Source organism: Pipistrellus hanaki (genome assembly GCF_964339955.1).
Source record: "Pipistrellus hanaki genome assembly, chromosome: 8".
Classification (NCBI taxonomy): domain Eukaryota; kingdom Metazoa; phylum Chordata; class Mammalia; order Chiroptera; family Vespertilionidae; genus Pipistrellus; species Pipistrellus hanaki.
In genome coordinates this window covers 4,697,625-4,841,803 of record NC_140510.1, presented here as the reverse complement: position 1 = coordinate 4,841,803, position 144,179 = coordinate 4,697,625, and positions in this window count along the sequence as shown.

Sequence of the window (144,179 nt, the reverse complement as noted above, 5' to 3'; positions counted from 1 at the left end):
AGAATGGGTTAGGGTGGAATCTGTATTCTAAAGAAAGGCACATAGCTGCTCCCCATGGGCCTAAGCCATCAGTCAGACATCCCTGAGGGCTCCTGGACTGCAAAACAGCACAGGCTGTGTTGAGGGACACGCCCTCAGTGCACAAATGTTGTGCACTGTGCCCCTAGTGATAATATAACATTATTAATATTACAATTATTGAGATGCTTTACTTTGTGTGCTAAGTTTTGAAAACCCAATGTCTTTTACACTCCCCATCACATTCCAATTCAGAGCAGCTGTATCCCAGGCGCTCAGCAGCCACCTGAGCTCCAGCATCCCACCCATCCAAGGGAGCACCACGGAGCAGCTACCACCGCCCATATCAAGAGCATGCCACACACTAGCAATCAGAGCCTGTGTTAACCGGGCCTGTGGGGACTGCACGCACATGGAGGCTGAGGAGCAGGATCGAGCTCACACACAGCACTAGTTCCAGGCGCCAGGACCAGCACCACATGGTGGCATCTCCCACACACCCAAACCACTTATCTTTTCATGTTATGCTTTCCCACCTCTGTGGAGCCTGTGAACCCAATTTTTCGCACATCAGGATGATCTAAGACTCTGGCCAGCCTTTGAATCTGCGGGTGGGATTAGATGGGGGAGGGGAGGGAGTCAGGTGGTCTCCAAGATGCTGGGGTGGAGAGGCATGTGGCTCTTTACCCTCCCATGTCCAACTCATGCCCTGTGTGCTTAGCACAATCAGTTCCTGAGGTCTTCTGGATCTTGCTCCCTGTTAAGAGCGCACTTGTATCTCCTTAAAATCCATATTGTATAGATGTAGATGTGAACAAAACCAACTCCATCTCTGTGTCCTGGATTTCATTTCATTGCTAAGCTTCATGCTGTGACCTTGGACCAACCTCACTGACTTTAGCAAGTACACCAAAGCTTTCTAGAGGATTATCTGTGTTCCTTAAATGGAGCCATAGAGTTGCTGGGTCATCCCTTCCACTCTGACTCAATCTTCCCATAAGTAAATTACCTTCCAATAAATCCTGTTACTGAAAAAAAAAAAAAAAAGAGAAAGAAAGAAAGGCACACAGAAATTCAGAGACTTGAAGACTCGGGGGAACCAGGAGTCACAGTGAAAAGTGTCTACAGTCGTGCGAGAGTAAGTGTGTGCAGAGAGGTCTGTCTGTGGTGGTTCCCGTGGCATCTTTATATTGGAAGGAGTCGGGAGCTCCAGGCTACTGAGACACATCCCAATTCCTGGCGAGCCTCTGGGGCACCCAAGCTCTTAGAAGAGGAATCTGGACTGTCATGCGGAAACTCAGGGGAGCTGTGGAAAGCAGAGATCTGAGGCACAAGCACAAGGACAGGACTGAAGGGAAGCGAAGACTGTCAGCTCAGCCCTGAGACTCCACCCCATCCAAGCTGAGCATAGAGGCTTTTGCCATTTTGCAAGTCTGATCCTATCAGACTGTTTCCAATACAGAAGATATACAGCTGATATATCCAATTGGCCTTGAGGTCAATTTCTCCCAGTAATACCAACAACAATCAAGACTTAACTACAACAAGGCTGTACATGTAGTCCACAAAGGGGAGCACCAAGAGTATCTACCTCAGGTAACTGGGGAGGCTGAGCTAGTGGGCCATATAGGACACCAAGCATACAAAGCCATCCTATCAACCCAGGGAGGCAGCAAAAATGCTGAGACAAGGAAATAGATCTCACAGGAAAGAAATGGGGGAGAATAAAAGATGATATAGAGTTCAAAACCATGGTCATAAGGTTTTTCAAGAATTTCCTAGAAAATGCTGATAAATTTAATGAGACCCTCAAGAATATGAAAAAGGGGGCGGAGCTTGAAGATGGCGACCGAACAGATGGACTTGTTCTGACCCCGGTCCCAAAACAGATAGAAGCAACATCTGAGTCGCTCAGGGAATGTTGATTAGCAGCTAAGGGGCAGCGGATCACTCTAGGAAGGTAAGGAAGTGTCCGCTGGACAATTTTTCCTGACCAAGCGGCCAGCACTCCCGACTTCTCCCGGAGCTCCGGGCTCGGCGCAAAGGCGGCGCCACCCTACCAGGAAGGGAGCAGCTTCTCTGAGGCCTGGAAAACCCACAGCCGAGGAGTCCATCGAGCACCTGTGGCGCCCCGATCGGAGCAAGCGCGTGGATTCAAGGAAGCTCTTCAACCACCCACAGAAAGGTCAGAGTTTGTGTGGCTAGGCTGAGAGTTCAGGCTGCGATAGCCCCATTGCTCCCGCGAGGCCCCGCCCCCAGAGCGGCCCTGAGCGTGCCACCAGGAGCGCCGGGAGGCCCCGGCCCCAGTGCGGCCCAGAGCACCGCGGCCCCGGAGCGCCGCGAGGCCCCGCCCCCAGAGCGGCCCTGAGCGCGCCGCCAGGAGCGCCGGGGGCCCCGCCCCCAGTGCAGCCCAGAGCGCCGCGGCCCCGGAGCGCCACGAGGCCCCGCCCCCAGAGCGGCCCTGAGCGTGCGGCCAGGAGCGCCGCGAGGCCCCGCCCCCAGTGCGGCCCTGAGCGCTGCGCCCCGGAGCGCCGCGAGGCCCCGCCCCCAGTGCGGCCGCGGCCCCGCCTATATTGTAGCCCAGGAGAGCTGCGAGGGCTCGCCCCCAGAGAGAAAGAGGGCCAGAGCAACCAAAGTCTGGGAGGTCAAACCGGTAACACTGACACCTAAGGGCTGAACTACAAACTGCCTTTTTTTTTTTTTTTTTTTTTTTTCTTTTTTCTTTTTCTTTTTCTTTTAACTAATCAAAAATAAATGGACACAAATAACTAAGATATAGCCTACCTAAAATTAAGGACTACCTTACAAAACTGAGGTGCAGTGGAATGCTGGGAACTGCAAGACTCTCTGATCCAAGAACCAGGCATACCAAATACAATAACAGAGGAAGTGATTGAACTCTACTGGACAATTTTATGCTAATTATACTATTCTTTATTTTATTTTCATTTTTTACATTTTTTATTTAATTTTCATTTTTTACATCTTTTACTTCAGAAACGATTTTTTTCCTTTTTTCCTTACTTGATTTTACCTTTTCAATTATTACATTTTTCAATCTCTATCTTCACTATTACTACTGCTATTTTGCAATTTTTTTTTTCTTTTTCTTTTCCTCCCCAGTACCATTTTACTTCGTCTTTATTTTACACTGGGAGTAACCTTCATTCTATTTTAATCTCTACTATAGCATCATTCAACCCTATCTCAATTCGACCTTTACCCCATCACTCTCTTACTAAACTTTAACCTTTTAGTCTCCAGTTTATCCTATCCCTTTCCGGCTTTAGTTTTTCCTCTATTCTTTCTGTATACCGCCTGCTAAAGCTCTCACTATACTCATAGACCTAAGTTCCAACCCCTGATACAAGTGTATAAATATCACTCTCTGCACTATATTAACTAGTTAAAAAAAAAAATCACACACAAAAAAACGGTTCTACTTTCTATCCTTTTCTCATTGTTTGAGTGAAGGTTGATTAATGTGAATATTTGTGCTTTTCAGTGAAATTGTTATGCTTATTCCAGTGTTGTTATTGTTGCTTTGTATTTTTTTTTTAAATCCTCTGTTTTTGTTTGTTTCTTTGACTTCTGTATATCATAACCTTACTTAATAATAGTGGATATTGTATTGTAGTTTGTATTAATCTCCAAGTATTGTTACCGGCATTGGCTGGGCTCAGTGGTTGATCTATGGCAATTTTCTCCACATATATATAGTTTGTTTCCCATTTTTTTAGTTTGCTTCTTCTCTCTCTCTCTCTCTCTCTCTCTTTCTCTCTCTCTCTCTTCCTTTCTCTTCTTTTTCTCCCTGTTTTCTAACTTCATTTTGTCATTACTTTATTTCTTCTTTGACTTTTTTTTTTTTAAATTTTTCTTTATTTTATTTTTACCTTCCTTCCTTCCTTCTCTCCTATACCCTAATTTGCCTATCGCTAGGGGTTACCTTTATTAGAGGTTATTAATATTGTAAATACATTCCTGTTAAGTGCCTCTCGTGTTGTACCTGGTAGTGTTGTATTTTGCACCTATAAATTAACGCAAGAGAAAGAACACCACATAACCAGACATCCTGAAAAGAGATACCATGGGAAGACAAAGAAACACCCCACAAATGAAAGAAAAGCAGGCATCACCAGAAAAGGAAGTAAACGAGCCAGAGGCAAGCAGCCTACCAGAGCAAGAGTTCAGAATAATGATTATTGGTTGGCTAAAAAGAATGGAAGAGAAATTTGACAATAACCAAGAAGAAATGAGGAAGAACCATCAGGAATTGAGGAAGAACCAAGAAGAAATGAAAAATGACATCGCTACCATGAAGAACTCAATAGAAAGCATCAAGAGTAGACTAGATGAAGCGGAAGACTGCATCAGTGAGCTAGAAGACAAGATGGAAAAAAATACCCAATTAGAGCAGCTTCTAGAAAAAAAGATTAAAAAGCAGGAGGAGAGCCTACGGGAGCTTTGGGACATTACAAAACAAAATAATATTCGAATAATAGGGGTTCCAGAAGGAAAGGAAACTGAGGTAGACGTGGAAAAAGTATTTCAAGAAATAATGACAGAAAACTTTCCTGAGATAGAGAAGAAAAAACCCACACAAATCCAAGATGCTCGCAGAGTCCCAAGCAAAATGAATCCCAGAAGACAGACGCCAAGGCACATTATAATTAAAGTGGCAAACAACAACGACAAAGTAAGAATCTTAAAAGCAGCCAGAGAGAGACAGAAAGTTACTTACAAAGGAACCCCCATCAGACTAGCAACTGATTTCTCAACAGAAACATATCAGGCCAGAAGGGAATGGGATGAAATATACAAAGTCATGCAAAGGAAGGGTTTGAATCCAAGAATACTGTACCCAGCAAGACTATCAATCAAAATTGAAGGGGAAATCAGGAGCTTCACAGACAAAAAAAGACTGAAGGAATTTATCTCCACCAAACCAGCAATGCAAGAAATGCTAAAGGGTCTACTGTAAAAATAAAGAAATAGGAATTGAAGAAGGAACATGGGTATAGAATAAAAATGCCATCAAATGAGTACCTATCAATAATAACCTTAAATGTAAATGGATTAAATGCTCCAATCAAAAGACATAGGGTGTCAGATTGGATAAGAAAACAAGACCCTTACATCTGTTGCCTACAAGAAACCCACCTCAGAAAAAAAGATGCACACAGACTGAGGGTGAAGGGATGGAAAAAAGTTTTCCAGGCAAATGGAAAGGAAAGAAAAGCTGGGGTAGCAATACTTATATCTGACAAATTAGATCTCAGAGTGAAGGACATAACAAGAGATAATGAAGGCCACTTCATAATACTAAAGGGTACAATCCAACAAGAAGAAATAACCCTGGTAAATATATATGCACCCAATACAGGAGCACCCAAATACATAAAAAAACTGCTGGAGGTCATTAAGGGAGAGATTAATAGCAATACAATCATAGTAGGAGATTTTAATACCCCACTGTCACCCTTCGACAAATCATCTAAACAAAAAATCAGCAAAGAAATATCAATCCTAAACGACTCACTAGACCAGATGGAATTAATTGACATCTTTAGAACATTCCACCCCAAAGCCACAGAATATACATTCTTCTCAAGTGCACATGGGACATTCTCAAAGATAGACCACATTTTGGGACATAGGCAAAGTCTCTTCAAATTCAAGAAGATAGAAATCATATCAAGCATCTTCTCAGACCATAGTGGCATAAAACTGGAAATTAATTACAATAAAAATAATCCAAAGAAATCAAATACATGGAGACTAAACAACATGCTATTAAACAAGGACTGGGTTACCAGAGAAATCAAGGAAGAAATTAAAAACATCCTGGCAACAAATGACAATGAAAACACAACAATCCAAAATCTATGGGACACAGCAAAAGCAGTTTTGAGAGGGAAGTTCATATCCTTACAAGCCTATTGCAAAAAACTAGAAAAAATGGTAACAGATGAACTAACGCTACAACTCAAAGAGTTAGAAAAAGAGCAACAAGAAAAGCCCAGTGTAAGCAGAAGGAAGGAAATAACAAAAATCAGAGCACAGATAAATGACATAGAGACCAAAGAAACAATACATAAGATCAACAAAACCAAGAGCTGGTTCTTCGAAAGGATAAACAAGATTGATGGACCTCTAGCCAGGCTAACCAAGAAACAAAGACAGAGGACCCAAATAAACAAAATCAGAAATGAAAGAGGTGAAATAACAACAGACCCCACCGAAATACAACAGATTGTTACAAAATACTACGAACAACTCTATTCCAACAAACTAAACAACCTGGAGGAAATGGACATATTCCTAGAAAAATACAAACTGCCAAAACTCAATCAGGAAGAATCTAAAAATCTCAATAGACCAGTGACGTGGGAAGAAATTGAAACCGTCATCAAAAAGCTTCCAGCAAACAAAAGCCCAGGGCCAGATCGCTTCACAGGAGAGTTTTACCAAACATTCAAGGAAGAACTAAAACCTATCCTCCTCAGACTATTCCAAAAAATCCAAGAGGAAGGAACACTTCCGAACTCCTTCTATGAAGCCAACATCACCCTAATACCAAAACCAGATAAAGACAACTCAATGAAAGAGAATTACAGGCCAATATCCCTCATGAACATAGATGCCAAAATCCTCAACAAAATTCTAGCAAATCGACTCCAGAAGAACATCACAAAGATCATACACCATGACCAAGTAGGATTTATTCCAGGAATGCAAGGATGGTACAATATCTGCAAATCAATAAACGTGATACATCACATAAACAAATTGAAAGATAAAAATCATATAGTCATATCAATTGACGCAGAAAAAGCATTTAACAAAATCCAACACCCTTTCCTGTTAAAAACTCTTAAAAAGGTGGGAGTACAAGGATCATACCTCAACATAATAAAAGCTATATATGATAAACCCACAGCCAACATTATACTCAATGGGCAAAAACTAAAACCATTCCCTCTAAGAACAGGAACAAGACAGGGATGCCCACTCTCGCCACTCCTGTTTGACATAGTTCTGGAAGTACTAGCCATTGCAATTAGACAAGAGGAGGAAATAAAAGGCATCCAAATTGGAAAAGAAGAAGTAAAGTTATCCTTATTTGCAGATGACATGATATTGTACATAAAAAACCCAAAAGACTCCATTAAAAAACTAATTGACTTAATAAATGAATTTGGCAACGTAGCAGGATATAAAATTAATGCCAAGAAATCCATGGCATTTCTATACACCAACAGTGAATCTACAGAAACAGAGGCTAAAAAAGCAATTCCATTCACCATCGCACCAAAAAAATTAAGATACCTAGGAATAAATTTAACTAAAGAAATAAAGGACCTATTTGCGGAAAACTACACGACACTGAAAAAAGAGATAGAGGAAGATGTAAGGAGATGGAAGAACATACCATGTTCATGGATTGGTAGAATCAACATCATCAAAATGTCCATACTTCCTAAAGCAATCTATAGGTTCAATGCACTCCCCATTAAAATACCAACGACGTATTTCACTGACCTAGAAAGAACTCTCCAAAAGTTCATTTGGAACAATAAAAGACCCCGAATAGCCACAGCAATTCTGAGAAAGAAGAGTAAAGTAGGAGGGATCTCAATACCAGACTTCAAACTATACTACAAAGCCACTGTTCTCAAAACAGCCTGGTACTGGCACAAGAACAGACAAATAGATCAATGGAATAGAATTGAGAACCCAGATATCAACCCAAATCACTATGCTCAATTAATATTTGACAAAGGAGGCACGAATATACAATGGAGTCAAGACAGTCTCTTCAATAAATGGTGTTGGGAAAATTGGACAGACACATGCAAAAGAATGAAACTAGATCACCAACTTACACCATTCACAAGGATAAACTCAAAATGGATACAGGACTTAAACATCAGATGGGAAACCATAAAAATACTAGAAGCATCCACAGGTAGCAAAATCTCAGACGTATGCCAAAATAACTTCTTCACTGATACTGCCCCTAGGGCAATGGAAGCTAAAGAGAAAATAAACAAATGGGACTACTTCAAAATAAAAAGCTTTTTTACAGCAAAAGAAACCATCAATAAAACAACAAGAAAGCCCACGGTGTGGGAGATCATATTTGCAAATATTACCACTGATAAAGGTTTAATCTCCAACATTTACAGACAGCTTATACAACTAAATAAAAGGAAGATGAATGATCCAATTAAAAAATGGGCAATGGACCTAAACAGAATATTTTCAAAAGAAGACAGAAGGAAGGCCAAAAGGCACATGAAAACATGCTCAAAGTCACTAATTATCCGAGAGGTGCAAATCAAAACAACAATGCGGTACCATCTCACACCTGTCAGAATGGCCAACATCAACAAATCAACAAACGACAAGTGTTGGCGAGGTTGCGGAGAAAAAGGAACCCTCGTGCACTGCTGGTGGGAATGCAGACTGGTGCAACCACTGTGGAGAACAGTGTGGAGTTTCCTCAAAAAACTGAAAATGGAACTCCCATTTGACCCAGTAATCCCACTTCTAGGAATATATCCCAAGAAACTAGAAACACCAATCAGAAAGGATATATGCACCCCTATGTTCATAGCAGCACAATCTACAATAGCCAGAATTTGGAAACAGCCTAGGTGCCCGTCAGCAGATGATTGGATCCAAAAACTATGGTACATCTACACAATGGAATACTATGCTGCCATAAAGAAGAAGGAATTCTCATCATTTGCAGCAACCTGGATGGAATTGGAGAGCATCATGCTGAGTGAAATAAGCCAATCAACGAAAGAGAAACACCACATGACCTCACACATCGGTGGATGATAAAGATCTTTATAAACTGATGAACCAAGAGACAGATATAGAGAAAGTAAAGCAACAGGCAGACTGTCAAATTACAGTGGGGAGGGTAGGGATATCAGGGGGAGATAATAGATCAACCGAAGGACTTGTATAAATGCATATAAGTACAACCAATGGACATAAAACTATGGGGAGGGAGGGGATATGTGGGAGGGAGGGAGGGGGGCAATAAAAAAAAAATCAAGAAAATATGTAAAAAATAAATAAATAAATAAATAAAGAAAAGTGAAAAAAAAAAAAAGAATATGAAAAAGGACCAACTAGAAATTAAACATACACTGACTGAAATAAAAAACATTATACAGAGACCCAACAGCAGACTAGAAGAACATAAGAATCAAGTCAAAGATTATTTTTTTTAAATAAATTTTTATTGTTCATATTATTACAAATGTTCCTTTTCCCCCCCCTCACCATTGCTCTCCTCCACCAGGTTTCCACCCCACCCTCTGCCCTTTCCCCACTCCCCATTGTCCTCATCCATAGGTGCACAGTTTATGTTCAGTCTCTTCCCACGCCCCCCCCTCTCCCCTTTTCCCCAAGAATCATCAGTTCACTCCCCTTCCATACCTCTGATTCTATTATATTCAACAGTTACTATTGTTCATCAGATTTTTTTTTTAATTTCCTTGGTTTTTAGATTCACTTGTTGATAGTTACATATTTGTTGTTCATAATTTTTATCTTTGTTTACTTTCTCTTCTGAAAGAACCCCCTTCAGCAATTCATATAATTCTGGTTTGGTGGTGATGAACTCCTTTAGCTTTTTTTTTATTAGTGAAGCTCTTTATCTGACCTTCGATTCTGAGTGATAGCTTTGCTGGATAGATTATCTTCGGCTGTAGGTTCTTACTATTCATCACCTTGAATATTTCTTGCCATTCCCTTCTGGCCTGCATGGTTTCTGTTGAGAAGTCAGCTGACAATCGTATAGGTGCTCCTTTATATGTAACTACCTTCTTTGCTCTTGCTTCTTTTAATATTCTCTCTTTGTCTTTTGCTCTTGGAATTTTAATTATGAGGTTTCTTGGTGTGGTCCTCTTTGGATTCCTTTTGTTTGGAGTTCTGTGCGCTTCCTGGACTTGTAAGTCTAATTCTTTCACCAGGTGGGGGAAGTTTTCTGTCACTATTTCTTTCAGTATGTTTTCGATATCTTGCTCTCTCTCATCTTCTGGGACCCCCATAATTCTGATGTTGGTTCGCTTGAAGTTGTCCCAGAGGTTTCTTACATTATTTTCAATTTTCTGGATTCTCTTGCCTTCTAGCTTCTGTGGAGGAGTGTCTTCTGGCTCTTTATGTTCCAAATCTTTGACTTGATTCTTGCGATCTTCCCTTTTGTTTTTAGGACTCTGTAAAATATGTTTTATTTCAGACAATGTATTCTTTATTTCTTGTTGTTCCCTTATCATTTCTTGATGATCTCTTTTCATATCCTCATAGGTCTTATCCATCTTTTCTAGGAAATTCTTGAAAAACCTTATAAGCGTAGATTTGAACTCTATATCCAGACGCTTTTTGTCCTCCATTTCTTTTGTTTGTGATTTATTTTGTTGTCGCATTTCGCAGTTACAGATGGGGCCTCAAGTCAAAGATTTGGAATAAAAAGAGGCAAAGGACACTCCTCCAGAGAAGCAAGAAGAGAAGAGAATCCAGAAAGTTGAAGACAGTGTAAGAAGCCTATGGGACAACTTCAAGGGTACCAACATCAGAATTATGGGGGTGCCAGAAGAAGAGAGAGAGCAAGATACTGAAAACCTATTTGAAGAAATAATGTCCGAAAACTTCCCCCACCTGGTGAAAGAAATAGACTAACAAGTACAGGAAGCACACAGAACCCCCCAAAGTGGACTACACCAAGACACATCATAATTAAAATGCCAAGAGCAAAAGACAAAGAGAGAATCTTACAAGCAGCAAGAGAAAAACAGTTAGTTACCTATAAGGACTATCAGCTGATTTATCAACAGAAACTATGCAGGCCAGGCGGGAGTGGCAAGAAATATTCAAAGTGATGAACAGTGAGAACTTACAGTCAAGATTACTCTACCCTGCAAAGATATCATTCAGAATTGAAGGTCAGATAAAGAGCTTCACAGATAAGAAAAAGCTAAAGGAGTTCATCACCCCCAAACCAGTATTATATGAAATGCTGAAAGGTATTCTTTAAGAAAAGGAAGAAGAAGAAAAAAGATAAAAATTATGATCAACAAATACTTATATATTAACAAGTGAATCTAAAAATCAAGTGAATTAAAAATCTGAGGAACAGAATAAACTGGTGAATATAATATAATCAGGGGCAACAAAAGGGAATGGATTGATAATTATCAGGGGGAAACGGGTGTGGGGGTGCAGGAAGAGACTGGATTAAAATTGTACACCTATGGATGAGGACAATGGGGAGGGGAGGTAAGGGCAGAGGCTGGGGAGGGAACTGGGTGGAAGGGAGCTATGGGGGGGAAAAGGAGAAACAATTGTAATAACCTGTGCAGTATAGATTTATTAAATTTGAAAAAAAACACAAAGGCAAGAGATGTAAAGGCAAAAATAAATTAATAGAACCATATAAAACTAAAAACCTTCTGTACAGCAAAAGAAACTGACAACAAAAGAAAGAGGCAGCCAACCAGATGGGAGATGATATTTGCAAACAGTAGCTCCAACAAAGGTTTAATTTCCAAAATATATAATGAACTCATAAAAATCAAAACCTAACAAATAAACAACCCAATCACTAACTGGACAGAAGACCTGAAAATATACCTTTCCCCAAAAGATGTGCGAACAGCCAATAGATATATGAAAAAATGTTCAACCTCACTGAAATTGGGGAAATGCAAATCAAAACCACCATGAGATACCACCTCACACCTGTTAGAGTGGCTATTATCAACAGGACAAGCAAAAACATGTGTTGGAGACATTGTGGGAAAAGGGGAATCCTCATTCACTGCTCATGGGAGTGCAGATTGGTACAACCACTCTGGAAAGCAGTCTAGTAGTTTGTCAAAAAAATTAAGAATGGAGCTACTATACAGCCCAGCAATCCCTGGGTACATACCCCAAAAACTCAAAATCGTGTATTCACAAAGACATATGCATCCCTATGTTCGTTGCAGCATTATTCACGGTGGCCAAGACATGGAAACAACCAAAGTGCCCTGTGATAGAGGACTGGATAAAGAAGATGTGGTATGCCCTCACTGGTTTGGCTCAGTGGATAGGGCTTCAGCCTGTGGGCTGAAAGATCCCAAATTCATTTCTGGTCAAGGGCATGTATCTTGGTTGTGGGCACATCCCTGGTTGGGGGTGTGCAGGAGGCAGCTGATCAACGTTTCTCTCTCATTGATGTTTCTGATTCTCTATTCCTCTCCCTTACTCTCTGTAAAAATCAATAAAATACATTAAAAAAAAAGATGTGGTATAAATGCTCAATTAAATATTACTCAGCCATAAGAAAGAATGAAATAAGGTCCATTTGCAACAACATGGATGGACCTTGAGAACATTACGCTAAGTGACATAAGTCAGTCAGGAAAAGCTAAGAATCCATATGATTTCACTCAGATGTACAATAGTATATAAAACTGAAGCTCTCAAACACAAACAGCAGTGTGGTGGTTGCCAGAGGGAAGAGGATGAGGGAAAAGGGGCTCCTAATATATGGTGACAGGAGAAGATTTCCTCCTTTGTCAAATATGAGCATAGTGGTTTGGGTCGATTTCTGGGTTCTCTATTCTATTCCATCGGTCTATATGTCTGTTCTTGTGCCAGTACCAGGAAGTTTTGAGAACAGTGGCTTTGTAATCCAGCTTAAGATCCCTCTTACTTTGTTCTTTTTTCTCAGCATTGCTGCAGCTATTCGGGTCTTTTTTGTTGTTGTTCCAGATGAATCTTGGAGAGTTCGTTTTAGGACTTTGAAATGTGCCATTGATATTTTAATAGGGAGTGCATTGAATCTATAGATTTCTTTGGATGGTATGGACATTTTATTGATGTTGTTGATTCTACCAATCCATGAATATGGTATTTTCTTCCATCTGTTTATGTCTTCCTCTATCTCTTTTTCAGTGTCTTGTAGTTTTCTGAATATAGGTTTTTTACCTCCTTAGTTAAGTTTATTCCTAAGTATCTTAATTGTTTTGGTGCAATAGTAAATAGGATTTTTTTAAAAATCTCTCTTTCTGTAAGTTCACTATTGGTGTATAAAAATGCCATAGATTTGTGGGTGTTAATTTTGTATCCTGCTACATTGCTGAATTCATTTATTAAGTCTAATAATTTTTTATGAAGTCTTTAGGGTTTTCTATGTACAATATCATTTCATCTGTGAATAATGACAGTTTTATATCTTCTTTTCTTATTTGGATACCTTTTATTTCTCCATCTTGTCTAATTGCTATGGCTAGCATTTCCAGTAGTATGTCCAACAGGGGTGGTGAGAGTGGGCATCCCTGTGCAGCCACTGTGGAGAACAGAATGGAGTTTCCTAAAAAAACTAAAAATGGAACTCCCATTTGACCTAATGATCCAACTTCTAGGAATATATCCCAAGAAACCAGAAACACCAATCAGAAAGGTATATGCACCCTATGTTCATAGCAGCACAATTTGTCATAGCTAAGATTTGGAAACAGCCTAAGTGCCCATCAGCCTAAGTGCCATTTATGCTGCTATAAAAATGAAGGAACTCCTACCATTTGCAACAGCATGGATGGACCTGGAGAGCATTATGCTAAGCAAAATTTTTCAGTTTAAAAAAGATAAACATCACATGATCTCACTCACTCATTTGTATCATAAAATATAATGAACAACATAAAATGAACAAAAACAGATACAGAGACAGAGAAGCATCAATCAGACCATCAAACCTCAGAGTGAAGGTAGGGGAGGGTGGGGGTAAGGGGAAGAATGAAATCAAATACTTGTATGCATGCATATAAACCTAACCAATGGAAAAAGTCACTAGGAGGATGACATGAGCGGGGGTGTGCAAGGAAAAGGGGGGAATAAGGACACATATGCAATACCTTAAGCAATAAAGAAAAAACAGTTGTAAAAAAATACAACTGGCCTTTTCAAATTCTAAGTTGTATCAATCTTTGTTTTCAGAAATTTTAGTTATAGCTCTGAATTCTTTTGTTTCTCACTTAGCATTCACAATGGGACTTGGAAGATGGAACACCACTGCCAGTTTCTCTCATTTCCTTCAGCTGCTGTGTTCACTAGAGCAGAGAACCCAGAGTTATGCCTACTAACGTGTCAATGTCATCAAACAAAGAGGTTTCTGAGTAGACATCTAGGGATTTTAGTGAAAGAAAGATTGTCTTTTTATTGGTGAGTGGATGAGCTACCACAAGGGAGGGAATTATGGGTAGGGATGTGCCTGACTAAATATAAAGTCCATTAAGGCACATTGCAATTCAAGATCACTCCTTAAAAAGCCCGTTGAAAATGAACCTCTGAAGGATTGAGCCAAGTATTCTTCTGTCCCTGGAAGAATACCACGGCCTCTGCAAGATAGAAAAGTCACCTGGCCCTGGCTTCTCCTCCCTCCTTTTCTCTAGGGCTCCTTCCCCCACTCTGCACACTTCAGTAAAATTTTCAATCCTCAGCTTAACTCTCTCATGTGGAGTTCACTTTCGTTCATTTCACCTGAAATTGAGTTTAAACTCAAACCGTTCTACTTATGTGTCGTTGGATTGTATTCCTATAGAGTTAATGGTCCCACACCTGTGTATTCTAAGGAATATTAATGGGGAGAGGGAGAGTAGTGTTTATTGAACACCTATTGTGTGAATGATATTAAATTAAGTCTTTTATGCGAAGTCATATTTAATTCAAACAAGAAATTATCTCCCTCTTCCAGAAGAAGTAAATCTATTGATTTCAGACTGTCAACCCCCCTATACATCACCAGTAGGTTTGTCCATTAACTAGCAGTTTTGTTTATTTGTTTGTTTTCTGTGGGACCCTCCTCATCATCCCATCTGTTATTCATTGCCATGCAGCATCTGTCAACTGTGACACTTCAGGTGTGATAGCATCACCATTCTCTACTTACTTTGCAATCCCATCAATTACATTTTCAATCAACAAAAATATATTGAATAACTGCTAGGTCTTATTACATTAGATGCTGAGAATATTAAGAACAATTAGATTTAGTCCTTGCCACCCAGGAGGCAACAGAGACATGTTATCAAATGAAAAATGATAGAGTAGAGTAAGTGCAATGACAAAAGCACAGGCAGATGTAGGGTTTTTGGAGCTGGAAGCTTAGCAATTTGGGGTGTACTCTCCAAGAAAACTAATACAAAACTTCAAATAAAATTAGCTTTGAATATTAATTATAAAATATCCAAATCCAATACAAATTATTTTTAAAAAATGAATAGCTTATAAATCATAAAATTTAGAAAAATAACCTATGGTATTATTAATTGACATACACCTGTTTAATATCTTTTCTATACATTTTTACTGCAAATTATTTTATTTCCTTTTTCTAAGACATAAGTTTCATAGAATATAACCTAGATAGATAGATAATCTAAAATTTCTTCTAGCAACTTGATCCAAGTTATTTATTCTTATTTTTTATAGAAAAGTTTATTTTACCTGCACAAGTTCTTACTAGTAATACCATGTAAATTTTAGGTTTCCCTTAAGTTTAGAAGAAAATATTTCAAGGGTATTTGGTGTATGAACTATGAGATTCAGAAGAAATTCCCTAGACTAGCTTCCAGTCACTTATTAAAACGTGCTTCCACTTAGCTACATACATATTCCTTGCTGCCACTAAGTAATTTATCCATTTTGTGACACATCTTGGCTCTGTGCCTTTTAGTCATGATACCAATTCATCAGGCAAGAAGAGGAGTTAAAAGGCTCCTATAAGTCGTTTCTATGCTATGTACTAAAGTGACAAATAATTATAAATAAGCCAGACTGAATGTGTTTCTGACCCAACTTCCTTTTGGTGGATCCTTAAAATGTCCATGCCACCCCAACAGTGGGGAGAAATGACAGAAGTTAGAATACAAAGAAGCATCATACTAAGGTCAAATACCTGATCTTTGTTCATTTTTAAAAGTAGATATTGTCTGCCCTAGCCAGTTTGGCTCAGTGGATAGAGCACTGGCCTGTGGAATGAATGGTCCTGGGTTAGATTCCAGTCAAGGGCATGTACCTCCATTACAGACTCCACCTTGGCCCAGGCTTCTCCCTCACCTGGGCCCTGGTCAGGGCTCTGCAGGAGGCAACCATTGGATGTGTTTCTCTCATATTGATGTTTCTCTCTAAATCAATGGAAAATATCCTAGGGAGAGGATTTAAAAGAAGTATACATAGTCTGGAGTGCGGCTCTTGGGCTGACTCCTGACCTGGTGGGCCTACTCTATGTCTCCTCTCAGCAGTGTCTGCCAAGGGCAAAGGAAACATGTATGAGGGTTTATGAGCGGCCCTCCACAGACACACACAGGCAGCAGCACTCGTTACCATGCTGCCGCAGGGGAAGGTGGGTGCTCTTCCAGTCAGGCTGCGGTGGGGATAAAGCTGAGAAACTGCTCCAAGTTCCTCCCCTGTTTACCACAGCCTCTCCCCTTCTTCCCAAACAATTGTTCCACAAGCTGTCATCTCTTATTTAACCTCTTGGAAGTTATCAGGGCACACATTCCAGCTTGAGTCTCAAACAAAAAGGAAAACATGTGATCCAATTTCCTTCTGCTGTGCTGCCATGCTTCTTTCTCATAACAGCATTAACTAATTCTGTTTTTTTATTTGTGTACAGCTTTCTTCTGAGGAAAGCTAAGTTATGGGATGTTGTTTTTTCAGTTGGACTTTTAATTCCTGTATTGGGAGAAATTTCTCTAAAGATCAATTTCTGGGGCTGGTTTGTTGATTTGACTCCCCCCCCCCCCCAGATTCTATTCTGTCTTAATACTAATAGGCAGTCAAATAATTTTTATGTCCCAGTTTTACTCTCCACCTGCTTCCAGCATCCAGCTCCATTGTATAAAAATAAATATTTCTCATTAGAAATTTAATTAAAATTTAGTTCAATAAATAAAATAGAACTTTATGAAAATGGAACATAACAAAAGAAGATTATTATGAAATCAATAAAAGCAATAATAAGAAAGTTATAAACTTAAAAATTAGGTCACAGACCACCTATTATTTGTGTTTTGCTGCCCTTAATCAACAAACTTTTTTTCTCTCTCCCTGCCCAAGGCTCCCTTATGAGTATTATTATCTGATTAAACTGGTGATGTGAGGAGACATGTTAGAATAATGTCAATTTTTCAGTATATACAGTCACTAAAATAAAGGAAGTATTTCACATTCTTTGTTATACCATCAATTGAGTGAGGAAGTCACTACATCTACTCAGATCAAGAAGATAGGACTATGTCTAACTAAAAAATAAAAATGCTCTGGGTTATCTTTGTGAGTGATACACTTCTAGACTAGAAGTGATCAAGCAGAACCCAGGTTGGCTGCCTGCCAGAACAAAATCCAAACTTGTGCAATAGGCGGTGGGAAAAGGAAAGAGGTTCATTCAAGTGCCATTAACCCACAAAGATGGGGGACTCTGGTCCCAAAGCCCAATTGAATATTTCAGTGCAGGCACAAGTTTTTTTGTGTTTTTGTTTGTTTGTTTGTTTGTTTGTTTTTTTAGGGAGGGAGAAATAATGAAGGACAAAGAGATCAGGGGGGTGGAGGTTGAGAATTCTCTTTTGAGGGGACTATGTGCAAGCCAACACAGGCTGTGCAGATAACTGGTTGAAGGTCAGCAACTCTGCAGGAGTGGGAATATCCAAAATTCATAGTCTGTCTCCCCTGAAGTCAGCTCCTAAAACAGGCTGCTTTTCTGCGGTTATATATCAGCTGGTGGCAGCATCCACAAAAATAATGTTAAAAGAATGATGGGGTGGGTTACAATTCCCCACTGAGACAGTTCCATCCTGTCATGTTTTCCCTTCTTATATATGCAGCTTTTGAATTTTGAGGGGGAATGAAAAACTTGTGCCTGCTGTAAAATAAAATCTTAAAGGCAGATTCAGTTTTTCAAACCACAGGAAAACTAACTCATATGAAGCTTCAAAAATAATAAAGACAAGCAGTATAAATAAAAGAATGGGTAAACCTAAATTAAATCAGAGGGATAGTGGCATGAGAGATTCCCTTGGTTTCTCCCCCAACAATTTTAGCAAGTTTAACAACTATAACTCAAAGGATTCAATGCTCATCATATTGAGGAATGTGGGGGAACCCCTGTGAATGTTAGCCATTAACAAGAGAACAAAATGAACCCTAACCTCAAGCATTATGGCTATACTGGTGGCAGCTGCGGAGGTTAGCTTTGGAATTTCACAATGTTAAAACTCATGATTCAATGCCACATACTGGAAAATACTATAAAATTCTCTTGTGGTAATCAGAGAAGTACAACCAATACATAGATGCCTAGACAGAGAAGGAACCATCAAATACCATGAATAACAAAGGTAGCAAGGCAGCTCAGAAAGAAAATGAAAAATACCCAGAAAGTAAATAGGTACACATGGAAATATATGACATAAATGGCAGAGAATTCAAGATTGCAGTTCTGAAAATATTCAATGGAATACAAGAAAATACAGACAAAAAAATTAATGCACTCAGAAAACAATTTAATGAGCTGTAACATAGAGATTGAGACATAAAAAATAATAAGTATGAAGAATTTAATAAAGACCAGGAATGAACTAATGAGCATAGGAAATAGAGCCTACCAGATAGAGGAAAGAATTAATGATATTGAATATAGTACTCTATTAATGACAGAGGGAAGGAGAAAAAGACCTAAGCACTAAAACAATGAAAGTACTCTATGAGAACTATCTGATTCCATCAGAAAAAGCAAAGTAAGAATAATAAACAGGCATATCATAAGAAGAAAAGGAAAAGCGAATAGAAAGCCTATTCCAACAAATAGTGGAAGAGAACTTCCCAAACATGGAAATAACTAGATCCTTGAATGCAAGAAGCAAACAGAACATCTAGGTACCTCAATTCAAAGAAGTTCTCTCCAAGGTATATCTTACTGTAACTGGCAAAAATTAACCACAAAGAAAGAGTTCTCTGAGCAGTCAGAGAAAATAAAGTGACTTATAAAAGAAATCCCATCAGGTTATCATGAGATTTCTTAGCAGAAATGCTACAGCCAGAAGACAGTAGAACCAAATATTCAAACTACTGAAAACAAAAAATTATCAGCCAAGAATAATATACCCAGAAAAGTTATCACTTAAATATGAGGAGAAATAAAGACTTTTTCAGACATAGAGAAGCTGGGGGAATTTATCAACAGAAGACATCCATTACAGGAAATATTCAAGGAGCTTATTCTACCTGAAACAGAACAAAAAGTTATGATACTATGACTAAGTTCACATAAAAATATTACAGCATAAACAGAAGTAATTTGTGACAACAAAACCATAAAAGGGAGGAGGTAAAAGTCTGAATTTGCAAAGAATGAAGATCAGATGAATTCAGAAGAAAAAAAAAACCTAATGGTAAACACACACACACACACACACAAACACACACCAAAATTGCTACACATAGCTGAAATAAGAAGCAACAAGGGACAGACATATGAAATACTACCAAAGAAAAACAACAGATACAAACACAAAAGGAAAAGAACCCAAGGTGGCACAGAGCTACCAGAAAACAAAAGATAAAATGGCTAAAGGAAATCATTATACATCAATAATATCTCTAAATATAAATAGACTGAATTCACCAATATAGAGGCACTAGGTAACAGACTGATGAAAAATAAAGCCCATTCATATGCTGCCTTCAGGAGATATGTCAAAACTACAAAGACAAAGGTAAATTCAAAGAGAAAGGATAGAAAATAATTTTCCAAGAAAACAATATCCACAGAAAAGCAGGTGTAGCCATTCTTATATCTGATATAATATACTTCAAAGTTATAAAGACACCAAGAGGCAAAGATAGACATTTTATAATAATAAAGGGGATACTACATCAATAAAACATAACACTTCTTAATATATACACACCCAACCAAGGAGCACCAAAATATGTAAAACAACTACTCACAGAACTAAAGAGACACAGAAAAAAATCTCAATCATAGTTGGGGACCTTATCACACCATTGACAACACTACACAGATCAACCAAACAGAAAATCAATAAAGAAACAGTGGCCTTAAAAGACTCAGTATACCAAATGAGCATAGTTAGCATTTATAGAGCCTTTCATCCCAAAACATGAAATTACATATTTTTCTCCAGTGTACATTCTCAAGAATAGACCATTTGTTGGGTGAAAAAATTAGCCTCAATCAATTAAAGGAGATTAAAATCATACCAAGGATATTCTCTGACCACAATGCCCTGAAATTAGAAATCAAGTGCAAAAAGGAAGCAAAGAAACCCCAAAAATGTGGATGGTAAATAGCCTATTAGATGTGAAGATTAAACAATATAGCTAAAATGGCCATATTACCCAAAGCAATATACAGATTTAATAAAATTTACATCAAAATTACATGTCATTTTTCAAAGAAATAGAACAAAAAAACCATCAGATATGTATGGAACACAAAAGACCACAAATAACCAAAACAATCCGAAAAAACAAAGAAAAAGAAAGAAGCTGAAGGTAAACAACATAAAAAATGAATGTGTCAAAGAAGAAATAAAAGGTGAGCTCAAAATATATAGAGAAACAAATGATAATGACCTGCATGTTCTTTGTCTTTCACATTGAAATCATCACTTTTAAAACATTTATACTGGTATTCACAAGTATCTTGAGATGTTCACCATAAGCTTCCCAAAGTATACTATAACTTTCAGCAGCACTTTTCTTCAAAACAAAACTTCCTGCAAATGCTCTTTTTTTTTTTTTGGCATTAAATTCAACATTTTAAAGTGTAAAAGTTTCTATGTTATTAACACCTTCAGAAAATTTGACATATGAAATTTTGAAGCTTGTCAATACAACAAAATAGCATACATATCAAATCCCATATATATCAACACATGTGTAACTCCATCTATTTAAAAAAATCCGCATTATTAACCCATACACCTGATATATCACTTCAGTCATACTTGTTTCCACTGTTGTCCCATTTACAGATGAACTCCCTGAGGCCCAGATACCTTCGGGCATTTGGCTTAATACTGCCAGAGATTGCAATGCCAGATGTCACGTTTAATATCCACATTCTCCCAGGGAAAGTGAGTACAGGAGAGTCATCCAGCCTCAGCAGTGAGAGTCCCATACCATGCTGATTTACCTCCACTTAATTGGTCCCCCACACTGGAACTCAAATTACTTGTGTGCATATCACAAACCATCCTAAAACTTACATTTGAAAAGACCCTGTCTCCATCATGGGCGGCCACACAGCTACCAAGTGAATTTGAGATGAACTATGTGTGATAAACTTTTCTACTTGAGAACTAATCTTGTCTTGAGGGCACCTACGGTATGGGCTGTAGGAAAGGGTGAGGGTTCGTTCTGCCTTTGCAGTCTCTTAATGAATTGACTGTGATGCACATCACAGTCTGGTTTGATTCTTATTCAATAATAAAATTATTTTCTTTCTTTTATTCCTTAGTGGAGAGGTTCTCTGTGTTGGGGAATTTGTTTTTAATTATATTTCCCCAACATCCACTGGAAACAAACATTTTAAAACAGCACTTAGGAGGGTATCAGCATGAGGTTCAAGATGACCTGGCCAAGGTCACCCAGTTGGTGGTAGAGTCAGGAACAGAATGTAGGCTCTAAGTCTCAAAGTGGGAGGAGTTGGCAGTACTGATCAGAGGAAAGTCAAAAAGGAAATCTGTTTTCTCAGAGGAGGGACGCAAGGTTAAATAAAGGAGGGAGCAGAATCAGTACCAGTGGCGAACTAGGTTCAATCTCTCTAGAGAGACAGAGACAAAACAAAGAGAGAAAGCTGATGGCATAGCTGAGTGCTTCATTAGAATATAAGCACAAGCGAGTGAGCATTTCCTCTGTTTATTTATTGCTGGATCCCAGGGCCTTAGATAGTGCTGGCACAGAGAAGGTCCTCAATAACAAGTTGTTGAATGACAAAAAATTTTTAAAAATGCATAGAAATAAAAGTAAGAAGTTTCTCTCTCAACTGACTGAATTTCCTAAGAGAGTAGCTGCAGGGTCCCCTTCTGGAAAGCTTCAGGACCTGCTTCTGTGCTTGGATGCAGCTATCACCAGAAGTCTTTCTTTTTGTTCTTTTATATTCTTCTCTCAAATATTCTATTCAAAATAATTGTATAAGAAGACACCTGAAACAGCAACAGAGGTCATCTTGAAATTGATCTTATAATTATTATTTGGTAAATGTTCATAGTGATAATAAGGCTATTAATATTAAGTAAACACTTAATGAGTGCTTACTAAATGGAAATTAATTATGAGTAAACATTTACACTAGACAATCATTTTACTAAATATACCATTTTATAGGTTTGTTTAATAAATGGAAAATTTGCCGGAACCGGTTTGGCTCAGTGGATAGAGCGTCTGACCCAGCCTGCGGACTGAAGGGTCCCAGGTTCGATTACGGTCAAGGGCATGTACCTTGGTTGCGGGCACATCCCCAGTAGGGGGTGTGCAAGAGGCAGCTGATCAATGATTCTCTCTCATAGATGTTTCTAATTCTCTATCCCTCTCTCTTCCTCTCTGTAAAAAATCAATAAAAAAATATATTAAAAAAATAAATGGAAAATTTTATGAAGTTAAGAATTTTATTTATTTTATTTTTTAAATAAATTTTTATTGTTCATATTATTACAAATGTTCCTCATTCCCCCCCACCCCCCTCCATTGCTCCCCTCCACCAGGTTCCTGCCCCACCCTCTGCCCTTTTCCCACCCCCCATTGTCTTCATCCATAGGCGCACAGTTTATATTCAGTCTCTTCCCACACACCCCCAGTCTCCTTTTCCCCAAGAATCGTCAGTTCACTCCCCTTCCATACCTCTGATTCTATTATATTCACCAGTTAATATTGTTCCATCTGTGATTCACAATAAGGGGTAGGAAAGATTTTTTAATTCCCTTAGTTTTTAGATTCACTAGTTACATATTTGTTGTTTATAATTTTTATCTTTACTTTCTTCTTTTTCCTAATATTTTTTATGTCAATATAACATTATGTAGAAAAACAAGGTTATCATTTATTTGTTCTTATAAATAACTGGATTATTTCAGGTGAATGCTTCATTAATTGTCTTTATACCAGCAAATCCATTCAGTCAATCAAACAATGTGGCAAATTTTTAGCTTTAAACAATCTCATTTGGATAATTAGCAACTACCTGGAAGGTTAAATTGCTTAATTGATTTCACAAATCCTAAGACTTGAAACACCCAAGTTTGACCATTTTTTTCCCCTATCAGCTAACTATGAGCTCTTTGAAAGCATTGTCATCATGTTTAGATGGGAACCTACTATGTGTCATTTTGAGCAGGTGCTCAGGGAAACCTTGATGAGATGACTTCATGAGAATTACAATCAAGTGGACAACATAGACATTAAGCACATACTCTTACATATTGAGGTTTCAGGCTGCATTGACCCCATTTCAACTACCTTTGCTTAAAGGTTCACAAATCTTGAGCAGAAGAGGGAGAATGGAGAACTTTACACTGACTTTTAAGTACTTCCTGAAGGAACTGACCATGTAACTTCTGCTCAAATTTCATTTTTATTTATTTTTATTTTTTTAAAATATATTTTATTGATTTTTTACAGAGAGGAAGAGAGAGGGAAAGAGAGTTAGAAACCGATGAGAGAGAACCATCAATCAGCTGCCTCTTGCACACCCCCTACTGGGGATATACCCGCAACCAAGGTACATGCCCTTGACCGGAATCGAACTCGGGACCTTTCAGCCCACAGGCCAATGCTCTATCCATTGAGCTAAACCTGTTTCGGCTCAAATTTCATTTTTAAAAGTCTTGTGTCATGACTAACTTCAAGGGGAGAGAAACAGCACCACACTGGAATGAACAAGGGAGCAGTGGTCTGTTTCCTTTCTCTAACACAGTCATTCCTAACTGGATTGGTTTTGCCCCCAAGGGGACAGTTTGCAAGGGCTGGAAATAGTTTGAGTCATTACAACTGGATGGTTGTTACTGGCATTAGTGTGTGGACACCAGAAATTCTGTTAAGCATCCCATAATGCACAATACAGTTCCCCAGAACAAAGCATCCTCTGGCCCTGATGTCAGTAGTGCTGAGGCTGGGCAGTCCTGTGCAGGCCTCAGGGATGACTGCACATTTGATACATGATTGTACCTTTCTTGTAATTCTAACTCAGGGAATACATAGAGGTGTATGGTACTCTGCGGAGCTTGCTAAGGACTGAGCCCAGCATCTGCATCTGAGATGGTTCAAAGAATAACCTGGACTTGATGAAATGCAGCTGCACTGGGTGTTTGGAGTGAGGCACTTACTCCAGATACAGCTGTGTGTTTTGCAATGTACAAAATGTTGAAGAGGCCACAGTTGATGCTTCCCTCAGACAACGGTGTTCACACCCCGTTGGCATCTTCCCTCAGGAAACACTCATGCCAACTGCAGAGCCATGTTAAGAAATTGGAAACTGAATGGAGATTATAATCCCTGTGCTGTCTGTCTATATATGCTGGTTTGTTTTCTTTTCTTAATGCTATGTAAATTTTGTGCAGGGAGAAACCGATTACATCTTGTGAGAGTGCTTATCAGTCCAGGCAAAAGACAACATCTCCGAGTGGAGAGGCCACACAACAAGAGGCCAAGTCTCTGGTAAGTAGCAGTGACATCTCTCTCAAGTGCTTGGAATGGAGATGAAAGGAATCATCAGTTTTGAGAGACTTTTAGTACATGATCCAAGTACTTTTGTTCCCTTTTAGCATCTATTCTGTACCATCTTCTCTTCTTTGCCAGCAAAGACTGGATCTTGTTCAAGTATCTTTCCTCCTCTGTGCTTTAGGGTAAACTGGTTCCAGGTCTCATTCCAGTAATTGACTCGCACAAGACATCTACACTAATAAAAAAGAAACATGCAAATTAAACATCACTCTGCTATGCCAAGCCATGCCCGCCAGCCAATCAGGACCAAGTATGAAAATTAACCCAAGCAAGATGGCAGCTGGCCATGGAGCTGGAGCAAGCAGGAGACTTGGGTTGCCCTGGCAATGGAGTAAGCCAAGCTTCCCACCCACTGTGGCTGGTTCTGGCCTCTGCTCGAGGCTACAAAATTTTAATTATAGGAGATAAATAAATCCCAACAAAAATGGCAGCAGCCACAGAGCTGGATCAAACAGGAGGCTTGGGTTGCCTCCAGAGACAGAGGAAGTCAAGCTTCCCATGCCCCCTGGCTGGCCCTGGCCTCTGCTCAAGGCTACAAATTTTCAATTATAAAAGATAAATAAATCCTAGATACTTGCTTCCAGCTGGCCCTGGCCTCCACTCAAGGAGGCATGGGGTGGGTGGGGGGGGAAGAAAAAGAAAAAGAAAAAAAAGGAGGGGCTGGGATCTTGGGTCATCGGGGTGATCAGGCCAGGATTGAACAGCAGGGGCCTCTGGGGGTAAGCAGACCAGCAGGGGCCAGGTGGAGTAAGCAGGCCATTAGTGGGGGTCAGTTGGAGGTGATCAACTGTACGGGGGGGCAGTTTGGAGTGAGCAGGCCAGCAGGGGGGCAGTTGGGGGCAAGCAGGTGGGGCAGTTGGGGGTGATCAGGCTGGTGGGGGGCATTTGGGGGCAAGCAGGCTGGCAGCAGGGTGTCAGTTGGGGGTGAGCAGGCCAGCATGCAGAGTAGTTAGGGGCAATCAGGCAGTCAGGCAGGCAGGTGAGCAGCTGGAACCAGCAATCCCAGATTGTGAGAGGGATGTCAGACTGCTGGTTTAGGCCCAATCCCTGTAAACTGGCAGGACATTCAAGAGGTCCCAGGTTGGAGAGGGTGCAGGCTGGGCTGAGGAACACCCCTCCCCCCTGCACAAATTTTGATTCAGGCAGATAATGTGTATGAGATAAGCCACTGGAGACTTCTGTGGACAAGTTTCTGCATTCCATATATATATATATATATATATATATATATATATATATATATATATATATATATATATTTGATTTTTTATAGAGAGGAAGAGAGAGGGATAGAGAGTTAGAAACATCGATGAGAGAGAAACATTGATCAGCTGCCTCTTGCACACCCCTTACTGTGTATGTGCCCTCAACCAAGGTACATGCCCTTGACGGGAATCGAACCTGGGACCATTCAGTCTGCAGGCCGATGCTCTATCCACTGAGCCAAACCAGTTTCAGCTGTTTCTGCATTCTTAAAAAGCTATACTGGAGAAGAGATGGCCCTTCCCCTACTGAACATGGTTGGATTTACATGGAAGCCTGAAATGCGTTTCACACTTTTGCAATCATCATAGGAATAGTTGGAGGATGAGGCACGTGGACTAATGACTGCAGAGAGAAAAGTGAAGAGGAGCATTGGTTCTCATGGGTCACTTCTGACTCAACCCACCCTGGGGCTCTCCTATCGAGGTCTTTCTATTATTTGACATTAAAATTTCTTGAATTTTAAATAAACTTAAAAGGACATATTTCTGGTATGTATAGCTAAAGCATATTAATACAGAATTTAATATGTACAGGAATATGATGGCCTGGGTATGAGGGATGGAGGATAGAATTCTTAGACTTCTCAGTGATAACTAGGGATAGGATGGCCTTACAGACACGTAAACATAGAATAGAAAGTTTAATTAGTAACACCACACATTTGCTTCTGGATATTTTGAGTTTTAGGTGCTTTGAATATAAGTAGAGATTTCAAGTGGGCAGTTGTTACCTGTGTTTACAGTTAATAGAAGAGATCTGGTGTGGAGATATCCACTTGCAAGTTATTGGGGCATAGCGATGATTTGTGGGTGTGGGTGGGCTAGCCTGGAGAAAACTCACAGGTGTAATTGCCTAAAACCAATTGTTCAAAACATCGACATTTACTGTCAATGTTCACATCAGGAGAGATGAGCCTGTGAATGTGGCCAGAGAAGGAAATGAAGAAGCAAAATGAAACCAAGAGCATATAATGGCACAGAAATTCAGAGAAGTGTTTATTAAAAATAGGAAGAAGTTGAAAATATCAAATATTGTATGAAATAAAAACAATTATGAATCAAACATTCCAACTACTATTGAGTTTCTCAAAAAATTAAAAATGGGACTATCTTTTAACCCAGAGATTCTACTTCTAGGAATATAACCAAAGAAACCCAAAACACTGATTTAAAAAAATATGTAAACCCCTATGTTCATTGCAGCTTTATTTACAATAAACATGATTTGAAGCAGCCCAAGTGCCCATCAATAGATAAAAATGCAGTGTTACATTTACACAATAGGATACTATTTAGCTGTAAAAAAGGAGGAAATCTTATGTTTTGTGACAGCATGGATGGACCTGGAGAGTATTATGCTAAGTGAAGTAAGCCAGCCAGAGAAAGATAAATACCATATAATCTCACTTATATGTGATATCTAATGAACAAAACATACAAACAAGTAAAATGGAAACAGACTCATGAATAGAGAGAACATACAGCTGTCATAGAGGGGAGGGGTTTGCGGGACTAGACAAAATAGAAGAAGGGATTAAGCAAAAGAAAAAAAACCTCATAGACACAGATAACAGTTGCTGATTCCGGGGTCAAAGGCACAGGGAGAGGTAGAAGAGAGCAAAGGGCAGATAAATAGTTACAAGAGGAGACTTGCCTGGTATTGTGTGGAGGTGAACACACAATACCATATACAGATTATGTATTTTAGAACTATAAACTTGAAACCTGAGTAATTTTATTTACCAACTAGAGGCCCGGTGCATGAAATTTGTGCATGGGGTGGTGTCCCTCAGCCGAGCCTGCACCCTCTCCAATCCCTAAACCAGCAGTTGGACATCCCTCTCACAATCCCGGGCCACTGGCTCCTAATTGCTCACCTGCCTGCCTGCCTGGTCACCCCTAATTTCCCCCCCTGCCAGCCTGGTCGCCCTTAACTGTCCCCCACTGCCACCAGGTCACCCCCAACTGCCCCCTTCCTGCTGTCCTAGTCGCTCCTAACTCCCCCCCCCCTGCTGGCCTGGTCACCCCTTACTGAGCCCCATGCTGGCCTGGCCGCCCTCAATAGACCCCCTCTGCTGGTCTGTTCACCCCTAACTGCTCCCCTGCTGACTTGGTTGCCCCCAATTGCACCCTCTTGCCAACCTAGCTGTCCCTCACTGCACCCCGCTGGCAGCCTGATCACCCTCAGGACCCCTACCCCCACCAACCTGGTCACCCCACGCAGCCTGCTTGTTTAGTCATTTGGTCATCCTCAGTAACCCCCTTGCTGGCCTGATCATAGCCAGTCATCTTGTGAGGGTGTGATGGTCAATTTGCATATTACCTCTTTATTATATAGGATTATATAGGATGTCACACCAATAAATTAAATAAAAATTAAAGGAAGAACATCTATTTTAATTAAAAAATATTACAAATAAGAATTTGATTTTTCAAAATTGTTATACATACTTGTATAGCATAAAAAATTTTCACATGCATTGTCTCTTTAGAGTTCACTGACATTTGTTAGAAAGGATTAAACTGTTATTGCTAAGTCAGTTTTCCTCAGGGACAATGATGCTTGCATATGCTAAGTGATTTGATCTATGAATCAATGCCAAGCAGGACTTAGCATATAGTTGACTAACTCTGGATTCAGGTCTTTTTCTATATCAGCCCCAAACCCTACACAGTTCACTCCCTGGCCAGGAATAGTGAATTGATTCTAAGTCCCCTAGTTTGGGGAGAGAGAGAGAGAGAGAGAGAGAGAGAGAGAGAGAGAGAGAGAGAGAGAGAGAGAGAGAGAGAGGGAGAGAGAGAGAGAGAGAGAGAAAGGAGAGAGAGAGAGAGAGAGACACACAGAGAGAGAGAGAGAGAGAGAGAGAGAGAGAGAGAGAGAGAGAGAGAGAGAAATGAGAGAGAGAAAAGAGAGAAGAGAGAAGAGAGAAGAAGAGAGAAGAGAGAAGAGAGAAGGGAGAAGAGAGAAGAGAGAAGGGAGAAGAGAGAAGAGAGAAGGGAGAAGAGAGAAGAGAGAAGGGAGAAGAGAGAAGAGAGAAGGGAGAAGAGAGAAGATACGTGTTAAACACATCATAGTGTTTAGGACGCACATTACAGGAAGAGCAGGTGTCCCTGATACTTAGCTCAGTCTTACAGCTGCCACATAGGCAGCCAGGTAGGGAGAGCCAGCAGCCTGGCAGCATACATCTCCCACAGGTGGAGGGTCAGAACAGGAGCACAGGGAGCGAGCTGTGTCCACTATTTAGTGAGAGAAGGAACTTCTGTTGTCTAGTGTACCACATTATGCCCTCTGGGAACATGGGATGCATTTGCTTAAAACAGCTGTGCAAAATAGGCACTGATGAGTATATTAGTTTGGTAGGGCTGCCATACAAAGTGCCATCAATTACGTGGCTTAAAAGCAGGAAGGCAACACCTTATGGTCCTAGAGGCTGAAGTCCCAGATGAAAGAGTTAGCAGGGTTTGAAGACTGTGAGTCTGTTCTATGCCTCCCTCCAGCTTCTGGTAGTTGGCCTGGCATTCCTTGGTGTGAGAAGTCACTCTGATTTCTGTTTTCATCTTCACATGCCATCTCCCTGTGTCCAAATGCCCCCCTTTTAATGAGTATATCAGTTGAATTGGATTAGTGTCTATCCTAATGACCTTCTCTTAACTAATTAAACCTGTAGCAACGTCTTTCAAAATAAAGTCACATTGTGAGGTACTGGCCTTCAAACCTCAGCACATGAATTTTTGGAGGACACAATTCAATCCATAACAATAAGCTTCTCTTAATAATGAGTAAAACTGCAGTAAATGATTGGCTGATGCTATCACTCTATATATAGAGAGATTGCACATACACTTACTAGGTGTACCAATAAATAATGCGGATTTTTTTTCAATAGATGGAGTTACAAATATGTTGATATATATGTGATTTGATATGTATGCTATTGACAACAAGTTTCAAAACTTCATATGTCAAATTTGCTGATGGTGTTAACATCATAGATATTTTTACACCTAAAAATGTCGAATTTTGTGCCAAAAAAAGAACATTTGTGGGGAGTGTTAATTAATTACTTTATTTTGAAGAAAAGTGCTGCTGAAAGTTATTGTATACCAGATTATGGGGAACATGCTATATCTCAAGATACTTGTGAATGCTAGTTTAAATGCTTTAAAAGTGATGATTTCCATGGGAAAGACAAAGATGTCCGGGTCAGCCAAAAATGTTTGAAGACCAACAATCACAAGCATCATTGGATGAAGATGCTTGCCAAACTCAAAAACAACTTGCAGAAAAATTAAATGCTCTCAGAAAATAATTTTTGATTGTTTACAAGCAATGGAAAGATTTTAAAGGAAGGAAAATGGGGCCACATCAACTGAATGAAAGACAAATGGAAAACCAAAAAGTCATCAGAAAAATGTTGCTTCAATAGAACAAAAGAAAGTCTTTCTCTTTCTTCTTCTTCTTCTTCTTCTTCTTCTTCTTCTTCTTCTTCTTCTTCTTCTTCTTCTTCTTCTTCTTTCATTGAATTGTGACTGGTGATGAAAAGTGGATTTATTTTGAGAATCCAAAATGCACAATATCATGGGTTGATCCAGGTCAACCATTAACATCAACTGACTGCAAGGCCAATTTGCTTCAGAATGAAGACAATGTTCTGTGTTTGGTGGGATCAGGAAGGTGTAGTGTATTATGAGCTTCTAAAGCAAGGTAAAACCATTAATACTGATTGCTACCAACAAAAAATAATCAATTTGAACCACATTTTAATTGTGAAACGACCAGAATGTGCCAGAAGACACGGCAAAATAATTATGCTTCATGATAACACAGCATCACGCACTTCAAAACCAGTTAAAGATATGTTAAAGTATTAACCCACCCGCCGTATTCACCAGACCTTGCTCCTTCAGATTACCACTTGTTCCCATCGATGGCACATGCACTTTCTGAACAACACTTCAAAACGTACGAGGAAGTGGAAAATTGGGTCTCTGAATGGTTTGTCTCAAAAGTTCTATTGGGACTGTACCCACAAATTACTTGAAAGATGGAGAAATGTGTAGCTAGCGATGGACATTATTTTGAATAAAGTACTTTTGATGTTTCTCTTGAAATTATCATGTTTTGTTTGACTACAAAAATCCACATTATTAACTAGTAAACCTGGTATGTGCATGCATGTGTGTAAGAACCCAATACTCCTAGGTCAAAGTAACATAGACATACATGGCTGCTACTCACACGAAAAACAATAGCCACAGCAGCTTCTCCCATAGCTCTCCGTGCTTTGATCCCCAAATTGTAATGCACTTGCATATAGCTCAGAAAAGAAAGCATAAAATTAAGAGACTCTTAGTGATAGCGCTCCTTGCACATCAGCCCATGCTAACCTCTGGAGAAAAATTACTAAGTATCTGAAATTTGAGTAATTCTCCTCTAGGAGAGAAAGGAACAACCTAGCCAGGCTTCTAACCTAAATATACACTTTTCTAGCAGAGTATCTCTACATCTCTCTGGAGTGATACGTTATCTATAAGTTTCAAAAGTGCTTTTTTCTTCCTATACCAGTCCCTATTTTTAAAAAGTTTATTGTATAGAGAAGCCCAGTGCATGAATTCATGCATGAGTGGGGTCCCATGGCTTGGCCAGCAATCGGGGCTCTTCACTGTCTCACCCAGTCCTGATCAGGGCCAATAAAGGCCCTCTGGCCAGGAGGAGGGACCTGGCCACAGGAGGTTGGCTGTGAGAGCCCACTGACCACCAAAGCACAGCTCCTGTATTGAATTTCTGCCCCCTGGTGGTCAATATGTATCATAGCAACCAGTCAACAGGTCATTCAGTTGTTCAGTCATTTGGTCTCTTAGGCATCTATATATAAACTAGAAGCTCTATGCATGAAGATTCATGCCAGAATGGGCCTTCCTTTCCCTGGCTGCCGGCACCACCTTTATTCTGGCCGGAGCCACCTTTCCACCTTCCCACACTGCCCAGAGGTCCTGAGTGGCTGTGTGTGTGTGTGGGGGGGGGGGGGGAGGGGGGGAGGGAGGGGCGGCTGTGAAGAACACCTGTGTCATCACCGTGGCAACAATCCAAGCATCCCATCCACCCTGGCTGCTCAGTGCCTGTGTATGCAAATTAACCTGCCAGCTTTGTTAGGTTAATATGAATACTCACTCCTGATTGGCTGGTGGGTGTTGCGAAGGTATGGTCAATTGGCATGTTATTCTTTTATTAGGTAAATTTTATTGAATTTTTGGGGGTGATATTGGTTCCCCAAACCATACAAGTGTCGTGTGCAACTCAACAAAACATTATCTGCACACGTATTGTGCACTTATTGACCAAAGCAGTCTCTTTCTGTCCTCATTTATTACCCCTTTGCCCAACTCCACCTAGTCTGCACCCCATTCCCCTAAGATTATCACCACACTGTTGTCTGTGTCTATATGTCATATATATATATGTTTTGTTACTTAATCTGTCCACCTTTTTTCTTACAGTCCCCCATCCAGCTCTTCTCTGACAGATGTCATTCTGTTCCATGTTTCTATTTTACCTGTCAGTTTATGTTATTAATTAAATTCCACATATAAAGTGAGATCATATGGTATTTTTCTTTCTATGACTGGTTTATTTTACTTAGCATAATGCTCTCCAGGTGCATCCATGCTGTTGTAAAAGGTAATATTTCATACTTTTTTTTTTAGTAGTATTCCATTATGTATTCATATTCCACAGCATTTTTATCCACTCATCTACTGATGGATACTTGAGTTTTTTCCAGATCTTGGCTATTGTAGATAACACTGCTATGAACATAAGGGTGCATATATTTTTTTGTAATTCCCAGAAGTCAAATAGCTGGATCAAAAGGCAGTTCCATTTTTGAAAAAAAGTTTTGAGGTAACTTCATACAATTCTCCACAGTGGCTGTACCAGTCTGCATTCCCACCAAGAGTGGACAAGGTTTCCTTTCTCCCCACATTCTCTCCTGCACTTGCTTGTTGATTTATTGGTGGTAACCATTCTAACAAGTGTCAGGTAATATTTCACTGTGTTTTTAATTTACATTTCTCTAATGATTAGTAACACTGAGCATCTTTTCATGTGTCTTTTGGCCATCTGTATGCCCACTTTAGAGAAGTGTTTGTTCAGGACCTTCCCCCATTTCTTAATTGGATTGTTGGTCTTCTTGGTGTTGAGTTGAGTAAGTTCTTTATATATTTTGGAAATTAACCCCTTATTAGATGTGGAAAATATATTCTCCCATTCAGTGGGTTCCCTTTTCATTTTATTGAAGGTTTCATTTGTGAAGCTAAATCATTTTAGTTTAATATAGTCCCATTTGTTTGTTTGTTTTTTCTTTGTTTCCATTGACTGAGAAGATATATTGTCTGATATTTTACTGTCTATATTTTCTTCTAAGATTTTTATGGTTTTGTGACTTACAATCAAGTCTTTAATCCATTTTGAATTTATTCTTGTGCACGGTTTAAGTTGGTGGACTAGTTTAATTGTTATACATGTACTAGAGGCCTGATGCATGAAATTCGGCCCCCAACCACTGAGGCTTTGTCTAGAAGGAAGGATGTCTGGAAGGACACCCAGTCTAATTAATAGGTTACACTTTTATTATTATAGATCTGTCCAATTTTCACAGCACAATTTATTGAAGAGTCCTTCTTTATACCATTGTATATTTTTCCTCCTTTGTCAAATATTCACTAACCATAAACTATGGTTTTGTTTCTGTGCTCACTATTCTGTTCTGTCTATATGCCTGTTTGTGTGTGAACGTCATTTTGTTTTGATTACTATGGTCTTGCAGTGCAATTTGATATCAGGTAATGCTATACCTCCAACTTTGTTCTTTCTCAAGATTGCTGAAGCTATCCAGGATTTTTTGTTGTTTCATATACATTTTTGGAATATTTTTCTAGATCTATGTGATATACCACAAGCTATTAATGGGAATCCCTTAAATCTGTAAATTGCTTTGGGTAGTAAGACATTTCAATGATGATAATTTTTCCTATCCATGAGCACAGTATATGCTTTCACTTATTTGTAACTTCCTCAATATCTTTCTCAGTATATTATAATTTTCTGAGGACAGGTCTTTTACCTCCTTGGTTAAATTTATTCCTAGGTACCTTATTTTTTGTGTGTCAGTAGTAAATGGGAATGTTTTCTAAATTTCTCTTTCTAGTAGTTTATTATTGGTGTATAATATTGCTGAATATAAATTTTATATCCTGCTACTTTGCTGAATTCATTTATTAGGCCTGACAGTTTTTGGTGGAATGTTTAGGATTTTCTATGTACAATATCAAATAATCTGGAAATGACAGTTTTACTTTACTCATTTCAATTTAGATGCCTTTTAATTCTTCTTATTGTCTGATTGTCATGGCCTCCACTACTGTGTTTAATAAAAGAGGTGAAACTAGACATACTTGACTTGTTCCTGAACACTTGAAAGTGTTCTAGTTCTTGCCCATTGAGTATGAGGTTGGCTGTGTTTTTCCTATATGACCTTTATTATGTTTATCTATGTTCTTTCTATTCACATTTTGCTGATATTTTTTTTATCCAAATAGGTGCTAGGTTTTATCAAATGCTTCCCCTGAATTTCTTCATATCATATGTGGTTTTCATCTTTTATTTTGTTTATGTGATGTTTCACACTTATTGATTTGTGAATATTATATCATCCTTGCATCAAATACAACTTGATCTTGGTGTACGATCTTTTTAATGTATTCGTGGATTCAGTTTGCAAATACTTTGCATAGTATTTTAGCAACAATGTTTATCAGTTATATTGGCATATAATTTCCTTTCTTTGTGGTGTCTTTATTGGATTCTAGAATGAAGATAGCGTTGGCCTCATAAAAAGAACTTGGAAGTCTTCCCTCCTCTTGAAATTTTTGGACTAATTTGAGAAATATTGATGTTCATTCTTTTTGAATACTTGAAAAACTTCACTTGTGAAGACATATAGTCCAGGACTTATGTCTGCTGGGATGTTTTTATTATTGCTTTGATTTCATTAGTTGTTACTTGGTAGTTTTCTGATTCAATATTATAAGATTGTAAGAATTTGTTCATTTTATCCAGGTTGCCCAATTTTTGGCATATAGTATTTTCTTATAATCCTTTGTATCTCTTTGGTGTAAGTTGTTACTTCTTTTTCATTTCTGATTTTATTTATTTTGTTGTTCTCTTTTTTCTTTGGTCAGTCTATTTAAAGATTTGTCAAACTTTTTTTATGTTTTCAAAGTATCAGATCTTGGTTTCATTGATCTTTTATATTGTTTTGTTTTGTTTGTTTTTATTTTATTTTTGTTTTGTTTTAGTCATTGTGATTATTTTCTGTTCTAATCTTTATTGTTCTCTTCCTTCTACTTACTTAGAACTTTACTTATTGTTGTTTTTCTACTTTTAGGTGTAGGGTTAGATTGCTCATTTGAGATTTCTTTTGATTCTTGAGGTAGGACTGTAATGCTATGAATTTTCCTCTCAGGACTACTTTTGCTCTGTTTCATAGATTTTGGATTGTTTTGTGTTTGTTTTCATTTGTCACTAGATAAATTTTTACTTTTCTTGATCTCATTATTAATACATCCATTATTTAATAACAGTTACTTAACCTCCATGTGTTTGAATGTTTTCCATGTTTATTGTAATTTACTTCTAGTTTTAAGCAATTGTGGTCAGAGAAGATGCTTGATATGATTTCAAACTCCTGGAATTTATTAAGACCTATTTTGTGTCCTAACATGTGGTCTATTTTTCAAAATGTTTTGATTTGTTCCAAATCCATTGCCCTGCTTAGTGAAGTCCTCATTAAAGAAAAAGAGTTAAATTTCCATTCTACAGAGCTAAGAAATCGATTATTCCTTCTGAGGAAATAATAATACACTGAGACGAGGGGGGAAAAAAAGAGTTTGAAACTATGAGATGGAAGAAAGAAAGATCACCAGGCAGAGAAATTGTCATGTGACTTCACATTGTCCATTCTCTTACTGGTTTTGATAATTTGTACAACATGTTTCTATATCCAGAAATTAAGTGAAATTCTTCAATAAACAATAAACAGAAGAGAAAAAATGGTCTTTTTTAAAGACCATTAAAACACCCCTAAAAACCTGTATACTCTAATCAACACATTTTCAAGAACTAGATTTTTTAACAAACTAGAATAAAGTAAAAGAGATTCGAAGTTATTAGAGTTATAAGCATGTATTTCTTATTTACAATATATACATACACACCTTCATAAGCATGGGTATGAATACACACACACACACACACACACACACAAACACACACACACATACACACACACACACAGTTGAATCATGATCTAAAATGTATTCAGTCTCTGGATGTCTTTATGAAAAAACTTGAAATCCATGTTTATAAAGGCTTATAATAGACACACATTAAGTTAAAGCAGAAGTTTTGGAATAATCTAAAATCACTTTTTGTTGTTGTTGTAGATTTTGTTTTAAAGGTCATGGAACTTTTGGCTCTGTAGCTACTTTGATACATGATTCTAAAATGCTGGATAAGCCCTAACTGGTTTGGCTCAGTGGATAGAGTATCAGCCTGCAGACTGAAGGGGTCCAGGTTCAATTCAAGTCAAGGGCATGTACCTTGGTTGTGGGCACATCCCCAGTAGGGGGAATGCAGGAGGAAACTGATCGATGTTTCTCTCTCATCTATGTTTTTAATTCTATATCCCTCTCTCTTCCTCTCTGTAAAATATCAATAAAATATATTTTTTAAAATAAAATAAAATGACGGATAAATGTGTAACCAGATACTAATCGTTCTAAAAAATTACATTCTTCCATTAGAAATATTGGTCCTTCCAGCAGGAATCAAGCTCCTTCTGAAGGCAGTCACCAACCTCCTACTTATTTTTTTAAATAAATTTTTATTGTTCATATTATTACAAATGTTCCTTCCCCCCACCCCCCGCTCCATTGCTCTCCTCCACCAGGTTCCCACCCCACACTCTGCCCTTTCCCCATCCCCATTGTCCTCATCCATAGATGCACAGTTTATGTTCAGTCTCTTCCCACATCCCCCATCTCCCCTTTTCCCTGAGAATCATCAGTTCACTCCCCTTCCATACCTCTGATTCTATTATATTCACCAGTTAATATTGTTCATCAGATTCTTTTTAATTTCCTTGGTTTTTAGATTCACTTGTTGATAGTTACATATTTGTTGTTCATAATTTTTATCTTTATTTACTTTCTTTTCTGAAAGAACCCCCTTCAGCAATTCATATAATTCTGGTTTGGTGGTGATGAACTCCTTTAGCTTTTTTTTTTATTGGTGAAGCTCTTTATCTGGCCTTTGATTCTGAGTGATAGCTTTGCTGGATAGATTATCTTTGGCTGTAGGTTCTTACTATTCATCACCTTGAATATTTCTTGCCATTCCCGTCTGGCCTGCATGGTTTCTGTTGAGAAATCAGCTGACAATCATATAGGTGCTCCTTTATAGGTAACTACCTGCTTTGCTCTTGCTGCTTTTAATATTCTCTCTTTGTCTTTTGCTCTTGGAATTTTAATTATGATTTGTCTTGGTGTGGTCCTCTTTGGATTCCTTTTGTTTGGGGTTCTGTGCACTTCCTGGACTTGTAAGTCTATTTCTTTCACCAGGTGGGGAAAGTTTTCTGTCACTATTTCTTCCATTATTCTTTTAGTATCTTGCTCTCTCTCATCTTCTGGGACCCCCATAATTCTGATGTTGGTTTGCTTGAAGTTGTCCCAGAGGTTCCTTACATTATCTTCAATTTTCTGGATTCTCTTATCTTCTTGCTTCTGCGGAGGAGTGTCTTCTGGCTCGTTATGTTCCAAATCTTTGACTTGATTCTTGCGATCTTCCATTCTGTTTTTAGGACTCTGTATAATATTTTTTATTTCAGACAATGTATTCTTTATTTCTTGTTGATCCCTTATCATTTCTTGTTCATTCCTTATTAATTCTAGTTGATCCCTTTTCATATCCTCATAGGTCTTATCGATCTTTTCTAGGAAATTCTTGAAAAACCTTATAAGCGTAGATTTGAACTCTATATCCAGTCGCTTTTTGTCCTCCATTTCTTTCGTTTGTGATCTATTTCGTTGTCTAGGCATTTTCGCAGCTTTCCTGATGGGGCAGGGTTTCAGGGTGGAGCCTACGGCCTTGGCTTCCGTCAGCCCCACCCTACGCAGATCCTGAGTCTCAGTGTTTCTCAGGGTCCTTCAGTACTTGTTGCAAGCACCTCTGAGAGAAAGGTGCCCTCGATTTTCGCCTGCTACCAAACAGTCTAGGCTCTCCCTCAATGAGCCTGGAACTGGGGTTCAGTTCAGTTGGAAGTGGAGTTGGAGGTGGCATTCAGAGCAGTCCGGAGCTTTTGTCTCCTTTCCACCAGGGCACTCCCACGGCACAGCCAACCGTCCCTTCTCTGAGCACAATGTGCGCGCCTCCGGGACCTCCTTTCGCTGCTGCCCCGGGGTTCCGCCTTACAGCCCAGCTTCCTATGGATGAGTCTGGGTCCCCGGGGTCTGGCCTAGAACTGGGGTTCAGAGCAGTCGGAACTGGGACCCAGCACAGTCGGAGCTTTTATCCCCTTCCTGCTAGGGAACGCCAGCCAGGCACTCAGCTGCTCCTCCTCACTGCTCCGTCCTCTCCGCGCGCCGCATGTCTCCGTACCTTAGGCTTTTACAGCTCCTCTGCGCTTCCTTCTGGTTTTCTCCTTGCTTTTCGTCATAGAATTTCCAATCAGTCGACTTTCCTGTAGTTCTGGGTAATGTCCATTTTATAATGTAGTTGTATTTTATTGAAATTGGTGTGTGTGGCTGCGGTTAGGTGTTTACCTGTGCAGCCATCTTGGATTCTCCAACCTCCTACTTCTTCAATGACATCATACTGAGGTTCCCCCACAAAATGCCATTTGAGTGGACTCACTGCTGATTGAGCGTGCGGGCTGGGACAGCATCATCCCCGCCTGTACTTCAGGGAGCTCATTGGAACACATTCCGAGAGATGATAATTTTTTTTCAGGAGTGGATTTTGCCATGTAGCTAATAAACTTAATCTTCAGGGCCCCTCATTGAATTAGTTTATTTCAAGGCCTCAAACCTAATTTTTACTTTTTTTTTTTTTTTTTGCATTATCTTTGCTAAAAGGGATTCTCAAATTTGAATAAGTTTCAGGCTTACAAAAGGTATTATTCAATTCTGCACTAATCACAGTCTAATCATAAAATATCTTACCTCATACTTCTTTAAAAGCCTTACCAAGTATATAGTGTTAGGAGTTGCATGAATATGCAGTGAAAAGAAGGGGTTTTGAAACATATTGACTTTGTTGATCTTGAGCAAGTAAGTGATGGCTCTGAAAAGTCTATTTCCTTAATGGCAAAATGGAAACAATAATTTCTAGGATACTTCTCAGGGCTAATTGTAACTTCCCACAGGCATGATAGTGAACAAAACTCACCCTTTCCCTTCCAAACAGTCTGAAAATAGGCCCTTTATAAAACTTAGTTGACTCACTGATCCTCAACCTTCTTCTTCCAAAGGTCCCAGCCAAGTAAAAGGAAAAGCATCTAGTGCCGTTTCTCTGCTGATATCAAAACATTGATAGGTGCTGATGATTCTGATATAAAGGTATAAAGCCAATATAAGTACCTGAAATTTAAAAATGTCCCATTTGCTATGTTCAGCTGTGCCAATACCTCTGATTATTACAATCAATCCAGAGGGAAGCAGACAGTTTACTCTACCATTACACAAAGCAAAGCCAGGCACCACATGGCTAAAACAGCCCCATGAATGATTGAAGTTCAATCATAAATTTGTTTCACCATCATATCAATCACAAAGTTCATGTTTTTATCATCAACATATAGAAGACCTTGTCAAACTCATGGGGCCATTCTTTTCTACAAAATGGGTGTCAGAACACTAAGAAAATGGAGAGCAACAGACAGTTAATATAATGTGATAGATCAGATAGAGCAGGCTTTGTTCTCTAGCACACCTCCAAATTAATTCCAAACAACATGCAATGCCATCACTAAAGAAAGGCAATTTAACCACGGCCACATTATAACTGATGGAGGTCTGCTAGATGTTTAGACAGTGATCATCCATTTCCCATCACTGGCAGGTTCCGTTTCCTTCCTGAGAGCCATTTCACAAAGTCCCAAGCTGCAGCCTGAGTAAAGCTGCTCCTGGCCAGCTACAGACCGCTAGCTGCCTGCCAGCTGCCCTGCCCTGTGGAGGCTGAGGGAGCTTGAATGACAAAAGTACAATTGAACTTAGAATGCAGCAGTACAGGGCATACATCACCATTGTGCAGCAGGAATGGGTAAGTCATCAATAATAAAGTGATTTCCACCAGAGTAATTTATTGAGCTGGTACATTAGCCAGTAAGCTACCCCAGGTGTGCAGCTGCGCTGAGGCTCTGACCCTGAGAACTCAGTCAGTCTCTCAGCCCATTTAGGTCCCTATCTCTGTGACTTCCACTTCAGCAGCAGCAGTGTGGCAGGTGTGAAAAGGAGAGGGGTGCATATATTATGTTTTCTTTACTCCATGCTCTATAGCATCTGGCCGTAAGAATAAGGAGAGATTTGCTAAAGCAGCTTAATACCGAACATCAAGCAGCTGCCCAGGAATCATAACTTCTGATTATTTCTGACCTCTATTGAATTGGAGTCATCACTTCTGGTCACATCGCTGAATGTGAACCATTCAACAGCCATGGCTGCCAACAGGTTAGCTACCAGGAAGCTGATCTGGGGAAAACATGACTCTAGTCCACCTTCAAACATCAAAAAGGTGCTTTTTTTTCTCATTTAAAACATCTACATCTTTAAACTATAACATAGGTTTCATTTGAATAATTCATACATGTTATTAAAAATAGGAATTACCCTTTACTTTTACATCAACAGAGAAACCACTTGGAAGAGTGTAACAACAATATCCAAACAAAGGGGAGAGGACGAGGGGCTGGCATGGTTTTGGGAAGAGAAGATGAACAGGTACAGAACAGAAGGTCCAGGAGAAAGACCATATATTCTCCTGCCAACGGGCTGTGCTGTGTCAGTGGGTGGGCGGAAAACAGTGGTGGAATGAAAAAAATCACAATGACTATCCCATCATATTTGTAATAAGAATTGCTGCTTACTTTGTTCTCATTGTTTACCAGGCACTGTGCTAAGCATTGACATACGTGTCTTACGTAATGTTACTAATAACTATATAGAGCTGGTCATATTGTTGTCCCCACTTTTTAATAAGAAACTAGAAGATCAGAAAAGTTAATTAACTTAATGAAAATCAACCAGTGGCTGAGCTGAAAAGCAAACCCAGCTTCATTTTATTCCAAAAGATTAAAACATTATTTTTATCAAAACAATGAAATGTGGTAAGGATAAATAATGCATTCTCTTAGTAAGGCTACATGGAGACTCTTTCGCACCCACCACTGTGTCAGCCATCAGCAGTATAGAAAGAACAATACACATTCCTGCATTCAAATTCCTCACAGTCCAGTCAGGGAAGCAAAATCACAAACAAATAACACTAGGTTCTTTAGGTACAAACTAAACAAATGGACTCTGGGAAACTAAAACAGAAAGTGATTTAACTAGAAAAACAGAATTGATTTGATTGGAGTAATTAACACCAGATACTGCAAGTACACCACAGTGACTGACCCCAACTAAGATCTGACCACTGTTTATGTCTCAGTCTGATGCAGATGAGATATGTGTCCAACAGCAACCAAGGATTTAAGCTTCTTCCATGCTGTAGTTTTGCCATGAACTGGCCTCAAAGAAAGAGAAAGATAGAGGAGGCACATTGGTTCTTTTTAAAATTATTTTAACCACAGATTACATTCAATACCCTCTGGCATCAGTTTCAGATGTACAGCAAAGTGGCCAGAAACCATGCACTCTGAGAGTGGCCCCCACTGCCCTGAGCACCCACCTGACCCAAACCCCGTTATCTCCACTACATTCTCCATGCTGCAAACCACATCTCTGTGGCTGCTCTGCATAATTGCTTGGCCCATGAGTTAAACATGTCACTCTCATAGCTCATTGAACAAAACAAGACATACGGTCCCCAAATGACTGCAAAGGGTGAAAAATGTAGGGGAGCATGTGCAATAGCTGGAGAGCACTAACTCTCCGGATTAGGGGACCGATGGGAAGGCTGGAGCAGTAGGCATGGAACGCTAGGCAACTCGGCTGTCTCATCAGAAAACCATCCTCCATGAATGAGCCAGTAGTTTTTCTTTTTCACACTCTTCCACTCTTGTTGCTAGAGGAAAAAAGAGATCTTGACTTACATCACCAATGCCTGTGAAGGGAGAGTCAATCCCAAAAGGAAAAAAAGGAGAGGGAGGAATATCAAGGAAGTGAGTAAGATTACTCGGTGAACAGAGGAAAGGGGAAATGCTCAAAGCAAAGATGTAGCAAAACAGGAATGTGTGGCCATCCAGGAGGCTCCCAGCCATGTGTGACAATGTCAGAGAACAGAGTCTAAAGGGCACAAGGGAGGAATCTGGAGACATTGAGCAATGGCAGGTCACAGTGAGTGCTGTTTGATCATTTAACTCAACCCAGAGTAAGAAGATAGGTGAAAACTGATGTACAAGACCACACATAAGTAGACTGCTCTCAGCACAACTAGAGCCATTCTGTCATTCCCACAATTTGAGGATTGAAAAGAAATCTCAAGGAGAGTGATGCCATTGCCCACTCTATGACAAAACACACCCAATCATTCACACATTCACACATGCATACCTATTCACACACTCACATGTACCACATGCACATTCATACACTCACATATAACCTCCACACCATCAGTTATGCACACATAAACACATATGCTCACACATACACTCATGCATGTCCACACCTACACACTTAAATGTGCCACATACACACTCACACATCCAAGTGTGCCACACACACGGACACACATTTAATATGCTCACACATTCCCATGTGCCCACATACACACATTCACACACTCACATAGCCCCCCACACAAATGTTTGCATGGAAAGGTGGTAGCAAAATAGACACAAAAGTCTACAATTTTGTTACTTTATTCAAAATTTGGGCTTTGGAAAGATTTAAATGGTTGCAGGTGATGGATCACATAAACTCAAAGTAAAATGACTACAAAGTCTGCACTTAATAACACATGCAGGTAGGGGAAGCCCTAGGCTGGAATCCACTACCAGTGATGTGACCTCTGACAAGCTGCTGGAATTTTCCTAGACTTGGTTTTCTCATTGCTTTTGATATGGGGAAAATGTTATCTCTTTCTTATGTGGCCTCCAAAGGAGATTATGTGAAAGTAATTTAAAACTAATCTGTATTCCATAGAAGTGCACATTTCAAGTGGAGCCCTCCTCCATTTGTGCTGACACCTGAAATAAATTAGAGGATAGACTCTACTAAACAAGATTCTGGGGGACAAGATGTGGAAGAGAAGGAACAGAAGAGGGTAAGAGAGGACCAGGTCTCCGTGCCTGACTCTGACCCCACTGGGTAACCTCATAGTAATGCTCAATCACAGAAGTACCAGTATTAGCAATATAGATGGATCAGTAATAATTCATTGAAGCTAGAGAGCATCATTTTGTAAGCATTTAACTTTGAAAATGAAATTTCAAAATATAATAATGGCTCTCACTAATGCAAAGATATAGTTCATTTAAACTAGTTTTAAGCAGATATTACACACAGAAAAAGACAAAAATAAATAGGACTATTTAGGTCAAGGAAAATAATGTGAAGTGTCAGTTTTATAATTATCCTTAAGTAAGAGACCTATCTCTATGCTGAGAGAAGAACAAAATACATTGGATGGGCATACAGTAAAATAACCATAAGTCTTTGATATTCATTGACTGAAGAAAAACAAACAAACAAAATCAACTGATGGATATGAACTGAGCTATTCTAGGTTCCTCAAAGAATAAATGCTGTTACCATTAAGAGCTCATTGTTTGCTCTTCTCACTCAGCCTTGACACACAGGGAGAGTTGGAAAACTGCTGAATAGAAATGACATTTGGCTGGGTCCATTTATGGACAGTCATTAATATTGCTAACAGGCCCATGTGCTAGACTGGGCCCAACAAGGGCACCAGATGCATCCCCCCAGGCAACCCAGGGCCTTCTGACTGTGACTGCAGGTGGGAACATTGCATCTGCTTCCATTCATACAGTTGGCTGCTTTGCTCAAGACACAGCAATGACGGCACTATCGCTACAACTTCACTTCATGAAAAATAGTGTGTGTGTGGTGATGCGGGGAGAGGGGCTCGAGTCCTAGTGCCAGATCTGCCAACAGATAGATGGGGTACTCTTTTTTAAAAATATATATATATTTTATTGATTTTTTACAGAGAGAAAGAGAGAGGGATAGAGAGTTAGAAACATAGATGAGAGAGAATCATCAATCAGCTGCCTCATGCACACCCCCTACTGGGGAAGTGCCTGCAACCAAGGTACATGCCCTTGACAGGAATCGAACCTGGGACCTTTCAGTCCGCAGGCCGATGCTCTATCCACTGAGCCAACCTGGTTTTGGCGATGGTGCACTCTTGAAGACAGAGGATAGACTATTAAAAGTTACTCTAGACCTTTAGACCTGTTTCTACAGACTCAGCTAAGTTAACTAAATTTAACAAGAACTTATACATAATGTGAATCTAGCCCTGTGGTCAGGAAAATAACGATCAGAGATCCAGAAAAAGAAGAAAAGTACCTTACAAAAAGGCATGATGCTAGAGTTGGACAGCATAGAATCAGAGCAAGAAATAAATTCCCTGTGGGACAAGAGTTAAGCATTTTTTAAGCTCTCTGACAGGGATTCATAGACATCATTGTTTTTAACCTTGCAACCACCCTAAGAGTCGATACTAAAAGCTCCATTTTCCAAATAAGAAAAGCAAAGCTGAGAGGGTATATGGCTTCCCCCAGGTCACACAGTTGATGGGGGTCAAGATTTAAACCTCTGATTTTGAAGAACATGTTGTTAGAGTCCACATTAGATCTTAAGGGTTATTAAGTTCAAAAAAGGCAGCACAGAGTGTGACAATTACCTAGTGATCACCTGCCATTTTTCTAAGCCCTTTTTCAATTACAACTCATCTAACCTTCCATAGCAACTCCACAGTTAGAATCTAATATATCTGTACTTTAAAAATAAGGAAACCAGGAAATAGAGAGCTTCAATCAGTAGTCCAAAGTCACAAAACTAAGTGGAAGAGTAGAGATTTGAGCCCAGAAGAGGCTAGTCCTTCTTGGTGCCCACTCACTATATTAAATAGTACTGGTCGTGTTCATTCCTCTGCCCCCAACATGTAGCCAGGCCTTTGTTTGAGTGGATGATTGATTGATTTTTATCTGTCTTGGATCAAAACATAAGTTTCCAAACTCCTCACACTTTGCTTAGCCTTTGTTTTCAAAACATGGAAAACTATATTTACAACTGATTTTCTTAGACTTGAGGACATGTGAGAATATAGCTGTGCCAGGAAATAGCAGGGAGCACAGGAAGCTGGAGGGGTGAACACACCAAACCTTTCCTTCTGGAGGCCAGGACTTCAAAGTTTACATGTGGTCAAAGTTTACAGATGATGGGTGGGTAGTTATATTGATAAATATATAACAGAAATATTATAGATGCATAGATAGATGATAGATAGCTATATATAGATGATAGAAGATGATAGATAGATGCATTCATACAAACATACATACGTACGTACATACATACATACATACATACATACATACATACATACATAGATTTTTAAACTTCTGACCAAACTGGAAAGCCAGTGTAGGGTTAAGGAGTGAAAGGTTCAATTACTTTGCTTATCACCCAGGAAAGGTAGTAGGACTTCTATTGGCCAGACTACATGGTAGAAAGCCTGTGCATTAGGAAAATGTCTCCCTGTGTCATAATAATCTCCTTGTACATGTTTGACACACATGTAACAGTGCTGTCAACTTCAAGGAATAATGTCTGTTTGGACAATTAATACATTAGTGTTGACCATTGTGGACATTAGGCCAGAAAGACTGAACCAAATATTCTGATATGTGGCAGCCCATAGGAGTTATGGAATGTTTCTCAAGAGTAAGAATTCTCAAAACAAAAATGTATTCCATTTCTTATCTACTGTGACAAACAGGAGCTTTGAGGAAGATTATTTTCTGATTTGAAACAAATAATTTAATGAAATATTCTTAGACCAAAGTAAATTAAACCCCTTTTAGTATGTATATATAAACAAAATTCTTCAGTTTAAATATCTTGTACTCAATTAGCTTGACTCTCTGAAAAATGTTTCTCTTCTCTTTTCTCCAATTCTGTCTGAATCAGTCTTTCACACCACACACACACACACACACACACACACACACACACACACAGCTAAAAAGAATTTTGGTGGCAGATGTAAAAATGAATACCAACTGGTTTTTAAGTAATTGAATCAAATGCTTAGTGCAGCAGGAGTATGCTCTGTATCTAATCTTTCCATGAAGATTTTCACAAGAACGGATAATCACTTTTGCAGAGAATACTGACAAGGTGTATGCACCTGGTTGAAGAAGAGGAAAATGAAAATGTGCATTTACAATTTTTATTACAATTTTAGGGAAAGGAGGAGCCTAACTTATGTAGTTTCACAACTGCTTTAAAACAATTTGTTCCTCTTGGGGGAGAGACATGTTGAAATACGATGAGTAATTGGATTTAAGCAGCAATAACACTGGGCATTGTCAAATTCTTACAACTTTTTTTGAAAATGTCTTCTTTCTATCTGGAGAAAAATATACATAATATAGAATACTGTGACCTTATCCAATAGAAAAGAAGAAAATTAAAGTTATTTTACCTAAGTGTCTCTGCATTGAATCAGCATATGGCAAAGTCTATGTAGCTTCTAACTGCATAATTTCTTCTCCCCACTTCTTCCTGTTAAAAAACACCTAGTTTTAGAGCTGAATGGTTTATTTTAAGAGTAATTTTAGTGTAAAGTTCTCATTTTAGAAATGAAGAATCAAAGACCTAGAGAAATAATGTAACTTACCCATGAATGTATGTATAATAAATTGATGTCAGAAATTGGACCAAGCTTAGAACTCCTGATGCTGCTTCTTGTGTAGTCAGAGAAAAAGGTCTGAGGAACAAGGGCAGGTGGAATAACAGGTCTGAATGCTTCTGTCCTCTGAATTTCATGTTTAAGTCCTAACCTCCACGTGTGATAGTGTTTGGACAGGAGGTCTCTGGCAGGTTAGAGATGATCATGTATGGAGGGCAAAGCCCTCATGAATGACATCAGAGCTTTAGCAAAAGGCCCCACAGAGCTCTCCAGCCCCTCCTGTCCTGTTAGAGTAAATAAGTCTGCAACCTGGAAAGAAGCCCTCACCTGACCTTGCTCTTAGATTTCCGTTCCTCAGAAATGTGAGCGATGCATTTTTGTTTTTGACAAGCTTCCCATTGCTATAGCAACCAAAACAGACCAACTATGACAGAAGGCTTCAGGGACTTGGATCAACCATCCCAAGGAAATAACATAAGGAGCTAAAGAGGCACGATAGCTGATGAAAGGTGATTGGACACTGCAATCTTTTCATCAGTACTCTTTTGCTCACAAGGGGGAGAAAACCATCTAAAACTCTCTTGAGTTCAAGGACCCATTTACATTTTCATGCAACCAAGGCCTAAGTTTAGAAGCAATTTCAAGTACATTTGCAACTCCGGTGCCCAAATGACCATCAGTGCTTTTTCCTGAGCTTTCTTTCTTAGTTCTATGAATTTGTCTATAATTTGTCTATAATATTTAATATCTTTCCTGTGATGAGGCAGGAGGCCTCTGTAAGCCTATATCCATATACTCTCAGTTTAGCAACCTTGATTGGAAAAGAACACCTATCTTCTTCCCATGTTCAAACATTAATCACAGAGCAGAACATTACTTTGCCCTGCTTAGGTTATATACCAATGCTGGATTCAAGAAATGGGTGAATAGGACTAGGGAGATTTTGGTCACATCTCAATCTTACCTGGGTCTCCTGAGGGGTTTGATGTTTCACTCACCAACTGGGAGTATAAGATAAGAGTATCTTAAAGTAAGGGAATGTGTAATAAAAGAAACAGGGAAGCCCAGCCAGCATGGTTCAGTGGCTGAGCATCAACCTATGAACCGTGAGGTCAGGGTTCAATTTCCTGGGTTGTAGGCTTGATCCCCAGTATGGGACATGCAGTAGGCAATCAATGATTCTCTCTCAATGTCGATGTCAATCTCTCCCTTGATATCTTCCAGAAGATTTTTGTTTGTCTGTTTGTTTTTGTTTTTATGTATTTTGGTGCTTCTGTATTGGGTGCATATATGTTTACCAGTTTTATATCCTCTTGTCGTATTGATCCCTTTAGTATTATGAAGTGGTCTTCCTTTTCTCTTATTATGGCCTTCATTTTGAGGTCCAATTTGTCAGCTATACGCATTGCTATTGCAGCTTTGTTTTCACTTACATTTGCCTGAAAAATATTTTTCCATTCCTTCACTTTCAGCCTGTCCTGAGGTGTGTCTCTTGTAAACAGCATATATATGGGTCATGTTTTCTTATCATTCAGCCACTCTGTCTTTTGATTGGAGTATTGAGTTCATTTACTTTTAATGTTATTATTTATAAGTACTTGTTTGAAGCCATTTTTATTCTTTATGCCTATTTTCCTTCTTCCATTTCTATTTCTTCTTTTTACAACAGTCCATTTAGCATTTCTTGCATTGCTGGCTTGGTAGTGATAAACTTCTTTAGCCCTTTTCTGTCTGTGAAGCTCCTGATTTTCCCTTCAATTTTGAACTATAGCTTTTCTGGATAAAATATTTTTGGATTCAGTCCCTTGCTTTGCATCTCATTACATTCCCTTCTGGCCTGATGTGTTTCTATTGAAAAATAACTTGATAATCCAATGGGAAATTCTTTATAGGCAACTCTCTGTCTCTCTCTTCCAGCCTTTAAGATTTTCTTTGTCATTAACATTTGCCATTGTAATTACGCCATGTCTTGCTGAGGATCTTTATGGATTCATCTTGTTTGAAACTCTCTGCGCTTGTGTGACCTTTTTTTAAAAAAATATATATTTTATTGATTTTTTACAGAGAGGAAGGGAGAGAGATAAAGAGCTAGAAACGTCAATGACAGAGAAATATCGACCAGTTGCCTCTTGAACCCCCCCTACTGGGGATGTGCCAGCAACCAAGGTACATGCCCTTGACTGGAATCAAACCTGGGACCTTTCAGTCTGCAGACCGATGCTCTATCCACTGTGCCAAACCGGTTTCGGCTTGTGTGACCTTTTTCTTCCCCACATCAGGGAAGTTTTCTGTCATTATTTTTCAAATATTTTTTAATCCTTGCTCCCTTTCTTATCCTTCTGCCATCTCTATTATACATATGTTACTTCATTTTATGTTGTCCCAAAACTCCCTTAGGCTCTCATCCTGCTCTTCTAATTTTTTCCCCCTCCAATTTCTGTTCAGATTGGGTGTGCTTGTCTGGCTTTCTTCTAACTCACTAATTTAGGTCTTTACATCTTCGAGTCTAAGGTTAAAACCTTCCATTGTATTTTTATTATATCTGTATCACTATTTCCTCTTGATCCTTACATAAGTTGTTGCTTTGCTCATCTATTTGGTTTGTGAACTATATGTCCCTTACACTGAATTCTTTTTCTGACATATTGCATGATTCTGTTTCATTTAGTTCCTTTCCTGGTGATTCTTCCTTTTCTTTCCTTGGGGGATTGTTTCTTTTTCTCCCCGTTTTTTGTGTCTTTTTCTAGCCCTGGGCATCCTGCTTGGGGTTTGAGAGGTTGAAGACCCTATCAACCAATGGTCTGGAAATCATTGGTCTGGAGGCTGGGTTTGTCTTAAGTCTCACACCTTTATCGTCCCTGCTCTGAGTTGTATCCCCTTCACCCATGGATCTGGTCCCTCAGTTGTCTGCTTCAGAAGTGCACAGTTCCTCTGGTGTCAACTCCCTGTGAGGACCCAGAGCCCTCTAGCATACATTCACTGAGTGGCCCTGGCACCCATTGCAGGTCCCTCTAGCAGCACACTTGCTGCATGGTCCTGTGGTCCCTAGCTGTGCACACTGGCTTGCTCCAGGTTGCTCCATAAGTGTTCTCCTATGGCCCAGAGTGAGGCACATGCTAGGTTGCTCTGGGTAGCCCCTGAAGGACTGTCCTAGGGGCTGAGGAGAAGCAGGTGCAGGTTGCTCTGGGTCCCACAGTCAGAGCTTCCTTATGGCCTAAGTGGAGCACATGCTGGATTACTCCAGGTTGCCTTGGCAGCAAGACCCTGGGCTCAGAGGGAAAAGGGCATGGGTTTCTCTGGGTCCCACAGTCCTTGTTTTCTTGTAACCAGGATTGTGACCCACACTGGGTTTCTCAAGTTGACCCCTCCTTAGTGTGGAACAGGGACGGGTCCATGTTCTCCTGTTACCAGAAGTGAGGTGTGCACTCTGTTGTTCTAGATGGCCCAGAAGAATTGTCTCAGGGGCTGGGGTGGAGTGGGCACAAGTTGTCTGGCCCTGAGTGAGGCATGCACTGGGTTGCTCTGGCTCACCCCTCCTGGGCCAGGGTGAAGTGGGCATGGGAAGGTCTAGGTCACCGCAGCAGGGCTGTTCAGGGGTGGGGTGTGCTCTGGGTTGCACTAGGTTACCCTAATAGCAGGACCTGGTGCTCTGGGTGGAGCAGACACTGGGTGGCTGTAGGTCAGGCTAGCAGCATGTTTCTGGGGTCTAGCGTAAGGGTGGGGCACAGAGTTCCCCCTGGCTTGCACTTACTGTGTGGTCTTAGGGTCAGATGCTAGGACACTGGGTCCCAGTGGGTTTGTGAGGAGGCCTGGTGCAGGAGCTCACTCTGGTGGTGCACGTTCCCTGTAGATGTCTGGGTGTATGCTGGGAGGTACTGTGCCACTCACTGCTGGCACACAGTAGTTGTTCCATGTGGGTTATGGCTGGCATATGGCATTCTCTAGGTGTCCTCTGTCCTTCCTTATTCAAAACTGTCTCCTTGGCTGTGTCTAATTTGTTAATTCATGGTGGATGTTCTCTGATTTAGTTGCTTTTCTGGCCTGGTCCCAAGAGGAGATGCACAATACTACTGCCTTTTTGGTTGCCATTTTCTCCATGTAGAGTCAACTTCTTATAGATGCTAATCACATCTACAAAACACTTTCCCAGCAATGCCTAGTTTCATGTTTGGTTGACAAACTGGGTGCTATAGCCTGGCATAGTTGACACAGAATTGATCTTCATAGGCTTGGAGCAGGAAAGCGTTGATTTTAACATCTGTGTTCATCAGGGATATGGGCCTATGATTTCCTTTATTTGTAATGTCTTTATCTAGTTTTAAAATTAAAATAATTCTGGCTTTGTGTAAAGATCTTGGTTCCTCCATCTTGGTTTTTTTTGGAATAGTTCAAGGAGGACAGGTGTTACTTCTTTGACTATTTGGTAAAATTCCTCTGTGAAGTCATCTGATCCAGGGCTTTTGTTTTCTGGGAGTTTTGTTGTTGTTGTTTTATAACTACTTCTATTAAATAAGTAGTTATCAGCTTATTTAAATTTTATGCTTCTTCCTGATTTAATTTTGGAAGGCTATATTTTTCTAGGAATTTCTCCATTTCATCCAGGTTGTTCAGCTTGTTGATATATAGATGTTCATATTTATTTCTTGCAATCTTTTGTATTAATGTGGCTTCCATTGCTATATTGTTTCTTTTATTTCCAATTTCATTTATTTGGGTCCTCTTTGTTTCTTGATGAGTCTGTCTAATGGTTCATCAATCTTGTTTATCTTTTCAAACAACAAGCTCTTGGGTTCACTGACCTTTTGTACTTTTTTTTTTTGTCTCTATGTAATTTATTTCCACTCTTATCTTTATTGTTCCCCTCCTTCTCTTTCCTCTGGGATGCTCTTGATTTTCTCTGTCTAATTCACTTAGTTGTAGAGTTAGATAGTTTATTAGTGCTGTTTCTTGTTTCTTGAGGTAGGCCTGTAATGCTATGAAATTGCCTCTCAGAACTGCTTTCTCTGTGTCTCATGAATTTTCGGTGGTTCTGTATTCATGTTCATTTGTTTCCAGGAAATTTTTAATTTATTGCTTGACCTCATTGGTAACCCATTCATTGTTTAATAACATGCTATTTTGCCTCCATGTATTTGAGTTCTTTTGAGTATTTTTATTGTAGTCTATTTCTAACTTCATGCCATTTTGATATGAGAAGATGTTTGGTATTATAGCAATCTTCTTGTTTTGTGTGCTAACATGTGGTCTATCTTTGAGAATGTTGCATGAGTGCTTCAGAAGAGTGTATATTTTGTTGCTTTGGGGTGAAATGTTCTGTAAATATCAGTTAGATCCATCTGATTTAGCATGTCACTTAAGGCCTCTGTTTCCTTGAAGCTTTTACAAAAAATTAAAAATAATTTTTATAAAAATACTGAATGAACTCAGGAGATAAATAGATAAACAGTGAAAATTTCAAGAATAAGAACATATAAAAGGAAACCAAACAAACAGAAGTATATAATAACTAAAATTTAACAAATTAATAATATACTGGAGGAAATTAACAGCAAATTAGGTCATACTTAAAAATAAATCATCAACTTAGAAGACAAGGCACTGAAAAACATACCATCACAACCAGGGGGGGAAAATAATTTGAAAAATGAAGATGTTAAAGAGACTATCACAACATGAAGTGTACCAACAATTGCATTATAGCAAAGAAACAGAGAGAGAAAATGATAGAAAACCTATTTAAGGAAATTACTAAAAACACCCCAAAACTAGTGAAGAAAACAGACATATAATTTAGCAAGTACACAAAGACCCAAACAAGATAAACCCAAAGAGGCCCAAATAAGAATACATCATAATAAAAATTCTAATAACTAAAGAAAGAAACTTTAAAAAGTAACAAAAGAAAAGTAGTTATTTACAAGGGACCTTGTAGTAAGACTATCAGCTGATTTTCCAACAAAATATTTTCAGGACAGAAGAGGCACAATATAATCAAAGTGTGAAGGGAGAAAAATACTGACAAGCGAGAATACTGTACTTAGAAAGGTTATTACCCATAATTGAAGGAGAGAAAAGTATTTCCTCAGGTAAGTAACAGCTAAAAGAGTTTATCACCAGTACATCGGCATTACAAGAAATGTTAAAGGGAATTCTTTAAACAAAAAAGTCAAAACTAAAAAAAGAAAATATTGTAAAGGAAAAAAAAAATATCACTGGAAGATCTATCCAGTGATGTAAGTTTGGTGTTAAAGTCCTCTACTATAACTGTATTATTGTTTATTTCTCCCTTAAAGTCCACAGGATTGGGGAGGCAAGAGGAGATAAACCAAAAAACTTATATACATAGCCCATGGACATGGGCAATAGGGTAGTGAAGCCCTGGAGGGGTAGAGAAGGGGGGAAGGGGGAGTGGGATAAATCTATCTGTAATACTATTAACAATAAAAAATGCATTTAAAATGATAAAAAGTAATGTCTGGAAAATTTATATAGCTCATTAACTAAAACATTAATAAGGTGGTTATTGAAAAGTAAAGTAAATGTGTCTTGGAAGTATTAAAATTACTTAAAACTAAAAAAAAGTTTTTCTGCATTTGGCAGCTACTATATTGGATGCATATATGTTTACAATGGTTATATTTTCTTGTTGAATCATTCCCTTTATTATTATGTAGTGACCTTCTATGTTTCTTACGATGTTTTCAGGTCTATTTTGTCTGATATAAGTATTGCTACCCCAGCTCTTATTTCCTTTCCATTTGCATGGAATATTTTTTCCATCTTTTCATTATCAGTCTGTCTGTATCTTTTGTTCTGAGGTGGGCCTCATGTAGACAGCATATACATAGGTCATGTTTTCTTATCCACAGCAACCAGACAAGAAAAGGAGATAAAGACATCAAAGTTGGGAATAAAGAAGTAATATTTAGAAAACTAAAGAATTCAACAAACTGTGGGAAATAATAAATGAATTTGGTAAAGTAACAGGATACAAAATTAATATTCATAATCCTATTACATTTTTAAGCACTAACAATGAAATATAAGAAAGGGAAATTTAAAAACAATTCCATTTACAATTGCATTAAAACAATAAAACACCTAGGAATAAATTTATTCAAGGAGGTAAAGAATCTTTAAACTGAAACCTTTGAGACATTAATGAAAGAAATGAAAGAATATGCAAATAAATGGAAAAATATTTTATGTTCATGGGTTAAAAATTAATAAAATTGTTGAAATTAATATTAAATTAATTGTTAAAATAACTACACTATACAAATCATTCTACAGGTTCAATTCAACATCTATCAAAATACTAATGGTATTTTCACAAAAATTAAATAAACTATCCTAACATTTGTTTAAAACTATAAAAGACCCTGAATATCACAGCAATCATAAGAAAGAAAAAAAAAAAGAGTAAAGATAGAGCCATCTCATTTCCTGATTTCAAACTCTATTGAAAAGTTATAGTAATCAAAACACTATAGTATTGACATAAAAATCCACACATAGATCAATATAACAGAACTAGAAGCCCAGTGCATGAAATTTGTGCACTGGAGGGGGAGGGTGTGTTCCTCAGCCCAGACTGCACATCCTCCAATTTTGGACCCCTGGAGAGATGTCTGACTGCCTGTTTAGACCCAATCCCATCAGGCACTTGGACATCACTCTCACAAGCCAGGACTGTTGGCTCCCAACCACTCACCTACCTGCCCGCCTAATTGACCCTAACCACTTCTACCTGCCAGCCTAATAACCTTCTAACCACTCCCTGCCAGCCTGATTGACACCTAACTGATTCCCAACTGGCCCGATTGCCCCTAATTGCCCTCCCCTGCTGGCCTGGTTACCCTGAACTGCTCTCCCCTGTTGGCCCAGTAACCCCTACCTGCCTACCCTTGCCAGCCTTTGTCACCTCTAACTGTCCTTTTCTGCCAGCCTGATTTCCCCTAATTGCCCCCCTTGCCAGCCTGGTCCTCCCCCAAGTGCCCACCCTGTAGGCCTGGTCCCCCCAATTGCCCTCCCCTGCAGGCCTGGTCCCTCACAACTATCCTCCTCTGCTGGCCTGGCCATCCTTAACTGCCTTCCTCCACAAGCCTGATCACTCCCAACTGCCCTCCCTTGCAGGCCTGGTCCCTCCCAATTGCCCTCCACTACTGGCCATCTTGTGGTAGCCATCTATGTCCACATGGGGGTGGCCATCTTGTGTGTTGGAGTGATGGTCAATTTGCATATTAACTCTTTATTATATAGGATAGAGAGCCCCAAAATAAACTCATGCATATAGGGGATCAAACTTGAGACAAGGGAGCCAAGACCACCCAGCAGGGGAAGGGTAGTTTATTTAATAAATATTATTGAGAAACTAGGACAGCCATTTGTTAAAAATGAAACAAAACTTCTATTTTATTTTATTATTTTTTGTTAAATATGTTTTTATTGATTTAAGAGAAAAGAAAGAGTGAAAGAGAAAGATAGAAACATTAATGATGAGAGAGAAGCATTAATTGGCTGCCTCTTGCATGCGCCCCACTGGAGATCTAGCCACAACCTAAGCATGTGCCCTGATCAAAAATCAAGTCATGACCTCCTGGTTAATGTGTCAAAGCTCAACCACTGAGCAGGACTTTTATTTTACACTGGCTGGGCAGAAAACACACATATCAACTGGAAATGGATTAAAGACTTGAATCATTCTACAGGTTCAATATGTAAGGTGTAAATCATAACTCTTAGGAGAAAACAAAACATAAGGGTAGGTTCTTTACAATTATTTTTGGCAGGGAATTTTTGAATATTTGACAAAAAATAAAATATTTTAAATTATATATCTGATAAGATGATAATATTCAAAATAAAAATATATAGATAACTCATACTACTCAGTAGGTAAAGTAATATAATTGAAAATAGGTAGCAGAACTGAGTAGACATTTTTTCCAAATAAAATGTAAGAATGATCAATGTATACATGAAAAGGTGCTCAACATTACTAAAAATTAGGAAAATTCAAGTCCAAACCATGATGATATATCATCTCAAACCCAATAGAAAGCTGTCATCGAAGAGGCAGGATGCACATTGAAAGGAAAGGGAAGTCTTTGTGTTATTGGTGAGAATGTGAATTGGTACAGCCACTATGGAAAACAGAATGGAGGGCCCTCACAAAATAAAAAAATGTAATTGTAAAAGTGATCTACTCATCCCATTTCTGGATGCATATCCAAAGAATATTAAAACAGTATATCAAAGGTATGTGCATTCCTGTGGTCATTGTATCATTAATGCCATAGCCAAAATATTGAAAATCTACCTTCTTTCAACAATCCAAGCATTCAATAGACTAATGGATAAAAAATATGTGGTATATATAATGGAATATGATTCAGCTATGAGAAAGAAAGAAATTTCTCATTTGTGATCATACGGATAGACCTTGGAGGCTGCAGGGGCTCTGTCAGAGAACACCAGATGTTTAAGGCCACTCTGAGCATGGGAATCCTAATCCGGGTGTTCAAGGCCAATTTACTTGCAGGTGCAAGAGCAAGGACACAGCAAGCTATACACTGTGCAGGTATGCCACTCTATAACCCAAATTTTGATTTCAGTATTTGATATGAAGCCTCTTTAGTTTGAGCTCATACATATCTTGTCACTGGCAAGCCAATTGTTGGTGGCTTTGTAATAAAGCAAGCCCCACTTTCCTGCTTGTACCTGTGAATTTTTTCAGTTTCCTGCACCCAGAAGGGTTACATCCCTGGCTCAGGAGCTTTCCCCTGACAAGGACATTATGCAAAGAAAGTATGACTTATATGTAAATACAAAAAAAGAAGTCAAACTCAGAATAAAAGTAATCACCAGGTCTGGGATGAGGGTGGGAAAAATAGTAAGAGATTGGTAACAGGAAATTTTCAGCTACAAGATGAATAAATTCTGCAGATCTAATGTAAATCATGGTGACTATAATGGAGAAAACTGTACTCTATAATTGAAATTTGCTAAGAATAAAACTTAATTGTTCTCATAAAACAGTTAAATATGTGAGATGATGATTGTGCTAATTAACCAGGGCAGTGGGGTTTTTTTCACAATGTGTATGTATATCAAATATCATGAAATACAGTTATAAATCCTACAATTTTATTTGTCAACTTTCCTCAGTAAAGCTGAAATAAGGAATCAATCCATTAATTAAATAAAATGGTAGCTATTCACAGATTAGTTTTGTGGTGATTTATTACCCAGGATGAGGAGTGTAATAGAATGTGGCACTATAAATGGAGTGGTGTTATAGCTGAGGTCTTAAACGTGTAGTATTGGCTCCACCGGGTGTTGAGCAAAAGCAGAAGGGCCTGGAGCAGGCGTCTGGTGAAAACATAATGGGACTCAAACAGGCTGCTGGGGACGTTGTGAGGGAACGTGATACCGGAAGGTGCATAGTCTCCATCCTGTGCTCCAGGATGGAGAGGACCCGGGAGTCTGGTTGGCAGCATTCACCCAGACAACAGCCAGCATTGCCTCTGGACATGTGTGTGAGCCAGTGTGGAATGCACAAGAATGCTGCCTGATGCAACTTAAATATAGGAAAGCTTTCGAAGTCTCACTTTCCTTTTGGTAACCAGCCAGTTTTCCATATAGATTTATTAACTGTTTTCATGCCAGAGAGCCAAAATCTGAAAAAAATATATAGTATTTATATATTTTATTTTTCTTATTGTATTGTCTAAAATGGCTAAAGTAGTGTTAAGTAGATGCGTGTATATCAGATTTTCTTGTGTTAGCCCCACATTAATGGCAACATAAAGGAGCTTTGTTAACAATAACAGTTATCATTGATTCTCATTACATGCCATGTACATAATAGTGGTATATCATAGAGTTTCAGAAGCAAAATTTCAAAGGCCAGTCTCTGTATTTTACCCCATCTCTACTCTTACTGATTGACCTTAGCCAAGTCATTTTACCAATCTTGTTTTCTCATCTATGAAAGTGGTCTATTTAGCTCACTGTGATTGAATGAATAAGTAAAGTTAGAATAATGTAGTGCATTACCTGACCTGTAATAAACATTATGAAAATGTCTGTTATTGTTAACTTTTATCAACTAAATGCCATGCTCAGACTCTATGCTGCGAGCTTTACTACATGGCCTCATACAATGTTTACAACCTCCCTATAAAGTGTGCACTATTTCCCCAACATTTCAGAGGGAAAATCAGCAGATCCAAAGGATTAAGTAACTTGCCTACTTGCTAAACTATATATGGCAGGGCAAGATTTTGAACTCAGTGCTATCTGGCTTTCTAGTTCATGTTTTGACCCAATGATATGTGTGGCATGCTTCCTGCTCCATGACAAGTACTTTCCAAAAGCAAGGAGATATATCCCATGCCTGGGTCTTAAAACTCCAGGAGTTACTCAGGGCTGCCAGCAGAGTGCTGTTTGCTGGATCACCGAATGGAGAAGAGAATGGCAGCTGCAAGGCATTTGGCACAATCCGAAGTGTTGAATTCTGAGCATTAAGAAAAGTGGCTGCCCTGTGTTTCCCTGAAGAGCAGTGAGCTGTCAGGTGCTCAGATTGCATCAGACAAAAGGCCTCTGTTATCACCCTGCAGGGATCTGATATTTTATGATACTTAGTTTTATTCTGAAGTCTTAATGAGAGCTGCCAAGAAGATAGCCCAAGAAATGTCTAGTCTGGAAGGTTGGTTCCACTGAACAAACTGCAGTGATTAAGAAATGAACATGTTTGGAGACCTCTAAAATAAGTTTTCCATTTTAATGGCACTTCATTTCAAACAGTCTTTTTCTTTAACCTTAACCTGCTTTATGACATTCAATTTCACATTTTCAAATGTGTTATTGATGGTTCCATAAGTAAGAACAATAATATATTCTGAAACAGAAAGCCAAGTAAAATTGAAGTCATCATCCAACTTTGCCTTCCCCCCATAGTTTTTACTGACACTGTTTTATTTGGCATGCCTGACACTTTAAGATGATCTTAACTCTCTCCTTTAAGATAATCATTAGGTTCTAATGTGTTTTTTTCTTTCATTTTTTCATCCTTCTTTTTATTAACTACAACTATCTCTCTAGTGCACACCCACAAAAGCACACACTCAGATTATGATGATTTTCTAATGAAACCTATTCCTTTCACTTTAATCACTCCTACTCTCTTTTCAAAAATAAGTGTTCAAAAATAATCTTTAGGCCTGGCCAGCATGGCTCAGTGGTTGAGTGTCTACCTATAAACCAGGACGTCACAGTTCAATTCCCAGTCAAGGTACATGTCTGGATTGTGGGCTCAATCCCCAGTGTGGGGCATGCAGGAGGCAGCCAATCAATGACTCTCTCTCATCATTGATCTCTCTCTCTCTCTCTCTCTCTCTCTCTCTCTCTCTCTCTCTCTCTCTCTCTCTCTCCTTTTCCATTCTTCTCTGAAATAAATAAAAGTATATTAAAAATAATAATATTTGGTAAAAAAAAAAAAAAAAGGTAAACTAGTGCCATCATCAATAGGTCATGTGGATATCATTACCTTATCATGTAATGTGACCAAAAGGGCCATCACACTAGTCTTAATATGAGAAGAAATATCAGACACACCCAGGTAGGGAAAATTTCTATAGGACACTTGACCAGTACTCCTTAAAACTATCAAGGTCACAAAAAGCAAGTAAACTATGAGGAACTGTCACAGAGCAGAGAAAATTTAGGAGGTATGACAATTAAATACATTGTGGTACCTTGGGTTTGATCATGGATAGAAAAAGGAGATTAATGACGAACCTAGTTAAAGCCAAATAAAGTTTAGATTTTAGTTATTAGTAATGTACCAATATTGATTTCTTACATTGTTTTGACAAATTGGCACTATAACAAAAGATGAAAATGAGAAAAACTGGATAAAAGATATAGATGAGCTCTCCATACTGTCTTTATAAACATTTTGGTAAATATGAAATTACCCCCAAATTAACAATTTATTTTAAAATGTTCTTGGCACAAAACTTTTCAACAGAACTCCACTGTTTATTAAATCCATGTGTATGATCCTATTGTTTCTGAACACCTACTACCCTCGTTAGTCATCTTTTCTGGCACCAGAATAGAGTCCCCACACAGAGAAGACCATGCCCTAACCTCTGGGACTTGTGAATAGTTACTTACACAAAAGGGACTTTTGTGGGATCAGTGTTAGGAACATTGAGATAGAAAGATCATCTTGAGTTATTTGGATGGGCCCAATTGACCAATGAACCTTTAAGAGTAGAACACATTTTGCTGTCCAAAAGCAGGACAGATTGTGGCAGGGGGAAGTCAGCAATTCCTAGCACAGGTAGGATTTAATGCACTGGCTTTAGCACATAGGGTCTCAAATTCAAGGACCAGAAGAGGCCTCTAAAAGCTAGGGGCAGCCTCCAGTTGACAGTCAGTGAGGAAAAAAGCTGAGTCCTATGGTTGCTGGAAACAGATTCTGCCAATAACTTGAATGAACCTGCAAAGTAATTTCTTCCAAAGTCTCTCAATAAGAACCCATGGCAACTAATATATTGATTTTAGTGTTGTGAAACCCCAGGCAGAAAAGCAAGTCACGCCAACCTGGACTTCAGACCTACAGAATTGTGAGTTCATAAATGAGAGTTGTTTTAAGTTATTAAATATGTAGTAATTTGTTACAACACTAAAAAAAAAAAGCTAATCCATTCTTCTATTCATGTACAAATATATTTTGCTTCCTTCAAATGTGCCAAACATATTGAGCACATTATACAAAAATTAATGGTATTTTTATTTTGCCATTTTAAATTCTATTTCTCTTGCCTAAATTACCTTTTTATTGGCACAAATTATAAAATTTACAAAGTCAACAGTTTCTATTTGATCTAAGGCACACTTTGCCATCTTGTTTTTATTACCTCTGCTATACATATGGTACATGGACTAAGTTGCCTTGTGTTGTTTTGCCATGTGAATAGATAGTTTAGGGCTATAGTCTTGCCTGTCCACTACATTTATATATATACTAGTGGCCCTGTGCACAAATTCTTGTGCATTGAGAGGAAATTAATTAGAAGAAATATTTTAATATTGCTGTTCCCTCTTTCTCTATAATATAAGTGTCAACCAAATTTGAGATTGACAATGACAGATCAAAACACATGCATGCGATTGGCACCAGCAGGAGCTTTATATGTATTGCTCATGCACAAATCAACTTAGCCTTATATATATAGAATAAATTTGCTTAATTATACCTGCTTTCTGATGTAGCTAAACTTTTTCCAGCCGAGTGAAGCACCCAAACTTCTCTTTCAGGTAATTGTTAGCAACACAGCAGTAAATATCAACACGAAGCGGATTATTATTGTAGATCACACAGAGAGAACAAAGGGTGAAATACTTAACTGCAGCAGTGTTTGATTATATTTTTCACAGTGAGAAAACCTGAAGTCATTTTCAAGGTCCACCATTTCTTACTTCTTTTCAGTTGGGTCAAGTTTCTAAGCTTTCTAAATCTCCGTTTTTCGGCTAATGAAAAGAAAATAGGATTCCACTGAGTCTCCTATCTACCTACTCCAGGACTTCTGTGAGGATCGAAAATGATGAGGCACGTGAAAACACTTCACAGACATTTGGTTAAACTGTGAAATGTTTCCACCTGGCTATAAAGCAAGTTGTGTTCCTGGGCAGAAGAAACTCCAAGGAGGCTAGTCGCTAGCGAGAGGAAACTGAGCATTGCTACATGATGTCATTACCTAGCGTCCATAGGCACCATTTCTGGGCTTGGCTTGGCTGCGGGCCACATTTTGCGCCATGAGATCTTGGCAACATTGGCTGCAATTTGATGGGCTGTCATTCCAAGGTTGTGGTGGGGCCTGTGTCCCACTTGGGAGAAACCAAGTATTGCTTTGTGAGTTCAGGTCTACAGTGCTGTTTCTCTGTAAATGGCCAGTGTGCATCATGGCAGCTCCTGCATTGCATGTTTGCTCCCTGGTGGTCAATGTGCATTATAGCAACTGGTCGATGGTCAGTGAGACATTTAGCATTTTAGCCTTTTATACAGAGAGATTTTTCAGTCTCTTACTGTGACATTTGAAACTCTTCATGTTTTGTGAGCCTACCCACTGACACATACTCTAAGTTTCAATCCATGCTTTGTAAATATTCTATATGTAAAAGACCTCTTGTTAAATAGCATAGTTAAGGAGTATGATGATGATGATGATGATGATAGTGGTAGTGAAATTGGAAAAAGAGGGAGGAAAGAGGAGAACAGGACATAATAGTGGTAGATTGTAAGATAACAGAATAAAGGAAAATATTTTGGAGAATGGTAGACATTCCTCTGAAATAATGGTTTTCAACTTGGTCAGTTTGCCCTCCTGGGATATTTTGAAATATTTGGAAACATTTTAATTGTCATGGGGGAGTAGGAAGAATTATAACTGACAAATAGTGGGTAAAGGCCATGGAAGCTTAATATCCTACAGTGCACATGACAAGATCTATGTCAAAAAAGTATCCAGCCCAAAATGTCAATAGTGTCAAAATTAAGAAACCATTCAAAAATCTTACTGCCAAGCTATCATAAGGCATAAGGCTTAAGGTTACTGCTGTACTTTGGAATACAAGCAAAAACTACATCCAGAGATCAGGCCTTGGGAATGCTGTAGTCACACATGAATAGTAGCACCTATTCTACACTGTACAGATGTCTCTGCCATGTTTAGACAGCTTTATTCATCAGGGTTTGAAATTAAAATATTTTCTTTCTTTTTTTAAAAAAAATATGTTTTATTGATTTTTTACAGAGAGGAAGGGAGAGAGATAGAGAGCTAGCAACGTCGATGACAGAGAAACATCGACCAGTTGCCTCTTGTACACCCCCTACCGGGGATGTGCCCGCACCCAATGTACATGCCCCTGACTGGAATTGAACCTGGGATCTTTCAGTCCACAGACCGACGCTCTACCACTGAGCCAAACCGGTTTCGGCTAAAATATTTTCTTGAGTAATAAATTAGTATATCTTTTGTTAAACCTGCTAACCCTAAAGATGAGTTTATGTCCACAGATGCTAAGGAATAAGTGCATTTTCAGCACAGATATTACCTAAGTATCGGGTCTAGTAATAATTAATGTCGTTTTTCAACATTTGTTTAAAATCTTGCTTGGCGTTGACTTGTATTGACATAACCTTCAACACGTGGTATCTACAGAATGTGTGAAGTGCAATTAACAAGTTTTGCTTGAAAAAGTTTGTGTTTGGTTTTTGTTGCAAAACTAGGGCTAAGAAGATGGCAGATGAAGAGCATATTCGGCACTGCATGCTTTACGAGTTCCAATTAGGAAGAAAAGCAAGTGAGGCTGCAAAAAACATCTGTAGTGCTCTTGGTCAAGATGCAGTTAGCGCCAGAAAATGCCAGCGTTGGTTTGAGAAATTTCGCGAGGGAAATTTTTCGTTAGATGACAAGAGTGGTCGAGGCCGTGTGTCCAATTTTGATCAAGAAGCTCTTCAAGCTCTTTTGGTGCAAAATCCTCAAATTACCCAACAAGAGCTTGCGACAACCTTAAATTGTTCACAAAAAACAATTTCCAATCAATTGCGTGCACTTGGCAAAGTCCAAAAGTTTGGAAAATTGGTTCCTCATGAGTTGACCGACAACAACCGTAATCAAAGAGTCACAATTTGCAGTTCGCTCCTCTCTCGTCAAAACCGTTTGCCGTTTTTAGAGCAAATTGTTACCGAAGATGAAGAATGGGTGCTGTATGTTAATTTGAAAAGGCGGCCTCAATGGTTGGACAAAAATGAGGCTCCGCAGCCCACGCCAAAACCTGACTTGCATGCGAAAAAAGTGATGTTGTGTGTTTGGTGGAATTTTAAAGGAATTCTTCATTATGAACTTTTACCATCTAACCAAACCATTACAAGTGCAGTGTATAATGCCCAATTGGAAAGGTTAGCCCAAGCTTTAAGAGAAAAAGAACCCGCGCTGATTAATCGGAAGGGCGTAATTCTTCACCACGATAACGCACGATCGCATACTGCAAGAATCACTGCTGAAAAACTGCGCCAGTTGGAATGGGAAGTTCTCCCTCAACCTGCATATTCTCCTGATATTGCCCCTTCCGATTACCATTTGTTTCGTTCTTTGCAAAACTTTCTTCTTGGAAAAAAATTTAATAATGAAGAATGCCTCAAAAATGCATTGACCGAATTTTTTGCATCAAAATCACAAGAATTTTACAACAGAGGGATTAAAATGCTTCCTGAGCATTGGGCACAAGTAGTAGAAAACAACGGCAACTATATTGTTGATTAAATTTTGTTGTATTGTTTAAATAAATTCGATTTTAAAAATATTAGAAAACGACATTAATTATTACTAGACCTAATAACAGCCAACATTGACATTTATTTTATCCTACTAGAGTCCTGATGCACAGAGTTGTGCACAGGTGGGTGCCCTAGGCCTGGCCGGCAATCAGAGCCTATTGGGGCCATCTCACCCATTCCTAATCAGGTCTGGGCCAGCTGAGTCCTGCCAGCTGCAGACAGGGCCTGCCAGATGAGGGAAGGGATGGGAAATTGACCATGGGAGGTATGCTGGCTGTGGGGAGGGACAGATGGAGGTTGGCTGTGGGAGCACACTGACCACCAGGGGATAGCTCCTGTGTTGAGCATCTGCCCCCTGGTGGTCAGTGCACACCATAGCAACTGGTCACCAGGCCGTTCTGGTTGGTCAGTCATAATGGTTGCTTAGGCTTTTATATATATATATATATATATATATATATATATATATATATATATATATATATATATATATATATATATACTGTCTCTATCCTTAAAGTCCAGCCCTCATTCCTCATTCGCACAAATATTGACATTCACACCTGATAATTTTTATATTGTCAAGTTCTGAAAATTGCTGAAAAGTTACTTTGCATATCATTGGGTATGTGAGCCTGACAGAAAATACTGAAACCTAGTAAATGGTCTGTTTGTCAGATACAAATTCATCAAAGAAAATGTAAAGTTTGCCTAGCACTGTGTTTCCCTAAAATTTTTTTAAATAAAAAAAAAAATTCTCTAAACCATCCTAGACTTCAATGTACCAGTTTTCAGGCTGCCTGAAAGCTAAGACATTTACACAACACAAATCTAGTTAGAGACAAAGATGTGGCCTTCAAGATCAGAAGCTGGTGAGTTACTTTTACATCTGAAGTTCAATTTAATCTGAAAGGAAAGCAAATCCATCAATGTCCATTTGACCTGCTCACAAGCCTGAGGGACATTCACTTTTCTCCGGGTTGAATCCCTGTTTTAGGTGTCATTTAACTCTTTCTGTTCTGAAACACTTACTTTAAAGTGCACCTATAGATTTGAATTGTGCTTTCTTTTTGTTGGCCTGTGTATGTTTAATTTTCCAAATGCTTTTAAGATTTTTAACTGCCGGTAAAATTTCTTTAAAATGCAAGTGTGAATGTTTTCTTCACAAAGACATTCAGTTACACCATGGAAGCAGGCCGGTTTTCTCAAGTGGACTATGAGCGGTTTATCTGCTTCTGATCCGATGGCCCTCTCTTCCACTGTGGGCTGCTGCCCCTTTGGTGGAGTCCGCCATCAATGCCCAGCCTTTAAGGGACAGTCTGACAGAAACACATGCCAGGAAGATGTAATTTTAGTGATGCCTCACACAAAGACCAACTCTAATAGCCAAGCTTAAATGTAACCATTTCCATTAAAAAATATAAGGCTACAGGTGAACACAGCTTGGAAACTTCCGTTTGATGAAGACAACCGGGAAAATCCTCAGATAACAAAATGTTTGCCTTTCCCTTACTCCAGTGGAAGAAAAAAACTTCCATTTGTCAAACATACTTCCTAGGTACCACATACTGATGAACAATTTTAATTCCATTTTACAAATAAAGACAGTGAAATTCAGAGCGTTTTAGTAACTTCACTGAGGTCACGCAGAGAGTAGAGAGTTAGGATCTAAACTTGGATGTGCCATGCTCCAAAGCTCTTGGTTATTTTCCTCAACATACTGAATGATGCCACCAGCAGTGTCAATCCCAGCACATGCCAGCAGCAGCACTTAAACTGGCATCAAGAGGGGATAGACACCAGCCTGATTTCTAAGTATAAGCAATCCAAGTTTATGAAGCACTTTGATTTTATTTTCTTATTTGTTGCTTTAGTGATTGTGTTCCCCAGTGGGAACAGAGATGAACCATGGGGTAGGGACTCTGCAGTAAGCCAACTCTGCACCATGCCTTTGCTCTTGTCCGACCTGTGGTCAGAGTAACCTTGAGTAGGTGACCTCATCTCCTCAACTTCAATTTCTTCCTTCACCAACTGATGACAGTAACTCTGACCATGCATAATGATTGGAAGTGCTAAAACAAACTACGTTCTGAGTAGTCACTGAACATGCAGGAGTATAAAAGGTGCTCTTGCATGTTACCTCCGTTTTGTATTCAGAACCATGCCCATGTCCTCTCTATAAGGAGTAAGACTAAAAGCTTCGCCAGATACTTATGAGTACAGAAACCTAGAAGAATTGGTTACTAAAGCTGATACAGCCTCCTTAAAAAGCCCCAGAAAATCCACCCAATTTTTCATAATCTCAATTTTTCTTTATGCCTCATTTATCCTTTCAAAAATTGGTAGGAATTTAAAATGCAAATGCAAAATTAAGACAAGTGCACCGTGGCTTGAGATTATGAAGAATGTTAGCAAGGGAGACAGGCTAAGAGAAGACAAACTTACACTATCTTTCCCTATGAAAAGCCAGGCCAGGTGATCCAACACGGTGGAGGAGGTAGAAGTTACACACACTTCCTTCCAGGACCAAACTGCAATTCCGATTAAAATATAGAACAATCAACTTGAATAACCAACTGACGACTAGCTGAAAAGAAGTCCTATAACCAAAGATTTACAGAAGAAACCCCGTCAAGCCTGGTAAGAAAGGGAGAGATGCAAACAGGCTGATCCCATACTCAAGTGTGGCTTCTGAGAATCTGAGGGATAACAGCTATTAAGGTTCCCCGGGTGTGGATTGCTCAGCCCAGAGCACCAGAGCCAGAAAAAGGTGTCCATGTAACATCTGGCTGTGAAAATCAATGGGGATTCAGACCACCAGGCAGAGAGAGGAATCTGTTGGAAATGGAGACACTCTCTTAAAGGGTCAGCACACAAAATCTCATTTGCAGCCACTCACCCTGGGCTCTTGTGGAGGGAGGGCAGAACAGACAAGAGTCACGTGCAGAGCAAATAAGTTTTGTGGCTCTGAGGAGAAAGCTGAAAGGACATGGTCCCCACACTAAGTCCCTCTCCCATACCGAAGACACCATCTTTCTTGGGTTGTGCACTCCCCAGCATATGTCAACACCCTGGGGGAAAGTGGCAGCCCCATCCTCTGGGCTCCTTGATGCCCTGCCCTGCAGAGCCCTCACCCTGTGGAAGCGTCAGCTGCCTGAGCTGGGCATAAAGGTCCAGGCAAACTCAGGGATGTCGGTGAGTGAGGCCTGTGGCTCTGGCACAGAAGCCATTCCTCCCATTTTCCTGCAAGCCTGACCAGCCCCTCCCTCACAGGATATATATTAGCCCCATGGTCCTGAATCTTAGCGGACCTGCCTGAGCCTAACAGGCAGCCTGCAGGAGGGGCAGGTGGAAGAGGATCTCGAGGTGCTTTGGGTGTATTACCAACCTGCCCCTGGGCTGGGTGCTGGTCAAAGCCGGCCTTGGTGCATAGCTCAATCCTTTTCACACACACCCAGGTTCAACAGAGGCAGCCACAAACTGTGCATTGTTTGTAACACCAGAAAAGCTTTCCAGGGCCAGTCACAGGCAGAGTCTGACATCCACCTGCAGAATCCTCCCAAGAGGCCCCAGAACCAACCAACACAGTGGCCAGATTCAGACAACATCAGGAAAGGATCCAATTAGTTAAGCTACACATTGGCACAACCAAGTGGAGAGCTCAGTCATCACCTGCATAGCAGCTCTTACACGTGTGGTCAAGGTTGACCTTCAGAGTGAGCAATCCTTTGAGTTGACCCCACACATATATGGACCAACAGCAATAAAATCTCAATTACAACATAAGCAACATAAGAGACATTCTGATGACCATCTCAGGAGATGAAGGTGGCTGTACCCCCAGGTTCCAAAGGGCACTTACTGCATAAGGCCACCTTACAAACTGAGAAATCCACCTAATACACAGAAACAAGCACAGAGACACAACCAAATTGGGGAGAAAGAAAAACATGTCCCAAATGAAAGAAATAGAGAATTTTCCAGAAAAAGAAGTAAGTAAAATAGAGACAAGCAATTTGTCTCTATTAGAATTAAAAAATATAGATATAGAATTAAAAAAATGGTTATAATTATGCTCAAGGAACTTACTGAGAACTTCAACATCATAAAAAATAACATAGAAACATTAAAAAAGACTGGTCAGAAGTAACACACACAATATCTGAAATGAAGAATATGCCACAAGATATTAAGCCCTTATTGGATATATTGGTGATTATGTTACCCCATTCAAGGGGTTGTCTTTTAGTTTTGTTATGCAAAACTGTATTTTGATGTGGTCCCATTTGCTTATTTTTTGTTTCCATTGCCAGAAGGAACTATATCAGAGAAAAATATTGCTATGAGAAATGTCCAAGATTTTACTGTCTATATTTCCTTATAGAATTTTTATGGCTTTGAGTCTAACATCTGTCTTATGACCTAGCAATCCCACTCTGGAATTGTATACAAATAAATCTAAAACACTAGTTTGTAAGAATAAATGCACCCCTATATTCATTGCAGCATTATTTACAATAGCCAGGATTTGGAAGCAGCCTGAGTGCCCATAAGTAAATGAGTGGATAAAAAAATCTGTGGTACATTTACACAATAGACTACTACACAGCCAGAATAACAGGAAATCTTATCTTTTATGACAGCATGGATGAACCTGCAGATTATTAAACTAAGTGAAATAGGCCAGTCAGGGAAAGACAAGTATCATATGATTCATTTACATATAAAATCTAATGTAGACAGACTCAGGAATACAGAGAATAGACTGACAGCTGCTGGGGGTGGGGGACAACTGAGGATTGGGTGAGAAGGACTATATCCTAAGAAATCAGAATCTCTAATTAGAAAGGACATATGCACCCCTATATTCATAGAAGCACAATTTACCATAGCTAAGATTTGGAAACAGACTAAGTGCCCATCAGCAGATGAGTGGATTAAAAAACTGTGATACATGTACACAATGAAATACTATGCCACTATAAAAAAGAAAAAAAGAAAAAAAAAACCTCTTACCATTTGCAACAACATGGATAGACCTGGAAAGCATAATGATAAGTGAAATAAGCTATTTGGAGAAAGATAAATATCACATGAGCTCACTCATTTGTGTAATATAGTGAACAAAATAAATGGATGAACAAAAATAGAGCCAGAGGAAAAAAATATTTTAGAATATAATAGAACTAATCCTGTCATTTGCAGATTTTAAATATTTACTACAACTTTTGTGATATTATACTATGTTAGTACAGTTAGGTAAGCTATAATAATAAAAGCATAGTATGCTTACTAGAATGGACAGCCGAAAAGCCTTCCGGACATCCTTCTGAACGTCCTTCTGGACCGCCTTCCAGACGAAGCCGGGATACAAGGGCTGAGCCCTGGCAGAATTTTGTGCATCAGGCCTCTAGTATTATTATATATAAAAATAATCTTATTGAAATATTAATGTTTATTGCATGTAATTGGCTATTTATTTTTGTATCTACAAAATTAGAAATATTATTCTGCTTGATGCTTTTCTGAAAAACCGTATCCTCATATTTTAAAACATTTTTATTTTTGCTCTCCAGATTGGGTATTTCCCGCTTATTTTCTAATGTATTTCATTCCTCTGCTTCATCTAATTGATGTTGATTATCTATAGTGCATTCTTCATTTTAATTATTGTATTCTTCATTTCTTTTGGTTCTTTTTTGTTTTCTATTTTTATATTTTCTCCATCTTTGTTGAAGTTCTTACTGAGTTCACCTATTATTTTTTGTTGTTATTCCTCACCTGATGATATTTTTCCATTGATTTTTTCTTTTAAAAAAATATATTTCTTTATTGATTTCGGAGAAGAAGGGAGAAGGAGAGAGAGATAGAAACATCAATGATGAGAGAGAATTGTTGATTGGCTGCCTTTTGAACACATACCCTACTGGGGATCGAGTCTACAACCCAGGCATGTGCCCTTGGGCAGGATAGAATGTGGGATCCTTCGGTCCACAGACTGATGCTCTATCCACTGAGCCAAGCCAACTAGGGCTCCATTGATTTTTCTTAGAGAGAATCAAAGAGGGGAGGAGAGACAGATTGGTTGCCTTCCACATGTGTGACAGCCATGGTTGTAGATGAAGCATATAACAAGATGTGTGCCCTTGACTGAAATCAAAGCCATGACTCTTCAGTTCACAGCTCAGCTTTCTAACCACTGAGCCAAGCTGGGTAGGGTGAGTTAATTGAGCAATTTAATAACCTGTATTTTGGTTCTGTATCTGGTGGATTGCTTGTCTTTATTTTGTCTAGTTATTTTTCTGGCATTTTTGTCTTGTTCTTTCATTTGGAATATTTTCTTTGACTTCTCATTTCGGTTACTCTCTGTGTTTGCCTCTGCATACTATTTAGACCTGCTACATACCCCTGTCCTGACAGAGAGACCTTATGCTAATGGTGTCCTGTGAGACATAGTTTCATAGTCTCTCTGGCCATCTGAGTCAAGTGCTCCAGGGATGTCACCTGTTTGGTTTTTGTGTGTTTTGCTTATTTGCTCTTGCCACATGAGTAGGTAGAGTTGACCCTCAGGCTGACTACTTGTAAGGGCTGACTGTGACTACAGCAGATGAGTTGCTGTGTGATATCTGACCACCAAGTGCGGGAGTGGCTTTAGTAGGGCTCTGATGCCAGTTGAATCCACCCTTCAGATGTGTCATTTGCAGAATTCATTATGTGGTGCTCTGGTGTGGCCTGAAGCCAGCCACCAAGTGTGATGGGTCTGGAGGATCTTTGGAAGGATTCTGGTGCAGTTTATGTTCAGCTACCACTTATGCCAGGATTGAGGCTGCTTGGTAAGCTCTCCAGAGTGATCTTCAATTATCTGCTGCTTATGTTGTTCTTAGACGGCCTTAGAAGAAGCTACACTTTAAATGGAGGTAGGCTGCCACTAATACTTCTTGGGAACCATGATGCAAGCAGAGGCCAGCCACCACTTGTGTTAGGCTGGTGACCACTTAGTTCAAGTCAAGTTCCAAGCCAAGACTGGCTGATACTCATGCCAGTCTTGGGGCTAGCTGATGGGAGTTATAATGCAAGGTGCTGCTTGTGATGAGCATGGAGCAACTTAGCAAGTGCTACAATTCACACTCAGGTTGGCCACTGCTTGATTGGAGCTTGAGAGCCTTTGAGAGATTTGGGGAACAAGCTGAGCAGTCCGCTTATATGGAGCAGCCACTGGAAGAAGCTCGGGCCGGGTGAGAAACTTGGGTGACTGGGTCTCAAGGAATCACCAGGATAGGGGCAAGGGTGTTAGGTTAATGGAAAGCATTGATTTGGTGCCCACCTGCGCTGCACTGGCTGGTTGGGAGAAGAGCTCTAGAAGGCAACAAGCCAGCACTCTGTCCTCAGAGAAATTTGCCTCGCCCACTGCCCCTCTAACCCTAGTCCCACTGTTAGTCAATTTAGTTTTTCCCTGCATGTCCATGGAACTTTTTGAGCTGCCCCTGTGCTGGAATCCAGAGCGAGCGAGTTTGTGTGCTGTCCCTGTTGAGAGCAGCATGTGTCACAACCCTCTGTCTCTCTGGGACACAGCCCCACTGGGTTCTACAGACAGATGGATATTTCTGGGACTTATCTTCTGGGTTTTCCCTATTGGGAAGCTGGATGTGGGTCTGGGACCCCTCACCCCTCAGTGAGGAATCCATAGCTGAGATATTGCTCTCTATTCTTCATCTCCACACTGTGGGTTCTGCAACTTTATTTCTTTTTAAAATCTCAATGTGGCCACGTCTTTATATCCTTACCGTGTTTCCCCAAAAATAAGACATCCTCCGAAAATAAGACCTAGCACATGAAAAGATAAGACATTCCCTGAAAATAAGACCTAGAGCAACTTTGGGAGAAAAAATTAATATAAGACACTGTCTTATTTTCGGGGAAACAGGGTAGTTAGGAATTTTGCTCAGCTAGTACTCAGGTAGTTCTCAACGATGGTCATTCTATAATTTAGTTATAATTTTGATGTGATTGTAGGAGGAGATAAAAGTAACATTTACCTACTCCACCTTCTTGACTGGAAGTCAGATTTAGTGTTCTCTGAGAAGACAGTCAATGGGCTTAAATTAATAGTTAATAATTGATAATAACCTCAAAGTGATGAACAAAGCCTTCTCTGAGAGAAAACAAGAGCCATCAGAATGATTTAAGAAATTCACTGTGGCCCCTCAAACAAGAGGATATGTTCAGAAGAGGAAGATTAGACAACTTCTAATACAACACTCATCTCACAACCATGTAGCATTATTAGTGGATGGTAAAGTTTTTGATATTACCTACTCATTATTCTTTGTAGATAATGAAAATATGCAAATCACAAATGATGATAAAATGGCAAGCATTGAGCTACATATGTGTGATATATCTATATATTGATACACCTATATATCACAAATATATATGGAGAGAAGATATACATTTTTGTTGTTTTTTTAAGCAATGTGACATTATACTACTTTATTTAATAAACTTAAAAAGTTTTCAGCCCATATAGTTATATGTCTGTGTGTATATATATTTTACAATAGCACTGAAATTTGAATTTACAGTATTGTGGTTTGTATTCATTCACATTATATGTTATATAGAATTCTATTGGAGCTCACAAACTTTATTAACAAAGGTTTGAAAATATGAATGAATATATGTGAAATATGAAAACAATTTCAGTCCAAGACCTTCAAACAGATATTTTAATAGTCAATATTTTAAAAATTCAGTTCTTTCTTTCTCTGAAAAGAAAGTTTAGTAATTCAACTATTCATATAATATTTTTAACAGCCAGAAAAACTCTATGGCAAATTGTTATAATTATATTGGACTTCAACCTAAGCTTCAGAGGTAAAAAAATAAAAAATTAAAAAAATTATTGCTTAGACTGAACTTCCCTCAGGAGAAGAAAAATGGAATCTATAATAATTTTCAATTCAGTTGATGGGGTTAATAATAAAAATGTCAACAACAACTATAATGTAATCAATTAGTCAACTTGGGACTAAGAAATATAAAACATGCTTTTAAGTGTCCTTGGCCCTATATAGGATGCATGAAACAGAAGTATGATTAATGATAGAGAAACCAACATGTTTACTGTGCATTAAATTAAGTCTTGTATCATCTCACTCAGGGCTCTCAGAAGCCCTATGAGATATTTTGATGTCTAGCTGCATATTTTCCTGGGAGCTGTCTCTGAATTGCCAACAAATTAGATGAAACCAGAAATAATACCCTCACTCTAGGAGAAGCTGCATTTTCTTACAGGTGCTTCCAAAATTCTCAGTACTGAGAAGCTGGCAATTCTCACCACACTCTTAAACATCTGGTATCTAAGATGATACTACATTGTAAGTACATACAACTTCAGGTGAAGGGGGATGTGCTCATCCATTAAAGGGGGAGCAGCAGGCCAAAGGGTTCCTTTCCTGGAACACACCACAGTGGGTCTAGCTAGCCCCACCTTTCACATCTTCCGCTACAGAGAAACAGGAGGTCTGGGTAACTATGTGCCTCTTCTTTTTTTAAAAAAATATATTTTATTGATTTTTATACAGGGAGGAAGGGAGAGAGATAGAGAGTTAGAAACATCGATGAGAGAGAGTCATTGATCAGCTGCCTCTTGCACCCCCCCCCACTGGGGATATGCCCGCAACCAAGGTACATGCCCTTGACCGGAATCGAACCCGGGACCCTTCACTCCCCAAGCCGACACTCTATCCATTGAACCAAACCGGTCCCGGCTATGTGCCTCTTCTTGTTGAATCTTCACTTATGAGTTTCCCTAGAATGACCTGTTCCATGTATCCATGTTATTTGTCATGAAGAATTGGCTAAGTTAAGTAACATTAAAAGTCAATCAGATGTGTGAGAGCTAAGTTACACATTTTAGTGCATCTAATTTAAAAGTGGTTCTGGTTCCTGAAATTCACATATAGAAAGTGATGCTCTGATTAACTTGTGGGCTATAATCAACCATGTGTTCAATTCACAACCACGTGTTCATTTCAAAACCCAGTGTGCATCCCAGTCTGGTCTTCATCAAAGGGTGAACTCAAGACCACCTGTATCATGACGGTCATGAGGCTTAGTACTAGGTCAGTTTTAAGAGACCTACTCCAGGTTTATGGCATCATTAAATCTGATGGCAATCACCCCCCACATCTTCAATTCTAGTAGGCACCTCAGGTGGTCCCCAATCAATAAAAAATTAAGATGCATTGCTCTTTGAAAATGCCCTGAACTTGCCACAAGAACTCATGTGCACATAGGGTTTCGAGGGTGGTTCAAGACAAAGGTCAGATCTTCTCTCTAAAGTGGGATTATGGTGAAGAAAATGTCCCTTGTGAAAGCTAACCACCTGGCATCAGTAGTGGGGGGAAAAAGGAGGAATGTTTTATGATGACACCTGGCTTTTTAGACCCTAGGATGATCCACTTGCAGCCCTTTAAATAAGTGATTTAAAGGTAAATGAGTTCAAGGAAAATTCCTAAGTTTGGTTAAGAAAAGTTCAGGTAAGTGTATACCCTGCTAGAGAGTCAACAAACATTACCGTGGACTATTCTGAGTCACACTGAGGCAGGTAGGGAGACGTATCAGTAAGTGTTTTAATGAGAAGTCCATTTTCTTCTTCATTCCCCGGGAAAGAAACCAAATTGTTAACCAGCTCCTATAATCCAGAGGAAACCAGTGAAGAACTGACAAAAGTGTGGACCAGCCATGCACTGAGGCAAACAGGGTAGAGGTGCCACAGTCACAAAAAGCTCTTCTAGCTTGAGGACAGCAATCCTGTTGATCTCTCTCTACTCACCTGCCCCTCTCTCCATTCTCAGCAGAGAACTCTGGCTTCACTTGGAAAGGAGGAGTAGGCAGAAGTTTGTGATACATCAATATTTCACCTTAGTCATCATTGATAAGCAGGTCAAAAATCAACCTTCTCACGCACTCTTATATACCACTCTGCCTGAAGAAATAGGAAATGTGTTATTCAAATGCAATAGCAATTGCCATGAATTCCAAACAACCAGGCAAAAGTCAAAGGCAAATTTTGAAGGAAGATATAATTTCATGTCACTTTTTGTGGACTTACATGTATTTTTTAAAGTTGGTGGAGCATAGCTGACATAGTGGAAAATCAAACAAAAGATGATTAATCACTGGACAAGAGTCTAATAAAAATATATTTCATTCATTCCATACAGTGTCTGGCACATCAAAAATGTTTGGTAGTTTTTCTAATGAATCCATTAATAAATCCCAAGACTTCCACAATTATTGTTGCAGATCCTCAATATACTTATCCTCAACTTCTACATAAAATATATATATAAAATCAGTGAAGGCCCATGGAATTATTCCTCTTTAGCATTGTGCTGCCCAAAAGCTCCCACAAATACTAACCCAACTTTGATGATTCCTCAATTTACTTTCATATTAGCTGTTTTTAATTTTATTTTACTTTTATTTATTTCTCACTATTACAGATTTCCCTCATTTTCCTCCCCATTTTCCCACCTCCACCAAGCCCCTGCCCCCACTCTCTTGGGACATCACCATCCTTTTGTCTGTGTCCATGGGTTATGGATATGTATATTCCTTGGCTAATCTCTTCACCTTCTTTCATTTGTTCTCATCACCTCTGTCCCCTCAGACCATTGTCATTTTGTTTCACGTTTCCATGCCTTTGGTTCTATTTTGTTCTTCATTTTATTTTGTTCATTAGATTCCACATATAAGTGAGATCATTTGGTGTTTCTCTATGTTGGTTTATTTCACTTAGCATAATAATCTCCAGTTCCATCCATGCTTCCAAAAAAAAGTAAGTGTGACTTGTATGTTTTAATACATTGCTTGAAAAGAAAACTACATTTCCTCCCTGATAAGTCACTTGTAAGAATGAGAATGAGAGTGACTGTGTCTGACCATGTTTGAGATGATGAAATGTCAGTAGGCAGATTAGGGAGACTTCTCCTAGGACAGCCATGCAGTGCTTAGGTCAAGAGCAATGTGCACTCTAAATAGAGAGCTTGTAGAAGCTTAAATGAGGTGTCAGCATAAGTAAGGAATTTTGTGTTCCATATAATTATGTTATCAAAATTATAGATGGTGAGAAATGGCCATAAAAATAAATTGATACAATTATGTATTTATGAATGAAGATATAGTTGATTTTTTGTTTTACTGACAGTAGGAAAACCTTGGATTTCAATTTTGTAACCCTTAGAAGAACATTTGTTCTTTCTTTTAATTCTATCTTTGCCACAGTTTATGAGGAAATCTCACTTGTTTCCTTGACCAGGTCATTTTATGCCTTTGCTTTTATTTCAGTTTCCAGGTTATTAACTCCTCCAGAGCGAAATTATAAAACTATATTGTTTGTGGTTTCTTTTTTCTCATTTCATCTCTTTCTAGAGATGGCAGTTAATATTTACATGCTAGAACCAACTGATGTTTGTTAATGTATACATGCATGTACATACACACACACCTCTTTTGTAAACAATGCTAACATTGTCATCTCTGGTGATAAAGAAATAAATAAGTAAGAAGCCTTGAAATTGTAAAGATAATTTAAAACTGTGGGAGGAAAATTCCATTTAGTCTTGTATATAAGCCATCTCCAGGACTTCTGATCTTTCCCATCTTTCCCTATTAACATTCAGAATGCATTTCCTTATGTTTTTGTAAAGCAAAAAAATAGTAAAGTCCTCCCAATTCTCCCCACAAAATGGTGAACTGTTAGTTGGTTAATATTCAAAGCTTCTACATAAAAAATATACATTTTTATATTTATATAAATTGCCTAAATGCATGTATAAGTTTATGCATAAATTTATGTGTATACACATACATATACATGTATATAAACAGAGAGAATAAAAGGATTTTAACTATAATAATATTACCCAAACTGTAATAACATAATATCACAAAAGTTGTAGGAAATATTAAAAATCTGCAAATAACAGGATTACTTCTAGAATATTTTTCAACCTCTTGCTCTATTTTTGTTTCATCACTTTATGCTTGTGAGTGAGATCATGTGATATTTATCTTTCTCCAACTGGCTTATTTCACTAAGGATGATGTTCTCAAGGTTCATTCATGCTGTTGCAAATAGTAAAAGTTCCTTTTTTTTTTTTTTTTTTTTTTTTTTTTTTACAGCAGCAGAGAATTCCATTGTGTAGATGTACCACACTTTTCTAATCCACTCATTTGCTGATGGGCACTTAGGCTGTTTCTAAATCTTAGCTATTGTAAATTGTGTTTATTATAAAATGTTTATTGCATGTTATAAAAAAGAAAATTTATTTTAACCAAGAGAAATGGAATACATTGCAAGGCAGAATTGTCAACTAGACATCTCTCTTTAAGCCCTTCCTGCTAAACATTTTAAAGAAAATATAAATGGGGTCCCAGGGCTCGTTTTCTTTTAATCCTCAACTGAGGATATTTTTCCATTGACTTTTAGGGAGAGTGGAAGAGAGAGATAAACATGGATGTGAGAGAAACACATCAATTGGTTGCCTCCTGCACGAGCCCTGGTCAGGGAAGGAGCCTGCAACCAAGGTATGTGCCCTGGGCCAGAATCAAACCTGGAGCCCTTTGATCTGTAGGAGGACACTCTATCCACTGAGCCAAACCAGAAGGGACCAGAGTTCATTTTTTACCTTACTTTTATTAATAGGTGCCCATCTACATATAACTTTAGTAGCCTGGTCTCCTCTGTGACTTTGTAAATGAAGAGTTTTTTTCCTTCCTACTTATTTCACTAGTAGGAATGTTTTCTTCCATCTTCAGGTTTTAAACTCTCTGCTGTTTTGTGTTTTTTTTTTTTGAGAGATCACAGGAATTTCTTAATTATCTTTAATATTTTTATTATTTTGATAGTGTTTCTGTAAACATGCTGTCTTAGCCAGATCAAGCCACTTTAACAAAACACCAGAGACTGTGGTTTAAACAACAGACATTTATTTCTCATAGTTCTGGAGGCTAGAAGTCCAAGATCAAGTTGCTAGGACTTGTCAGGTTCTGGGGGACCCTCTCCCAGACTTGCAGATGGCTGCCTTCTTGCTGTATCTTGCTGAGAGAGAACTCTGGTGTCTCTTCCTCTTCTTATAAAGACATTAATTCCAACGTGAGGACTCCACATTCATAATCTCAAATAAACCTTATCCCAAAGTCCTTACTCCTAATATCATCCCACTGGTGGGTAAGACGTCAACATATGAATTTGGAGGGACACCGGTATTCACTTTATAGTACATATTTTTCTTACATGTAACAAGCTGTCTCAAATGCTTTCCTGTGTGCTATCTCAGATGGTCACTTCCCTCATTTTTATGAGTTATGGACCTTGGGGTGGAGTGGTAACAGGCTTCTCTGAATACTGACCCGGTGGACAGCAGTTGTCTGTGGTAACACGTCTGGTACTCTGGAACACTTAGATTATCTTGCCTGGTACCTGTGATGAGTCCAAGGTTGTCAAAGGAATGTTACAGAGACTCTACATATAATGAGCAAAACCCCTGGTAAAGAATCCAGGCTGCCTGACCTAATCCAATTCCACTGAGCCTCCAGGTACCAGCTGTGTGACTCTTGATAACTTGATAGCTTCTTTTGCCATCTTTTCCCCTCTTCCATTGAGTAATTAATAGGTTGAATAAACCTAAGGTCCCTTCAAACTTAGACCCAGTGATACAATAAATATGATGCATGTTTTTATTGCTAATGAATATTTATATGGAAACAAAATCATCCAACAGGGCACTAAAAAGAGAAGAAATAAATTTTAAATAATGCCAATAATCCAAGACAATCCTTTATCAATTTTTATTGCTTCAGATATCATTTGAAATGGAATAGCTTTCCACTGGGGCTCTGTCCCACCAGCCATCAACCCCATCCACCAGTCAATAGGATGATGTAAAAATGAAAGGAGACCCACCCCAGGCTATACACAGAGCTCTTCCCTCCATGGGTGATTAGTTAGGTAGAACTAAGATTCAGACACCCACTCAGTTACCACAAACCCAAACTTCATATTTCTAAAACACATTTTCCTCATTCATATTTTGGATTTATAGAATCAAATAGCAGAATCAGCATCAATGAAATAATAATGATATTAATTATAGAATTATACCTGTGATAAATACTAACAGACCTTTTAACATTGAGCCCTAACTTCAATTGGTAAGGTCACAAATGTTTTGGAAGTGATTTTGGAGCTGAGATGGGAAGGTGAAGCAGACAGGGTGCCCAGCTAGAAGTACACCCTCTTATGGGCCAGGAAAGCATGAAAACCTCCAAGGAAACAAGAGAAAGTGCAGCAAGTAAGAGGAGGCACGGTGAAAGATAAGGTTGGAGGGCCAGATGTGGTTAAAATCAGGGAGGATGATCATAAAATTATCAGAAAAACCATAACACATTTGAGCATAAATGGAAATTATTTTAATAATTATGCCAGGACAACAGGCATAAATCAGGACTGTTTCTAGCAAACAAGAGAATTAGAGAAAGGAAAGCCTAATAAGAAATTATTGCAGAAACTAGATAAGAGACAAAATGTTAAAAAAAAAAAAAAGATGGAATTTTACCATTGAATGTCATACAGTTTTGATGTGTGTGTGTGTGTGTGTGTGTGTGTGTGTGGTGGGGCGAGAATAGGGGTAGATGAAAGTAAGCTTTTTTTTTCTTTCACAGGAAACTGGACTTGTCTCTAGAAGGGAACAGGTGAATCATCTGTGGGGTCCAGCCTAACTAATACATGTTAATATTGCTTGCCAATGAACACTTCAAATCAATATTTCTGCATATGTTGGTCTAGCTCTATAAAATAATTACCCAAGAAATGTAAGTAATAGCTCCTATGTATGTTTTAGATGCACATAATACCAAATTTTCAAGAAATCACAGCTTCCTTTAATATTGGAATCAATAGTAACTTACCCCCATAATTGATACTAATTTCAGAAGCAAGACAGCTTCAAGGTTAATACATCCTATTGGTCTTTCTTATTTGCTTCTATCAAAATCTTAGCTACAAGTTGAGAGTTGTGAGGGAAAAGAAAAAAGAATAAGACAGAGACAGAAGAAATGAGAGAAGAAGAAAAGGATACATTTATCTACATCAATTTGTTTTCCCTCCTGTTTCTGTAAAAAGTGTAAGCTGGGAACCAAAGCAAAACCAACTCATGCTGAGCCGTTGTGCTTGGCTTCCAAAAGAAAATCAAAAGATTCCAATAGACTGAGCTGCATAGAAGCTGAATTAGTATCGTCTCTAAAGCGGGAATCCAAATTGTGAAAAATAAATTTTAAATAAGCTTGAGAAAAATAAATAAGCTTGTTAATAAGACTGGACAGTTTCCATAACTAGAAGTAACAACTAGGAATAGACTTATTTTTGAACAACTTTTATGAAGAGATATTGAACTTTTATTAATAGTGTCACCTCTCTATGCCTCTTGCTCTCCCGCTCTCTCTCTTCCTCTCTCTCTCTCTCCCCCCAACTCCACCCACCCATGCACCTTTCCCCTCTCCCTTTCTCTTTTACAATCATCCACAGGCAGGGTTAGTCTGAAACCTGAAGTGAGAAAAGAAATATTTGCTTTTACCCCTTCCACCTACTCTTTCTGGCCAACCCTCTCAGGGGATTGGTTACTCCTGATAGGTTATCATTTCTGAGTCTCTTGGGGCAAACTTGGAGTCCATAGGATCCCTTCCCTGTACCATCAGAGAGTTCATTTCTTTAATAATGTAATACCATTCACAGAGAGACTGATTTAGAAAATATGAACTACTAAGGTAGGAATAATTATGTCATGCACTATCCTGCTCCATTCACTTTTTGTCAGAGTAATATCCAGACTAATATGCATTTGTTTAAACCATATGTGGAATAGATGGAACATGGCAGCAGGCAGGTCTGGAGCAAGGGTGAATGTGTGAGTGTGTGTGAAAGGGAGAATGGGTGTGGGTGTGGGTGTGGGTGTGAGAGTAGGAGGGCATCTGTTTGTGGAAGCAGGAGCTTAGGGGAGCAACTGGGGAGATCCTAGCAGAGGAACTGCCATTGCGATGTGCTGCTTGGTTCACTTCTCTCCACTTTAAGGAGCACTTCTTGGCTATTAGCAGATGCTCAAAATCTCACTGTTGATCCCTGAAGTCTCTGGATACACAGACCAGTCATACTGACTCAGTAAGCCTCACTGGGCTCCTTGGAGGGCCTGCTGGTTGACCTGACTGGCAGAGTGCAGGGTCTGCCCCGCTATGTTGGTGAACCAGCAGAGCAGCACATGGTCTGACCCTCCTCCATAAACATTGGAGCAGTCCACCTGCACCACCACCCTGATGTAGGCCCAGCCTAGGGACAGGAACCTACTGCCCCCAAACAGCATGCCTGACCCAGTACTCCTGAAGGACTGGCCCCACTGCTTTGACATGGTGCACTCAGCCTTACCACTGTGACCCAATGCTCCAGGATGCAAGGACATGTCATTGTGACTCACTGTGTTTTACCTGGAGACCCTGGGCAATGGTTCCACTGCCTGAAACTGCAAAGTATATGTGACCTGATGCCCCCAGATGCAGAGATCAGACATGCCTAACCTGATGTCACCAGAAGATTTGATGCACCACTGCAACCCAGGGAACCAGTCACCTCTGAAGACACAGACTTACCACAGACCCAGCCACCTCACCTAGCTCCCCAGATACTGGGACTGCTAAAAAGGGAAGACTAAAAAACAACTCTCAAATGAAAGAAAATGAGGCATTTCCAGAAAAGGAACTGAACGAAATGGAGGGAAGCAATTTGTCAGATAAAAATTCAAAGTAATGGTTATAATGATTCTAAATTAGAATCACAAGAAACTTATTGATAATTATAAGGAACTGAATGAGAAATACACCATAAATAAGAATTGAGAGGAAATGAAGAATGACATAGCTGCAATAAAGAACACCCTGGAAGAATTCAACAGTAGACTAGAAGAAACTGAGGACAGAATAAGCAAGAAGACAATGTAGAAAAAAATACCCAATCAGAGCAGCAATGGGAAAAACATTTAAAAAAAGGAGGGGAGTTTAAGCAAGCTTTGTGACAATATGAAAAGAAACAACATCCACATAATAGAGAATCCAGAAGGAGAAAAGGCTGAGCAAGGAACAGAAAACCTATTGAAAGAAATGATGACAAAAAAAAACTTCAAACATTAAAGACAAAGAGTGAATCTTAAAGGCTGCAAGAGAGATACAGAAAGGTACCTGCAGGGAACGCCCATTAGACTATTGGCTGATTTCTCAATAGAAACATTTCAGACCAGAAGGGAGTTACATAATATACAAAGTAATGAAAACCAAAGGGCTGAACCCAAGACTATTTTACCTAGCAAGGCTATCATTCAAAATAGTGCTAGAAAGCCTAGCCAGAGCAATAAGGAAAGATCTTTCATAATAAAAGCATGCCAAAACTGGTTTGGCTCAGTGTATAGAGCATTGGCCTGCAGACTGAATGGTCCCAGGTTTGATTCTGGTCAAGGGCATGTACCTTGGTTGTGGGCACATCCCCAGTAGGGGGTGTGCAAGAGGCAGCTGATCAATGATTCTCTCTCATCGATGTTTCTAGCTCTCTATCCCTCTCCCTTCTTCTCTGTGGAAAATCAATAAAATATATTTTAAAAAAAAAATAATAAAAGCATAATGTGCTAATTAGACTGAATAGCTGAATGACCTTCTAGACATCATTCCAGATGACCTTTCGGACAACCTTCTGGACAAAGCCATGATGGCAGGGGCTGAGGCAGAGGCAGTCACCACGCTGGGTGGGGGCCGAGGCGGAGGTGGTTAGGGGTGATTAGGCAGTCAGTCAGAATGGTTATGGGTGATCAGGCAGGCAGGTGAGTGGTTAAGAGTGATCAGGCAGACAGACAGAGGGGTTAGGAGCAATCAGGCAGGCAGGCAGAGTGGTTAGGGACAATCAGGCAAGCATGCAGGAGAGCGGTTGGGATCCAGTGGTCCCAGATTGTGAGAGGGATATCCAATTGCCAGTTTATGCTGGATCTAACAGGGATTCTTGTGGGATAAGGCCTAAACCAGCAGTTGGACATCCCCCGAGGGGTCCCATATTGCAAGAATGTGCAGGCTGGACTGAGGGATTCCTCCCCCATTCTGTGCACAAATTCTGCATACCAGGCCTCTAGTAAATAAATAAAAAGCATCCAAGTATGGAAGGAAGAAGTCAAACTGTCACTTTGGGGGGATGACATGATTCTCTATATAGAAAACCCTAAAGACTCCACCAAAACAACTACTAGAAACAATAAAAAAATACAGTCAAGTTGCAGCATATGAAATCAATGTACAAAATTCCATTGCCTTCCTATATAGTTACACAAAACTTCAAAAAAAGAAATCTTAAAAATTACTTTTGAAATTGCAACCAAATACCTTGGAATGTGAAAGACCTATAAAAAAGACCTATAAAAAAGAATGTGAAAGACCTATATCCTGAAAATTACAAAGCATTATTAAAAAGAGATTAAGGAAATGCAAATCAAAACTAAAAGGAGATACCACATACACATGTTAAAGTGGCCATTATCAATAAGTAAAAGACACAACAAAATGGAAAAAATATCTTGTGTTTATGGATTGAAAGAATCAACATAGTAAATGTGACCATATTATACAAATCAATATACAGATTTAATGCATCTCCATCAAAATCCCAAAGTCATTTTTTAAAGAAATAGAACAAGAAATCATCAGATTTTTATGAAACTACAAAAGACCCCTAATAGTCAAAATAATACTAAAGGGGGAAAAAAGCTGGAGGTATTATGCTACCTGACTTTAAATTACACTACAGAGCTATGATAATCAAAGCAGCATGCTATTGGCAGAAAAATAGACACAAATATCAATGAAACAGAATAGACAACCCTGTTATAAAACAACATATATATTTCAACAGATAATTTTCAACAAAAGAGCGAGAAACACACAATGGAGTAAAGGCAGTCTATTCACTAAATGGTGCTGGTTAAACTGGAAAACTACATACAAAGAAATGAAACTGGATTACAGTTGGTCCCCATGTACAAAAATTAATTCAAAATGGATCAAAGACCTAAATATAAGACCCTAAACAATAAGTTAGATAGCAGAAAATATAGGTACCAAACTTATGTTCTTAGAGAACATTTTGTGAACTTGACCCAAGAGGCAAGGGAAGTAAAGGCAAAAATAAATAAATGGAACTATATCAAACTAGAAAGCTTCTGCACAGCAAAAGAAACTGACAACAAATCAAAGAGACAGCCAACCAGATGGGAGATTATATTTTCAAGCAGAAGCTCCAACAAAGGTTCAATTTCCAAAATATATAAAGCACTCATAAAGCTCAACACCAAAGAAGCAACTCATTCAAAAAGTAGGCAGAGGACCTGAAAATACACCTCTCCCAAGAAGACATACAAAAAGCCAATAGATACATGAAAAAATGTTCAACCTCACTGGCACTTAAGGAAATTCAAATCAAAACTACAATGAGATGTCACCTATTCCTGTTAGAGTGCCATTATCAACAGGACAAGCAATAACAAATGTTGGAAAAGTTGTGGGAAAAAAAGGAACCCTCACTCACTGCTGGTGGGAATGTAAACTGGTACAACCACTGTGGAAAGCAGTCTTGTGATTTCTCAAAAATTCAAAATAGAGCTATACCGTATGACCTAGAAATCTCTCTCCTGGGTATAGTCCTGAAAAACTTGAAATCATATATTCATAAAGATATATGCACCCCTATTTTCATTGTAGCATTATTCACAGTGGCCAAGGCAGGGAAACAACCAGTATTCTGAGATAGAGGACTGGATAAAGAAGATGTGGTACAGTACATAATGGAATACTACTCAGCCTTAAGAAAGGATAAAATAGCACCATTTGCGACAACATGGATGAACCTTGAGAATATCATGCTAAGTGACATAAGTCAGATAGGAAAAGCTCAGCATCATATGATTTCACTCAGATGTGGGATGTAAAACTGAAGCTCGTGAAGACAAACAGCAGTGTGGTGGTAGCCAGAGGCAGGGGATGGGGGAGGGTGTGCTGATATATGGTGACAGGAGTTGATTTGACTTTGGGTGGTGGTTACACGGTGAAATATACAGATTTTGTAACATAGAAACCCAGACCTGAAACCTATATGATCATGTTGACAAATGACACACCACTAAATTTAATTTTTAAAAAGTTAAAAATAAATTATTATTATATTGTATTGTACATACCTTTCTTATCATCTCTTTGGGAGGGCATTTCAAGTAGGGAGGTTATCTCAGTAATCCATTGGTACAGGTTATATTTCTGAAATAATCATCATATCTATGTGCACTACTGAGCAGAAGTTTCTCACGGACATGTTATGAGAACTGGCCAGGTTCAAGCAAAGTGGAGTTACAAAGACTGATTATTTCAATTCATTACAGAAAGTACAGGGAAAGCAGGTGAAAACAAGGAGAGCCTCCCAGAGATGACGCTTAGGACAGATTGTGGAGGCCAGCACACATGTCCCAGGCCGATTTTGCCAGGGCTTTCCAGAATGGGACATGCATGCCCAGATGCTGCATGTATGCTGGTCACCAGTGAGGTCCAGTGGTGCTCAGACTGGGAGTTCTCTTCATTTCTAATGGTCAGACAGGGAGCCCTCTCTGGCATCGTTTGGGTAAGTGCTATTAAAAGTATTGCAGGAAAACACATTCATGCTGTATTTAAGTTTTCATTAATAATAAATTCAGGTGAAGTAGCTTTGCTGTTAATATTGGTCAATGTCCAATTGAAAGCACAGATGTCAGGAAATTTTCATAAATGGATTCAGTTACATTTAATAGTGCTGTTGATGAGAGAAGACTTAATGAAAACCAACAGATGGTCTATTTAATATCGCTCTCAGCTTTGGAACATGTGCCAAATGTGATGCACACAATGGCTTGACAGGGCTGTTACTGGAAGCCTTTAATTACAACTGTTTGCACTCCTGGGCCTTCTGAGTCTCACAAAATAACCCTGCAACTCAAACACTGGCCAAAGCAGAACTTAAATAATGCCCATTTTGTGCTATTGTTGTGACTTTGTGTTTCTAAATGACCTAAAGACAGTTTTCTGACAGGTTTTTTGGGTTTTTGTTTTGTTTTGTTTTTTTGTCAAGAAAATTAAGCCAAAAAACAGGATTAGTTCAGATGGCCTTTCTTCCTCACATTAGCACATTGAGTCTAGAATATTGAACAGTATCTCCAAGGTCAAGAAGAAGTACGAAGTCTTTTATTATTAGGGTTTCCTCAAATACAGGGATAGCTCAACTGAGGCAAACTGCCAAAGCAATAAATAATTAAAAACAGCAGTGACAATTGTCCTTCTCTGAACTTTGGTAGGCTCCTGGTGACTATTGGGACTACATATTATAACAACTATAACACTGGAGCTGAGGACAGGGAAGCCTGGAAGATTCCACAGCAGGCTCAATGTAGCACAGCTTGTGTTAACCGAGCAGCTTAAGCAGAGTGAGAGCGGACACAGTGGCCAATGAGAGCAGGATAGCATGTTATAGGAAGGAAGAGAATACAGAGAGGGAAGGAAAGGAAGGAGAAGTGACTGGAGTTCAGCCAGAGGTCACAACGAGAAAATTCCTGTTTAAATTGCTGTAGGAAGGCCCAGCTACCTGATTCCTTCATGGCCCTCTCCGTTGGGCTGCCTCTCTCGTATGAGTGGTTAGTTTCTGGGAGGGAGGTGGTGTTCCATGCCATCTCTATGTGGAGAGAGGGCAAACAAGCAAACAAAAAGCCTAGAACACAGTAGGTGTGGACACAGTAGGTTTATAGTTAGTTGTTCATATAGAAAATAAAAGAATAATTAATAAACAATAATACAAGAATAAATGTATTTTGCATACTAGCAACTTTAAACCTAGTCTTGCCACAGCCTGTACATATGGGTGATTTATAAAAATGGTTCTTCTCTCTGGTGAAGACGTGCAGGCTGGGTCCCAGAAGGCCTGATGGCACCCACTGGCTGTGGGGAGTCCCTCAGGGTGGGAACACCGGGCAGTAACACCAATATCCTGAACAGGCTACAATTCTGGACTTAGAGCACAAGGGATCCAAACAAGCCTCTCTATGAGCCCCAGAAGAAAATTTCATCTTGCAAATCTGAGAGTCTCTAAGGACTCCAGAAAATAGCTTTCCTGCCCTGATAGGCTCCTGCCCTGATAAGCTACTTCCCTGATAGGCTCCTGTCCTGATAGGCTCCTGTCCTGATAGGCTCCTGTCCTGATAGGCTCCTGTCCTGATAGGCTTCTTCCCTGATAAGCTCCTGCCCTGATAGGCTCCTGTCTGATAGGCTCCTGCTCTGATAGGCTTCTTCCCTGATAGGCTCCTGCCCTGATAGACTCCTGCCCTGATTGGCTCCAGCTCTGATAGGCTCCTGTCTGATAGGCTCCTGTCCTGATAGGCTCCTGCTCTGATAGACTCCTGCCCTGATAGGCTCCTGCCCTGATTGGCTCCAGCTCTGATAGGCTCCTATCCTGATAGGCTCCTGCTCTGATAGGCTCCTGCCCTGATAGGCTGCTGCCCTGATAGACTCCTGCCCTGATTGGCTCCAGCTCTGATAGGCTCCTGCTCTGATAGGCTCCTATCCTAATAGGCTCCTGCTCTGATAGGCTCCTGCTCTGATAGGCTTCTGTCCTGATAGGCTCCTGTCTGATAGGCTCCTGTCCTGATAGGCTCCTGCTCTGATAGACTCCTGCCCTGATAGACTCCTGCCCTGATTGGCTCCAGCTCTGATAGGCTCCTATCCTGATAGGCTCCTGCACTGATAGGCTTCTGTCCTGATAGGCTCCTGTCTGATAGGTTCCTGCTCTGATAGGCTCCTGCTCTGATAGGCTCCTGCCCTGATAGACCCCTGCCCTGATAGACTCCTGCCCTGATTGGCTCCAGCTCTGATAGGCTCCTGTCTGATAGGCTCCTGCTCTGATACACTCCTGCTCTGATAGGCTCCTGTCCTGATAGGCTCCTGCCCTAATAGGCTCCTGCTCTGATAGGCTCCTGCTCTGATAGGCTTCTGTCCTGATAGGCTCCTGTCTGATAGGCTCCTGCTCTGATAGGCTCCTGCCCTGATAGGCTCCTGCTCTGATAGGCTCCTGCTCTGATAGGCTTCTGCCCTGATAGGCTCCTGCTCTGATAGGCTCCTGTCCTGATAGGCTCCTGCTCTGATAGGCTCCTGTCCTGATAGGCTCCTGCTCTGATAGGCTCCTGAATGATAGGCTCCTGTCCTGATAGGCTCCTGTCCTGATAGGCTCCTGCTCTGATAGGCTTCTTCCCCGATAGGCTCCTGTTCTGATAGGTACCTGCTCTGAGTGGTGGAGCAAATCAATCATTGGAAGCATAGAGAATAGTCTATTTTCTGTTAATTCTGCACAATAACAGAAAAATCATATTATTTTCTGCATTGATTTTTTTAAGAAAAATATTTTATGCTAGAAAGAAAGTATAAGGGCAGTATTATTTATACATATTGGTAGTAAACCAAGAAATCCTAAACAAAAAATAGGATGAAAAAATTAAACACTTGAATTTTAAAAGCATCCTTCTAAAAATCCCAATGCTTAGTAAAAAATTTAAGGTAAAAATTACAGATTTGTTCATTTATTTATTCATGCTGAAAAAAAGTACACCAGAACCAGGACAAAACAAGAATAAAATTTTATGAAGAAAGATTGCTTTGTATTTCAACCTACAAATAAATACTAGTAGTATTCAGAGGAAAATTTGTAGCCTTAAAATTAATTTAAAAAAATATATATATATGTGTATATATATATATATATATATATATATATATATATATATATATTATTGATTTTGTACAGAGAGGGAGGGAGAGAAATAGAGAGTTAGAAACATCGATGAGAGAGAGTCATCGATCAGCTGCCTCTTGCACACCCCCCACTGGGGATATGCCCGCAACCAAGGTACATGCCCCTGACCAGAATCAAACCCGGACCTTTCAGTCCCCAAGCCGATGCTCTATCCATTGAGCCAAACCGGTTTCGGCTAAAATTAATTTATTAATAGTAAGATTACTGTTAATAAAAAGGAGGAGGAAAACTGGAAAAATAATAAACTCAACTAATATAATCTACTAAAAGTAATTAATAGATATAAACTTGAAATTAATGAAACAGCTAATAGAATGATTTTAAAGTGTTTATAAAATCAAGCCCATTTAAGAGAGAAAAAAAAAATGTACTAAATCTGATCAAAACCAAAAAAATTAACATATGGAATTCAAACAAAAGGGAAAATGCATAGATTGATGAAATAGTCATGGAAGAGTATATGCTCACTTTATAAACAGAAAGTTGTTATTTTATAAAGTATAAATTTGTAAGATTAATTTTGTTTACAAAATATTAAGAAGTTATAAAGAAAAAGAGAAAAAAATAAGTTATAAAGATCTACCATAAAATAGAGGTTTTAGAGCTAAGCTCTACATATCTAAATATCATCATACCCTGACCATCAACATTTTTAATTATTTTTATTATCCCAGGTTATAAACTAGGATATCAAAATTTGATAAAGATAGCACATAAAACTGTACCAACTTTTTCTTATCCTATCTAATAAAAGAATAATATACAAATTAACCATCACTCTGCTACACCCATAAGCCACACCCACCAGCCAATCAGGAATGAGTATGCAAATTAACATACCCAAGATGGCTACACCATGGAGAGAACAGGAGGCTTGAGTTTCCCTGGCAATGGAGGAAGCCAAGCTTTCCGCACACCCTGGTAGGCCCAGGCCTCCACTCAAGGCCACAAAGTTTTAATTATAGAAGATAAATGTATCCCAGCAAAAATGGCGGCAGCCATGGAGCTGGAGAGAGCAGGAGTCTTGAGTTGTCCCTAGAGATGGAGGAAGCCAAGCTTTCAGCAGCCTGGGCCTGCCTTGGCCTCTGCTTAAGGTTAAAAAGTTTTAATTATGTAAGATAATTAAATTCCAGATTCCAGGGCCTCTGCTTGGGTCATCGGGGGTGGGAGGGAGGGGGGCAGTGGCCTGCCTGCAAACCACCACAGGCCTCTCCCCCAGGCCATCCCATGCCCCAAGGGAACCTTCACCCAGATCCAGGATATCCTTCAGGGTAAACCAGCTGGCCCCAACCCATGCACCAGGCCTCTATCCTATCTAATAAAAGAGTAATATGCAAATTGAACATCACTCCAACACACAAGATGGCTGCCCCATGTGGTCAAAGATGACTGACCCCATGTGGACACAAGATGGCCAGCACAAGATGGCCACAGGGGAGGGCAGTTGAGAAGGACCAGGCCTGCAAAGGAGGGAAGTTGGGGATGATTGGGCCTGCAGGGAAGGGCAGAAGGGGGGGGGGGACCCAGGCCTGCAGGGGAGAGCAGTTGGGAGCGAAGGGGGGTGGGGGGGCAAGGCCTGTAGGGGAGGGCAGTTAGGGGTGACCAGGCCTGCAGGGGAGGGCAGTTAGAGTTAACCAGGCCTGCAGGGGAGGGCAGTTAGGGGTGACCAGGCCTGCAAGGGAGGGCAGTTAGGGGCAATCAGGCTGGCAGGGAGCAGTTAGGCATCAATCAGGCTGTCAGGCAGAAGTGGTTAGGGGCAATCAGGAAGGCAGGCAGGCGAGCAGTTGGGAGCCAGTAGTCCTGGATTGTGAGAGGGATGTCTGACTGCCTCTCTTTCTCTCCCAGTCTGGCCAGCAGCCATGCCTCCATTTCTCTCTAGACCCCCACTGGAGCTGTTTATCAGACTGCATTTCTGATAGGCCCAGAGACACTGACTGGCATAGGAACTGACCAATCAGAACCAAATGTGGATGCTGTGAAGAACCAATGGCTTCCTAGGAGGAGAAGCTTCTGACCCTGACTGGCATGGGAACCGACCAATCAGAATAAAATTGGCCAGCAGAGGATGGCAGTTAGGGGCAATTAGGCAGGCACACAGAGACAGTTAGAGGCAACCAGATGGCAGGGGAGGGCAGTTAGGGGTGATCAGGCTAGCAGGCAAAGGCAGTTATGAGCCAGTAATCCCAGATTGTGAGAGGAATGTCCAACTGACGGTTTAGGCCCGATGTGGGATCGGGCCTAAACTGGCAGTCCAACATCCCCCAAGGTTTCCCAATTGGAGAGGGTGCAGGCTGGGCTGAGGGAGCACCCCCTCCATGCACAAATTTCATACAACATGTCTCTAGTACTGTTATAAAATAAAATATATAATTAGAAATTAATATGTGCTAAGTGTGCCTTGATAATTAAAAATAGTATTGTGATTTTTTAAAATGTGACATTTAAATAATTGCCTATCCATCAGCTAAAATAAATATAATTTTTAAATAGCTCAATAGTAAATATTTTCAGCAGTGTAGTCCATATGTCTTTTTCATGTAACCTGTCAGCATGAGAAGAGAGGTCTGTTCCCATAAAACTCTATTTAGAAAAACGGGCAGTGAGAGGCTTGGCCAAAGTTTGCCAACTTATGAACTAGAAAAAACTATAAGCAAATTTCTTATCTCACAGAAACAAATTAAAGGTGGCTTAAAGCGTAACGTCAAAAATCAAAACAATCATATGAATCCTAACACTATTGAAAGGAGGGAAGCTTTATCATTTCAGAGTGAAGAGGTTTGGAATAATTTAGATATTTGGTGCACATTTATATTAAAAAAGAGTATAAAAACACATAAAATTAAAAAAAATGACAGTTTCAGAGAAAACATTTGCAACACCATATGGCAGGAAAAATATAAATATATCTAATATATTAAAAGTTCTTGAGATTGATAATTAAAACGATATATCTGTAAGAAATACATGTATGTAAGTAGGCAATTTTCAAATGAAAACAACCACACACTCAAAATACCCATTAACCTTAGAAAGTGTGCTCCTCCTACGTGAGCTCACGTGGCTCACTCAAAACCCAGCAGTGAGACCAGCCCCGCAGTGTTACCAGCCCCGCATCTCCTGGAACTTCTCCTTCTAATCTCCTCTTACTTATCCCACTGTCACCACAGTGCCTCTTTGCTGCTGCCTGGAAACACAGCACAGTCCACATCGGGCTTTTGCAGATGTATCTTCGACCTTGAAAGCTTCTCTTTAAGTTTCCTTTACATGTGCTCCAATGCCTTCTCAAGAGGCCTACCTCTGATTATTTCATGCACACCTCCCACAACACACACACAGTCCTATCCCCCTTACTTCACTCTAGTTCTTTTTTTATATAATATTATCTTTTAACTTTCTACATAATTTGTCTATTTTTTGAATCATCTGTCTCTTCTTCAGTAGTATAAGCTGTATAACAGCAGTGATGTCTGTCCATTTGATCACTGATGTATTCAAATCACTTAGAACAGAGTCTGCCACATATAATGGCGTACTAACTAACATATGCTTAACGAGTGGCTGCGGAGTGGGTACCGTTTGTTGATTGCTAGGATTGAAGTCTCCCAGCTTGGCAGATTCCGGCAACCAAATCAACAACATAACAACACGGAGCTGGAAAAACTGTCACAAGGCACCATAACCTTGCTCCAGCACACCACTGGGCTCAGAGTAAATATTTGATGAATGAATAATGTTAACCTCACTAGTAATTATAGAAATGCAAGTTAAAACAAGATGCAGTTTTCACAAATCTAGAAGGCACAATGTGAGAGACTGGAAACCTCAGAACCATGATTCAATAATCTTATTTTCAGGAATTAATTCTATAGAAATAAAAACATCAGTACTTAAATGAGTTATGTATCCATATTTATTGTTTGCAATGGCAAAAATGGAAATAATCTAAATACCCCATGAATAAAAATTAGTTATTTAACTGTAATATAATACATCCACATCATTAAATGTCTTACAGCCATTTTTCACCTAGAAAGCCATGCATCATATGTTTTAAGTGAAAAAGGTAAGCTTCAGAACAATGAGTATAATATGTAATTTTGCTGAAAAATATTGAGAAAATTGTTTAAATGCTTTTTATCTGCATCATAACAAAAACTATTTAAAACACTTGATTCAGAATTAAGTTTGAAACAAATCTATGTGCATCTTCGTATTACCTTTTTTTCTATGCTCTAAAAAAATAGAAAGCCTTATGAACGGCCCCCTCCCAACCATACTTACAAGTTTTGTATCTATTGAAAATTTTATCTGTAAAGTCTCTTTTTAGCAAAAAGACCTTGTTGAATTACTTTCAAATATATTATCTTTTAAACATCCTATCTCTCTTACAGTGTTATTCTGAGCTCCCTTTCCACTAGATTAACTGCACAGCTCAAATCTTTTAGGATTCAGTTTACAATACTAAAAATCTGCCAACAAAATAGACATTGGCTTGAGACAAATGTAGTGCTAATTACCCATTATAGCCCAGAAATGTAATTCAAAACAATGTTTCAAAATGGAACTGGAAAGAGGATATACTATAATAATTAATAATAATACAGTTTCCATTTTTGAGACCTCAAATCTATGGGTAATCAAATTAAGGCCAAAACTTAATGAGTCTGGTGAGTTTGAGACTCAGAAGATCAGTATGGCTGTAACTTGGAGGATTGAGTAATGTAAAAAAAAGGGAAAAACCCAAATATATAAGTCCACATTAGGGAGATTGGGGTCTATTCCATATGCAATGGAAAGCCATACACAGGATTTGTAAATTCTATTCAGTACAATTTAAGAAGTAAAATGCCATGACTTATATCTTTAAAAGATCATTTTGATGGTTGTGTGGAGAGTCACTTTCAGGGGCCAAAGAGTGGCAGGGAGCCTATTAGGAAGCAGCTGCAGTCGTCCCCAGGAGGAGCTGTTGGCTTAGACAAGGTGAAAGGGACCATGGAAGTAGATAGCTGTCAGATATACCTCTAGCACTTAGAGTACTTAGTGATACCTCTAGCACTAAGTACTCTAAGTGCTAGTACCTCTAGCACTTAGAGTATTTAGTGATGGATTTAATGAAGTGCTAAGGAAGAGATAAATCAAGGATGAATCCGACATTTTGCCCTGCCATTGCCAATGCCACTGGGTATTCCGATATTTCCAGGGCTAGTAGAGAAATAGAAATGGTTGCAGAGAAGGAAATGGTTGTCTTCCTTCAACAAGCAATGAATGGAGAAAGTCCACAGTGAAATGAAGACATGCAAAGAATTTAGGGCACAAAAGACAAGAGGATAGCGTTTCAGCAAAGTGGTTGATGACATTAAATACTGCTGAGAGAACATGGAAGACAAGCACAGAAAAACGGCCATTGGATATGGCCAGAAAGAGGATAGGAGTGCACTTGACCCAGCCATTAGAGCAGACCAGTGAGTGAGGACTCCGTGTGAAATACAGAGGAGAAAACTTGGATAAGGAAGAGAACAATGGATGTGGCAACTCCATTTGTGAAGCTTTGTTGCAAAGAAAAACAGAAATGAGTCAGTAGATAAAGGGAGCATTGAAACACTGAAGGGTTCTTTTCAAAGTTAGGTCATCCTGGTATTTATTTTTGTATTAATGGTAATGACGCATAGAGAAGATGTGGAAGATGGAGGAGAGAGAGAAATACATGAGAGCAAAGCACTTGAGTGTAGAAGACTGAGACAGGCTACCTGTGGAGAGAATGGCCTTCTTGGCCCAGTTCACAACAGAGGAAAGTACAGAGGCGTGAATAAGATGCAGAGATTGAGACTGAGCAGAGGAGAGGTTGGGATTCCCAGATGGAAATTGTCTTTCCCCATTGAAGTGTTAGGCAAAGCCTCAAATTAAGAATAGAGGTGGAGCAGCAAAGGAAAGGGGTAAGGATAATTTTTAGAAAGAAGAAAATCAAATTCTTGTAACAGGACAATGTGTTTGTCTGTGATAAAAGCATTTGGACAGTTGTAATCTTTCATGGAAGTCTGACAGCCAGCAGGTGCATTTATCCCCCTAGGGACTGGTTGAAGGGATATAATTATCTTCACTTTACAGGTGAGGGATACAAGGTTCACAGATGCTGAACAACTCTGAAATCCACCCAGTTCCTATGTGAGGAAGCCAGGATTAAATGCACGTATGTTAACTTCAAAGCTCTTTTGATAAAAACAACAACAATAATAATAACTGCTACCTCTCTTCCACTAAAGTACTAAGAAAAGTATGGGGATGGTAAAGGAAAGGGTTTTAAGGAAAATTCCAAGGTCATCACAAACACGCTTCAGTAGGAACGAGGGAGAAAGTTAGATAAGCAACCCACTGATATTTTTGGAAAGCAATTATTCCATCACATATTGATAACTCTGAAATCTTTGTTAAAAGTTTACTTTCTACTGCTTAATAGAAACCAGATGAAAAGATAATCTACAAAATGATCTGACAGGAAGACATGTGCTATAATAAGCTTGGAGATATTTATTCAAAATGAATTCCTATCCATCAACCAATTAATAAAACAAGCAATAATCATGGTCTTGGGTAACAAAAACACTCGAGTCTAGCAGCAAAACAAAACAATGTCAAACAAAACAAATATCCTGTGGAAAATGTCTTTAAAAGCTCAGCACCTTATAAATCAACCTGAGCAAATAAAATATGACAATTATTATCCAAACAATCTAGATGAGGTACATACAAAAAGAATGCAAGAAAATGACTGTTTGTTTTTTTACTTCAACAATGCAAAGGAAAACAGAAAGAATTCTGTTGGTCAATTAATGCCAAATGAATATAATTGTTTTCTGGATAAGACTGCAGAATAAGGAGGTGGAGCAAGGACAAAGAATGAGTATATCTTACCTAATAATAGAGAAACATGTAAATTGACCATACCTTTGCTATGCCCACAGCCAATCAGAGTGAGTATGCAAATTAACCCAACAAAGATGGATGTTAATTTGAGGGGTGGGCATCACATTGGCCAGCCCCTGGGGGTTAGGGTCCTCTGGGCAAGGAAGGCCGGCAAGACACCGCCCACAAGGTACCAGTCCATGGGGGAAGGGGGAAGGTGGGCAGCACCAGAGGCCACCGGAGGGGTCCAGGTCCCTCACAGGCCCGGGAGCCCTGGGAACACGGCAGGCATGGGGTTGCTCAGACCCAGACGGCCCCTGGCCACAGAGTCACAGCTTCGCGGACCCGAGGGCAGGGATCTGCCTCACTGCAGAGAGAGAGGTTCCGCAGTGGCCCCAAGATGTGGGTGGGCCAGGCCAGGATCAAGGGGCATGGAAGGAAGCCAGGGGGAGGGGCAAGGACTCGCAGCTCTGGGGTTGGGTGGAGGGGCAGCGCCACCTCATGGAGGGGTGCCGCACTGCAGGGTACCGGACTGCAGGGTATGGGACTGACTGATTCAGAGAAGCTCCCAGTGCTAACCGGCCTGGCCCAGGCGGCCTTTGCACTTCAGAGGCAGTGACTCCTTCTCCCGCCTTGACCCAAAAGTAAGCCCGCACCGCCCTGCCCCACAGCAGAGCATGCCCAGGTGAGTGCGAAGCCTTCCACCTGCTCCGGAGACCCCAGAGGGGCAGTACAGCATGGGGGTAGGGACAGGGAGAGGAAAGAATGTGGAGCGCCTGCAATAAAAAGGTGCTTGAGAAAGAGGCTCAGAAGCCTGACAGGAAGGTTTGTTCTGTTTGCTGGGCAGCTGACCCTTAGGAAGGGCAGAGAGATGGCTCTGAGTCAAGTTCCACTCCAACTGGAATTGGCCTCAGTTTCTTGGTCTGTACAATGGATGAAGCGTGTCCCAGTGCCTTCATTGAGCTTTGAAGGCCAATTTAGATACTATATAAAGAAAATTAGGGAAGAAGTGAGAAAGAAAAGTAAGGATGGACAACACAAAAGAAAGACTGGAAGGAACCTGTAAACCCATTGTCACTTAAATAGGGAATATAGTCAATGTGTTGTAATGATGGTATGATGCCAGGTGGGTATTGGAAATATTGGGGAACACTTTGTAAAGTATATGATTGTCTAACCACTATTCTGTAACTAATATAAAACCTGAAACCAATACAAAATAATATTGAATGTAAAGAAATGAAAATTGGAGTGAGATTTTTATAAATTTCAAAGTTTAAATAGAGGCTGTAAAGGAAGGAAGGGGGAGAGTAAAAATAGTGTCTTTCACATTACCACTTTATTGTCTTTTCAGTACATGAAAAAGACAGTTGTCTTTATATGGTGCTTTTATACTTTTCTAAGTCATTATCTCATTTTAATTTCCGGGCAACTTAAAGACAAGATAATTATTCCCTCCACTATTCAACGAAAGGAAATCTTGATGTCTGGTCCCAATAATTCAATTGTTAAGCCCTTTATTGTAAAGCAGGTTAGTAAAATTTTCTGTGAAGGGTCATATCTATAAAAGCCTTGGGGGTGATCAGGTCAGCAGGGGAGAATAGTTGGGGATAATCAGGCCGGCAAAGGAGCAGTTAGGGGGCAATCAGGCAGGCAGGTGAGTGGTTAGAAGACAGTGGTCCCAGATTGTGAGAGGAATGTCCGACTTCCCTATGGGATTGGGCCTAAACCTGAAGTCAGACATCTTCTGAGTGGTCCCAGATTGTAGAGGGTGCAGGCTGGGCTGAGGGACACCCTCTCCAGTGCACAAATTTTGTGTTTGTGTATACATATTACATACAACTATACTTCCTCATATATGCATATGTATTTAATGTGTGATTTATAGCTAGGAAAGCTCACAAAATATTTTATTAAAGCCAACTTCATAGGCACATAGATCAATGTAAACATGTAATTCACATCATACTAATGTATGATGTGAGGTTTCAACTAACAACCTAGAAACTTAGAGATAAACGTTCTTTTTTTAAATTTGTAATATGAAATAGTGTTTTTCTTAGGAGAAGAAACTTAATACTCAGGGATTCAAGTAAGTTTTTAAAAATATAGCCAAATAATAACTAGTAAAGATAAACCAAGGAAAATAATCCTATATAATAAAAACCCAGTGATCAAAATGGCAGAATGATCAGAATGACCAGAGACCAGAACAACCATGGCCCCTCACCCTAGTAGGCTGCCCCTCAGGAAGCAGTTACAGGTGATCAGGCAGGCAGAGGTAGTTAGGGGTGATCAGGCAGGCAGGTGAGTAGTTAGGGGACAGCAATCCTGGATTGCAAGAGGGACGTCCAACAGCCTATTTAGGCCCAACCTGCAGTAGGATTGGGCCTAAACTGGCAGTCAAACATCCCCTGAGGGGCCCCAGATTTTGAGATGGTAAAGGTCAGGTTAGGGACACCCCTCCCCGCCATGTACAAATTTCATGCACGGGCCTCTAGTCTATATATAAAACCCTAATATGCAAATAGACCAAATAGCAGAATAAGCGAACTCCAAACAACTAATCTCTATGACATGCACTGACCACCAAGGAGCATTCGCAGAACATGGTGGGCATTGGCCATGGCAGGATGGTGAAGCAGGTGAGCAGGGGCACCAAGGCAGGGCATCAGTCACTGTCATCGAGACAAGCCTCTGGTGGTTACTGAAAATTCTTTGCTCCTGAGCCCCACAGTCCCACCTGGCTCTCGCACCTGTTGCTGGTGCCAGCCCCAATCGCTCTGTGCCATCAGCTGGTGTGAACAGGGCCAATATGGTGGCAGCAGGATTGGGGCTGCTGGCAGACAGGGGTCTGGAGGCCATGGCAGGAGGGACCAGGCAGGGGCACGAAGGATGGGCCGAGACCTACCCCTGTGCTCACCACAGCCTTGCGGCCCACAGTTCTTTCAAGGTGTACAAATTCTTGCACTGGACCCTTAGTAGACGTATAATTGCATTAACTTCTAAATGTCCTGAATCAACCATCTTGATGATTCCAGACTACTTGTTATATAAATAATCTTAGACATAATGTATCTACACCATTTGAATATATAGAAATAATAATCCTATATAATAAAAGCCTAACATGCAAATTGTCCCCTTGACCAGGAGTTTGACAGGGAGTTCTACTGGGAGTTGGATCACTCACTATGACGCATGCTGACCACCAAGGGGCATCACAGAACATAGCAGGTGTCAGTGATGTGGCACTGGCAGCAGGGGGCAGTGGAGGTGCCGCCAGACCCAATGGGCCCTGACGAGAGCGGGACCACGGCAGGATGGTGGAGCAGGTGAGCAGGTGGCACCAGGCCAAGGTGGGTGTGAGTGGGGCCCAATCACACACCAATTGCCCCACAGACTGAGACCAGTGGCAACAGCAGGGGACGGGGCTGCCGCCTGGCTCCCAGGTGTGGAGGGAGCTGCCAGGGGTGATGACTCAGGCAGAGGGGGACTCATGGGAGCCTGGGGGCCTAGGTGTTGCCCAGGGTCCAGAGGTCAGCTGGGACCTGCCTTTCTACACCAGACGCTCGCGCTTCAATCGCTGGCCAGGCCTAGGGACTGCACTCATGCATGGATTACTCGGGCCTCTAGTAATAATAATAATAAACAGCTATCTCTTATCACATTCCTACCCGGTGACAGATGCTATCAGGCTTTTTATAATACCTTAACTGATGTAACGAAAGCAAATGTATTGTCCCTACTTAAGATATAAGAAACATGTCTTTAATCAATGTAGTAGACGCCCCCCCCCCAATGCTTTCTTCCCACTCTCGCTCAAAGTGTGCATCCTAAAATGTGTCTGTGTTATCCCACTATTTAAAACCCATCGTTAACTCATTATCACCTATGTGGTAGAAGCTCACATTCTTCAACAGAAGAGTCTTCCCAGTGCTGTCCCCAGCTCAATGTTCCCCTAATGTGTTCTGATGTCTAGGTTCCACATATCAACCAATTCTCACCTCTGGGACTTTGCAGAAGTCATGGACCCTACCTGCCCTGTGTCCCACCCAGCCCTGCTGAACTAACACTCTCTCTTTTCTTTAAATCTCAGCTCAAGCATGGCCAGACTGAAAGTCACCTCAGATGTCCTTCCCTGGGCTCTGCCCCTCCTCACCCAGCTCCTGTCCTATGTGGGCTGCAAGCTCTTTCTGTTCTGGGAGTCATGTAACATCTCTCCCTGTTTGCCCAGCACTAGTGCTTGTTTCATGAAAAAATATTTGTTGAGCAAGTGAATGCATCACCATTACATCAATTAGTAAACAACAATTTTCTTTAAAAATGATTGAAACAGCTTAAAGTAGTATTAGACCTAATTTTTAAAATCAGAAATTTAAAGAGAAAAGAAAAGGGAGACAAAATGTGATACAGCATTAAAAAAATCAAACTAAATAAGCCAGAGCTGTACATGGTTTAAGTTCCTGGTTTTTGTATAAAAGAAACATGATTTTCTGTTTCAATAGGTTATGTTTCAATAGCTTAGTAGTTATTGCCCAAGTTTTGGAAATACCTGTGCTCAAAACCCAACTACGAATTTACATAATTGCTTAAGACAATGTAATACCTACTTTATATATTTTAAAGAATTTTGGACCTGCTACTGTGGGTAAATTTGAGGTGTGTGGTATGTGGGGGGTCAGAAAAGGAAAAGGTTTGAGGAAGCAGAGACAGAAAAGCAAATTCCAGAGCAAATGCTGCTATAGAAAGAGCACGCCATGATTCTAGGCAGCTGACACTCTTGGATGTTTGTAAAATCATTAAATTCTAATTAATATTGGATTAAGCCTGCCACAGTGGGACATACCCTAAAGTGTTTCTTCTCAGATCAGAAATGCCCAGCCTCCTGCTGTCTTACAGATGCTTCTCAGCTGCAGCTTATTCGTGTTTGAGATGTCAAATTGCATCGCTTCCAAGTCACAGACAACAAATGCTAAAAACTCATAACCTGAGTGCTGCCTCAGAAATCAACAAAGTGGCTAGATCCCTGGAGTCTGGTGTGTGGGATGGGCGCATGACTCTCCACCCTCTTTGGGAAAAGAAATGCCTTAATGAAGAGTTGTACTGACAGCTGGATACAGGCCACATGCTTTCCTCCTTATGAATATTCCGGGAACCATCTTGGAGCCAAATAATTGTTTTGCAAGTTGAAGTTTACCAAACATTTTCCCCATAAATTATATTACTTGGACCTTATAAAAATTCAGAAAGTTATATACTTTAGTAATCTTAGGTGAAGACTCTGAGGTTCCAGAAACTCGGTGCAGAGCCCTGGTTCAAGCCTAGGTATAATCCCAAAATCTGGATTATTTTTGTTTCAACACAAGCCAACCTCCTGAGAGCCAGAGGGGACACAGGACTCTTCCATTGCCCTTATCCCCATTTGCCAAAAGTAACTAGGAGTAAGTTTAATTACATTTCTTTAATTTTCTCGATTATTCATTGCCTGCCCACACAGAAATCTCCTTTCATTGTTGCTGCCATGGCTTCCCAGTGGATCTCAGCCCCTCTCTCTTGTAGGGACAAACCACTCTTTGAAGCCTACCTTCCTCAGTCTATCCCACCTCCAGCCACCCTGTAAATTGTTCTCTCTGGGTCCCTTCCAGGCCTTTCCACTGGGCTTTGTGGGGTCAGGAGTCTTCTGGGAATGAGCTGCTCATTATGCTCTGGCTTGGCCATACACCATGCATCCTTTTCCCAGTCCCTGCCTTTCTAGACTGGTTTTGGTGCCTTGTATTCCCATGGCACACAGAATTAACTCCTTCTCACACCTTAATTGTTTTTCCAGCTTTAGGCCATATAGCGCTTGGGACTCCAGACTGCTTTCTGTGCTCTCTGAACACCATGCTTGGGGAAAAAAATGTCTTGCACAGATTAAGCATTCAATAATATTTGTTGGATGAACAAATAAATGAGTAAATCTACAATGATTGAATATCCTCATTTTACATACTTACTTCCAGTATTGCAGAAAAATATAACCAATCATGTATGAGTTGTTCTTAAAATTGAACTATCTGGTATTTTGGGGGTTTATTTTAATTTCCTGTCACCTGCCTCACTGACATTTCAAGCCTTTTCCATGTCACAGTCCCATCCACATTTCTACTACATTCAATCTCAGAAAATGACTGGATTATGTATTTTACCAGTGTTGAGGGCACCCATTTGAGCCTTCTCCTGTCCATCTTAACCTTGCTTGGAGTCCTCACACTTGCTTGCTCTCTCAAAGTTCAAACTTTGGTAAAGTTGGTAAAGTTGTTCTTGTCCCACCCCTCATCTTCATCACTGCCCTTCACGCAGATGCTATAGTCAACATCCCTCCTCTTGACCTTGCATGGTGCCTTTAATTTCCCCATCTAGTCTTCCATGCCCACATGTTTCAGCCAAAGAGGCACCTCTCAACCTGCTCTAATCATTCTGCTCCCACTCATCCCAGTCTTCTCTGACAAGTTCCCCTTGTGCCCTTTTCATTTGAGTCCTCATCTTTTCCTTCTCATCAGCCACACATGTGCTTCTTCAGGCCTACTTTTCCTTTAGTTTCACTTTTCTTAGCTGTTTCCTCAGTTTCCTCTCTTTAGGAGTCTAAACTCCATTGAGAAAGGTGTCCTCTTTCCTCCTAATTTCCAACCCTCTCTGCCTAATTAGGATGTTGCTTGGTCAGGGTTTCTCCTCTGTGCTTCCCATAATAAGAAACTTGTACAGCTACCTCCAAGAGTACACTATAATACTTTACACCCCAAAAATACCCTTTATTCCTCAAAGAATTTTCATCTCATCTTGTTCCCATCAAGAACTCCATGAAAACATCTTCCCAAAATGTCTTTAAAAAGGAGATGTGGGAGTCAGAGATGCTCTTGTTGCCTGATTGTCTTTTAAAAACTGATTATAGAGGTTTTTAGTCAAGATGATGGAAGAGATAAACATTGCACTTCCACAGCCATGGAAAAATTACAACTAAATTATAAAACAATTACCCTGGATGAACATCAGGACATGAGCTGAACAGAAGTCCTATAGCTAAGGATGTAAAGTAGAAACTATACTGAGTCTGGTAGGAGGATCAGAGATGCAAAATGGCATGGCCCCACACCCATCCGTGGCAGTTGAGAATCTGGAGGAATGTTTCAACTACAGAGCTCGACCCTGAGCAATGAGAGGTCCTAGCTCCCCACTGGGCTCCTGAGCCTGAAGAACCAGTCCAGGAAGAAAAGAGCTCAGAACATATGGCTATGAAAATTAGTGGGGCTTCCATCCATCTGGGTGGCACAGAGGACTGCTGTGATATCCGGGTGTCTTCTTAAAGGGCCCACACACAGACTCACTCACTCACAGACTCTCACTCTGAGCTCCAGGGAAGGGATAATACCGTGTTTCCCCGAAAATAAGACCTAGCACATGGAAAAATAAGACATCCCCTGTAAATAAGATCTAGCGCATCTTTGGGAGCAAAAATTAATATAAGACACTGTCTTAATTTCGGGGAAACAGAGTAGCTGGAGGGGCACCAGAGACATAAAGGAAGAGGATGAATTGGGTGGCTTTGGGGCAAGAACTGCAGGGATGACCAACATTGTCCCTGTATCAAGCCTTCCCTCCTCCCATGGTGCCTACTGGCACAGGCGGCCACCAAAACTGAATCTGAATGAACTTGGTAAATACCACTCACCCTACAAAGATGACTCCCTGAGACCTGCCCCAACCAACATGAGCACCTCCTGAATCTCTTTCAATGGCAGGAAACCAGCCTTGGCTCATCCTACAGCATTCTTGAAAACTCTCAAAGGTCCACAGGCCTAGGAAGTCAGCAGCTGCCCCCTGTGTGCCCTGTGCCTATTGCTGAATTGGCACAGGTTTGGCTCTGGCTCCAAATCTGAATCTTCATCAACCCGAAAAACACCACTCACCCCACCGTGGTGACTCCCTGATGCCCTATCAGACCCAGCTCACATACCACCCAAGTCACTTTCACTACCTGTGCCTTATGAGAAGTCATCCAGCAGCAGCTGGCCTCTGGGTGCCCTATGGCTTTTGCTGAGTAGCCCCTGGCCCGGTTCTGATTGCAGCCAGCCTCAGTTCACAGCATGGTCTCTCCCACATGCCTCCAGGCCAAGCACAGGCAGCTATCAACCATGGATTCCTTTGTGGCTTCTACCAGATGGCCCTGGGCCAATCCAGGCAGCAGCTGAAATTGGCCTGCACTGGAGCTCTTCCCCCAAGTTCCCAGAACCAATACACATGGTGGCAACAAAAAAGACTACCAGATTAGCTGAAAAGTGATATTCCCAAAGAATGGTCACAGTAGCAGCATGCCCTGCTGGGGCGAATCCCACTCCATACGGACAGCCCTCACAAAGTGACTCATACACTATGGTAGTGAAAACTTTCAGTAAGTCTGATTGAGGGCCAACCACACCCACAGTCGTGCCAAAAGCAGTCAAGTCTCAACTGCAAGAGAAGAGACTCAGAAATTACACAAGGCTCACTTCTAGAGCACCTGGGTTAGGAAGGTGATCAGGGAAACTTAGCTGCCAGGCTCTGCAAGATGCCTACTATAGAAGGTCACTATTCTAAGACTAGGTGATACAGCATAGAAACCTTATGCATAGAAACAGAGGGAGACAACCTACCAGAAACCCACTTTAGATCAAAAGACAAGTACAAACTGAAAAGGATGGAAAAAGATATTTCACTTAAATGGGGGGGGAAAGCTGGGATACCAATACTATAGCAGACAGAAAGTTTGTAAAATAAAAGCAATTACTAGAGATACAGAAGGAATTTTATACTGATAAAGGGATTGATTCAAAGGGGTGATTTCACCTTTGTAATCATATATGTACCCAATGTGAAGCAAATATTGATGGATAAAGGGATCGACAGTAATACAGTATCATAGGCAACTTTGACACCCCATTGACATCAATGGATACATCTTCCAGACAGTAAATCAACAAGAAAATAGCTGCCTTAATTGACACATTATACCAGATGGTTTTCATCAATATTTTGGCCCAAAGCAAAGATTATACTTTCTCTTAAAGTGTAAATAGAATTTTTTTCAGGATAGGCCACAAAACAAGACTCAATAAATTTAAGAAGATTGAATGGCTTAACAATAATACCAAGGAAGAAATCAAAAGATACCTTGAGACAAATGAAAATGAAAACACAATAATCCAAAATCTATAGGACAAGCAAAAATAGCCCTAAAAAAATTATAGTAATTCAGGCTTACTTCAAGAAAAAGGAAAAACATAAAATAAACAATCTGACCTTATACCTAAAAGAAGTAGAAAAAGGACAAATAAACAAACAAAAACAAAGTGAGTAGGAGGAAGGATATAATAAAGATCAGAGCAGAAATAAATGAGTTGGAGCCTAAAAAATACAAATGATCAACAAAACCAGAGACTGGTTCTTTGATAAGATTAATGAAATTGATAAGCTTTTAACCAGACTCATCAGGAAAAAAAAAGAGTGTGAAATAAATAAAACAAAAAATGAAGAAGAGAAGAGACAACTGAAACCATAGCAACATAAAGGATTATAGAAAATATTATAAATTGGATAATCTGGGGAAAAATGAATAAATTTCTAGAAACAATATTCCAGGACTGAATTAAGTCAAAACAGAAAATATGAAGACTCTTTACTAATTAATGAAACTGATCCAGTTAATCAAAAAATTTGTCCCTAACTGGTCTGGCTCAGTGGATAGAGCATCAGACTGCAGGCTGAAGGGTCCCAGGTTCATTTCCAGTCCAGGGCACATGCTATTTCAAGAATAAAAGAGAACTGAAGGTTTCCTAATCTATTTTATGAAGCCAGAATTACCCTGAGTCCAAAACCAAAACCATTATAAGAAAAGGAAGTTATAGGCCATGATTAAGTGGAATTAATTCCTGGGATGCAAGTCTGGTTCAATATCTGAAAATCAATTATGGTGATACTACACATAAACAACATGAAGGATAAAATCATTGAATCATATCAATAGATGCATCAAAGCATTTTACAAAATTCAGCATAGAGTTATGATAAAAAAAAAAAAACTTTTAGCAAAGTGAAAGTCAAAGGAACATATCTTAACACAATAAAAGTAATATGCGTCAACACACAGATAACAGTTTTTCCTTAAGAGGAAAAACTAAGTATTTTCCTTAGTATGAGAATTAATACAAGGATATCTATTTTAACCACTTTTATTTGATATAGTATTAAAAGACTTAGCCATAGCAAACAAGAAGTAAAAACTGCAATTATTTGCATATGATACAATACTACAGAGAGAGAACCCTAAAGATTCCACCAAAGGTCTATTAGAACTGATAAATAAATTCAATAAAGAAGCAGGATATAAAATTAATATTCAGTTGTATTGTATGCATAATTAATGACCTTTCAGAAAAAGAAATTTACAATTACATCAAAAAATAAAATATCTAGAAATAAATTTAACCAAGGGGGTAGAAGACCTCTATTCAGAAAATTGTAAGAGATTTAAGAAAGAAACTGAACAAGATAGAAATCAATGGAATCATGTACCCTGCTCATGGATAGAAGAATTCACATTGTTGAAATGTTCATTCTATCCAAAGAACTCTATAGATTAAGCATAATCTCTATCAAAGTATCAAAAATAGTTTTCACAGAACCAGAACAAATAATCCAAAAATTTATATGGAATCATAGATAACCACAGCAACCTTGAAAAAGAAGAACCATGAAGTATCATGCCACCTGATATCAAACTATACTACAAGGCTTTAGTATCAAAACTGCCTTGTACTGGCATAAAAACAGACATGTAGACCAATTGAACAGAATAGAGAACCCAGAAATAAACCCATACTTGTATAAACAATTAATAGATGACAAATGAGGCAATAACATACAATGGGGTAAAGGTCTATTCAATAAAATGTGTTGAGAAAATTAGACAGATACATGCAAAAATGAAACCACACCTCCTTCTTAAGTAATATCTACACTAATAAAAGAGTAACATGCTAATTGACTGTACATTTGCCACACCCACAAGCCAATCAGGAGTGAGTATGCAAATCAACCCAATAAAATGGCATGTTAATTTGCATACACGGGTATAGAGCAGCCGGGGGCAGGCATTCCACACCACCCCAGCTGCTCTGGGCTTTTGGGCAGCGTGGAGAGGTGGAAAGGTAGTTCTAGCCAGAGTGAAGGCGGTGCCGGCAGCCAGGAGAAGGAAGGCCCATTCATGCAAAAATCTTTGTGCACCGGGCCTCTAGTCAAAACTAATCAAAGGGTAATATGCTAACTAGACTGGATAGACTGGACATCTTCTAGATGTCCTTCCAGACAAAGCCATGGTGGTGGGGACCAAGGCAGAGGCAGTTAGGGCTGATCAGGCTGGCAGGGGAGATTATTTAGGGGCAATCAGGGGAGCAGTTAGGGGCAATAGGCTAGCATGCAGAGGCGGTTAGGAGCAATCAGGCAAGCAGAGGCAGTTAGGGGTGATCAGGCAGGCAGGCAGGTGAGCAGTTAGGAGCCAACAGTCCCAAATAGTGAGAGAGATGTCTAACTGTCAGTTTAGGCCCTGCAGGATTAGGCCTAAACCGGCAGTTGGACATCCCCTGAGGAGTCCTGAATTAGAGAAGATGCAGGCTGGACTGAGGGACCACCCCCCACCCTCCAATGCACAAATTTCATGCCCAGGCCTCTAGTACAAAAATAAACTCAAAGTGGTTTAGAGACTTAAATGTAAGTCTTGAAACTATAAAATTCCTAGAAGAAAGCATAGCCAGTAAACTCTAACATTTATCTTAGCAATTATTTTCTGATATATCTCTTTGGGAAAGGGAAACAGAAGAAAAAATAAATAAATAGGACTACTTGAAATAGAAAGGTTTTGTATGTGGCAAAGTAGACCATCAAAAAAATGAAAAACAACATACCAAATCAGAGGTCATATACAGCAGTGATATACCCAATAAGTGGTTCATATCTAAAATATATGAAGAATTTGTAAAACTTAATGCCAAAAATACAAACAATCCACTTAAAAGATAATCAGAGGACCTGAGTAGATATTTCTTCCAACAGGGCATGCAGATGGCCAATAGACATATGAAGATACTCAATGTTACTAATCATCAGAGAAATGCAAATTAAAATGACAATAAGATATCATCTCACAATTGTCAGAATAACTGTCATCAATAAATCAACGAACAGTCAGTGTTGGCGAGGATATAGAAAAATAAGAATCCTTGTGCACCATTGGTGAGATTGAAAATTTGTGTAGTCACTATGGAAAACAGTATGGAAGGTCCTCAAAAAATTTTAAAAATAGAATTTTGCTTTTACCTAGAAATTTCACTTCTGGGTATGTATCTGAAGAAATCCAAAACACTAACACAAAATGTGATATGCACCCCTATTTTCATTGCAACATTATTTACAATAGCCAATATATGAAATCAACATAAATTCCCAACAGTAGACAACTGAATAAAAAAGAGGTGGTACATATGTACAATTAAATATTATTTATCCATTAAAAAGAATAAAATCTTATTATTTGTGACAACATGGACTGATTTAGAGGGTATTAATTGAAATAAATAATAGAAAGACAAACACATATATGTGGAGTCTAAAAAAAAAGAAAACAAGCAAAATAGATACAGAAGATAAATTGATCATTTCCAGATGGAAGAAAGTTGCAGGGAAGGGGATCTGAGAGAAAAAGGTGAGAGGATTAACAAGTGAAAATTTTCAGTTACAAAATAGTCATGGGATATTTAAAGTACAACATAGGAAATATAATCAATAATATTGTAATAACTGTATAGTGTCAAATGAGTACTAGACTGATTATGGGTCACTTCAAAGGTATTATAAATATCTAAACACTGTGCGGTATTAGGGTCGCCAGAGGAAGAATGCCCAAGGACAAAAATGGTGAAGAATTATGAATTTATTTATTTACTAGAGGCCCAGTGCACAAAATTCGTGCACAGGTTCCTAGGCCTGGCCAGCAATCAGTGCTGATCTACGGAGCAACCAGCAGGGAAATCAGAGGGTATCCCCTGGCAACTGCTTTGGCCAGCCTGGGGCCTGTGGGTTGGGGGAAGCTCCTCTGTTGAGTGTCTGTCCCCTGGCTGTCAGTGTGCATCATAGCAACCAGTCGTTCTACCGGTCATTCAGCCATTTGGTTGATTTGCATATTAGGCTTTTATTATTTAGGATTTTTTAAGCAAACATTTTTCAGGATTTTTTATTTCAAGAAAAATGATTTTAAATATAATAATGTTATATGTAGTAAATCTTAATATTTCAAGAATTATTACATTATTAGGTCATCTGGATATCAGATGGGCTGAGACCCAAAAGCCACCATCCCCCAAAGATAAGGAGTCAGAGGTTTTAAAGGTTGGCTCTTTCTGGGCGGGGAATTCTCTGTGCAGGTCTGAATTCTGGGAAACTCTGGAAAGGAAAGATAATGGTCTTAGCATGTGAAATGTGGTCTAAGCAAGTGCATGTCCATTGTGAAGTGGCCTGAAGGTCGATTCCCAGGGGAGGGGGTATTGATTCAATTATTTGATTAGACTTAACAGGAGGCACATCTGAAATAATATAATATTGAACATTAACTGTATTTGAAAGAAATAAAAATTGAGAAAATAAAATACGTTGATAATTATCAACAGGACAAGTAATAACACGTGCTGGAGAGGTTGTGGAGAAAAACAAACCTGCATTCACCACTGGTGGCCATGTAAACTGGTTCGGCTAGAAGGAAAACTAAGAATAGGGCCACCCTTTGACTTAGCCACCCCTCTTCTGGGTATCTATCTGAAAATTTTGAAAACATTTATTAGCAAAAATATAACCATCCCTGTCTTCATCACAGCATTATTCAAGGTGGCACAGAAACAACTGAAGAGTCCTTCTGTTATGGGTGAAACGCATTCTTTTTCAGTATTAAGGTAAAGAATTTCAAATGGCACATGCATGGAGAAGTTTAGAGGTGACGGCAAGGTTTTATTTGGGGTTCAGGGAATTAACATACCCTTGGGGATGTAGGGGGCTGGCAGGATCTAGAAGCTACTGACAGGAGGCGTCTGTTAATCCTCCATGTGTCTTCTGGTCCATGCCCGAGACAAGGTGCCAGTCAAACCATCCGAACCTAGTTCTTGATTCTTTCCAGGCTTGAGATGGCCCTCCTCCCAACCAACCCTTTTCCTGGGTCTACTGGGGTTCCACACCCTCTCTCCAATTGATTACCTTTCCAGCTTCCCAGGCTGGGCCCTGCCCCTCTGTGGTGTCATCCTGGCTCTCACTGTGCATGTCCAGGAGTTCTGTTATGGCTGCTGGTTTCTACTGTGCACCTGCCCCACAGAGGAATTTCCTCTCCTCCTCCCTCTGGCCACTGGGCAGTGGTTCGAAGCACCTCAGGGAGCACTTCCTGGTGTTCTGAGGAGCAAGTCCCCTGGGTGTGTGAATGAGTCTGTTTAGGCTATAGCTTCCTGATCCCTGCTTCAGCTTCCTCATTTATTAAACTTATTATTTGATACCCTTTTGCTTCCTTCCTTTTATTAATAACTAGAGGTCTGGTGCATGAAATTCGTACACTGGGGAAGGGAGGATTGTCCCTCAGCCCAGCCTGCACCCTCTCCAAACTGGTACCCCTCATAGGATGTCTGACTGCTCCTTTAGGCCCAATCCTGGTAGGACATCCCTCTCACAATCAAGGACTGCTGGCTCCCAACTGCTCACCTGCCTGCCTTCCTGATTGTTCTACCTTGTTTCCCTGAAAATAAGACAGTGTCTTATATTAATTTTTTTCTCCCAAAGTTGCGCTAGGTCTTATTTTCAGGTGATGTCTTATCTTTCCATGTGCTAGGTCTTATTTTCAGAGGATGTCTTATTTTCAGGGAAACACAGTAACCACTTCTGCCTGCCAGTCTGCTCACCCCCTACTCATTCCCCTGCCATCCTGATTGATGCCTAACTATTCCCCTGCCAGCCTGTTTGCCCTAATGGCCCTCCTCTGCAGGCCTGGTCACCCCTAACTGCCCTCCCCTGAAGGCCATCTTGTGGTGGTCATCTTGTGTCCATATGGGGAAGCCATCTTTGACCACATGGGGGCAGCCGTCTTGTGTGTTGGAGTGATGGTCAATTTGCATATTACTCTTTTATTATATAGGACTAGCTACCCACATTAACACTTTAATTGATGATTGGATAAAGAAAGTGTGGTACAGCCGAGACCGGTTTAGCTCAGTGGATAGAGCATTCGCCTCCGGACTGAAAGGTCCCAGGTTCAATTCCAGTCAAGGGCATGTAGCTTGGTTGCGGGCACATCCCCGGTGGGGGTGGTGCAAGAGGCAGCTGATCGATGATTCTCTCTCATCGATGTTTCTAACTCTCTATCCCTCTCTCTTCCTCTCTGTAAAAAATCAATAAAATATATTAAAAAAAGAAAGTGTGGTACATATCTACACTGGATACTCAGCTGTAGAAAAGATGAAATCTGCCATTTGTGTCAAGAGGAGGAATCTTGAGAATATTGTACTAGGAGAAATAAGTCAAAGTCAAGATTTAACTCACATGTGGGGCATAACACTGAAAGCAATAAATGAACCAAAAATAAATAAACAAAAACTAACAGACTCAGACAACAGTTACTAAGGGAAGAGGGGGGGGGGGCGGGTTAGTTAAGGATAAAGGGGCTCAAATATGATGATGGGAGAGTTGACATAGCTTAGTGGGTACTTAATGCAACTGTTAACATAAGAAAACATTTAAATCTATAAATAATTTTTGTGAGTTTATTTGAGCCAAACTGTTGAAAATTGCTAGAAAGCAGAATCAATGCTGTGGAGAATGGTGGCTTTTAACTTAGTTTTACAACTTTCCATGAAAGGAGGAGATATAAGTGGGTTACATAAAATCCATTGGTGATAGATTGAGAAGGTGGGATAAAGCAAAGCAGGGAAAACTCTCGGATGTCTTTAGACATGCAGGATCACTCACAATTGAAACACCTACCTGCATAGAGCATCTTTTTCATTCTAAGTGGTACAAGGTCTTTCAGTTGGAGATGTCATAGAAGCTAATTATAAGCATCTCTTCTTTCCTCTACTAATGCTGGAGACTTTTCATTACTGTTTGCCAATTTCTGGCTTGACTGTAAACACAGATATCAAGGTCTAATTCCACATTAACTCAATCTATTAAAAAAAAATTATATATATATATATATATATATATATATATATATATATATATATATATATATATATTATTGATTTTTCACAGAGAGGAAGAGAGAGGGATAGAGAGTTAGAAACATTGATGAAAGAGAATCATCGATCAGCTGCCTCTTGCACATCCCCCACTGGGGATGTGCCCACAACCAAGGTACATGCCCTTGCCCGGAATCGAACCCGGGACCTTTCAGTCCGCAGCCTCTGAAACCGGTCCCGGCTCTATTCAAAATTTTAACTATGTTTACATTTTAATCTACGTACTCAGCTGCAAAAAGAAAAGAAAACATTTTTGTGCAGTATATTGACATAGTTGGAAAAAGTGCTGCCTTAAATAAGTGAAGTACCATATGGTTTTACTCATATGTGGAATCTAGTGAACAAAATAAACTAACAAGCAAAATAGAGACAGACTCATAGATAGAGAGCAAGCTGACAGCTATAGTATTTTCAAACTATACTCCAAGGACTGTGTGTGATTGGCTGGCTAGCATATGAAAAACTGTGGTGGAATAGAAAAATAAAGACAAATAAAACCCCCCAAAAAGAAATTGGAAATGTAGTGATGAAACTCTAAAAAAAAAAAAAAAAAAAAAAAAAAAAAGTCATTTAAAGGTGATGGTGATTCTCACCCAATTGTCCACCATCATAGCAATTACTGCCTACAGGGCACTATGTCAGCATTGCTGGAGAAATGCAAACCTTCAGGTTTGCCACAGGAAGATTATAGTTAGGAAGCACAGTAAGATACAACAGAGACTAGAATAAGAAGGCGAGATATAAATAATGATAGAAAATATGTCACAAAAGCACACTGAAAAAAACTACTGCCGAGAAAATAAGAGTTCCAAAGACTTTTTGCTCTGATAACTAGGAGATAAAACCTGAGTTTAGAAATACACATAGCCTTGTCAGGTTGGTGTTGTTCAATGGTTGAGTGTTGTCCCATATACCAGGATGTTGACAGTTTAATTCCTGGTCAGAGCACATGCCCGAGTTGTGGGCTAGATCAGCATGTGGAAACAGCCGATCAATGTTTCTCTCATCAATGTTTCTAAATCTTTCTCCTTCTACCTGTCAAAGTTATGGCTATTCTTGTTTGCAATACATGACCAATATTTTGTTCTTAACTTTACTCTCAATCTAGGAATTTGAAGGTTTCCCCTTATATCTGGCCAACAATTCTGTGATTTCTGTTGAGTGTGTATTACTGACTCCACAGCAGATGCTCAAGGCTGAATTCCTAGCTTTGGACAGAGCAATTTAATTGACTACATATTACTGTTATCAGTCCTACATAGTTCAAATCACTCTGGTAATTCTAGCCAGAGACAATATAGATCAACCCTTTGTGTTGTTAACCATCGCAATACTCCATGTCCAGCTAAAGGAACAGACAGGGAAACAGCACCTTTAAAGGCAGCTCGATGGCAGAAGGGGCATCGAGACTGCCTACATTTTCTCAAGCCCAATGCCTCCTTGGCTGGCCTCCAAAGGGCATGCCGTTTGCACGGCTGAAATGAGGCCATCCATTTACTGAGGCTACAAAGCAGATGATTAGATTGTAACAATTACTCTTTGGAGATAATTATTTAACTTTAGTTCAAATTTATCAGTCACCAGGGAGTAGTTGCCTCCTGATTACCACCCAAAAATTTGTTTTGAAGGAATTTCTAATTGTCATGGAATAGAATATATTGTTTTTCTTAATTATATCTTGGTTTCATTATTGAATAAGGTTAATAAGATCTAATTAAATTCTAACAGATACAATCCACACAATTTCATTCTTCAGCAACTCTTTGGAGGAAAATAAGGCATTTCTTTTCCTTTGCTGTAGCCTTATAAGCTATGAGAAGCACCTGACAATTAAACCCCAAGACTGTTAGCTCCTCTGGTTCAAACAGCCCCTTTGTTCAAACTGAGGGACAAGATAAACTGCTCTCAAGGCTACATTCTTGTATATCCCTCTTCCTGCTGTTTAAACAATTCTAGGGCAACTAGGCCTGAACCTTCCTACTTAGTAGAAGGACTCTACTCCCTCCCTTCAACCCAGGCTGCCCGCCCCCCCCCCCCCCCCCCCGCCCCCGTAATGTTTGCTCTGAGAATGATTTACAGGCTTTGGAAAAATAATAAGACACCTCCCAGACTATCTCTAAAAGAACTAACAAAGACAACCTTCTGATGTCTGCTCAATTCCAGCCCCCAAATCTCCCTCCCTTTCTTGTCATACTGCAACAGCGGCATTACAGCAGCAGGCCACTGCTTCTTTGCATTGGTTAGCAATGCACTGGCCTTTTCCCTTCCAGGAAAGTAAAATAAACTTTCTTTCTGCACATATCTTTTTTTTTCAGTAGCATTTTCAAATGTTTAATTTTTTCAATTTTTTTAGTTACTGAATATTTTATTTTTTTAATCTTTTTACCTATCTCTTATTTTAGTTGTGAATTCTTTCACAGCTCGTGTCACCTGCCAAAACCTCTGACAGTGACCACTTGTTTATCAAGAGAAAGTGATCCAACTGTCGTAATAGCCTAGTTATTGTAATATTTGACATGTGGAATCAAAGTAAATTGTTCTAATAGTAATTTACTGTGACTCTGGAGGTTTGGCTGCATAATAAATGGCACAGGTGTCTTCTAAGTATGAGTATCGGCAGTGACAGCATGCTATTTTTTTAAAAAAAAAACTGCAAGAATGTTTCAAAATAAATTATAATGATTGACATATTCTTCAGTTTGCAAAGTTTCTTATTTCTTAACTTTTCTTTCCACTTCTTTAAGCTTATGTTCCCTCCTATTTTCAGCCTCATTCAAATCACTTAAAAATGTTTTCCTATCTCCATAAAGTATTTAAAATCTTCCCAAGTGGTACAAAATTACCTATGTAGTAAATTCATATCTATAGGAAAATAGAAGAAACTGGTTAGGAAAAAAACTAAAAATAAATAAATAAAAATGTTTAAGATGGGTAAAGTTTATTCTTTCTATTTTTTCAAATGTCTATAACTAGAAAATGTTACTTTTGTGATAATAACAATAATAATCCTATATAATGAAAGGCTAATATGCAAATTGACAGAATGGTGGAACAACTGCTCAGTATGATGTGCACTGACCACCAGGGAGTAGAAGCTCAATCCAGGAGCGAGCATAAGCTGTCAGTCAGACATCCTCTGAGGGCTCCCAGACTGTGAGAGGGTACAGGCAGGGCTAAGGGACCCCCCTGAGTGCACAAATTTCATGCACCAGGCTTCTAGTAATATGATAATGATGATAATAATCCCAATAACATAGTGGAAAGAACATGAAGTCAGGAGTCAAATAATCTGATTTAAATTTTTGCCATGGGACCAAAATTTTTGCCAATGGGCAAGTCTCATTTTTTTCTCTGTAAAACACTTGTTAGCTTTACAACAAATTACTTATAAAATAACTTCCTCACAAAGCTGCTGTAAGAATTAAGTAAAATAACTGTACAAAGTGTATCATATCATATGTTACTTTTCTACACAGTGAGATCTTTATCACAAATGAGAGAAGTCTCACTGAAAACTAAGATGAGATACCTTCTTGAACCCAAAGTGTCACATCTTGTCTCTGCAGAAGCATGCATTCAGAAAGTTGAGTTCAACGTAGCAATGTCTTCCACATTGACTGCATCATCCCCAGGTAACCAGTAATGACTGTCACAAAGCTTGTGGCTGTGGGACACAAGGAGGCAGGCAGGTGTGCAGGGCTTTGAGTCATGACAAGGGTTTCAGCTTTTTCTCCTATAACCAGGTTTTTTAATATAAATATAAAATGACTATTAAGTGATATGTTTATAATAAATAGCTGCCATAAAAATAATGAACCAAAGAGTCCAAAATTCTCTGCCTGTCCAACTGCTGTGACTTGGTTGGAAAAGCACCTCCCCAGCTCTGCAGAGGGAGGATGGGAGCTTGCTTTCATGCTATCCACGTGTAATGATGGTTCCTGCCAGGTAACCTGGGATAATTAGGCCCAGATTGTTCTGATTCTCTGGGGAGAAGCCAGTGTCACTGACTGAAAATATTTAACTGTTTAAGGAAATATGCAAGCCTCATTATGAACCTCTAGGATATGTGACCTCTGGTGAATGGAGTAGTTTGTATAAAAACTTGGGGGGGGGGGGAAATCCCTGAAACAGAAATTATTAAGAAACATGTTCTAAATCTCTACTAAATGCCACTATCTGAAGATATAACACAAAGCAAATGCTGCCCCCAAAGTCAATCCCTAACAAATCCTGTCTGCAGTACACCCTTGTTTTTTTAATCTCACCGCCATATTGTTAACCAGAGCTTTTAACTTCTCTCATTTACATGGATGGAAACAACCTTCTGATGATATTTTGTTTTTGTTTTGGCAAATGTTTCCTATGTCTAATTGCCTATCCCCTCTCAAAAGTCCAAGCTCTCCTGGAAAACGCCAGGCTGCTTCTGACTTTGCCTCTGGTTTTTCTCTGCAGTCTCATCCCTCATCATCCCAGTTCCTCCGAAACAAGTAAAACTGAACAATTCCAGTGGAAGTCAAGGATTCAGGGGCCGCATCATTCTCAGCTGGTCACACTCTATCTGCTCAAACTTTTGGTCACCTTGGTGTACAGTTGGCCAACTTTTGCATTGATAATTATTTGTCATCGTCCCAAAACTCACTGAAATCATCATGCCTTTTAATTTTCTGTATTTCCGATGCTTTGACATCTGGGCCTTTCAGCAAAAGGGAAAGACAGATCCTCTGAGGTTAGTAAATTTCTAGACACAATAAAAAGGTCGCCTGCTAGCACACCTTACATACGAAAACCAACCCATTGAGACCCCACACTCGGACCACTTCCTTTATTAGGTTCTCCAGAGGCTCTCACCTCCAGGCCGCTATCCCACTGCCCTAGTCATCCTTGGACCAGGATACAGGCCATGAGGGACAGCCTCCCTGCCCCAGAACCTGCTGGAATGATTAATGCTAACTAAGCCTAAGCCTAAGCCTGCTTACTCTGTTTCTGGGTCCTTCCATGAGACCACAATAAGGATCTTTGTCCTCACTCCTTCTGCCTCCTGACAGACTCTAGTGTCTCTCTGTGAGGTCCTGTGTGGCATGGTGTGCCTCCTCCTATTGAGTAACAAACCATCTTTTCAATGGTCAGCCTTTCCTTATCTATCAGCCTCACTTGTACCTGAACAATGACAAACATACATTCAAAAATTCTCACCTACATAATCATCTTTTTTTTTTCTAATCCTCACCCAAGGATATTTTTTTCCATTGATATTTAGAGAGAGTGGAAGAGAGAGGGAAAAACAAAGAGAAACACCGATGTGAGAGAGACACATCAATTGGTTGCTTCTAGTATGCCCCAGGGCCAGGAGCCTGAAACCAAGATACATGCCCTTTACCAGAATTGAACCCAGGACCCTTCAGTCCACAGGTTGATTCTCTATCTATTGAGCTGACCAGCTAGGGCTACTGACATTATCATCTTGTGGGAAACCTGCCCAAAGCCCTTTTCTCTCTTAATCTAAATTCGATGCCATGAATCTCACGTATGCTTCCATTGGCCTCATCACACATTGCATTGAAATTGACAGATTACATTGTAGATGGCCCCACCAAGCTGCCTGGCTAGAACTACATCTTGTACATAGACTTATGCCAAAGCTTAAAGAACACCTGCACCTGTGGTATGTCAGACTCTCCGCGTAGGCTTATTAAATGGACCTGAGCCAGGCTGTTCAGATGCAGCATGGAAACACAAAGAGAGCCAGACACACAGGGAGATGCACAGGGACTCTCACTTGGCATGGGACACTTTAAGAGCATAACTTTTAGTTTGCTTTTTTACTTTAAAAGCCCAGGATATTTCTACTTTCAACAAAATGTGTGCATTGGTCCACAGTATATTTAAGAGCACTAATTGAATGAAAAATGATAGCCTCAAAATATGTTAACCTGGCATATTTTCAAAAGCAAAAAAAAAAGTTATTACCTCAATTAAATTAACTGCCCTGGATTCCATCTTCTTAATGAATTTTCACCTTCCCTGTCTTTATTCCCTCTGCTACTACTTTGGCCATGGCTTTTGTTGGCAGCATGCCTTCCTGGGGAAGGAAGGACCTAGAAGTGACCAAGTGTCCTGAGTTAAAGCCCCAGCGTGGCCATCGCTTTCACATCGAGGACAAACTGTTAAGCAAGCATTTGTCTCTCCAGTATGTGTTCACATCACCTACCGTTCAGCACCAGAGTGAAGAGTAGTTACTCAATCCAATGTCTGCACATATTAAGAGCTCAGTGGGGTTAATGATCACTACCCTTGCAATAGCTTCCTCACTACTCTCTTCATTTCCAGTTGCATCAAATCTACTCTCCAAGGGCACTGTTCTAACATATCGTTCTGGCCATTTTTTATTAAATTTATTAGGGTGACATTGGTTAATAAGGTGATATAGGTGTCAACTGAAACTTCTGTGTCGCATCATCTGTATATTGGATGTGTGTTTACCACTCAAAGTCAAATCTCCTTCCTTCACATATATCTGAACCCTGTTGTATTTTACTACATCTGTCCACCTCCCCCTTCCCCTCTGGTAACCACCATACTGTTGTCTATGTCTGTTTTTCTGTTTGTTTGTCCTATTTGTTCATCTGTTGTTTTCTTGGCCAGGTTTAAATCCTACCTTTACATATTTTTCAGAAGTTCATGAGATGAAGTCTAAAACCTTTACTATGACACCAGAGACTCCCTTATCAGCCCTTCTCTGGCCTGGCTGAGCCTCTACTAGTAGCTACTGAGTGCTCCACTGGTACCTACAGGAAGCGTCTGCACCTTATGCCAGACCAGTCAGTCCTCCTTGTATGTCCCTGGATCTTTTCAAGCTGCTTCCTCAGCACGAGGGCTCCGAGAGAGTTTTTCCAAGTCGGTCTGTACGCATGCCCTTAAAGAGGAACTACATAGGACTCCAGCAGCCTCCATCTCATTCATGATTCCTGCTGATTGTCACAGCCAGAGGTATGGGAACTTCTCTTCCTGACTCTGAAAGCCTTTGCTCCTCAGGGGGGACCTCCACAGCAGAGGTATTTCTCCAGAATTTTTTTATTTTTATTTAATTTATTTATTTATGTATTAAATTATTATTTTTGTACATGTACCAATGCCCCCTCCTCCCGTACATACCCTCCATCCCCAGAGTTTTGTGTCCATTGATTGTACTTATGTGCATGTATACAAGTCCTTTGGTTGATTTCTTATCTCCCCCAGATCTCCCCAACTTCCCCGCTGTAATTTGACAGTCTGCTTGTTGCTTTACTGTCTCTATATCTATCTTTTGGTTCTTCAGTTTATAATGTTCTTTATCATCCATTAATAAGTGAGGTCATGTGGTGTCTCTCTTTCATTGACTGGCTTGTTTCACTCAGCATGATGTTCTCCAATTCCATCCAGGTTGCTGCAAACGATGATAATTTTTCTTTTTTATGGCAGCATAGTATTCCATTGTGTAAATGTACCATAGTTTTTGGATCCAATCATCTGCTGATGGGCACCTAGGCTGTTTCTAAATCCTAGCTATTGTAAATTGTGCTTCTATGAACATAGGGGTGCATATATTCTTTCTGATTGATGTTTCTAGCTTCTTGGGATATATTCCTAAGAGTGGGATTACTGGATCAAATGGGAGTTCCATTTTCAGTTTTTTGAGGAAATTCCACACTGTTCTCCACAGTGGTTGCACCAGTCTACATTCCCACCAGCAATGCACAAGGGTTCCTTTTTCTCCGCAACCTCGCCAACACCTGTCATTTGTTGATTTGTTGATGTTGGCCATTCTGACAGGTGTGAGATGGTACTGCATTGTTGTTTTGATTTGCATTTCTTGGATAATTAGTGACTTTGAGCATGTTTTCATGTGCCTCTTGGCCTTCCTTCTGTCTTCTTTTGTTTCTTCAGAATTTTAGATATGGGACCAGCCTGTCTACACCTCTGTCCCTTCTACTAGTCTCCATGTGGCTTCTCTATTTTTTTATTTTATTTTATTTTATTATTTTATTTTATTTTATTTTATTTTATTTTATTTTATTTATAGAAGTCCAATGCAGGAGTAGGCCTTCCTTCCCCCTGGGCTGCTGGCACCCGGAACCCAGGCTGCTTCCCTCCTCTGGCCACCCATGGGCATCGGGACCCAGGCCAGCTTTTCTTGGGCTACCCGCAGGCACCTCCGTCCCAGGATGGCTTCCCCCTGGCCCTGGCTTAGTCAGGATGGATGTCTGGAATGCCATCTGGAAGATGTCCAGTCTAATTAGCATATTACTCTTTTATTATTATAGATTTTATTTTATTAATTTTAGAGAGAGAGCAAGTGAGGGAGAGAGAGAGAAACATTGATTTCATGGTCCACTTTTTTATGCATTAGTTTTTATATTTGCCCTTATTGGGGATCAAACCCACAACCTTGGTGCATCAAGATGATGCACCAACCAACTGAGCTACCTGTCTAAGGCCATAACTTCTTCTTTAAATCCCTAGTTGTAAGAATTTGATTCAGCCTAATGTCTCTAATGTCTAACAAAATTTCTGACTCAGTCAACACTTGTGGAATAAACAGAGGTGGGATGAAGACATGACAGAATAAACTCCAATAGAGTTCTATTGGAGTGTGAATGAACCTTGCAGAGAATTTTTTCCCCAAACCTCAGCCTGTGTGTTCATTGGGCACTAATATTAAGAGTCAGAGAAGAGTAATGAAGAAAAGAAGAAATGATATATGATGCTAAATGTTTTCTAGGAAATGAGTTTAGGTATTCTATAAATAGAGAAATGACTAAAACAGGTGTCTTGGTAAAAACTGAAATATTTTTACATTTTAATCACTGCATAAAAACTACAAAGCTGGCAATAGGGAATGTGTAAGATTAAGTGCTTAAAACAGTTAAATAATGAAGACTCATTTTTCAAATAAGAGAATAAAAAGCCCCCAAACCATGAATCACTTATATTCTCTGTGATACATTCCCCAAGGTTATCCAGATGGTCATTTCCACACCCCTTCCACTCAAATCTTTCTTCTCAAAGCCTGAAAGGATTTCCCCACGACTTTCCTATCATACCCTTCAAGAACAAGTTCAAATTATAGTTTCTCTGAGCAATTCCCTCTTAACTACTACGACTCATATTAATTTGCAAATCAGCAGAGAAAAAAATGGTTTCCCTAAGAACAATTACTAAGGGATAACCATATTGAGTAAAAGAGATAAGCTGGTAGAGTTCAATTATTCCCAAGCAGATTCACTTTTATATGATATACAGAATAGATGAGATCAGATTAACAGAGAAGGGGATAGCTGAAAGTACATGTAATAGAAAATTGCTGAAGAAGAAAAGGAGGATATCTTACTCTTTGAGACATCTCTCTCACAATCCAGGACTGCTGGCTCCCAACTGCTCGCTTGACTGCCTTCCTGATCATCCAGATCATCCCCTAACCACTCCCCTGCCAGCCTGGGATGGACCTGTAAAGTATTATGCTAAGTGAAATAAGCCAGTCAGAGAAAGACAAGTATTGCATGATCTCACTCATATGTAGAGTCTAATGAACAAAATAGATCCAGAGACATAGAAGCATGGAACATACTGTTGAAGCTCAAAAGGACGGCAAAAGTGGGTGGGTGAGAAGAGATCAACCAAAGAACTTGTATGCATATACTAGTATGCATAAGCCATGGACACAGATAATAGTGTGGTAAAGGCCAGGGGTAGAGGGTGGGATAGAAGAGATCAATAGGAGAAAAATGTGACATATGTAATGCTTTCAACAATAAAAATTTTAAAAAAGAAAAAGAAAATTGCTGAAAATGTATAAGTGGTGGGTATTAGTCAGAAAAGCCTAGGTTACAATGCCATAACAAACAACTCCCAAAGTGCAGTTACTTAATGCATAAGTCGATTCTGCCTTATTCTACAGTGTACCCAGTGGATTGGTGGTGGCTTGGTTGTGCACAGTCACTAAAGACCCAGGCTAAGGGATGCCCCACTATCTTTTAGAGCAGAGGTTCCCAAACTTGTTTGTGCCGTAGACCCCTTGCCATGTTTTTCGGTTTTGGGTAGACCCCCTACTTACCTGATATTGATTTTTTTGTAAATTTCTAACTGTAGTGAAGTTTAGTGTTAAAATTTAATAAAAAAATAATGTACCTACTTTTCTCCGGCATTCTCAAACAAAATAACACTGATTCACTATAATTTGTATGATAAACTACCAGTTTATATTTTTTTAAATATTTTCTCAGCACTTTCCTATTCAAGATTCAGGAAACGAATGAACGTATTTTTCTCACATTCATATTTATAGAGTGAGGAATTGAACAAGTCGGTGCAAGTTCGCGAAGCTTTGAGACAAAAATTGGCAAGAATGTTTACTGCGCGTATACTTGTAACAAGATGATACTGGTATATCATTATGTGCAGGTTTTTATCCTACAACTTACACAATTTTATAAACATATATAATAAATTTTTTACTTCATAGGTACTTTTATAAATAATTTATATGTTTTTATATTATAAGATAATATGATGTAAGTAAATAGGTACTATCAGTGTATGTTGAGATCCACTATCGTGGACCCCCATTTTCATTTCATGGACCCCCAAATTTTTTTTTCGCTGACGTAGACCCCTTGCAGGTTGTCATAGACCCCTGGGGGTCGATATTGACCACTTTGGGAATCACTGTTTTAGAGCATCATCTGTAGTATCCAACCTCTTCAGTTGCGTAGCAGGGAGAGAGAAAAACTGGCAAATTGCACATGGACTTACTATAGCTTCAGCCTGGATAGAAGACATATCACCTCCCAAAAGCTCATTGACCCAGAAATAGCCACACAGTCCCCTCTAAGAAAGGTGACTGAGAAATGTAGGAGAGTAAAAAAATAGTTACTGATTGTTACCATCTCTCCCACTTAGTGTAAAAATCTTTCTTTCTAGGTAGTACTGTGAGAGTTGATTTCAAAAACATGGTAGACCAACTATAAGAGTTTACTAGAAAATGAACAACCAAAGAAACAAAAATTTTTGTTTCTTTGGTTGTTATATATATGTTAGAGGCCCAATGCATGAAATTCGTGCTTGGGAGGGCAGGAGTTGTCCCTCAGCCCAGCCTGCACCCTCTCCAATCTGGGACCCCTTGAGGGTCCTGCTCTTTCACCCGGGCAGGATTAGACCTAAATGGGCAGCCGGACATCCCTCTCACAATCCAGCACTGCTGGCTCCCACCTGCTCACTTGACTGCCTTCCTGATTGCCCTTAACCCTTCAGCCTGCCAGCCAGATCACCCCTAACCACTCCCCTGCCAGGATTATTGATGTCTAATTCAGTGTTTTTCAACCTTTTTTGGGCAAAGGCACACTTGTTTCATGAAAAAAATCACGAGGCACACCACCATTAGAAAATGTTAAAAAATTTAACTCTGTGCCTTTATTGACTATATATAAAGTAATTCTCTTGAATAGGAATCAAATAAACACAAAGAAAGTATTTTATAATTACTTTATTATGAAATATTAAGTAAACAAAATAGTGAAAAATTATAAAATTCTTGTCTTATCTGCACCTACGGCACACCAGGCAACATCTCGCTGCACACTAGTGTGCCGCGGAACAGCGGTTGAAAAACGCTGGTCTAATTGCTCCCCTGCCAGCCTATTTGCCCCTAACTGCCCTCCTTGCATGCCTGGTCACCCCTAACTGCCCTCCCCTGAAGGCTTGGGTACCCCCTAACTACCCTTTCCTTTAGGTTCAGTTGCCCCCAACTTCCCTTCTCTCTGGCTTGGTCACCCCTAACTGCCCTCCCCTGCAGGCTTGATCACCCCCAATTACCCTCCCTTGCAGGCCTGTTCCCTCCCAACTGCCCTCATTTGCTGGCCTGGTCCCTCCAAAGTGCCCTCCCCTGCTGGTCATCTTGTAGTGGCCATCTTGTGTCCACATGGGGGCAGGATCTTTGACCACATGGGGGCAGCCATCTTGTATGTTAGAGTGATGGTCAATTTGCATATTACTCTTTTATTAGATAGAATAGAGGCCTGGTGCACAGGTGGGGGCCAGATGGTTTGCCCTGAAGGGGGACGCAGATCAGGGTGGGGGTTCCCTTGGGGCATAGGGTGGAGGAGGAGGGGAGGGGCCTGTGTTGGTTTGCAGGCTGGCCACCCCCCACAGTGACCCAATGGGAGGCTCTGGTATCTGGTATTTATCTTCTAAAATTGAAGCTTTGTAGCCTGAAGTGAAGCCAAGCCTCCTGCTTGCTCTGTGGTGGCAGCCATTTCTGTTGGTATTTATTTGTCTTCTATAATTGAAATTTTATAGCCTTGAGTGGAGGCCTCAGCCAGCCAGGGTGTGCTTCCTCCATCTCCAGGGGAACCCGAGCCTCCTCCTGATCACTCAGTGGCCACAGCCATCTTGATTGGGGTTAATTTGCATGTTCACTCTTGATTGGCTGGTGGGCATGTGGCTGATGGGTGTAACAAAGTTGATGGTTAATTTGCACATTACTCTTTTATTAGATAGGATTCCAAAATATTTTATTTCGTTTTCTCTCCTCTTTCAGCTAGCATAACTCCTCTTTCTTAAAGACAAACATATTGGAATATAACTTTTTTCTTACAATCAAGAAAGATCAGTGCCATCTGAGAATGATAATAAATCCTTGGATAGAAAAATTTTAAGGGTGCAGGGAATAAAATATGAACAAATATTTCTAAATCCTTCTGGATACAGGTTCTCAGTCAAGTCATCCAGGTTCTCAGTCAAGATGGAGAATGGAGTGCCTCCTGTGTGCCAGATAAGCTGCCACAGGCTCTGTCTCTGGGCGCACAGGTTAAGTAAACCTTGTCCCCACTCCAAGCAGAGACAGCAGATAAACACATGAAGTCATGTGTCCAGGAAACCATCACAGAATCTTCTGGAGTTTAGGGATGAAAAAAAAAAGAGAAAAATCACATCTGTAAGTAGACATAACAATAAGCGTTTGAAGGGACTTCATAGCATAAGTGACATTGAAAGAAATTTAAAGAACAGTTTGAGTATGATCCCAAATATTTAAAAAGTGCTCCATTATTTTTTTCAATATTTTTTCCCAATATTTTTTACCACACATTTGAAGGAAATTTATCTTCCCATTTACATACTTGACATAAGTGATAGGAATCCATAGGGATACCACCTTTTTCTAGTTCCATATTATTTGGTTTCAATTTTTCTAATTGCTGTTCTGCATGTGAGTGTGAAAAACCAACCATGAGGCACAGGCAGCTGAGGGCTTAAAAGCCTATTCATTTGTCTGCTTCTTTCCAATTTTATGGCTGAGTCAGCTTTTAAAATAATGCTTCCCTTATTTGTTATTCCCCTTCCTTAGCGCCACAGCCAGCGGTACTTTCCGCTTCACATGAATTTGGTCTATTCCAATTTTCCACTTCTCTGCTTCTAAGCCCATAGTTACAAACGGAATCAAGGCTACACTAATATCTCTTGCAGGCACTGAAGAGATCAATATTTCAATGTGCTATATATTTTATAGATCAGCTACTGAATGCATGGTAATAAGCAATATTTGAACCATTATAATATCCAAAAGTTACATAAGCCAGTGACCAAAACAGGCAAGCTTCCCCTTCTGGCTAAATTTTTAAAGGTATCTTGATGACTGACCAGTGAGCCACTGGTCATGTCTTTTCCTGTATCTAAGCACTGGAGACATGGCAGAGATTGAGGTAGAAAAGGATCACCAAAATTGCCAATAGTATAATACGTTGAGTAATTTAATGCTGAACACACTCATTGACAAACAGACATCCCCAGTGTCCAGCATGAGGCTTCGCCCAATGGCGGCACTCAGTTCGTGCGAGTCTTTGTCCTTACCCATTCTTTTACTCTTCCAATCAACAAATACTCACTGCGCACTCATATGTTATGGCTTAGACTATCCTGCAATGATAAAAGGACAAATAGATCACGTCTCAAGAGGCTCTTGGTCCAACAGAATAGAAACGGGTGTCCATAGGCAATGGGGCATAACAAGGGCAGTGATGGGAACACACAGGCGCTCGGCAGTGCAGGAGGCCCCCATCTTGAGGAGGCTTCCAGCTGGAAGCGATGACCATCCTGGTGGTCCGAGGATGACTACAAGTCAGCTAGGTCAGAAACTTCAAAATGCACATTAGAAGAATGGTAAATGTAGGAAACTGCAAGTGGTTCAATATGACAAGAGCATGTGATAGATAAAAACAGATAGTGAGCAATGATCTGTGCTTCAAAGATATTGGCATTCTTTGGATTAATTGAGACAAAAACCAGCTCTTGTGGGTGACCCGTTGTGTGTGTGTGTGTGTGTGTGTGTGTGTGTGTGTGTGTGTGTGTATGTATATATATATTTGGTGTTTTTACATATTTAAAATTTTTCTTTCTTATAATAGTCTTCAAATAAGTTCCTCCCTGTTTGCAGGTGAGAAAACTAGGGCACAAAGGTTAAATATTTTTTCCTTGGAACTTCATTAAGTAAATTACAAAATTAATCTGCAAGTCATGGACTCCAAAGTTGACAAAGTAGACCAAAATTTGAGTTGAATGACAGTTGAAACCAGACCAAGGGGCAATCATTCTGAGTACAGAAATTTGAAGAAGGGAAAAAAATCTGTGTTCTTACTGTGAATATAGAACTCATGTGGTAGGTAACATGTGAATCTGAAATGCAGGCTACCAATTCACCAGGGGAAGAAGAAAAGTGTTTTTACAGGCAGAAAATAAATTATTGCTTAAGAAATTGTCATTCATTTATAGTTTGAGTTAATTCTTTTGCTGTGCATTACCCTTGTAAAAGGACAATGGAGGGTTCAACAAATATTTATTGTCTGTGAAACATTAAATCCTATGCCTCTTTATAAGCCTTCTCTCAACCCCCACCACAAACTAATATTTCTTCACCCATTAAATGGGAGTGAACCCATATTAAATGTAAAAAGAAGTGAGGCGTATACCTAGGACAGTACTTGGCATAGAGTAGGCTGTTGGCTGACATCACCTTCATTTTACAGGTAAAGAAACTGCCTTGTGGGAGATCAAATACTGTGCCTTCCAGCATCCAGCTAGAAGTGAAGGGGGGGGGGCGCTTTCATACCTTCACAGGCTTTTCATTAAGCCAGACAAATTTATTTGTCTAGGGTTAAGCTGAGGCAGAACTGTTACTAGACAATGTAGGCATTCAAGGAGGCAAGAATGTTCTGCCCAAAATTAAATCTCTAAGGTTTGATACCCCACAACCCCTGCCATTTTATATCTGCATTTCAGGAACCTGGAGCTTCATGAAATTACCATCAATTCCAACTGCTTAAAATTAGACAGATAGCATGAGCGAGAGAGGGAAATTGATATTAGACATTTATACTTGACTGTGATTTTACTACCATGTGCTCTTCCTTACCCATTCCTTATATTGTAAACCTTTTCTATGATCTATAATTAACAAGTACACATTCTCAGGGGATTTCAGTGACCAGTGAGCGAGCAGGTCCCCTTAGTCATTACAAGCAGACTCTATCCTTTGATTTAGCAAAACCAAACCATATTCAAGTATCAAAAGAATGTAAAGTCACCAGGCTTTACAGAATCTTCAAAGCAATAAAATGAACCAGTTTCAAGGGAATGAGAATGACCCCCATTAAATAGTTTTAAAAATTAATTCATCTTCAGTCCATAGGAGCAGCAGTCAAATGAAAATATGTTTAAAGAGTGGCTCTGGCTTCTGTGGTGCGTGTACCCTGAGACAGATATTATCTTTTTAATAACTTGGCTGTATTTCTTTACCAGATTATTGAAAAGTGCTTAATGAGCAGTTTCCCTCAGAAGCAGTTGCCAAGAGAGATACTTTCCAAAGCCTGATAATATCATGTTTATTTCTCTTACACTTCTTCCTGGAGCATTAAAAATGGTGGTACTTTCCTTTATTCCTCTTCAAAACTATGTTTTGTAACAAAAAACATTACATTTTCATGGTAGAAAATCTGCATATAAAAAAGTATAAAGAATAATAGAGATATGCCCTGGCCAGGTGGTTCAGGGGAGCAGCATCCCATAGCCCAAAGGGTTTGATTCCTGGTCAGGGCACACACCTAGGTTGGGGGTTCAATCACCAGTCGGGGTGCTTATAGGAAGCAACCAATCACTTATCTCTCTTCCTCCCCCTCTCTCTCTAATAAATCAATAAACATTTTCAGGTGAAGATAAAAAGAAAACACCCATCAACGTGATTCCACTGTTCAAATACGTAAGGTAACTAGGTATTTGTACTTTATTACATTACAAACTTGAATTCCAGCATTATTATTTTGATATGCTACTTTAATTTTGTAACCCATTTTGTTTTTCAAGTTATCATTACCCCATGTTAATCATAGTCTTCCTATAACCCAGGCAACAGCTTCCTGGATATTTTGACATCCTGCAGTCTGAAGTGATATTCTTTTTAATATCTAACACTTGGTTTCATTCATAACTTTGAAGTCATTAGCAACTAATCTCCCACTTTTGGCCTAGTTTGTACCATGCTGGTGTCACCGATCTTTCTCCAGCACACCTCTGATCACACTTGTTGACACTGAAGGCAGACCGCCAGTGGTCATCTCGCCCGCCTTCCTAGCTGTGTTATTTGGAGTAGGTCACTTAAACCCCTGAGACCTCCATATTTTTTCATCCTTGAAATGAGAATGAACCCAGGTTAAAACATAAAACACATGAAGTGCATAACTGTGCTTGGCAAGAGTGGACCACGGCTACGCATTGGCCTCACGTGTCAGCGCGTGTTGAAGAGAAGTAGTGCAGGACTTTCCAGTGATAGTTACCAGGGTCTCCAGACACTGCTAGCAAGCTCCTCAGGTATAATGGACCTTATTAAGTATTTCCAGACAGGAGAGAGTTATTACAGAAGCAAATAAAAAAATGAAATGCAATGTCAGACATCACTTTTCCTAAAATTAAAAAAATTAAGTCTCCCAAGGACATTTCTTTCGGACTGTCTTCTCAGCTAACAGCATAGCTTTGCTTCTAAGAACCTCAGAAATATCCTCTACATGTTTCCTTCATAAGCCACCTCTATTCCATTTTTACTGACAATTTGAATATCTTTTTTGTGGGTTATTTTTTTATGGTTCTTAAATAATTCATTTATTGGGGGTTTAATAAATTTTTTATTGGTTTGCAAATGTTATTTTTATGTCATATCTTTTTTTGTTAATCAAACATTTTAAGTGTTTCATTTTGATCCCTCTATTGGCATTTTGCTATTATCTCTGCATAATTTTTATTGGTTTCACTAAAAACTAAAATGTTCATCTTAAACATAAAATAATCTACATGGATGTGTTATTTGACTATTTCATTTAAAAATGCAAAAACCTTCTAATATAGTTCAATTCACCCCCACTATCCACTGTATTATAAATCTCTTACAAAAATATAATGATATATAATCTCCATGGTGTAGTGTTATATTTCTTGTTTAAATGGTATATGTGGTTTTTTAAATAGGAAAAGAAAAATGCATATTTTTTTAAATTTTATATTTACTTGGATATTTATCTGCTGATTTTTCTTTTTTACTCAGATAGATTTAAGCTATCACCATGTACTTGATTCCTTCACTTTAAATAATAGAACTTCCTTTGGTATTTCTTACAGAATCAATCTGGTGACAACAAATTTTTTCAGTTTTTATTTCTCTGAAATTGTCTTTATATTATCTTTGTCTTTGAAGGATGGTAGTGATTGTATTTTAGCACTTTGAAGTGTTCTATTTACTTCATTTTATTAAGGTAAAATTGACATTATATTAATTACAGGTATACAATATATTAATTTGATATTTCCATACGCTGAAAAGTGAGCATCATCACAAGTCTACTTACCATCCACCACTACATTATTGTTTTACACATTCCACAACCCTCTTTCTCTCTGTTCTCTGTATGTGTTTTTGTTTCTAATTTGTCCATTTTTTAATTTTATTTTAGATTCCACATGTAAGTAAAATCATTTTTTGTTTTTCTCTGTATGGTTTATTTCACTTGTCATAAAGCACACTATATCCATCCATGTTGTCTCAAATGGCAAGATTTCATACTTTATTATGTCTGAGTAGTGTTTCTATCTGTCTAGGTGTGTGTTTTCTACACTTTCTTTGTTCATTTATATATTGATAGAACCTAGATTGTTTCCAGATCCTGGCTATTGTAAATAGCACTGTTATGAACATAGGAGAGTATATATTCTTTCAAATTAGTGTTTGGGGTTTCTTTGGATATATTTCTAGGTCATTAGGCGGTACAATTTTTAATTTTTTTAGATAAGTCCATACTGCTTTCTGCAGTGGCTGCACTAGTCTGCCTTCCCACCAACAGTGCATGAGGGTTCCCTTTTCTCCACATCCTCACCACCACTGGTTATTCATTGTTTTTTTGTTTGTTTAAAGTATTACAAATAGTAGTACATATGTCTCCTTTTTTTCCCCATTGACCTTCCCCCAGCCTTCCCTACTTCCTGGCACATGCCCTCACCCCAGTGTCTTGTGTCTATCGGTTATGCTTGTAAGCATGCATACAAGTCCTTTGGTTGATCTCTTACCTTCCTCCCAACTCTCCCCAGCCTTTCTGCTGTAATTTGTCAGTCTTTTTGATGTTTCTTTGCCTCTGTATCAATCTTTCTGTTCATAGGTTATAATGTTCTTTATTATCCATAAACTAGTGGCCTGGTGCACGAAATTCATGCTTGGGAGGGGGGCTCCCTTAGCCCAGCCTGCACCCTCTCCAATCAAAGACCCTTTGGGGGTCATCCCTCTTGCAATCTGGGAGCACTGGCTCCTAACCACTCCCCTGCCAGCATGATCAACCCTAACTGCCTCTGCCTGCCTGCCTGCCTGATTGCTCCTAACCCCTCTGCCTGCCTGCCTGCCTGCCTGGTCACCTCTCACTGCTCTCCCCAGCCAGTCTTAATTCGCCCCCAACTTACCTCCCTTGCTGGCCTGATCACCCCTAACTGCCCTCTCCTGCCAATTTGATCTCGCTCCCAACAGCCCTTCTCTGCCAGCCAATTTGGTTCTGATTGATCAGTTTCTATGCCAGTCAAAGGCTCTGCCTCCTAGGCAGCCATTAACTTCTCACAGTTCACCCAGATTTGGTTCTAAATGGTCAGTTTCTATGGCAGTCAGTGTCAAAAGCTCTGCCTCCTAGGAAGCCATTGGCTTCTCACAGTTCACCCAGATTTTGTTCTGATTGGTTGGTTTCTATGCCAGGCAGCATCTCCGGGCCTGTCTCCAGGCCTGATCAGAGAGACAGAGCTGATCAGCAGCCCCCAAAGAGGCCAGGAGAGGAACAAAGGTGTGGCTGCTGGTGAAGCCCAGAGAGAAAGAGACAACAGCTGATCAACAGCTGCCACTGAGGTTGCAGATCAGACCCTGCCTCTCTCCAGGCCTGATCCACAGCCCCCTCGGCAGACAGTGCTGGGTCACTGCGCCCTCACTGGTAGTAGTCAATGCTGGGTCACCACAGCAACCCAGCACTGCCTGCAGGGCTGACTTTTGGTGTCTGGTCGAGCCTTTGGTCAGTCGTTATTGATCCCGGGTTTTTATATATTAAGATGGTTTGTGCCATTACTTTAATTTCTCCAGTATAGTCCTGATCTATCACTTTGGGCAGAACTTGAAACACTTTCAATGTTAAACTGCTGCTCCCTAAAATTAGTCCCATCATGCCTGCAGGAAAGGGAACACGCACTCCCGTGGCAATGGCCTGAGGCCCCGTTTCTGGGGCTGGTACATATGGGGAGGTGGGACTGAGGGCTAATCCCGCGCTTTCCAGGGTGGCACGGTAAAGGTTTTGAATGGTTAGCTTTGACCTTGAGAGCTTGTTTGGAGGTTCTAACAGGGGAGCGCAGCTACTCGTATACCCTTGACCGAAGACCGGTCCTCTCCTCTTGGGGGAAAGTCGTCCTCTTCGACCGAGCGCACAGCTTCGGGAGGGACGCACATGGATCGGTGAGGGAGGAGGGGGACACCCGCCTAGCCAGCCAGATCAGCCGAATCAACCCTGGCGATCAATGGGGTGACAGATGTCGCAGCCAGATCGCCCTCACATCCTTGAATGGTTAGCTTTGGAACTGAGCCAGCTGGAAAGGTTGCAGGGGAGTCAAGGATAAGGACTCTAACTGTTTGGTGGGGCCAGGGCTGGCCCCGCTTGAATTTTCCCTGCCTAGGGGGCATCAGATTATCATCAACATTAGCCTTGGAGTGGCATTCATTTACCCAAAGCTTTCCTCTCCAGCATCTTGGACAGTCCAGGCTGTTTGTCTCCACTTCCCGTAGCCCTTTGACTTCCTTTTCTAGCATTACAGTCTTTAGCAAAAGGTTCTAGTTTACCACAGATAAAACATCCCCCTTTCTTTTTTTTGCTGACCAGCGAGTAACATCTTCTTTAATGTGGCAGCTAATACCACTCCCTGAATGTAGGTTGGTCCAATGTCAGTACAAACACGGATAAAATACTTCCATAATAAGAAATCTCCAGGTGAGAGACAAGCCTTTGAGACAATATTAATCCTCTGGTAATGTTCCACTATCTGTCTTAGTTTTCCTGCCACATTCATCCTGCCTAAGTCCTGAATCAGGGACCACAGACTAAAAGTAGAAAGAGGAATTTTCCCTGGACCTTCAGCTATATAATGATCTCTAGGTTGCTTTCCTACCTTCTCCCATGTCTAAATTTATCTTTCTTTCCTCAGGAAACCATGGGCAAGTTTTATTTACAAAATCCAACAAATTGAGAAGCTGTTGATGCCTCACAGAAGAGCCCCATGCTTGGAGCATAGCCTTTAAGCATATCGTATTTTCCCAAAAATAAGACATCCTCAGAAAATAAGACCTAGCACAACTTTGGGAGAAAAATTTAATATAAGAATATTTTCGGGGAAACAGGGTAGATATGCGAAAGTTCTTTTCCAGGGATCCTGAATTCCCCATGTTTTACACCTAACTATTACTAAACTGTGCTCCTTACCTTACTTTTTGCTTTCTGTATGTGTTTCCCTGGAGTGTCCTTTCACCTTGCAATTGTAGTTCCCCCATACTCAGTTCCCCCACTGTGCTGCATCCACCATGGGCAAGTTTGGGTGAACCTGAGGAGGGCGGTGAAGGATCAAAGAAGACAGACAAGAGAATACAGCTGGGGCTCAGTGGGACGTTGTTTCTATGATGGAGAGATAGCACCACAGCCTGCAAGCCAAAGCTTTATTTTATAGTCAGAACACACAAAGCAAATCAAGGGTAGTGGTAAACATGTTTACAATGTTCTTGTGAGTTTCACTTGTTTTGGCAGCACTTGTTGCACCTCCCACAGCCCATTAGCTACCTACAAAGGAACTAGGGAGGGAACTCCCATTTTTACTCAAACTCAAAATGGACAAAGGACTTTAATGTAAGATAGGAAACTATAAAAATCCTACAAGACTTCATAGGCAGCAGACATGTGTTGGAGTGATATATTTACCCACAAAGCTCCTAGGGTAATGGAAAATAAGGAGGAAATAAACAAATGGGACTACATCAAAACAAAAAGCTTTTGCACAGCAAACGAAACCATCAAGAAAACAACAAGAAAGCCCACTGTATGGTAAAATATATTTGCCAATGCTACTTCAGCTAAGGGTTTAATCTCCAAATTTTATAGGGAACTCATACAACTAAACAAAAAGAAGATAAACAATCCAATCAAAAAATGGGCAAAGCACCTAAATAGACACTTTTTGAAAGAGGACATACAGAAGACCAAGAGACATATGAAAACATGCTCAAAGTCTCTAATCATCTGAGAGATGAAAATCAAAATACCAATGAGATATCATTTCACACCTGTCAGAATGGCTATCAACAAACGTCAAGTGCTGGTGAGGATGTGGAGAAAACGGAACCCTCATGCACTGCTGATGGGAATGCAGACTGGTGCACCTACTGTGGAGAACAATATGGAGTTTCCTCAAAAAGTTTTTAAAAATGGAACTCCCATTTGACCCAATAATCCAACTTCTAGATCTATATACCAAGAAGCCAGAAACACCAATCAGAAAGGATATATGCACCCCTATGTTCATAGCAGCACAATTCACAATAGCTAAAATTTGGAAATAGACTAAGTGCCCATCAGCAGATGAGTGGATTAAAAAACTGTGGTACATCTATGGAATATAACACCACTATAAAAAAAATAAGGAACTTTTACTGGTACATTTGCAACAGCATGGATGGAACTGGAAAGCATTATGCTAAGTTAAATAAGCCATTTAGAGAAAGATAAATATCACATGATCTCACTCATATGTAGGATATAAGGATTAACATAAACAGATGAATAAAAATAGATCCAGAGAAAAATGGCCAGGGAGTTGGTGGGGGTGGTTAGAGAGCAACCAAAGAACTTGTATTCATGCAATTAGCATAGCCAATGGACAGAGACACTGTAGCAGTGGGGACTTGCCCTGGTGGGATTGGCTGGGGGTCAGGGGAGTCAATTAGGAAAAAAGTAGACATATGTAAAACTTTAGACCAAAAAAATGTTTTTGTCATGTTGCTTTTAAATAGTCTCTTTATTTTTACCTTTGGCATTTTATTTATAACTAGTAGCCCTGCACACGAATCCATGAGCCAGTAGGTTGCTGCCACCCTCCTGTAGTTTTCCACCTGCTTCCCCGCCATTCTATAGCTCCCCCAGCACTCCCCCCACCTTAGAGCTTGCTGCCCTGCCCCATATTGTAGCTCTCTGCCTCCCATTTGCTTGCTGCCCTGCCTGATTTTGTAGCTCTCCACTGCCCTCTTGTAGTTCGCTGCCCCACCCTCCTGCAGATCCGTGACCAGGTCGTTACGTGGTTGGTTGTTACACCTCAGGGCATAATGGATAATTAGAACATTCCTCTCTTGTTATATAGGATTAGAGGCCCAGTGCACAGATTTGTGCACTGGTGGGGTCCCTCAGCCTGGCCTGCATCCTCTCATAATCTGAGAACCCTTGGGGGATGTCAGAGAGCCAGTGTCAGCCTGATCACCACAGACCAGGCCAAGGGACCCCATCAGTGCAAGAATCCATGCAGTGGGCCTCTAGTATGCATATAAGATCTTTGGTTAATCTGTTCCCATCCTCTCCCTTCCCCCTTCCCTCTGAGATTCATCAGTCTGTTTCATGTTCCCATGCTTTTTTATTTCTGCTCCTATGTTGAGCATCTGCCCCTGGTAGTCAGTGAACATCATAGCTACCAGCAGGTCAGGCAGTCTGCCGTTCACTTAGGCTTTTATATACATAGACTAGAGGCCCGATGCATGAAATTCGTGCAAGGGTAGGCCTTCGCAGCCCCAGCCAATTCGCAGCCCTGGCAGCCTTGGCCCCTGCCTCATGGCTGCAGTGGCCCTCGCAGCCCCAGCTTCATCAGGAAGGTCATCTGAACAGGCATGCCACTGTTTGGCCATTCACTCGATTTGGATATTACGCTTTTATTATTATAAATGTGTCTTTATATAGATATGTTTAGGTTCATCTATTTTGTAACTCTCTGAGATTTCTGGATCTGAATTTTTTTTCCTTCTCAAATTGGAAGTGTTCATTCCTCTTGCATTTTTGGGATAGTTTGAGGATAGGTGTTAGTTCTTGGAATGTTTGGTAAAACTTTCTCATGAAGCCATCCAGACCAGGAATTTTGTTTGCTGGAAGTGTTTAAATTACTGCCTTAATCTCATTTATTGTTATTAGTCTATTCAAGTTTTCTGATTCTTCCAGGTTAAGTTTTGAAAGAGTGTTTGTTTCTAGGAATTTTCAATTTCACTTAGGTTTGTTGGCTTGCAGTTGTCCATAGTATTTTCTTAAAGTCCTTTGTGCTATTTTGGTGTCAGTTACTTCACCTCTTTTATTTATGATTTCATTTATTTGTGTTCTCTTTGTTTCCTGATGAGTCTTGCTAAACAGTCACAATCTTTTTCTTTTTTCTTTTCTTTTCAAAGAACCAGTTCATGGGTTTTGTATTGTTATTATTCTCTATGTCATTTAATTCTACTTTGATCTTTATTATTATTATTATTTTTATTCTGGGATCTTCTTGTTCTCTTTCTTTCTTTTGCTTGTAGGGTTATATAGTTTATTAGAGATTTTTCTTGTGGGTTTGTTTGTTTGTTGGTTGGTTTGTTTCTTTGTTTTAGGTAAGCCTGTAGTGCTATGAATTTCCCTTTCAGGACTGCTTTTGCTATGCCATATAGGCTTTGGTTTATTGTATGTTCATTTTCATCTGTTTCCAGGGATTGTTTTTATTTTTTCCTTGATCTCATTGACAACCTATTCTTTGCTTAACAACATGTTTTTTAGCCTCCATGTGTTTTTTGTATTTTTATTATTGTTGATTTCTAGTTTCATGCCTTTGTTATCTGAGAAGATGTTTGATATATTTTCAATCTTCTTGAACTTATAGAAACTTATTTTGTGTACTAATATGATCTATCTTTGAGAATGTCCCATGTGCATTTGAAAAGAATGTATATTCTGCAGGTCTTGGGTGAAATGTTTTGTAGATGTCAATTAAATCTATCTGATTTAGTGTGTCATTTAGAGTTACTGTTTCCTTATTGATTTTTGTCTAGAATATCTATCCAATGATTTCAGTGTGGTTTTAACATCCCTACTATGACTGTGTGGTTGTCAATCTCTCCCTTAATGTCCTCCAGCAGTATTTTTAAAATATATTTCTATAATTTTATTTTGGGTGCATATATCTTTACCAGGTTTCCATTCCCTTGTTAGATCAATTCCTTTAGTATTATGCAATCCCTTCTTTGTCTCTTGTTATAGCCTTTATATTGGGAAGTCTATTTTGTCAGATATAAGTATTGCTACCTTTACTTGCTTTTGTTTCCTTTTGCATGGATTTTTTTTTCATCTTTTCACTTTTATTCTATGTGAGTCTTTTGTTCTGAGGTGGGTCTCCTGTAGACAGCATATATATGTGTCATCTTTTCTTATCCATCCAGCTACCCTATGTCATTTGATTGGAGCATTTAATGCATTTATAGTTAAGGTTATTATTGATAAGTAAGTATTTATTGGCATCTTTATTCTTTATGCCTATGTTAATCTATTTCTTATTTTTACTACAACAGTCCCTTCAACATTTTTTGCAATGCTGGTTTCATGGCAATAATCTCCTTTGGCCATTATTTGTCTGGGAAGCTCTCTATTTCAATTTCAATTTTTAATGATAGCCTTGCTGGATATAGTAGTCGTGGTTATAGTCTCTTGATTTTCATTGCTTAGTATACTTTCGTGCCAGTACCTTCAGGCCTATAATATTTCTGTTGAGAAATCAGCTAATATAGCCTTATGAGAGCTCCTTTTAAGGCAATGAATTGCTTTTCCCTTGCTGCCTTTAAGATTATCTTTTAGTCTTTAATTTTGGTATTTTAATTATAATGTGTTTTGTCATTGTCCTCTTTGGGTTCTTCTATCATGGAACTCTGTGCTTTCTGAACTTATGTGACTTTTTGCTTCACCAAGTTAGGGAAGTTTTCAAACAGGTTTTCTATCCCTTGCTCATCTTTTTCTCCTTCTGAAACTCCTGTAATTGATTTGATCCTCTGCTTCCTCTAATAGGCTATTTATTTCTTATGGTATATTCTTTATTTATGATATATAATTCTTCATTTCTGACTGGTTGTTACTGTGCTTTTTTCATGCTGTTGAGCATCTTTATAATCATTACTTTCTTTTTTTTTTTTTTTTTTTTTTTTTGTACTTTAAGGAGGTACAGCTCCCATTTTTAATCACGGAGTAGGAAAAGAGACTTCATTCATTATGTCAAATTATTATCTTCCTGATGACAATTTAATAGTTGGAAATACAGGAACATTAAGAGACTATAAAGCTATATCCTGACCCACAATTTCACCGCCTCTTCCTTTTTCTCCCGAAGTTTTTTTTTTTTTTATTATTATTATTTTTTTTTAATATATTTTATTGATTTTTTTTTTTGCCCCCCTCTCTCCCTCCCACACATCCCCTCCCTCCCCAGAGTTTTGTGTCCATTGGTTGTACTTATATGCATGTAAAAAAGTCCTTCGGTTGATCTATTATCTCCCCCAGATCTTCCTCCCCTCCCCGCTGTAATTTGACAGTCTGCTTTTATAATCATTACTTTCAACTTTATATCTGACAAATAGCTTATCTCCATTTCATTTATATCTTCTTCTGGAGAATTCTCGTGTTCTTTTTTTTTTTTTGTCTTCCCATTTTGGCTGCTTCTTCATGCTTGTATCTATTTATTAGTGAGAGGGCAGGGCGGGGTGAGGGGGCAGGGCGGGGTAAGAGGGCAGGCGGGGTAAGAGGGCAGGTGGGGTGAGAGGGCAGGGCGGGGCGGGTCCAGCTCCAGGTAACTGGACCCTAGGCCTAACCCAACCAATCAGGTCAGCCATGGTAGCGGCACCACCCTCCCTATAAAACCCATTGATATGTTAAGTTCTTCCTCTTTCTCGCCCATGCCCTCGTTGGTGTGGGTGAGACTGGGCTCGGACTAGTCCGAAATAAATACAGGCTTTCTGCAATTGCATCGGATTTGGCTCCCTGGTAGTCTTTGGGGTTTATGACACTTGGGCATTACAATTAGGTGGATCTACTATGACTACCAGTTCTACTGGACTTGCCTTTTGAAGTGGGCATCTTGTGTGACTCTGTGGTGCAGTCTCCTCAACCTTCTAAGCTGGGTGCTCTAGAAATGTCTCTTGGATTATGTGTGTTCTCCTATTGTAAGAGGCTCTAGATTGCTATTGTCCTTTTCATGGCAGGCTTGGTCATCAGGATGACTATGAGGCACAACCCAAATCATGTCATGGCAGCTGTTATATAGGTCCTGATAGAAGAATATATGACAAAATTTTATATAGATCCTGACAGAAGAATATATGACAAAATTGGACCAAACTCAAAACAGCACACAAATACACAATAAAACTAATTTAACAAGAACAAAACCTCAACAACAAAAAAAGAGTAATAAAAGAGCAGAGGAAGAAAGGGAAAGAAAAATGAATACTGTAATAAAAGAGACCAAAATAATTAGAGCAGAAAGAGGGAAATGGAAGAGGAGAATGTGAAAGAAAAAAAGGTAAAGTAAAAAATAGGAGTAGTTGGAAAGAGAAATGTTTATATATAAAATAATTATAATTAAAGTGTAATAATGATTAAAATAATTATGATCTATAATAGAAAGAGAAAAACAGAAAATAAATTTGAAATAAAAAAGCAAATAGAAAAAAATAGATGCAATAAAGGAAAGAGGGAAGCAAAGGATATGGGAGGAAAAGGAGAAGCAGAAACAAAGTGAAATCTTTAAAAAATGAGATTATATTCAAAATAATATTAAAAAAAGAAAAAGAAAAATGTGGAGTTCATCTCTGTAGGGCTTGGTGCTTCCTGCATTCACCCTCTGAGGCTATTGTTTGTGGCACTTGCTGGCGTTTGCTCAGATGTTGTGAAGATGGGGTCCAGTGCAGGTCCACAGGCATCCGGGAGGGGGACTGGTGTAGTCCTTGTCCATCACTGTCCGTACGGCTTTCAGCTTTCAGCTTTCAGCCACGAGTCTGACACTGGGCAGGGCAGAGTCCCAAACAGTCCAGCAGGCAGGACCCTGAGGCCCAGAGGCTGGGTCTGCCTCGGGTCTCTTTCCTTAAATGCCCAGCTCTGCTGTGCTCTCTCTTTCCCTATGGATCTTAGCTCTGCACAGGTGTCTGGGACGCGGTGGTTGGAGCAGACTCGGTTGGGGGCAGTGCTTGTAATCTGTGGAGTGAGCCAGGCCCTTCTTCTTTCCCCAGGGCTGTACCGGCTGTACCCCCAGGGGCTGGTCTGCTTCCCTGTAATGCTGCACCCCTCTGTGCCTGAACAGAAACCCACCCAGGAGATAAGGTTGCAGGGCTTCTGCCAAGGCTGCAACTGCCAGGTGTCTGTGCCGCCACCATCAGAGCGACCTGCAGGGCGCAGTGCTAGTCCCGCGCTGCTGCCCTTTGACTGGGATGGGGTCGCAGCAGAATGGCAGGTCCAGCAGGTCTGCAGACTGGGCGCCGGGAGCTGTCGGTGCAAGCGAAGTCGAAAGTCCCATCTCTCTTCTTCCCCTAGGAGGTCCACAGTCAAGGCTGTCCTGCTCTCTGCCCAGGGTTCCACCCGGGTTGTGGGCCCTCTCAGGTCCTAAAGTCCAGAGGCTGGGTCTGCCTGGTGAGCATCAGCTTCCTCTGCAGCCCAGCTCTGCACGGTGCCTTTTGCAGGGGCAGTTTCAGCTCCCCGGGCTCAGTGGCATTGACAGAAAGCATCTCTGATACAGAGTTTTACAGGCCCAGCCTCTGGGAGGGGGCTGAGCAGTGCCTCCCACCCCAGACAATAGCCCCTGAGGGTCTCACACTTGGGATGTCCTGCTGTGAGCTAGTATCCTGTCCCCTCTGCACTGTGCCCAGCGGTGGCATCTGGGCCTTCTAGATGACCCCAATTCTCTCCTGTTGGGGCTGGTGTTCCCAGCCTGCAGGAGGAGAGACAAGCTCTACTCTCCTTCCTGAGATGGGCTGAACTTGCACAGGGCTCAGACCAGCCCCCTCTCCCCCAATGCAGTCACAAAGCCTAGCCCTCACTAGTCTGTCTACCCAATAAAGGCCTTCCCAGGGGACACAGCCTAGAAACCCTGGCTCTACGATGCCCTGGGTAGCAGGAGAGTTACAAACTCAGCCCAGCACAAAATTCAGATCTCTCCACATGGCAGGCTCAGCAAAGCAGGGCCGAGTGCTCTCAGCTTCCCATCGTGCAGCCAAAACTCCCTACCAGTCCTGCTCTGCTGTGCCCTGTGCCCTGGGTACGGCTGACCCACAGGATGGAGCCTCCACAGGTGAGGGAGGGGTGTGAACCACACTGGAGGTGGAATATCCCTCTTCCTCAGCCAAACCACTTAGTCACTTACTGGGCTCTGCACAATGCCTTCCAGGAATGTGGAGGGTCCCGTCAAGGCACTGCGGGTACAGGCGCCTGCCCCCCTTTTTGTGCCCATGCCCCACAGCAAGGCCTTTAGGTAGTCAGAACTTCTTCAGCTGAGCTGCTAACAATGGGCGTGCTCCTTCCCTGGGAAGGTGCGGCCCTCCTCCTGGGCAGACAGAGTCCACTGTTCCCTCTGACCCAGGGAGAGCTCCCTCTGTTACCGGACCCAGGGCAGGAGGAACAGGAACACTGGGGCAGGCAAGTTAAAACCAGGCCAAGCCGTGTGGGCAATGAGCAGGCCTGAGGTCCCACGTTAAGCCCTGCCAGGTGGGGGGGCACAGGCTCAGGTCTTACATCAAGCCCCGCTGGGTTGGGGGCATGGCTTGAGGATGAAAACACCGGCATCCTTATTCAGAAGACCCAGCAGTGGAAACCTAGAAAATGGTAAATGGGTATATGTGGGAGTGTTGTTCCTAAATGAATGGGTTGCTTAGTATGAAAGTTATCACTAAGAGTGTTTTTAATGACACATGATAATGCTAAATTAGCTTGTTATTGAGTTTATACAATTCCAGCATTGACTTATTGGCGGCCTGCTCAGACATAGGCATTGAGAAGGGCCAGTGGATACAAAAACGAAGCACTGCATTACAGGGGAAGGCGGAGCTCTGTCGCTTGTTTGAAGATCAGGCAAAACAAAGCACAGGAAACAAGACTTCCATTGATTGCAATCTAATCATGTGCTTTTTAATAGTCACATAATAGTTAAAAAAATTGATCTAGAAGATATTCTCATTACTACTTAAAACCAACATTTATGGGTAAGATACATCACTAGGACATACACTCAGGCTAAGACTTTTAAAAAATTACTATTTTCAATATCAATTCTCAATTCACAAGCCAATACTATGTCGGGAATTGCTGTATATCGCATTTTTCCATATTCAATTATGCTAGAGAATTTACAAAGCAAAAGTTGTCACATCTCAATTTTACCACAAGAGGAGCCAGATGGAGCAAAGCACACACAGTAACGGCTTAGGAAGGAATTTAATGTCAAAGCTCATTTCTGGGATTTGATAAAAGAAAAATAGATCTGTACAATGAATAAAGATCCCAAGGTAACTTCAGATCACGGACTTGCAGGAAGCAGTGGCTGCTGCTGTGGCTGATAAGCCCTTTGCTATAGGAAGGCGAAGGAAGCAGCACCGATTTTGTGAACTCAAGAAAATAGACAACACATTTGATATTGGGGCCCAGCCAAAATAAAGAAACACATGTTAGAACTGGCACCTCTAGAGAAGGGAAAACCGGCTACTCTTATATTTCCTAGAATCAAAGACACATAAAGCACAAACTAACACAAGGACATGCACATGCTAGGTCCGTCGTTTTCATCTGGATAACTTAATAGCCTCTTAGCTCGGTTCCTGGTCAGCAATCTCTGTTTCCTTCTGTATGTGCGCCAAAGCTCCACCACAGTGAAGGCTTATGTGTTTTCATGCTTAAATTCTTTCAACAATTTCGTCAAAGCTCAAAGTCAAGCTAGTATTTACTTCTCTTTGCACATTCCTCCTTTGTAAGCTCTTCAAAAATGGCATTACCCAGCCAGTGTGGCTCAGTACCGTGTTCCCCCGAAAATAAGACATCCTCCGAAAATAAGACCTACTTACAGGTTTCCTTCTGAGTGAAATATAAGGCATCCCCTCGAAAATAAGGCCCAGAATGCTATTGCTAAATATGAGAGATTTGGTCCACTGATTCTGAAAGAAATGGAGTCACAAGAAATTCACCAGGAAATTCAGGAATTGGATTGTTATGATGATGTTCCAGAAGATGATGGCATGATTGTCATTGAATAAATGAGTAAATTCTTGATACTGTAGGATTCACAGTTTGTCTGGTTTGTGTTGACAACTACCGTACTACCATACCATATACCAAATAATTTCCTTTATTTTCATTTAACAATAAATGTGTACTGTATTCTTCTTCATGGAAAATAAGACATCCCCTGAAAATAAGACCTAGCGCATTTTTGGGAGCAAAAATTAATATAAGACACTGTTTTATTTTCGGGGAAACAGGGTAGTTGAGCACCAATCTATGAACCTGGAAGTCACAGTCCGAGTTCCAGTCAGGGTGCATGCCTGAGTTGCAGGCTCAATCCCCAGGGTGGGATTTCTCCAAATGGAGAAAGGCTACATTCATTGTTTCACTAATTCCATAAGGCTTTTGTTATTTTGAGGTAAATCCCCCTAGTTTCACTTTGCTGAGAGTTTTTTTTTTATTTTTTATTTTTTATCAAAAAAGGGTGTTGGGCCGGAACT